At 42.0% G+C, this 144,179-nt stretch overlaps 2 protein-coding genes across 5 annotated transcripts; one reads left to right on the top strand and one right to left on the bottom strand.

The window, feature by feature from the left end:
• Nucleotides 1-1,636: 1,636 nt before the first annotated feature.
• Nucleotides 1,637-68,041, bottom strand: ACOX3 (acyl-CoA oxidase 3, pristanoyl). 3 transcript variants are annotated; one of them, XM_045018099.1, is made up of 18 exons: nt 61,572-61,775; nt 56,450-56,683; nt 55,189-55,263; nt 49,937-50,026; nt 49,063-49,206; nt 45,763-45,851; nt 29,939-30,035; nt 29,468-29,650; nt 27,164-27,286; nt 25,897-26,017; nt 23,894-24,016; nt 22,945-23,058; nt 14,359-14,474; nt 11,288-11,462; nt 10,444-10,511; nt 9,584-9,670; nt 3,792-3,920; nt 1,637-1,937 (listed from the first exon to the last, which is right to left on the bottom strand). In XM_045018099.1, exons 1-17 carry the CDS (start codon nt 61,773-61,775, stop codon nt 3,801-3,803), a joined length of 2,163 nt encoding a protein of 720 aa, XP_044874034.1. In that variant the 3' UTR covers nt 1,637-1,937; nt 3,792-3,800. The 3 variants fall into 3 exon arrangements, with proteins under 3 accessions (XP_044874034.1, XP_044874035.1, XP_044874033.1); XM_045018100.1 differs by lacking the exon at nt 1,637-1,937 and adding an exon at nt 67,958-68,041 and having other exon boundaries at nt 2,305-3,920; nt 61,572-61,756; XM_045018098.1 differs by lacking the exon at nt 1,637-1,937 and having other exon boundaries at nt 2,305-3,920.
• A 666-nt stretch (nt 68,042-68,707) lies between these two features.
• On the top strand, nt 68,708-98,799 carry TRMT44 (tRNA methyltransferase 44 homolog). Of its 2 annotated transcripts, XM_045018101.1 has the most exons (12): nt 68,708-68,985; nt 73,251-73,368; nt 76,411-76,630; nt 77,882-77,950; nt 85,526-85,633; nt 87,360-87,431; nt 90,471-90,554; nt 90,865-90,971; nt 91,830-92,013; nt 92,522-92,927; nt 93,966-94,082; nt 98,192-98,799. In XM_045018101.1, the coding sequence occupies exons 1-12, from the start codon at nt 68,817-68,819 to the stop codon at nt 98,419-98,421; spliced, it is 1,884 nt and encodes a 627-aa protein (XP_044874036.1). In that variant the 5' UTR covers nt 68,708-68,816; the 3' UTR covers nt 98,422-98,799. The 2 variants fall into 2 exon arrangements, with proteins under 2 accessions (XP_044874036.1, XP_044874037.1); XM_045018102.1 differs by lacking the exon at nt 73,251-73,368 and having other exon boundaries at nt 68,856-68,985.
• Nucleotides 98,800-144,179: the final 45,380 nt, after the last annotated feature.

A 144,179-nucleotide genomic window follows, 5' to 3' on the forward strand; every position in this document is an offset into this window, starting at 1 on the left:
TCAAATGCTTCTAATTACCCCCGCTGTGGCAGTGTGTTATGGGGGGGAGGAGGAAGAGGTGATCACTCAAATAGGTAGATTCCACACTTCATTGGTCACATGCCCTCATGAAGGTGTTGGTTATTCCCACAGCCTATGCACGTATACCTCTCCGATCACCTATCCCCAAGCACCTGTCATCTAAACCTGCTCTGCATGAATATGTGAACAAACCAAGGTGCCAGTAGATGCTGTATATACTCCAAACCGTGATTAGATGGGCTCTTTAAAAGCTTTTTACCCATTCTTATCCCCCTTTTATGAAATCTCCAAATGAGTCATTTCTCAAGCTCTTTTTGTGCTATACCTTTTTCTTCCCATGCACATCAGTCTTTCAGTTTGCACACAGCCCTTCCACCCAGGTTTGAAATTTATTATTATTTTTGTCTTACCAACATAGGTCTGGGAAGAGGGTTTGCTAGTTGACTGTGGCACCAGAGCTAGGTGGTGGAGGCCAAAATTACTGTCTGTCTCTTGCTCTTACAAAGACAGAACTATTATTTAATTCGTCTTTTTTAATTTTTTTGGCCAGAGTGGTGAATTTTAAAAGAATAACTGTAATATGGCTAATGAAAATTTCCCCTAAGTCATATATGCACTGATGTGATATAGTTCCATGTATAAGTGTGTAAGTGTTTATAGGGTATACATCAGTGGTGCACATCTTTAGTGTTGTGTTTTTTTTAAAGTATTTAATGTTAAGAAGTCTGAATTTCAGTATATTTCATTTGGGGAGAGCTGATATTTAAAAGAAAAACCAAATCTCTCAGATGACCCACAGCTGTCAAGTTATGCGTACACCGTAGTTAATTTCTGTAGTTACATATGTTACCCTATTTTTCCCCACTTCTTCCCTCCTGTCAGTTGTGGTTTCACATTTAATTGTAACCTCTTCAGAGCAAGGACTATGTCTTCCTGTGAGTTTGTCCAGAACTTAGCATGATGGGGTCTCAGTTCTGATTGGGGTGCTACCACAATCCTAATAGTAAATATATTAATAGGACCGTGCGTTGGGGTATTTGCGCTGTGTGCTAACTGGCCGTACCTTTGACATGCCATTGTCTCCCTCTCTTCTCCTGTGGAGACCAATCACACAAGTCACATTGATGGGGAGAACTGGGATGCATAGTTCCCTTGGTGGGAACTATTTATCCCAGTTCAGATATTTGCTCATCAGTGTAGCAGGAACACACAGCATTAATGTAGGCTTTTGATACTAATAATGACTGTGCCTCTACTGTATATTTAAAGTTAATGTAACATTTATACCAGGGATCCCCAACGCGGTGCCCGTGGGTGCCATGACTCCCGCGAGGGCATCTAAATGCGCTCGTGTCCTGGCCGGCGGTCGAGCATCTGCCGAAATGGCGCCGAATTTCTGCGGCGACGCCTTTCGATGACACCGCTCGGCAAGCGCCGTCATCGAGAGGCATCGCCGGCGAAATGTCGCAGAAATTCGGCGGTATTTCCGTGGATGCTTGACCGCCGCCACGGTCCTTCGTCTGGTGCCCGCCAGATGAAAAGGTTGGGGACCACTGATTTATACAAACAAAAATAGTACAATTGCAAGAGTCCCTGCCTTCTGTGTGTATGGATCGAAGCATAGTACTGCTACTTCTGCTTCCGTGGAACAGTGTTAAAATTTTGTCTATGGGATGATGCCACCTATTGGATAGTCTTAGAATTAATAAGATGAAGCAGTTCAAAGAAAAACAGTTCTGATATGCATGAGGAGTTTTAATAAATCTGGCCATGTTTACATCTATTTTATATAAACCAGTTGCTAGAAGAAAGTTTCTGTTGGGACATTCTGAATTTCGCTGTACTGCTACAAAAATGAAAGGATGTTGCTAGAAAAAGCAGTTGGGAAAAGAAAGCTTGGATCCTCTGCCACACAACTGGAAAGAGAAAATGAAAAACAGAAAAAAAAAGAAAATGAGAACTCCAGGCAGGGCTTAAAATAAGAAGTTTTCACTTTGACGGAATTTAAACTAATCTCTTGAATTGCCCGTAGCAACCTAAACTGAAACTTTAAAAGGTTTCTGCTTTGGAAAATGTACCTTGAGATTCTCTGAGAGCACACTGTTAAAAACGAAATGCCCTTTCAATGGCTTTTCCAGCAGTGAAACACCTCCTACGTTCGATCTGATTTTGGTGAAACTTTAGAAGGAGCAATATAACTACTTGATCATATGGCAAAAACTGAAAATACCACTTTAGTTTTTACTTTGATTAAATGTATTCTAGTAATATTTGCACACAAAAAACCAGCACAATAACAGTTATTTAATATTTGAGTCATAACACTATAAAGACTTACAAACGTTGGAATTCTGGCATAAAAACACTTCATCAGAATCATAAGTGTAGAACTGGAACAGAATGGTGACAATTTAAAAAAAAAATCCACTAAGGGCCAGAGGTTTGATCCTGCTCCCATTGAGAGTCAATGACAAAACTCCCATTGACTTTAATGACACAGGATTAAGCCTTGAATCCTAGACACCTTCCTAACAAATAGTCCCCCTGGCCTGAACAGGACAGCTCATGTGAGTACGATGAGCAGGATTTGGTCCTAGATCAGTTCAGAGTAGCAGGGAAATCATACAGTATAGAAAAGCAGGCAATATCTTTCCAGATTTTATTTAAAAAATATAAAATATTCAGCACTTCAAAAACTTACTAGTGTCTCTTCATTTGCAAAGGAAACTGCTCATTACTTGGGAAATATTTACTAAACATATACAAACAAAGGTTCTCCCTCAGCTGCAGTAATTATCATTCTACTTTCTTGTCCCTGACTAAATGTCTATAACATCTGGCAACAGAAATCACTTTGTTTATTTTTAACAACCCACTTCCAGATTACTGGACTAAATTTGGACCTGAAGGAAGCAGGTGCAGCTCCAACATGTGTTGACTTGCACCAATTGGTCTGTTGAGCTTAAACGCTAACACTGTATAGAAGGGGGAAAAAAATAAAACATTCTAACTACTGGTGAAGTTATACAATCATTTTACATTTGCGTTACCATAAATTAATATAACAATGACAAGTGAATGAGAAACTTTGAATTAGTTATATCTACAGTGATTCAAAACTTGAGGATTAATCAAAACCTCAAACTGGAAGTCAACTTATCACATCTCTTGCGTTGAAAGAACAATCAGCTATTTTAAACGTTGTGGAACAGATAGTGTAAAGCACGGTAGCTTCATGGACTTCAAAGAAACTCACTTACTCAATTCCAGTGATGCTATCCTAGTTTATCCCCACTGAAAATCCTGCCGTGTTCTAAATACCCCTTTGCTTTCCTAATACTCTCCCAGAAAAAGTAAAACTGGTCTGTCTGTTCATAGTTCAAGGTAGACTTTTTTTGCATGTTTAACGTCTGTAGCATGCCAGCAATTACAAGACTTTTAGACCCTATCTGCTGTCAGGACACTGATGAAAGTATTATTTAGTTTTATATGTACTGAAGCTGTGAAAAGCTATTAACTTTAATGCAACTTTTTTTTCTTTTAATCTGCGACTGATTAACATTAGCATGATTACTATGAACTACATGCAGATGTGTTGCACTGTTCTTGCCATTATGTCAACAGTCCTTAAGATTGGGTCATATCTGATTTCAAGCTCATTCTATCTCTTGGCATCTTCTGTATGAAATCTCCTTCATTTGAAATATGTGCTCCTTCCTCTCAGTGTCTGAAAAATGTTATCAATCGTTGCTCTACTGGGCCACTCTTACATGTTTGATCTACATCCTCGACCTCAGCTTGCCGACAACGGGTTTATTAACACAAAATTCTGCCCACCATGATGGTCTCTCCAGCACCTTGCTGCCTTGAAGGACTATTGTCCACAGATTTTTATACAGCTGCAAAAGAAGAAAAATGTAGATTACCATAAGCAGAAAATCATTTAAATTTCACAAAAGTTTAAACAATTCAAATAAAACCAACTGAAATGGAATTGCAGTTGCAACTGTATTTCTAGGAATACAGAACAAGCACAAGGAATAAGCACAAAATAAAGTGCATAATTACATGAAAGCAAGAACAAAACAAATTTGGGATCAGATCTGCAGCTGGGGTAAACTGGACTAGCCGTGTTGATTTAGTTGAGTGAGGCTGATTTGTGCCACCTAAGGATCTGGCCTTTCAACTTTTTAACTGCTGTAAAACAATCACGAAGCAAAAGAAAAACAGTGAAAACTCTAAGGTTCTTGATTTCTACTTAATTTTCTTGGTGATTTTTTTTTATTCCATCTTTATTTCAGTTATCTCAACAAGCACAGTTCATAGAGGAAAGATTAAATGAAGCTGTGTTTCATTTTGTCCATGCCTCTGGAAGTTAAAGCTGAAAATACTCTGTTTTTACCCTTCTTACTATATGTTTTTGGCAAGTTACAGAATTTTTCTCCCAGATGTGAACACTTCTGTTTGAGCATCAGAAATTCCTCTCCCATCAGCACATTGTTAATTCATCAGTCTTTCCCAACTTGTTATTTTATATGGCCCAGCTAAAAGCATTAAATGGGAAATAAATTCTGCAAAAGGCCACTTTAATAGTGTAGATCTGTTGAGCACTAGTCACGTTACACCTTTTACTATTTGGATATATTTGACAGTTTCACAATTAATTTAAACTTTTTAATACCATCCTAGAAAAATGGGAGGAGGTGAGGGTGACCAGATTCTCACCTGGTGTCAATCACAATAGCTTCAATGACGCTACACAAATTTACACAAGCTGAGGCTTTGGTCCTACATGTTTTAAATAAAAATTGCAAAGAATCTCCAAAATAGTAAATACATATAAACTTTGATTTTCTGGCCCATGGTTAACTGAGACACTTGGGTCCATACAAAAGTTGGTTTGACCTCAGCATACAAAATGTTCGATTTAGTACTGAAAAGCTAACGCAAACTTTATACACTTAGGCTGAGATTTTCAAAGCTGCCTTGGATGGGAACTGGGCATCCAAGTCTTCCAGGTAGCTTTACTCTTGAATCATTCAGTCCTAAAGCTGCACAGTAAGTTCGAAAGCCTCTTTCCTGCACAGTTTAAGAACTGCAGATTCCTGACCCCACCAACTCTACCTTAATAGAACCTTGATTATCCAAATGAAATTCATTTCCCTGTTACATTCAGATGATCTGGCTTGTACAGTACTGCAATTTGTACTTTATTTTTCTATTCTATAGTTTCTATTCTTCATTTTCTTTATTTTTACCTCCTGAAATACAAGCTGTCTGTAATTTATTAATCAGTTAAATCCACTATCTATTCAGAACACACATGCTTATTTTCATCAATTTCTTCTGATTCTTATTGGATATTTTAACATTCACATTTACAGTCATTTGGATACCTTTCTTTCTAATTTTCTGCTTTGTTATTTTGTCTTTGGATTCTCTGACTCATAACTGTGGCCCTAATTTTACTTAAGAACCATAATTTCCCTTTCCCGCTATGTAGGTGGTTCATGTTTTAGTCATTGTTTTAAATTATTTCCTCTAAACCACTTCCTCAAAAACATTAAATGGATGTTCAAAAATTCTGTTGGAAACTTGGCAGGCAATTGGTAGCCTAAGACTCATTGACAGTCCATGGGATTTAGGCTCCTAACTGCATAAGGGACAGATTTTTAAAGGTATTTAGGTGCCTAGAGATGCAGGTAGGCACTTAGTGGGATTTTCACAAAGGGATTTCACTCCTATAGGAGTTAGGCACTGAGGTGCTTTTGAATATTCCATTTTGAATGTGGGACTTCGGCTCCTAAGTCTCAGAGACACTTTTGAAAATTTTATCCCTAAGCTTTAATAAAGGCAAGAATCTGTATAACTCCACCAAGTACCCTAACCTTATGGGCCACCCACACAAGTGGCTTTACTTTAAGGACATGTATGAAAATCCGATCACCGATTTAGGTGCCCAAATAGGAATTTGAGTACCTAAAAGCAGACATGCAAGTGTGAAATTTTGACCATGCAATTGCTGACACTTAGCTACAGGGTGAGTTTAGCCTTTTCCCCCCATGAATAACCCTCCCTTTGACGGGGAGTCCCATCCTTCGGAGGCCACACTCCAAAACTACCAGGTCTAGAAGAGTCTAACAAAGTCACAGGTAGACTGTTCAGTGCCACGAAAATAACCATCTCCCCCTAATTCTGTGTGTCTGACTCTTTTTGGTAATGACTCCCCTGCAATCGAATAAGTGAATTAGAAGTTGCTGCTTTTATTTTGGGTACTTTGATTAGGAACAGGGTGGCTCTTTCATTTAGACTAGTTAATTTTTATGTTGTTGATAGTTCAAGCAGTAAACAAGGTCGTGGAACAAAAACTGCAGAAGAGAAGAATGAGGGGGGATTTGATAGCTGCTTTCAACTACCTGAAAGGGGGTTCCAAAGAGGATGGATCTAGACTGTTCTCAGTGGTAGAAGATGACAGAACAAGGAGTAATGGTCTCAAGTTGCAGAGGGGGAGGTTTAGGCTGGATATTAGGAAAAACTTTTTCACTAGTAGGGTGGTGAAGAACTGGAATGGGTTACCTAGGGAGGTAGTGGAATCTCCTTCCTTAGAGGTTTTTAAGGTCAGGCTTGACAAAGCCCTGGCTGGGATGATTTAGTTGGGTTTGGTCCTGCTTTGAGCAGGGGGTTGGACTAGATGACCTCCTGAGGTCCCTTCCAACCCTGAGATTCTATGATTCTATGATTCTAACTGTCTTCAGCATTTTGATGATGTGTCTAAAACAACGTTTTAATTGGTGTCTGCACAAGATAAAGCTGAAAATGCCACTTAGGGTTCCTGGAATGGAGACATCCATTAGACTAACAGGGCAGATGAGTCATCTTTAGTCTCTCTCGTAGAAGGAATGAAATACTTTTTAAACGAGCTTTGCTACCACATGACACAGGGCCAGATTTTGCCCGGCCCTTATCCAAGTACACAATATGGGTGACAAAGGGAATGATGTCAATATAGTACAGCGTGTTTTGGATCAGACCCAATATTCAAAGAACATTCTTATACCCTAGCATAGCCTGCATACAGGCCAGGCAGAACTGCCATGTGTCTGCTTATGAGAGCAGAGATTGTTCCATTCGTGTTCCCAGGAAGGGGAACCAGTAGTGCACTGGGGAAAGCAGCGCCTCATGAAGGGGTGGGTATTGTAGTAAGTGCTTTCTGCTAAGGGGGCATTCTGAATACTTTTCACTGTTCCTTGAGGGAAAGTGCAGCTCTGCACCACCCTGTTCTGTGAGCTGTACCTATCCAGTGTATTCACTGTAGCTCTCAGAAAATAGTGCATATTGTTTTGTTCAGCCGCAGATGTAAGAGGCTAGTAAGATCCACTAAGAGGAGTTTTTAGAACAGAAATTTTACGAGAATCATCCAGCTGTACAGAAAGACACTTTCCAAAGCCCTTCACTTTTAACTGGATGGAGGAAGAAACTGACATGCACAAAGAGGTATCTGCAAATGAGCAGCACTTCCAGGACCCATGGCACAATGGTATTGCTTAGATGGTGCTAGAACTGACTGAATGACACTACGATGAAGGCAGACACAAACACTCTGGCTGAGATTTTCAAAAGTGATTTTGGGTGCCCAACATGAGACCCTTTGAAGAGGCCTGATTTTCAGAAAGTGATGAGAATCTATCCCCTTCAAAATCAGGGCCTCTGAAAGGTGCCCCAAGTTGGGGACCCAAAACCACAGTCACTTTTGAAAATCTTCACCCGTATTTTTTTTTTTAAACCAAATTGGTTTGAGGCTCAGTTAATTAGTGTTTGTAAAATACTTTGAGATCCTCTCCATAATGGTGTAAAGCACAGTGGTGGTGGTGTTATTATTTCTGGTCTGTAAGTGTATCTGTTACTTTGCAAGCTAAGGGCTGTCTCAATCCATCACAAGACACTTCCGGACATCATGTTATATACTCTCATTGAATAAATGTGATTCTCTCATGACACACTTTCTGTTAATATCATTCTTGCGGGGTATTGAAAACTGTAGAAATTACAAGCTGTCGCTGTCAAATCCTAAGGGGTTTCTTGGTCCTGTTTGCAGGCTAGGGAGCTCTGAGCATGGAGTCTGGGTCCTATGCTGTCAGTCTGCCAAGAGCCAGCCTAGAGAAAGGTGGGGTGAGTTGTGCATTTCTGCCATCTATACCACACACCAATTTCGTCAGCATGTAGTGTATGTGTAGCTACACGCAGCAGTTTAAAGCAGGCTGCGGCCACACTTCAGAGTATAGCTACATGTGTCAGTGAAAGGCTCTGGCAGGGAGGAGGCAGCAGGGAAAGGATGAGCATTTTCCCTGCTGCATCTCCCGCTGCCAGAGACGTTCCCTGCTGGCGTCTTTCCCTGTGGCAGGGAAGGCCTCCAGTGTCAGGGAGTTGCTGGGGCTTTTTCCTGCTGCTGAAGTCTTTGCCTACAGAGGGAAAAGGCTCCAGCAGTGGGATGCAACAAGACTCCATGCTGACAGAGGCATGGCATGAGTGAGCAGAGAGCATGTAGTGTATGTACTCTGGATACATTCCTACACCTGTCCGCCATGCTTTTACTTGCTTACCTCATGTCTCACAGTCTACACTGCTATTTCTGTCTGTGCTAGGAGAGCTATGCATGTACGTACTATACGCTGCTGAAAGAATCCCCCATAGGGAGCAGCATGCATTGTGTCTCTGGTTTTGGTTCTTGTGTGTTAAGGTTCTGGGTTTTAAGAAATAAAGTAGTGCTAGATCTTTCTGGAAGGTTGCAATGTAATTTCTCTGTTTTGTAGGCCATGACCATAACAATTCTTAGTTGGAACAAGTTTTAATTTCACTTTGCTCTCATATTAGACATTTTCATTAAAAATCGTGAAAAAAACATTCACAGATGACACTAAAATGAGGGTGTTGTGAGCACCAGTGAGGTCAGAGGAATCATTCCTAGAAAGGTTAGAAATATGGGCAAGGAATAAAAACACAAGATTCAGACTGGTAAAGTGAAAGCTATTACATCTGATGAGACAATAATTTGACATAGCAACAGAACTAAACAGAAACAACAACCTAGGATGAAAATCTAGCTCCATTACAATCAATGGGAGTTTTGCTATTGACTTCAAAGGGGCCAGATGGCAAATTAGACTATGCTGGACAAAATGACAGAGAAGTAAAAAAGACCAGTCCACTTTGGGGGTCTATGTGCATAGGTACAGCATCATGGAACAAGAAGATAGTAACAGAGAACCAGACTCAATGAGTTTGGGAATCAGAAGGGCTGGAAAAGTTAGAAGGATTTTGGAGGCCCTCCAAATATTAAAATATCTAGAAAAGAGATCTTATGGGATGTACAGTAGCTTCTTCAATCTAGGGTATGCACAGATTTCTACCAAAGCAACTGTGACTTCCCCATACTGGAGCATATTCTCATCTAGTGCAAATTGTCATAGCTCCACTGAAGTCAAAGAAGCTATGATAATTTGTCCAGTTACAAAAATGCCGTTTTAATTATTAGCTTTACAAGCACAGGAAGGTTTCTCTTTACCTCTCCATCAGCTCTGCCAATGGGTGAGTTCAGAATGAAGTCAGGAGGTGCAATGACATCCACCAAGGCAACTGCATCATCTTTCAACTGTTTAAAAACAAAAAGCATAAATTTGGCAGCTCTTCTAGATTTCTATGGGTACCTATGAACAACAAGCAGTGCTGGAAGCCACCAGCCAATGGTACCTTAAGAAGTTACACTTTGAAAGATCCACTATCAACACACTGTCTATTCACACTATTTTTGTCTTTCTTCCAGAGCTTATTAAAAAAAAAAAAAGACCCAACTCTGTATTTTAGAAGTTTTCCATGCTTTCCTTAAAAGCATTAAATTTTATTTTCATCTAGGCAGTACTGTGTATGTCCATACAAACTGATTAACACACAGCTCATTCATTAACATATGATTTCCAGATTCTTCTTCTTTACAATTCATATTTTGCCTGGTCAAAACGTGTGCTAGCTTGAAAAGCTAGTGTTGAGAAAAAAATAACACGGACAATATTTATGAGCAGAGATGATAATGAAATTAATAGAATGGCATTTCTGCTCTCAAGTGTTATATTGGCCTCCTATTTCATCCAATAAACACATTACTTCAAACGACAAATGAAATCCAAAGCATCTTCTTCCAAGAATTTTCCCTCAAAATATGAAATATGACTTTCTTTGAGCTCTTGCAGAATACTCAGGATTTGACCCAATGCTACTAGCCTTCCCTTTTTAAAACAGGCTATTCAACTGCAAATAGGACAGCATCCTGGTAATCTCCTGAAGTGCACAGTAAGTGGTATGTCTTTCTTCCATTATTGGGATGTTGTGTTGCTGTCCATCCACACCAAAATGATGTTAGAGACTTACCTTGGAACAAAGCTCCAGAATAGCATGCTGTATGAATCTACCAGGCTGTTCACCTGAAACATATCCACCTGCAGATAGATTTACAATGAAATTAAATGGTGAAGCTAGGATTATGTTGATGTATTCCTTTTACCAATGGCATGGTTTTATAAATCTCTTCAGTATTTATGACTTTCTCACTCAAGAGGCAGACTTTAATAACTTGCTACCTTAGGCACCAGCAGCCTTTTACATGTGTAAGTCCCAAGACTTGTCTATGGCCCCAGGGTGTGTGAATCAGAGCATGCACTAGTGTGCTGCACTGTAACTGTCCTGGGTGGACGCTGTGGGGGTGAACTAAAAGGTACCTAGTTCACATTAACATAGTCCTATTTGAAAGAGAACTATGTTAATGCAAACTTTTAGTTTGCACTAGCAGTATCCACATGGGACAGTTACGGCACAGCATGCTAGTGTGCACTGCAGTTCACTCCCCCGGAGTCTGAACTGCAGGGCCATGTAGACAAAGCCGCACTTGCAGTATGGCCATAGATCATCCCTCCCCCAGGGGCTGGATCTCACAGAGGTGGATAAGTTCGCTACAGCCCCTGTGCTAACAGAGCTGAGGCTTTTAGGCTAGCTAATAGAGGCTGACTCTTTTAGATCCAGACTTAAATCCCTGCTTCTGACTGTCTACCCAGTAACGTTGCATTACACAGGCAATAACTAAATGTTCTATCGTATACTCCAGTCAAGAGTCTCTCTTTCTCCCTGCCAAAGTGCAATGCACTGTACAGAAAAAAATGAAGGCTACAATTAGGGCTTTTTAAAAAGTGATCCATGCTGAAGATAGATTTGATCTCACCTTGGTAGAGCACGGCCATGTGTTTACTTAAAGACCACAGTCCATACAGAGCACTAAGATGCTTTAGCACAGGCTGGAGTGTAGATGGTGTGTCGGGATCATGAGTGTATTCGTGATACCTTTGTAAGACTGTTTGCTCGATGAAAGCGATGGCTAACGAACGACAATAGTATACCTTAAGAAACAGAAAAGGATTAAATAACATGTTGACAAACAAAACACAAAAGGGCCAGATCCTCAGCTGCTATAAAATGGCACGGCAACATTGAAGTTAATGGAGTTATGCCGATTTACACCAGTTGACAATCCTGCTCAAGTTTTAACGAATAAACAAGACTCTCTGGGAAGTGTGCACCTAGGGAAGTGCTTTCAAATTGTGCATTTCAAATGTCTGTTTGGCTAGGGACAATTAGGTTTTTCGGAAAGGCAATGAACATATCTACCACAACTGGAAATAAGGTTCCTAATTCTCCACCATCTCCCAACTTGTACAGTCACTTCTACCTGTCCAAAGTTAGGGCAAAACTGATGTATAATATGCTACCATTCTGATCTGGCAGCACTTCACATGCACTTTGTACAGGTGTAAATGACTACAGAAGGTGGAAGACAGTTGAGAATCAGGTCCAAGGTCTTGTTAATGCCTATTGAGCTTGAATAGAAAATGCTATAGAAATTAATATGAATGATACCAGTAGGGTTCTACAGAAATTATTCTAAAATCTATAGTACTGAATAGAGACTGCTCTCCTTTCTATAAATTGTTTTAAACCATCTTATGGAATTCTATAGCAGGGATAGAATTTTCTACTAAATTATAGGAAAAGGAAGGGTCTGATCCTATAAACATTATTGGACATAGTGCTTACTAGTCCCCATTGACTCTAATGTTGTTTGAAAGAATGACACAACTAACCCTTTGCTCTTACCCTATTAGCAAGGTTTAAAAAAACCACTATCTCTTACAATATTTTTAATACACGGGATAAAAATATAGGGACTGAGTATTTGCATAGGAAGATTTGGTAGCCTTTATATAGACACTTGAACTGGAATACCATTTACATTTGAAACAGGTTGTTATATGAATGAATATGTATTTGAAAGCTGAATAGGAAGATGTTTGTGTTATAACAGTTTGTTACACTGCTCTCAATTGTTTCCTACAGGCATTAATTTCGTATTATTCAACTTGTTGGGTTTGTTCTATGTTCAGTAAATCACAGTTGGTCAGTTTCTTTTAAATCACTGCAATAGACAGGCTATTTAAAAAAACAAAATCCTATTCCAAATAATTCCACTTTCTTTGTATAGTTCTTCAATAGCACCCTTGATCAGTGTCAATACCAGAGATAAGCTTGAACAACAAAAACCACATCTGAGCACCCATAAAACTTTGGGAGGGTAGAGAGATTTTTTCACCCTCAATGGTTGGATCTGAATTTAGATCAGAATTTCGTGATTAGACCAATTCTCTAGTCACAATCAAATGTCTCTCAATATCCCTGTTGGAGCCCTGAGAATGAGTTTCCTCCTCCCTCCCCACTTCTTCCTACTTTATAAACCCAGTCTTGTAGTCCTGCATTTTTCCCATTAACCTTGTGGCTGAGAACAAACGGACAGGACTCCCTTCTGAGCCCGTTAATCCTGTTCAGCCAGCATGAGACATCACAGATGAGTGATAGAAAGCATTCCCTCCCCTGCTACCTTGGGCAGTCTTCAGTGAACTCTCAACTCACAATAGCCCAGGGATAGGCCAGGAGTCTGTCCCAGATCTCCTGCTGCATGACTGAACACTACATCATTTCTCTGCCAAGGGGTTGACAGAAAGTGCTTCTTCACGCCCTGATGTTTTAAAATCAAATCTACGAAGGTCTCCAAAGCTCCAGCATGCTAATCATTTTCAGATGTATTTAATGAACATTATTTAAAAGAAAAATCCTCCCCTGTGCTGCACAAGCATTGTAGGGAGGGAAGAGAGCCTAATGAATACAAGGAAGAAGTAGGGCAGGGTACCTCTATATTGCTCAGCTTCTTAACACACTTGGCTATGCACCACATTCCTAAAGGGGTGTAGTCATTGGGTAATGGGCCATACCAGATGGAATCATGGTTGTATTTATGCTGTCAGTAGTAAGTGCCAGCCAGGGGACATGTTGTTCACAATCTGATACTGACCCAGCAAAGTAGACATTTCTCTCTTATTCTAAGCTGTTGCTCGGATGAAGGCTCTGATGGTGGTTACTTCTACCATAGCTTTTGCAAAGTCCCAACCAGCAGAGCTATCTGGGTGGTGGAAGCCTGGGTGAAGCCAGGTCTTCTCTACTCGGATACAGAGTTGAGTGTTTCTTGTTGCAAGTTTTCAATGTACTTTGCAGGTAAGGTCGGTAAGGTTGGCCGCCTCCAGAGCAGCAGATCCCCCTCAGGAATAACAAATGCCAAGAATTCTGTGCTTTGGGTTCCAGCCAGTTTTGTTCACTGAGGAGAGAGATGGATGGGGAAGTGCTGCAAGCTGTGATTTGGAGCCATGCCCTCCTTGGCTGTTAAAATCTTGTTAGGGGACAGTGGAGCCACTCGTCGTATGACTGTCAGTGTTTCCTTTTCACTTTCCAATACTGTCAGTCTGGTATCTGTCATGAGGGCTCTGCATTTGAGTTATAGACATTAGAGATGGAAAAGACCTATTAGGTCATCTAGTCCATCTACCTGCCAGAACAGGATTCTTTCCTACAGTATGTATTTGTCCACAAGTGCAGCATAATAAGCAGATGTAGATGTACTAATTAGGAGTGGTAGTGGATTTAATAGTAGTAGATATAATCTTCAAAAGAGGAGTTAAAAATTAAGATTAATTTGAATTTATTACACAACTATGTCTGCACGGTTCTGACGGAAACTACGTTTTGATCGTAATTGTCCTCCTTTAATACAATGCACATGGATGGGAATCATTTTTATTAGTTACTATGATTTGCTGCTTTATGAATGACAGAAGGATAAAGCAAACAAGAGCTGGCAAACTTGGAGGAAAATAGACAGTAAATAAGGTAGGACTCTGAATAAATTGTTACCTGACTGTTGTTTCTTGCTTCAAAATCACTACTCCCAGTCTGTTTCTCGTGGCTCAATTTCAGGACACTTTCTTGGAGCAGGTAACAAACCAGCCATTTATATGCAGATAATGGAACTGAAAGACAGAAGAAATTTTCCATGTGGTAAAGAGAGGAAAACTGAAATATTGCATGTTGATGCTCCCATTGCTAGTAATCACAAACGGAACTGACTTTATTCTAAACTCATGTTATTTGGGACAGACACTGGATTCTTGTTAGAGGCTTACATAAATCAATTAAAAAAAAGTTGTCAGGGAGCCAGTTGCGACCCTTTTCCTCTGCAACCTGACCCTAGCAATAAGGAGCTGGTCTAACTTATCCCATTGATGTAAGGTCCCTGAATAACATATGCCAGTGGAGGGCAGGCATAGTAAAGCTCCGCTCGGCCATGACCCTTCCCTGCTTTCAGCCTTCACCACCCTTTCTCCAACATCCTGGAGGTGGGTATGGGCAGCTTTCACAGGAGGAGCTATGCCACCTCCACCAGCTTGTGACCACTGGAGAGTTGCCCTTTGCTAGGGGAATGCTCTGCTGGCAACCCACTGCCACAAAACAGCAACTCTGAAGTATCTGACTGGGGCAAAGTTGCCAAGAGAATCCTGACCATAGTCTCTGAAATAAGAATAAACAAGGTCTTGCCCACATACATTCATTAAATATCCCATGATGCTTTTCACAAGAATGGGTTGTTTCCTGTAACAGAGTCAAATTCTCAGTTTATTATTTATATTCTGCCTTCCTACTGGTTCAATCTCATAAAGTATTTTCTCTTCCTCTTCTAAAGCTCAATCCTGAAAGGTGCTGTGTATCTCCTTGCATTGAGGATAGCCAACACCTTGTGGGTTGAGCCTTCAAAAGTTGTGGAGTGACTGTATATGCCATTAAACTGTTGCCATGTTCCACCCATATGTGGCTGTATTTAAGTGGCAAGTGAAGTAACCACTGAAGAGCAGCTTGTTAAATTTTTAAAGCACTCTGGGATTATTAGGGAAGCAGGTATTACAGAGTACATATGGGCATATTTAGTGTTGAGAAAAAGAAGACCGAGGGGGCACTTTATAACCATCTTCAAATATATTAAGGACTATTATAAAGAGGATGGTGATCAATTGTTCTCCATGTCCAGTGAAGATAGGACAAGAAGTAATTAGCTTAATCTGTAGCAAGGGAGATTTAGGTTAGGTATCAGGACACACTTTCTAACTATAAGGATAGTTAAGTACTGGAATAAGTTACCTAGGGAAGTAGTTCAATCCCTGTCATTGGAGGCTTTTAAGAACAGGTTAGAAATACACGTGTTAGGAATGGTGTAGGTACACTTGGTCCTACCTCAGTATGGGGTGGGGGGAGGCATGCCTAGATAACCTCTCAAGGTCCCTTCCAGTTCTACATCTCTATGATTCTTGGGCCTGGTCTACACTAGGCAGGGGGATCGACCTAAGATACACAACTTCAGCTACAAGAATAGTGTAGCTGAAGTCGACGTATCTTAGCTCGACTTACCTCATGGCACAGGGTCGACTGCCGCCGCTCCCCCATCGACTCCGCTTCCACCTCTCACCGTGGTGGAGTACAGGGGTCGACAGAGCGATTGGGGATCGATTTATTGTGTCTACACTAGATATGATAAATCGATCCCCGATAGATCGATCACTACCTGCCGATCCAGTACTGTCAACATACGCTTGGCTAAATCCTGGTGGCCTAAATCCTAGTCAGAGACTTAGTCCAGTGCTATTAAATTACTTCTAATAGAAAATTAATACAGATGAACAGATTTAGTTTCTTTTTCAACTGTGATTTGGCTGCTTCGGTAGGTATTAACTGATGAGACAAAAATGTGCTTAGTTATTAGTTTGTGCTGTCCAGCATGTCACAAGCTTGAGTTTTACCACAAAGACAAAGCAAACAATCATTTCAGCAAGTCTTTCTTCTAAGCCTTTGCATTTTGAAGCTAGTCAGATGTTAAGTTTTTGTCATAACTATTGAGGCATTATCTCACTTGGAGCTCTGCATCATTACCGAGACTGCAGTAATCCCAGTATTTCTTCATTCAATTAGCTGAGCACTGAAGCAGTTATTTGGATTCCAGGAAACAAGCAGATTGCCTGTTGATGACATCTATAAATTAAGGTTAAATTTCTACCCACAATAAATTCTCAGTTTCATAGACTCACTTTTGTCTTAAATCCTCATATAGATCTAATTCCCTCTAATTTCCCCCTAGGGGCCAATTTGGGTAAATAGCAGCAATAAGATCGTGGGAATGGCATGTACTGTCTTTCTTAATTTGATTATAGCAGAGAAAACTAAGCCAACTGCTGAAGCTCTTTTCTCACTGTTTCTCCATTTTTTCCAACCAAACCAAAGACAATTACTACACAGTGACATACTTTGTGCATATTGTACTATTCAAAATGTTGCCCCGCTCTACACTGTTCTAACTCACATGCACTTTCCTTATAAAGCTATTTCAAGCCCCCAATCTAATTACATCAAACGGAGATCTGGCCCATAGAAGAGTCCCTGGCCTTGTCTACACTACACAGATTTGTCAACAAAAGTCAGGTTTTGTAGACAAAACAGTGGAGGTGTACACACAACAATGTTCCTCCCACCGATTTAACTCTCCTGCTACACCAACAGAATAAAACCACCTTGACTAGCGACATAGAGCTTTTTGGGACAAAGTTACAGCGACACGGTGTCAGTGTAACTTGTTTGTTATCCTAAGTGGCCTCTGGGAGGTGTCCCACAATGCCCATCATGACCACTCTGGTAAGCAGTTTCTAGTCTGCAAACATACTCAGGCATGTGCTCCTCCCACTTTAAAGAATTTTTGAAATTCCACTTCTTGTTTGCTCAGAGTGGACAGCTCATATCACATCTTCCCAGTTGACCATGCTGGCTTTCCGCAACAAACAGGCTCCTGCGTGGAGTATAATGGAAGTTGCTGGATCTGTTGGGTCTGTTTGGAGAGGAGGAGGTGTAGTTGTACCTCCAATCCAGCCATAGGAACGTTGACACCTATGAGCAGATTGCTCGTGGCATGGATGAAAAGGGGCAAAAAAGGGACACGTAGCAGTGCCATGCTAAGATAAGGGAGCTAAGGCAGGTGTACCAGAAGGCACGGGAGGCCAACCATTGCTCTGGTGTGGCACCAAAAACATGCTGCTTCTATAAGGAGCTGCACACCATCCTCAGCAGTGACCCCGACCTCCCCTGCCAAGAGCCATGTGGATACTTCGGGGGGACTGGAGGCAGTAGCCAGCAGGGTCAGCCCTGAGGAGGTCGAGTTGGAGGAGGATGTGGGACAGGCGACAGGCTCGTCTGGTGGCGTGGCAAGCCAGGACCTCTTTGACTCCAGAGTGGTCTAGCCAGTCCCAGCAGTCCAGCTCTGGTGTGCCTGAAACAGGAGATGGGAGCTCTGATGAGTACTCATTTTACTTTGATAGTGCATGGTTGCATAAGGTAGAGGTGTCTTTTATTTTGCTACATGGTGCATGTGGGAGAAGGGATTGACATTAACAACACTAGGTATTGTTTGCATCTGCTTCACATTTCCCTGTGCAGCTATGCAGTGGAGGTCTTGCAAAACAGTTTGTTAATGGCACACTGGGATCTCCCGGGAATCCTCCATAGAGATAAAACGGTTACTCATCTTCTTGTAACTGCTGTTCTTCGAGATGTGGTGTTCACACCATTCCAGTCAGGTGTGTGCGCATGCCGTGTGCATGGTCGTTAGAAATTTTTTCCCTTAGCAGCTCCCGTCAGGTTGGCTGGGGAGCTGGCTGCAGAGCCCCCTGGAGTGGTGACCCAACCCCCCTTTCAGTTCTTTCTTACTGTTGGAACTGTCTCGCTTGCCTTGCAAGTACTCCCTTAGCTTAGTTATCTAGTTCTCCTTTTTCAGAATTGTGTTACTAGGCACTTGTAGTGAAAACCACCCAGATCCTTTGTCCCATCTTGCACACACACCTTCGGGTCAAACTCACCATGATTAGCGCTCTGGCCGTGCTTGCCAAGAAAAAGTGAGAAAGAGGCATATGTAACTTTTATGCTTTTATGATTAAAGACTATGAGTGATATCACAATACTAACTCTGTGTATTGTTTCTTTTGCTGATGCAGATGTGCCCTGGAGGGCCAGCTCCTACACACTGGTGGAGCGCCTCTGTCAGATAAGGAGGTGAATGAGGAAAAGTAAGGGCAGTTCTCATTTTGTAGTCCTTGTGCTGTAGGGCGGGTATGAGCTCTGCACAGAGTTCAAGGAAGGTAGCTTTATGCATATGAAAGTTCTGCAGCCACTGCACATCATCCCATATCTGCATCACAATCTGATCCCACCACTCAGGGCTTGTTTCCGAACCTAGTAGCAACAATCCACCATGTGCAGCTGCTCCGTGAATACCAACATCAATCTTGAATTGTTTCTTTCCATGGCACACAACAGCTCATGAAATACTGCAGGATCAGCAGTTCATAACACTTATCACTAGACTGGTGAGCAGTGCAGGATCCATGCTTTCAGGCAGAGATGGCAGGTGGAAAGTTTACAGGGGCAGTTGAAAAATGGTCTGAAATGCAGTTGGAAGACCTTGGAATTTTGGGATGGAGAAAACTCCTAGAACTCTTAGTAGGAGAAGGTGATTTGCATAGTGGGATAGCTTTTCACAGTGCTCTGCTCTCTCTGTCGGTGCAAGAAGCATTGTATAAACATGCACAGGCGATGTAATCACAGCAGTTTATGATAATCGACGTAACTTAAGTCTACTTAACTCTGTAGTGTAGACATGGCCTCTCTTAAAAACAATACAATATTGGAGGACAACTACCAACAAATACAACTTTAGCGGAACAAGAATAACACTTTACTTGAAGAATACATGCAAGCCAACATTGCATGAAACTATTTTGTCTAGCAATTTCATGCTAGAATTCAGTTTGCATGTTTTGTGCCTATGAGACATATTAAGAAATGAAAATTTGGTCCCTAAGTAATTGCAGTGTGTATCACACAACATAAATAAATAGTAAATGCAATTTGATGGAGAATATGTTATAAGAAAAGAAAAAAAACACCGGATCAGGTGAGAATTCAAATGTTCAGCTGTCAGCTTATCAGATCCAGAGCTGGATGAATAATACAGAAAACTCTAAATTTTCTTATAGTATTTTTACATTTTTGAAAAATACCATCTCTATAAGTTGGCTGAAATACAGCAAATATTTTTGCCAAAAAAATCGTCAAAAATTTGAAAATTTTAAACCAGCTCTGTCGGATTCCCTTTGCTGTCTAGAAAGCCAGCTGAAAGGACACAGCACTTCTCTTGGCCACTTAGGTCACAGGTAGCACAAGAACAGCACCTGTTTTTAGTGTGTCTGCTTTGGAATGAAACCAAAAGGTGAAGAGCTGTGCAAAAGTAGGAATAAAAACACCCAATCGATCAAGTTAATTCACATTTTAATCTAAATTAATTTACCCATCCTAGTTCTCTTGCAGTCATGGCTCTACACATATCCTAATAAATACCAGAGGAAAAACATTGCTTATTAGGGATCATAGAATCATAGGGTTAGAAGAACATAAGAACGGCCATACTGGGTAAGACCAAAGGTCCATCCAGCCCAGTATCCTGTCTACCGACCGTGGCCAATGCCAGGTGCCCCAGAGGGAGTGAACCTAACGGGTAATGATCAAGTGATCTCTCTCCTGCCACCCATTTCCATCCTCTCACAAACAGAGGCTAGGGACACCATTCCTTACCCATCCTGGCTAATAGCCATTAATGGACTTAACCTCCATGAATTTATCCAGTTCTCTTTTAAACCCTGCTATGGTCCTAGCCTTCACAACCTCCTCAGGCAAGGAGTTCCACGGGTTGACTGTGCTCTGTGTGAAAAAACAACTTCCTTTTATTTGTTTTAAACCTGCTGCCCATTAGTTTCATTTGGTGGCCTTTAGTTCTTATATTATGGGAACAAGTAAATAACTTTTCCTTATTCACTTTCTCCACATCACTCATGATTTTATATACCTCTATCATATCCCCCCTTAGTCTCCTCTTTTCCAAGATGAAAAGTCCTAGTCTCTTTAATCTCTCCTCATATGGGACCCGTTCCAAACCCCTAATCATTTTAGTTGCCCTTCTCTGAATCTTTTTAATGCCAGTATATCTTTTTTGGGATGAGGAGACATCTTTACGCAGAATTCAAGATGTGGGCGAACCATGGATTTATATAAGGGCAATAAAATATTCTCCGGCTTATTCTCTATCCCTTTTTTAATGATTCCTAACATCCTGTTTGCTTTTTTGACTGCTGCTGCAAACTGCGTGGATGTCCTCAGAGAACTATCCACAATGACTCCAAGATCTCTTTCCTGATTAGTTGTAGCTAAATTAGCCCCCATCATATTGTATGTATAGTTGGGGTTATTTTTTCCAATATGCATTACTTTACATTTTTCCACATTAAATTTCGTTTGCCATTTTGTTGCCCACTCACTTAGTTTTGTGAGATCTTTTTGCAGTTCTTCACAGTCTGCTTTGGTCATAACTATCTTGAGCAGTTTAGTATCATCTGCAAACTTTGCCACCTCACTATTTACCCCTTTCTCCAGATCATTTATGAATTAAGTTGAATAGGATTGGTCCTAGAACTGACCCTTGGGGAACACCACTAGTTACCCTCTCCATTCTGAAAATGTACCTTTTATTCCTACTCTTTGTTCCCTTTTAACCAGTTCTCAATCCATGAAAGGATCTTCCCTCTTATCCCATGACAACTTAATTTACGTAAGAGCCTTTGGTGAGGGACCTTGTCAAAGGCTTTCTAGAAATCTAAATACACTATGTCCACTGGATCCCCCTTGTCCACATGTTTGTTGACCCCTTCAAAGAACTCTAATAGATTAGTAAGACACGATTTCCCTTTACAGAAACCATGTTGACTTTTCCCAACAATTTATGTTCTTCTGTGTATCTGACAATTTTGTTCCTTACTATTGTTTCCAATAATTTGCCCGGTACTGACGTTAGACTTACCGGTCTGTAATTGCGGGGATCACCTCTAGAGCCCTTTTAAAATATTGGTGTTACATTAGCTAACTTCTAGTCATTGGGTACAGAAGCTGATTTAAAGGACAGGTTACAAACCATAATTAATAGTTCTGCAATTTCACATTTGAGTTCTTTCAGAACTCTTGGATGAATGCCATCTGGTCCCAGTGATTTGTTACTGTTAATTTTATCAATTAATTCCAAAACCTCCTCTAGTGACACTTCAATCTGTGACAACTCCTCAGATTTGTCACCTACAAAAGACAGCTCAGGTTTGGGAATCTCCCTACCATCCTCAGCTGTGAAGACTGAAGCAAAAAATTTATTTAGTTTCTCCGCAATGACTTTATCATCTTTGAGTGCTCCTTTTGTATCTCGATCATCCAGGGGCCTCACTGGTTGTTTAGCAGGCTTCCTACTTCTGATGTACTTAAAAAACATTTTGCTAATACCTTTTGAGTTTTTGGCTAGCTGTTCTTCAAACTCGTTTTTGGCTTTTCTTATTACATTTTTACACTTAATTTGGCAGTGTTTATGCTCCTTTCTATTTACCTCACTATGATTTGACTTTCACTTTTTAAAAGATGCCTTTTTATCTCTCACGGCTTCTTTTACATGGTTGTTAAGCCATGGTGACTCTTTTTTAGTTCTTTTACTGTACGTTTAAATGGGGCCTCTAGTATGGTGTCTTTGAAAAGTGTCCATGTAGCTTACAGGGATTTCACTCTAGTCTCTGTGCCTTTTAATTTCTGTTTAACTAGCCTCCTCATTTTTGCATAGTTCCCCTTTCTGAAATTAAATGCCACAGTGTTGGACTGTTGAGGTGTTCTTCCACCACAGGCATGTTAAATGTTATTATATTATGGTAACTATTTCCAAGCGGTCCTGTTATAGTTACCTCTTGGACCAGATCCTGCGCTCCACTCAGGACTAAATTGAGAGTTGCCTCTCCCCTTGTGGGTTCCTGTACCAGTTGCTCCAAGCAGCAGTCATTTAAAGTATCAAGAAATTCTGTCTCTGCATTTCGTCCTGAGGTGACATGTACCCAGTCAATATGGGAATAATTGAAATCCCCCATTATTACTGAGTTCTTAATTTTGATAGCCTCTCTAATCTCCCTAAGCATTTCATTGTCACTATCACTGTCCTGGTCAGGTGGTCGATAATAGATTCCTACTGTTAGATTCTTATTAGAGCATGGAATTACTATCCATAGAGATTCTATGGAACAAGGGTCATCTAGTGTAACCCCCTGCCAAGATGCAGGATGTTGTGTCTAAAAGGATGTGCCATAGTTTGAGCTCTCTTGAATACTGTGCGTTTGGAAGCATCACTCAGTCTCTAATGCTTATAGGTAAGCTGTCTGCTTACAAAAGGTGGTAGAAAAACACAGAACAGACAAAGAAAGAGAAGAAAAATCAGCTGGCTGGGGGGGAAGGGACAGAGTGAAAATAACTATTTGTATTGAGAAAATAGAAAATGGCTACCTGAGGAGTCCATGCAATCTTCAACATTAGAGGCTGTGAATTTCTGGCCAAGAATATGATTGTAGTCTTCCAAAAAGTTTACTGATCCAAGAGGGGACGCAATAGAAGCTTTATCTGGAATACCAACGATGAACTGATTTGTTACAAAGTCGACGTCAGAGTATTTTGAGGTAAAACACTATCCTAGGGCTAGGTTTACTCTTTCTTGATAGGCCAGGTGTAGAAATGCCAAAATATTTAGCTTATTACTGCCTAGTGGGGATTCAGCTGAATGAGGAGAGGTGAATAAGTGCTGAGGAGCTGACCTGGCTGGTTGCAAGCTCCCAGTGGAGCGGAGATTGTAGATTCAATACCCATGAATGGGTTTTCCACACCTGGAAGATGTTGGCCAGAATCTGTGCCAGCAATTTGTCCCGTGATCTTTTATCCAGAAAACAACAAAATGCTATCGTTAAAATTATTCAGTTAGGCTAAACATTCTGCAACCTGTACGCTCAGTGCCTAGTACCATAGTTCATTTGAAATGACTGACACGGATTCAGATGCTATTTAATGCATGTAAGGGTGGTAGGAGATAGATTGCCTTTATATTATTTTTCAAGGACCACAGAGCCCGGCCCCACTCGGTGCAGAAAGCTTCCAATGACTTCCAGTGGACTTGGGAGTTTGAATCCCTACATTACTTTTTATCATGTTAATTTTTCAAAACTACCTACTTACAACATGGAAAACAACTAGTTACAATGAGGTCCAGCTACTGTGGAGATGGATGCAACAGAAATATAGAGAGAAGGAGATCAAGACATTTGTTTATGAAGGTACCTAGAACATTATTTATGATCTACAAATAATGATTACATAAATAAATTCTGTCAGTATGAAATTATCTCCTAGTCTTGTTACCAAATCACCACTAAATCTAAAACAAGATACAGTACTGCATGCTAACCTTGGTGTTTAGCATTCACCCAGCTCAGTAAGTAGTTGCTGGTTTGCTGAAGCAGAACATTATTGTCTCCTTCATAGGTGCAGTTTGGGTCATTGTCATTTCGAATATCACCTAGACGATTCACTTTTAAAAGAAAAGTCACAAATTTTAATACGTAATGTTACTCAATCATTATACAAATATAGGTCAAAAGAACTTGGAAACAATTATTCTGTGAGTTTAAAAAAAATAAGAAATCTGAATCAGTTTCCAATATAATCAATATAATTATTCTTATCAACAGATGATGCTGAAAAGTTACCCTTTGTTTACAAAACTAAATACATGGGGGCAAATTTTCAGAAGCATAACGTCCATTTTATGAGGGCAATCTGCATGTGCAACATCTGCATCTATATTTCTCCTTCAAATGAACTGCAATGGCACTTTGGATAGCTGTAACTGCCTCATGGCCAGTGCAAATATTACACTTTGCGCCTGAAATTCATTTTGTGGGTGCAGATTTTGCATGTGCAAACTGGATCTGTGTGACACTCCGTACCTCAAAATAGCACCCTGGAACCCCCATCTTCACCACTGTGATATGATTATGATATGTTTTGTACAGAGAATGCCTTGTGAGATATCATTTAAAAAGTTTTGATCTGTTGAACATTAAAATCCTGTTGAATTATATGTGCTATCATTGTATGTGAAGTTATGAAATACTGCTCTGTGTTACTGAAATATGTTGTGAAATGGGGAATGCCCACAGCTAGCCTTTCAGTAGCAACAAAGGAGCAACTATCTCTGGCCAGACAGGCGTTGATAGCCCATCAGGAAGAATCCACTCTTCCAGACGCTTCTCAGAGAGGGCAGGTATGCAATGAGGGCTACCTAACCCCCACCTCACAGCAAGTATCTTTCTAGCAGTTGGAAGAAAGTATAAAAGGGGAACAGTGACATCATCACTTGGCCTCTCTCCTCCCCCATCTCAACACCTGGGAGAGCATCTGGAAGACAAAGAGTTTGAAGCGGGGAGACTGGTCTCAGGCTGGGAAGGGAATCTAGCCTGTGTATTAAGGACTGTGAGCTGCCTGTAACATGTATTAGGGTGAGAAGAGCTATTTGATTCAGATCTTACTTAGGCCATGTCTACACTTACAAACTTACAGTGACACAGCGGTACTGATATAGCTGTGCAGCTGAAAGAGCACACGTGTAGCTGCGTTATGCCGACATGAGAGAGCTCTCCCGTCGACATAATAAAACCAGCTCAATGGATGGCGGTAGCCATGTTGGTGGGAGGGGGTCTCTCACTAATACAGCGCTGTGCACACGAGCGCATATGCCAGGGATGTTTTTTTCACACCCCAACTGACAAAAATTTTGCCAACGTAAGTGCTAGTGAAGACATGGCCGTAGTCTGTTAAAGTCAGAATTTAGACTGCGTTTCTATTTTTATTTCTTATGTAACCAACTTTGATCTCTATGTTTGCTACTTATAATCATTTAAAATCTATCATTCTGTAGTTAATAAATCTGTTTTATATTTTACCTAACACTGTGTGGTGTTGGTTAAAGTGCCTGGGAAATCTCAGCTCAGGTTTAAAAGGACTGTTGCACGTCCCTTTGGTGGAGTGACAAACTAATTAATGAGCTTGCACTGTCCAAGGGAGGCTTGAGCAGTGAAAGATGGTATATTTCTGGGGTGACTGCTGGGTATGAGTCTCCACATGCTGATGGCTGAGTGGTAATAGCACCTGGAGGGGTTGGCTGTTTGTCACTGGCATAGCATTGTGGGAGACAGCCCAGGCTGGAGGATTAAGGGGGCATAGCGGTCTGACAGCTCCAGGTTGTACCCTGGGGACACCGTCACCATCTGTAAAAAGGAAGATCGGGCCAAAGCCCTTTTGAAAACTTACTGCCACCGATGAATACATTTGTACACAACAAAAACTGTGATAGAAATGTGCGCAAACAATCTTTGACTGACTGTATCTATTCAGGAGTTTGTAACTTACTGGCCAGGTAACCATGCCCTCCACAAGCTTCTCGACATTCCTGGGCCGCTTGCTGGGCAGTCCAGGAGGCCAGTGGTTTACCACCAGTAGACAAGGCATGAATCTCACGTCCAATTTCAGCCTTTGTAAAAAGTAAGCTAATGGTAAAGTTTTTTAAACAAAACAAGTTCAAGAGTACACACAAAAAACTAAGGGTGAAATTCATCCATGTGACTGCCACAGTCTTGACCAAGACCAGGGATTGAATCAGGTATTAAAAGCCTGAATACCTCTTGAACAAAAAAGAGCCAGGCTCTCTAGCTGTGAGCTGTAAACAGACCCACATCCTCTATGGACTGGTCACAAAAGGAGACACATAATACACACTAACCAGGGTGCAAGGCCTATACACCATAACTTGACCTGCACAAAGCCCGAGGGTTTAAGTGAGATGAAGTGATAAACAATCACTGTGCAGACCTTGACACAGGGGTGAATTCCACCTTAAGTTATTACAAAAATCATTCTATTTACAAAAAACAATAAAAAACTATATAGTGCACTTATGCTGCTCATAGTCAGGCCCTATACAGGTGCAGAGAGAGAAAAATATTTCCTTTACAGAGATTGCCAAGAAATTCATTGTACTGCTCATTTAACCCACATTTCATAAATGTTCATATTTAACAGTTAATACATTTGAAAATAATTTAACTTGAATTGCAAACTTGAGCCTGACTCTGAAAAGATACTGTTCTGGCTTATGACAGAAACTCTCTGTCATGTGTCTCATGCAGTGTCAATTTCAGTTGACCAAAACTGAATCTTCATTAAGCAATGCAGAGAGAAGGTGGATGAGGTAATATCTTTTATTGGACCAACTTCTGTTGGTGAAAGAGACAAGCTTTTGATCTTACACAGAGCTCTTCTTCAGGTCTGGGAAAGGTGTCACAACTAAATACAAGGTGGAACAGATTGTTTAGTATAAGTAGTGCATATTGCAAGAGCCCATTGAAGGTGCAGTGACCAGTAATTACTTAGGCCCCTATTCAAGAAGAAACATCTCTGTTTTGGAAAGAACTTGAATGTATGCTTAAATCCCATTGAAGTCATCAGAACATAAACCCGTGATCAGTTAACTGCTTTCCTGGCCTTTAACACTAATGTTTCTCCCCTCTTCCCCAAATTTCTGAGCCACGTGTGTATACAGGTCCTTTGATCAACAATTGGAAGTTTACTGCACTGAAAACCCGAGTTGCAATTAAAAGGATATGTATAAACATCTCACCTGTCTTGGACTCTTATCCTTCATCAGAAGACCTATGTGAAATTCTATGAAGTTCATGAACAAAGACTTGGCGAAATGGTCTAAGGCGTATGTAGCTGCCAGATAGGGAAGCAGACGCCATTGCTGGAAAGAAAATTAAATCTGTGTGAGGGAAGGTTGATATATACATATTATTAGGGGCTTTTCCAAGGATACTCAGAACCCCTATGGTATATTGTTTCAGTTTCTAGAAAACTACCATATTTCAACTTCAATCTTCTAATTATTAAGCATCTGCCCTCCCACCCCCAATATCCTATCCAAATACAGACTATATTGTTTGTGGTTATGTTCAATTAGTAATTAGAGCTGGATGGGAAACAATTTGCCTGTCCCACAAAAATTTGAGATTTCAAAAAAAAAATTCCCATCGCAAATCAGGACAAGTCAACTTTTCATAAACCAAAATCCCCCCCTCAATAATAATAATAATAATAATTTGGGTCAATTGAAACATTTCAATAATTTTGAAATGTTTTGATTCTGTTTTTTTTCCCTCCCACAATTAGTTTAAATGAAAAGTCATTTTGAACCAGAAGACTGGAGTTTTTCATTTCAAACATAATTTTAACAATTTAAAAACTTCTTTGGATTGAGAAATTTGTTGTAATCAACCCTCTCCAGTGAACAGTTATGGTTTTGACAAATTGCCTTTTTTCAATGAAAAATGTTAAATTGAAAAATTCCCAACTAGCTATTTTTGCAATGGCTCTTTAAATCAGTAAAGTAAATGAACCTTCTTCACAGGGATGCTCATGGTGACACCATCCAAGTTCATGATTCCTATTAATTTTTGATAAACATCAGATTAAACCAGCACATTGGTTCATTGAAATTCTTTGGGTGCAGAGACCATCTTTTTATCCTGTGTTTGTACAGCTTTTGATATGGGCTACAGCAATACAAATAATTATTTCTATATTTCAAAGGTTAATAAAGAAAAAAGGCTAAAGTAATGCACACAAACATGCTAATGAACTGTGCATTGATAAAACCAATGGTAAGGTGGAGGGTATTCTTCTTGTTTTCTTTAATACCCACAATGTTGTAGACAATGTTTACACACAAATACCCTACCCCAAAGAGCTTTCAATTGAAGATGACAAGCCAAATCAAAAGGAGAGAAAGAGAAATATAATCAAGAGGTACAGGTGTTATATAAATTATGCACTTCTTGGTTTGTTAAATAATTTACACTTCAATGGTATCTGACTGCTCCTAACTTATCTATGATTAGTTGTCTGTTTCTTGACAGCCTCAAGGAAGAAGTGGTTCTTGCGGATGATCTAGAGTACAGCCCTTATGGGTCAGATGAAGGAAGGTGCTCCATGGAGAGGGGGCAACATGGAAGTAGGTGCAACATTGGTTGTGGGAGATGTGGAAAAGAGGGTAGTCAGGGACTATGGAAGAAATGAAATGTGAGACCAAAGCAAATAAATAGAGAGGGGCAGAGCTGTGAGGACCTTGAAGGTCAGGATGAGAATCTTGAATTTGACGCAGTGGAGCAGTAAAAGCCAGGAGAAGGATTCAGCAGATGGGGTGACATGTTCAGAACAACAGGTGAGGAAGATGATCTTAGCAGCTGCATTGGGAATAGACTGGAAGATGATGTCAATGTAGGGCAGACCAACACAAAAGAAAGCATGATGAAAGTTGATATGGACCCAGAGTTTCTGAAAAGTAACAATAAGCTCCCTCCCACCAATGTCAGAAATTTGCTTCTAAGAGCTCAACAATGTATTGGGGTTTCAGTATTCCAGGGTCTGATTCTTATTTACATAGCCAGTTTACACCTCTCTGAAGGTGAGCGGTGTGAGCTTTAAGGCCTCTTTACATTGCCAGAGTGATGTAAAGGGGCCTAAGGGCTTGTCTACAATTACAGTGCTGCAGCAGCTAGTGCTTAGTGGAGAGTCAACCAATGCTGCTGAGAGAGATTCTCCCGTTGGCCTAGGTACTCCATCTCCCTGAGAGACAGTAGCTATCTCAGTGGGAGAAGCCCTCCCAATGACATAGCTCCGTCTACAGTGCGGGTTAGGTGAGTATAACTATGTGGTCAGGGGTGTGGTTAGAGAAGTTGGTAGTGCAGACCACGTCTTACTGAGAATCAAGCCTTCGGAACTCTATAGGGCCAGACATTCAGCTGGTGTAAACTACTGTAACTTCATTGCTTTCAATGCAGATTTGCATGTGCTGAGGATCTTGCTTTATATTTGAATTCATTCCCTAGATTTGAATGAAATGCCACATTGTAGATTTAATTAGTACCTGCATTTGGTATTCCAGGACTGGTATTTCTTCTTCATCTGTTGGTCCAAACTGACGGCGTGTGGCTGAGAAGCGAATGGCTATTGATAAGGCAAGCTTTAAATTAACCACAGACATGCCTATGATCATAACTCTACCACTGGACAGAGCCCCAAGAGAAGCACCAAAACGTTGCTTGAGATCCTGAGGGAATAAAAGACACGCTAAATGGGCAGGTTCAGCCATTCCATAACTTCATAATTGCACAACCTGCAACATCAGAATCCTGGTAGTTATGCCAAATGTTATACTTTCAAGGAGTTAGCACCCATTGACTTTAATGGCAAATGCATGGCTAAAACTATGCTAAAACGATTCAGCCCCGAAAATATAAGGGAGCAGTTAATTGATTTGAAAAAAAAAAAATACAAACAATTCCTTCATAGTATATTTAATAGACTGGATTCATTGCACATACAGTTAATTTCATACCTTAAATGAGCTAACGTATACTCCCTCCGCTGTGACATCTCCAGTTCTGTTCAATACGTTTTCTTTAGGTATCTTGACATTGTGAAACATAGCAAATCTGTTAAAGTAAATAAATATATTAATAATAAAACAGGCAGATTCATCACAACATAGCTTGGGTATATGCCCCAACAGACTGCCATGATGAATTAATGGCTGCATGAAGATTTAATGCAGATCAGTGAACTGAAAATAATATCACAACACAGGTATTTTTAGGGTCAGATTCTGCCACAGAGAGGACGATGCCTGTGAGAATACAGGTCTCCACATAAAAAGGTTCTATGAAATGCAAGCTGGGTACGTTTTCTGTTCTTTTTTTTTTCTTATGTTAAATTTGTTTTGGTTTTTGGAAATAAATATTATGCCTTCAGGAAAGACCCTCACCTGTATTTTCTTTCTGCTGAGTCATTCGACCAGCTAATATTTAAAATATAATGTCCTGTGATTACCTTTAAAAGAAAGATATTTTGCAGAAAGAAAAGCAATGAGAGGAAGGACTGTCTTATGGTTAAGACACTAGAGATGGACTTATGCAAGCAATTTCACTCTGTGCCTCAGTTTCCCATCGATATACAAATGGGGACAATGAAACCTTTGTCTAACTTGTTGTAGCGGGGTGGTTACCCCACTCCCGCCCTAAAAGGGCTTAAAACAGCCCTGGGGGAAGGTTGTGGCTGGGAGCTGCTAAACTGGGCTGATTGGGAAGTGGCTGCAGCTGGGCCACGCCCCAATCAGGCCACAGCTGGCCTGTATAAAAAGGCTGTGAGCCAGGAGCCCAAATAGTCTCTTTCTGGTGGTAGAGGAAGCTGGGCCTGACTGCAGGGTGCCAGAGACAGGGTACCTGAGTGAAGCAGGCCTGGTGAAAGGCTGGAGAGCTCTAGCTTGGAAAGCCCCAGGCTGCGGCCTAGCATTGGGCTAAAAGGTACTGGGGGTTGCAGAGGTCAACCCGGGGTAGGCAAAGGCAGCAGGTCGAAACCCAACCTTGCCAGTGATGAGTAGGCTGATACTGCAGTCTGCCCCAGGGTGCAGGGGCTAGACAATGACTGGCAGTAGCTGTATACTGAGGCGAGGTGGGGATAGTGGGTGGGGTTCCCTGGGGAGGGGAGACCCTAAGAATGGTGGTGTGGGGGGGTTACTGCCAGGGGGCAGCACCCTGGACAACAGGGCACTGGGTCCAGGAGGGACATGGGGGCCAGAGGACAGGCGGATCACCGGCCTGCAGAGGGCGCTCAGGAGCTGGAATGAGCTAATTCCTGGAAGTCACCTGCAGAAGGCACTGCAGAGGTGAGTCTGCTCCTCTACACTTCAAATCATGTGTTACTCCACAAATAATACCATTGAACTGAATGGCTCACTCGTGATGTAAAATGATGCTCAATATAAATAAGGAAATCAGTCTGGTTCTACGTTTGTACATTCTTTGGGGGCAGAGACGTCTATTACTATGTGTTTGCACAATCCCTAGCACAACAGGGCCCTGAATTTGATCAAATATCTAACATCAACAAGAACCATGTAGAACCAACCCAGTGAAAGGGAACTGGAAAAAGGCATTATTTGTACAGGAGCTCCAGCTATGATTTTTGCTTGGTGATGCGATGTAGCATCTTAAAAAGAAATGAGTAGGAGAATCTTTTCTTAAGTTCTGACACCCAACGTAATATTGATAGAAGCTGCATAAACAGGACACATTTTTCAGAGAATCGTGTACTAGCCGTTTTCAGCCAAATAGAAAGTAAGGGCTGGCATGGTATCATAACACCAGCTACATTTCTGACTATCTCAGCATCTAATATATTACTTGAAAATCTGTATTAATAATCAAAGCAAATTCCTCATGCTTGCCAATACAGGCAAATATATTTAATAGCATGCGAGAGAGCCAGATCTTTCACATCAATAAATTATATAAGCTTTGCAATGCTACATGTACTTTAAAAATATGAGTAATTTCCAAGGAAACGTATCTGCATATTGTATTAATTCTGCTTAGAGATACAAGGCATTTTTTGACTGAGCAATATATACTCATACAAATGGTTGAAATGTGCGGTTTAACTGAGCATCAGATTCTTGAACCCTTACTCTGCATATAGACCCACTGACTTTGGTGGGACTACTCACTGAGTAAGGTACTACTTGGTGAGGGTGGTGGAGTCTCGTACAATATTTACAGAAATCCATTTTGGATCCTCTACAAAAAATGTGGGTTTTGTTGTTGTGTGGTGTGTTGATTTTTTTTATCTTAAAAAAAAATTGGTTTATATGCGACCCTCTGCTCTCCCCACTCCTGAAATAAAACCATCAAAGCAAAAAAACCTCCCCAGCAGCCTGTATCCACCTAATATTTGTTAGTGACAAAATGTACAGGCTAGGTGCAACTACAGTAGGGTCTCCTCTTGTAAACACTTATGGGGGCATGTAATGCTTATTACTACTGGGAGCTGTCCTATTGAAGTGAATGACAATACTTCCAGTAGTAATTTCAGTGGAGAAGACTGTAACCTACCTCACGCACCCACACTGGTTCTTAATACCCCTTACTTCCCTATATGGGCTACCTGCATTCCTTGTGCAAGCACAAGAGGGAGGGCAGGTTCTAGAGGCCAACAGCTAGTTTCCACTCAGAGGTGGGCAAGGAGTTGGCAAAGCATAAGTAAAACCATCTGAGATAGCTGAGCCAATGTCAGGGATGGACTCATCCAGTCCAGCTTCTCTCTCTAAAAAAATATGGGGGACAGGGTGAGCAAAAGACTTATCACAGTCTGTTCTCCCTTTGTTGTTGATTCTAGAAGGAAGCTCCACCCCTGATTAAGAGTTGCTTCCGACATTACCTGTGGAGGGGTAGGAGCAGGACTAGAGGCAGCAGTTGCTACCTGGAGAGAGATGCCTCAGGCAGCAAGTGATTTAAAAAGTGATGGTCACTACTATCTCAAACCATGCTTTGAAGACAAGGATAATTTCATGTGCTTGCATCACCTCTCCATTCATAAATCTGATATATTCTGCTAAATCTCACTCTGTTAGTTCAATCTTAATTGGAAGCCTGATATGCATTCAGTCACACACACTTTTAAAATCCAGCCTCAATATTAAAAGTTTAGTAAACAGAGCCAATCTGATTTGTGTTAAATTAGCATATGGGTACAATTCTGCAAATACCTATGCACGCTAATAATTTTACTTATGTGAGTGGCTCCATTTATTTCAGTACGACTATACACTTGTATAAAGCTACTCATGAGAATATTCTGAGCCTTTAATACACAATTTCAAGTCCAGTGAGTCTCTTCTGTAACATCATACTGAAGATGTATAGCTATTTAATGAAAATATAAGTTCCCCAAATATTCTCACCTACTAATTCTAAGAAGGAAGAAAAGAATTAACAAAGTAAGTTGCTTTTTGTTGTACTGAGCACTCTTAATGGGCCAGCTATAAAAACAAAATGCCAGACATACAGAGTATTGTTTGATCATCTCTATACTGCATAAAAGATTATCCAGAATGACCTTGATGGAAAAAAAATCCATACTATCACATTTCTTATAACTAGTGAACCAGAAAATTAAATTACACTCGCTTAACAGTAACTGATCTTCTTGGTATTACACTTTATGGGTTACATATTTGCTGCTTTTTCCTCAGCTAATGTCTAAATAAATCCATATAGCAAATGGTAAAACCTTTAAAAAGCTTGAATAACTGGGCAAGATAAGTTACAAATCCACTGACAACGACCATGAGTGAAGAAGTGAGATTTATTGTTTATGAAGACTAATGATGAAAATAAAAGCAGATGCATGTAGGACCCTGGATTTGGATGGGCTTATGAAACTACAGCCAGTTCTCCAAGAGCTTTTATGCTTTTTAAAATATTTTTATAGTTAACCATACACACCAATTGGAAGGTGATGTTGGAACATACTAAAAATAAATAAGATTTCATAAAGTTATAGATCACATTTTGAATGGCTATTCTCTCAAAAAACATAGTAAACAGAGACAGACCAGATTTGTCAACAAGTTTAGGGGAAAATCCATTTAAATGAATGGAAGAGCTACTTGTGTAACTGTACAGCACACAAGAGTCGATGCAATGGGCAAGGTACATGTACTGGTGACATAGGAATCCACCTTTCCTATAGCCTCCATTGTAGAACAGTTAGTGTGATCAGGGTTCGACTCATTTTGTGTTCTGACAGATGGCTCTTATCTGTAAATATACATGGTTGGGATAATTCCATGGGGGTCTGCCTCCGGTTGTGTGTTCTTGGCCATGGATTAGTTGAAAAGTTCATAGATTTTAAGACCAGAAGGGACCACTAGATTGAGTCTGACCTCCTGTATAACACAACAGGCCATCGAATGTTACCCCCTTAACTGCTGTAGTGAGCTCAACTTGTTTGGCTAATGCAGATCTTCTATAAAGGCATCCCATCTTGATTTAGACTTCTGCCATTTCCCCTGGTAGTTTGTTCCTGTGGTTAATCACTCACACTATTAAAAAATTGTGCCTTACTCCTTGCTGTGTTAAACATTGGACTGCATCCCAACAAAGTAATGAATATACTGCTCTCCAAACTTATTTCACCCATCACTATTCAGCAGCCATTAACATTGCATTCTTGCATGCACAACCCTACTTGAGAAGGGCAGTCACATCCCCATAGTAGCCTCTGTCAAGGATCTAGGGTTAACAGTGTCCCAGTGCTGCTGCACTGCTAATTAGTGCCCCACATACAATATTTTACAAATAATATACACAGGAAATGTTTTAAATCTAGTACTCTGAGCTTTTCTACCATCCACCTCCATTCATCACTGACGCAAAACTGGACTATGCGTATTCCTGCCTGGAACAGTGAGGCAGGGTGAAGTCACAATCCCACAGCAGCCTCTCTGTCAGGGGTCTCGCCAGTGGTGCAGAGAACATTTCAAGCAAAGTTAATCTCTTTTCCCTTAAATCATGCTACAATCATTAATCTAGAGCACAGTAACATGGATAAAAGTAAGCAGCTGGAAAAGCAGCACACTCCCTTTGCCAATACTAAAGTAATAAGCTGTTACCTGCAGTGCAAATGGCAAGACTGTGCTTTTGGGGAATTTCAAACCCACTCAGATCTCTTTTGATGGCCTTCTGTTTTTGACTATCTTGAGAATGTTGAAGTGACAATCCCTTTAATCCTCCTACCCAGATGTAGCCAGCAGGGGGAAGGGATTGGAAGCTTGGGGATCAAGTGATGGTTACAGGGCACAATGATCAAATCATGTTAGAGGCAAAGTAGACCAAGGGCAGAATGGGGGCATAGAAGGATGGTGAAAAGCCTGCAAAAGACAGGAAGACCAGTCACACATTTGAGAATCTGGAAGCTCACAAAGGGATGAGGTTGAAGAGAAGGAAGGGTGCCAGGAAGCGGGGGAAAAGTTTTTAAAGGAGCCTTTTAGGCCATATTGCAAGAGTCAAAAGTAGAAACTTGCATCGCTAACAGTAACAGACAGTAGCTATGTTAATACGCCCACCTCATTTTATAGCAGTTATAATTGTGCCGGCACTTCATGGAAGAGCCAGAAAGACAGAGACCCCCACCTCACTATGCTTACAGTAAGGCCCAATCCTGCAATGAGCTCTCTGTGGGTGGACCCTTGCATCTGCGGAGAGCCACACTGGTTCCGGTGAGACTGTGCGGAAAGAGGCTGCGGGGAGCTTACTGCAGGGCTGGGGCCTTAATTGTAGATGTGCCAAAATGAGCGGGAGTGACAAATTGCAGAGTGGGGTGAGGAAGGATGAGGACTACGATCACAGCTTAGGCTGTGCACTCCAGGAGGTTCTGTTTAAGATTTTTGTTGTTTTTTTTAAATATAAAATAATTTAGAGAGAAGATGGAGAACATTAATTAGTTGCTGTGCAATGTGAATTATTAAACTTAAATGGAGACTTTACAATATACAGGACACGCACTGTGTGAGAGTCAGGGTTATTAGGAGAACTGCAGCTTTGGCACTGCCTGACTTGGGCGTGTTCAAATTTGTAGAACTTCACATAGACTGTTTTTAATTTGTTTAACATGTTAATATATTTCAATCTGTTTGCTTTATTACTGTGAGCAGCCAGTCAGAGTCAGTGCAAACTCATGATGTTTCACAAGACAGCTTAGATTTAGATTCTAAGCTTTTTGGGATGGGGCCTGTCTTTTTGGTCTGTTTGTGCAGTGCCTAGGTCCATGATTGAGGCTCCCAGGAGCTACCACAATACAACTAATTAATAACGTATTTAAAAGGGGCCTATGAAAGATGTGAGCTTGTGTGACAGCTGCCATCTTGGCCGACACAGTTGAACGGGCGACCTCCGAAACGAAAAGCATGAGCTGCTGCAACTTAAATGGAAGAGCAAAGTCTTCCTAGCTGAGGGGTGTAACAGATTCACAGAAGGGAGCTATAACACACACTCACCAGGCAAAAAGCAAGAAATGGTGATCCGACGTGCCTAACCCATGAAAAAACCCACAGATATTGGGCTTGTTTTTGGCTTAATTGGCTTCTGAGTTGCTTGTTGGCTAGTTTTTTGGCTTGTAGCTTGTTGCTTCCTTTTTTTGATCAGCTCCCGGCAAGGGGGAGCAAGTTGGGCAAGGAGGGGAAGAGAGTCAGGGGTGCACAATGGGCCCACCACAGTCCCAGACTGCACGCTGGGCGATCTAGTCACATAGAATGTTGGGGTTCTTAGGAATTGGCTTGTTTTGGCCTTGTTTTGAAATGGGATTAGCTTGATTTTTGGCTTAGTGTGAAAGTCGGGGTGCTTATTTACCACATGAAAGTTGGCAACTGTGATGGTGACCCAACCTCCTTGGATTGTTTTGGTTTTTTTTTTTAATTGGTAGTATCAGGAACATTGAGTCTGCCCTGCCATAATTTTTCTAGAGAACCTCCTGAATATCTCGGAGCAGGTTATATATGAGAGTTCACACCTCAGTGAAGCGGATGTTGGCTTAGTGGATGTTGATTCATAACATATTGTATTTTTCCGAAGTTTTAGTCTGTTATTGAAATGAAATAGGTGGTAATAACCCTCTCTTCCCCGCAAAAAAGCCAACCAAACCTATATGTTTCTGAAAGGGTACTAAACAGTTTGCCTTGGTCACAGCTGAACTTGCACTGGGTTCAGTCGCAATCATTTGCTGATGTACATTTTCAGGAATCAACAATTTTGCTACTGTAGAAAAAGCCAGAGAGCCTTCTAGGCAGACAAAATCTGAATTTCTAAGGTGAAAAAACAGCAGAGAAAAAAGAATACACGCTGCCCTACTCACCGCCAACTCCAAATTCTCTCCTCCCAAACCTCTCCTTTTACACCTTTTTATATATATTACAGAGAAGCAAAAAAGGTCACAAGCTGTGACGATTTGGGAATCTGTCTGTACAATTTATGAATTCTGTGTGAGATTATGAACTCCATGTATGTTGACCTAGCTGCAAACTCCATTTTGAAGCTTCAGCCTTTTGCCTTCTCTATGGTCTGTTTGCCTCCCTGGTGGGTTGAAAATCTAAAGGCTGGCAACAAAAGGTAACTGACTTTAAATGTTCGCCCACTGAAATGTAATAGCTTTGAACAATAGATAGGCTCCCAACCCAACTGCAGAATTAGTCTAGCAGGAGAGAGGTTGCCTTGGCCCCAAAGTCACCTGGCAGAGGTTTTTGCTCAGGTGGGGAAGTTGGCAAGGACATCTCCTGACAAAGAGGGTTAAAAGTTATAAATAGAGAGGCGTTGACCTATCTGAGGCCTTTGGCCATTTTGTCTCCAGTTGTGGAGGAGAGAGAAGCAACCCAGCATGTAGGGGTGGCATGAGGCAGGGGACCCCCAAGGCCAGGGTGAGCTGGCAAGGGGTTTAGGATGTTACATTCTATATGCTCTGAGTTCTCCTGTGATTTATACAGGTAAGTAAACAAGAAATAATGTGTTATACGTGCAAAATGTATCTCTGTGTTAAATGCTCCACGACCAACACATTGTCCCCTGAGAGAGTTAAACTGCAACCCAGGAGCTGCACACCTCTGGGGTGGAGTTCTGAGAGAGGTGTGAAGGGTCACCATTGTCTCCACAGGCTAGGCAGCTGGACAGCAGGTTCCAGTTCTCAGAAGGGAATGCCAGATTCAAAGTCTGCAGCCCGACAGTGTACCCAGGGCCCCCAGGATGGTGGCAATTTCTGAACTCTGTTTGGGCCCTGGCAGCTTAAAGCATTCAGGGACCCAGAAGTTTGAATTCTCCCCATAGCAGTCTGGTGGGTGACCAGAAAGGAGGCACCTGACTGGATCTATATCACAAGCCCAGTTTCATTTTTAAACTATCTCCATTTACAGAATGCAGCAAAGCAACACACCCCTACTGCTAGTAACCGACATACTTTATACGACTTCAAATATTAAGGCATGACTGAGGCACTGATGCAGTTACACCCTCTGGTGGCTGCATTATGTTACTGAATGAAAAAAGATGAATAACTTCAGAGGAAAGAATGTAAAGCCTGCAATGTGCAGAATGTTTTTTTTTTTTTAAATACTACACTGTAATTTGTATGCACTAAATGTTGTGTAAATGGTAGACAAGAAAAGAGATTTAAAAAAAATAGGCCTGGATTTTTTTTAATGGGTGCCTAAAGTTAGGCTCCTAGGGAGAGGTTTTCAAAAGCCATGTGCCCCTAGATTGTGAGATGTTCATATACTACAGGGATGGTGTCTATATGAGTTTGTTAGACATAGTCCATTCAATGACTTTCAATGGGACTAGTGCTCCTAGAGCCTTTAGGTGCTTTTGAAAATCCAACCCCTGATAAAAATATTAGGGTCTACAGTACCAGGAAACCAAAGTTCAGCCAAGCAACACAATCGATTAGTAGTTTTCAAAACTAGAAGGGACCATTATTTATCTAATCTGACCTCCTTAACACAGGCCATAGAATTTCACCCTGTAATTTTTGCAATTTCTCCCCCCATACCAGTCCTTAATATGTGCCTAAATATGTACAAGTATTTTGGAGCCTAAATTTAGGCATTCGTTTTTAAAAATCCTGGCATTAGCCCCTTCTATTTCAGTAGCAAAACTCAAGAACAGAATGTAAAATTGCAACATCACTTTCCTTATGGGCCTGCTTTTGATCTTGCTTCCGACAGTCTTACAGCAGTGTAACTCCACTGGATTTCCTTGGAGGATTTACAGAAATAAGATCAGAATCAGGTCTTGTGCGGGCAGTCTTATAGCTGGCAACATCTATTAAACATACTAAAGTTTTAAGTAATTGCGTATTGGGGTGAAACGTGCCCCATTCTCATCTCCACACACAATGGAAACTACAGCATACAAGAACTTAAGTAGTCTTTTGCTTTCTAAGGATCATATTGTGGCATATAACTATTGCCCTGAGTAGGAGGTGATGTACCACCCTAAGGGGAATCAGGGAAGGTATATGCCTCAGGGAGGTCTCTCTCCTTATGAAGCCTGGTAAACAGGGACTGCACAGCATGCACCCACATCACTGAGAATACTACAGCCTGCCTGCTCTGCAAGCTAGTATAGGAAGGCCAGGTCACACCCTTCCCACTCCCTTTGGGGCTTCATGTGCTTCTGGGAAGCAGTTCATCCAGTCCCGACTACCTGGGCTGCATTTGTGACAGACCGTTGTGCTAGCTCTGGAAGATGTGTGTGGGCAAGCAGTGGGATAGTGGGGAGGATCGGTTCTTGTGAACCCTCACGTCCCATCCCCACACATCCAAATAAAGACAGCCATTACTGATGTGACATGATTTATTCAATTCACAACATTTGGGAGCATTAGGAATACGTTTACCCTTGTTGGTACCTGGGATGCACACTACAACCCCCTGCAGTAGTGGGGCAGCTTAATCTCCTGAGGAGGGTCAGCATTCACCCTTCTTTATGGTTTCCACCTCTGGAAAGCAGTTTTAATTTATGGTTGAGACACCAAAGGAACCCATATACCAGAGGCTGCTGAGCAGATGCACTGAATCTGCTACCCTGGCCATACCTATTCCCTCAGCTGGATTCTGTGTAGAGACAGCGGCTTCCAGGCTCTCTAGCAGAGTTTGATGTGCTGGTGCCTTACTCTACCATGACCTTCATCCCAGCAGCTTTTCTGTCACTGTTGTAGCCCTGAGGATTAATCTGTTGGTCTGTATAAAATGTCTTTTTGATAAAAGTGTGTAGGCTGCATAGATTAATAGAATTTGCAATAGCTGTAAACGCAAGATACCTAGAAACTTCTAGACCAGACATCCTGGCCTATTTCCTCTGTGATGCTGAAAGCAACCTTTAAGACCCTTACTCAGAAAAGTGATAATAGGAAACAAACCTACGCAAATTGTCTAGGGACTTTCTGAATATCTGCTAACCTTTCACCTAGTTAGGTGCAAAAGTAGGGTATTTCTGCCCACAAAATACAACAAGTCTACCACAAGATACGTAGATAGTTGTCATTAGCACGCACACAAAAGGTCAGCCAATGAAAACAGGTACCCTCACCTTTCCATGGGGGAAAGACAAATTTGGGCATAGGAAGGATTTCTCCCTATAAAAGGTGTGATAATCCACCATTAGGGCAGGCGATACACCCATCCTTCTATTCTCCATCGCCTCACCCTGCCTACACCTACGAAAGCTGTCAACTAATGATAAGTCGTAGTGTTCTGTCCTTTCACAGCTGTAAGTATGAAATAATTCTTAATTTCTACTTCACCTCTAAAGCATCTATGCTAAGAAGGGTTTAATTCATAACCAGTTTCTTTATAACTATACTTCCTCTAGCAGAGGTGTGAAATTCACTCTAGTACTATTTGCTGCAAAGTGCATTAGATATCATATCATATCATATCTCAAAGAACTGTGATATTTTGTAACTTTGTAATCAAACTGCTTTTAACATTTTACATTTACTTCTTGTTTTATTGGTTTTAAATAAAAGGTCTTGTTTGACTAATTCTGTCTCAGTATAGTTTTTCTGTCACATAACCCAATCTCCTTGTATTAAATTCTGTGAAGCCTGATTCAAGACGAACTTTTATCTTCTGATCACACATATTGGCGAGCCATACCCATATTATTAATACTTATTAATTATTACTAACATTACTAATTAATTAGAAAATTAATTATTATATACAACCAAATTAAGTGGATAAATTCCACTGTCCCTACTAACCCTCCCCAAATCAGGCAACACTGTGGGTTCACAGCTGTGGCTTATGCTGTCAGATGAATGAATGCAGGGCTGAGTACATCATCCCATTGTTTCCTTGTGCTCCTTGTCACAGGGTGGCTGGCCATTTTAGCAAGAGATGGGCCCAGCACCACCTGGGACATAGCCCGCTCTCCCACCTAGATGGGGAGAATGAGGAAGGTCTGGTGACCACCAGCCCTGGGATAGATAAGGCAGATGCTTGGAAAGAGACTGTGGGGAATTCTGAAACACTGGGAAGCTACTGCTTTGAGAGCAGGAAGACTGCTCCTCAAGGAGGAGGAGCTGTGCCCAGCTGCAGACTAGGTGAGGTTTTAAATTTTGAGTTATTTTGTGTTTGAAGGATGTTGCTGCCTATCCAGAAAGAACTGTATTAGGGGAATATACAGGAACCAGCTGGAAGAAGCCAGCCTGAATCTAATCACAGGCCCTGGGGAGAGGGCTGTGGGATCCCCTGGGCAGGGGAAAGGGTTTGGGCCTGAAGGGCTGACAGAAATGGTATTTAAAAACTTCATAAATCAGACGCTCCGGGAGGGGAATTGTATTTTATACCTCTGGACTGTGTGGGATTTTTGAGGAGCCCTGAAAGAAGGGAAAACCAAGGCAGGGTGCCTCAGAGCCACAAGGAGAAACTCGGGAGGCAGACAACCCCATTATACTCTCCCATTTGTCTGCTTGTATCTACCTGTTGTCTCGTTTTATATGCAAGCTCTTTGGGGCAGGGACTGTCTCTTTGTTCTGTGTTTATACAGCACCTAGCGCAATGGAGTCCTAGGCCATCACTCTGGCTCCTAGACACTGCCATTATACAAATGATACCTAATAAAAATAACGTATACCCATTAGCCTGAGAGAGGGGAAAGCAAACTGAAAGACCGGTTAGAATACCCACAACTACTTTAAATTAGCAGATATCCTAACTAACGTAGGGGACTTTCTCATGACATCTACACAGCATGTTGTGTGCTATTTCTTTTCTACAATGTACTGCACGGACTTCCAATCTAAATGTACTGTATGCATTTTATCTCAAAGTACTGGTTACTGCCCATACACTTGAAAATAAACTGTGTAATTAAAAAATGTCTTCTAAAATCCTGTGCCCCTATAGACAAATATCTATAACAGGGGTCAGCAACCTTTCAGGAGTGGTGTGCCGAGTCTTCATTTATTCACTCTAATGTAAGGTTTCGTGTGCCAGTAATACATTAACATTTTTAGAAGGTCTCTTTCTATAAATCTATTATATATAACTAAACTATTGTTGTATGTAAAGTAAATAAGGTTTATAAAATGTTTAAGAAGTTTTTAATTTAAAATTAAATTAAAACTCAGAGCCCTCTGGACTGGTGGCCAGGACCCAGGCAGTGTGAGTGCCACTGAAAATCAGCTCACGTGCCGCCTTCAGCACGCGTGCCAGAGGTTGCCTACCCCGATCTATAAAATAATCTATTGTTTCAGCAGTGACACACACACACACGCCAGATTAAATCCTTTCTGTATTTGTGGATCTGTGCTTAAAAACTATTCTGCAGTTCACAAATAAATTTCAGTGTCATTACTCCATCTTTGCAAATGCGAAGCTCAATTACTCCATTCAGTTTTAGACCCATGCAACAATGCCACCTCCTGGATGGTAGCTTGTGGTGCATACACAATAATACATTACATTTTAAAAATCAAGTGGAATCATTAGAAAAAAGTCTTGTGCAAAGAAAAAAGGAAAACAAAAAAGGGTTCAAAATAACTGTCTTACTTAATGCTGGTGTTGCTATTAGGGAGAAATATACCTGAATTTCCCATTATATTTCTTCTCCCTGTATCCACTCAAATGGTCGGCCTTATGGGACTTTCCTTGAGGGCAGTGATGCCTGGACAGAGGTCTATTACTGAAACTGTGAGTACTGGCAAACTGGCTGGGAGAAAATGGAATCATTCATCCATAGCTCCTTCAAATTTCAGATTTTTTTTTTGTCTGACAAGTTAGCTTGGTTGTCCCAATTTTGAGGCTGTGGCCTCATTCTCTCAAGTAACTTAAAATGAAATATTATTGGTGGTGGGATATCTGCCTGCTTCGTTTTGGACTGTTGTGCTGGTATTTCTCATCTTTATTCTCTTGTTTTTAATGAGACTGACTCTCACTTCATTTTATATGGTTAGTTTTGCCCTTGCTTCAGGGCCAGATTAACTCTCCTTTGGGTCTGGAGCTATTAGATTTTGTGGGGCCCCTGTATACAAGTCTTTTTCCTCATTTTAACCAAAATTATCACAATTCTGGCATTGAGGATATTAACGCTATACTAAACTTGCCTTTTAATTAACCTAAAGCCGTTCTGTGGTTACACTTCAGTCTTCAAACATGTAGAATATAGTTAATTCAAAACAGCCTACTTCTTAGAACAGCTGTTATATTCGTTTCTTTCTGGGAGGGAGTTTGGTGCAGGAGGGGGCTCCAGGCTGGGGCAGGGGATTGGGGTGCAGGAGGGGGTCTGGGAGGGAGTTTGGTGCAGGAGGGGATTGTGATCTAGGGCAGGGGATTGGGGTGCAGGAGGGGGTGTGAGGTGCAGGCTTCGGCCGGGAGGTGCTTACCACAGGCGGCTCCTGGCCGGCAGCGCAGCAGGGCTCAGGCAGGCTGCCTACCTGCCATAGCTCCATACTGCTCCCAGAAGCGGCCGGTACGTCTCTGAGTACCCTGGAGGGAGGGGAGCAGCGTGTCTCTGTGCGCTGCTCACAGCCACAAGCACTGTCCCTGCAGCTCCCCTTGGCTGGTTCCTGCCTGCCGCCCCCATCCCCAGGGGCTGCAGAGATGTGCCAGCAGCCGGCCATTTCTGGGAGCGGCATGGGGCCACAGTATGCAGGCAGCCTGCCTGAGCCCTGCTGCGCTGCTGGACTTTTAGTGGCCCAGAGATCAGATCGACTGGTCAATCCTGGAGCCTCTGCCAGTCGATCATGGTCTGAGACTATGTAGTCACTTATTTCATACCAAAATAAACATTTTCATCTCTAAATGTTATTATGGATAGTCCCTGTAAGGTCTGAAATTTAGATTTCAGCATTACTCTAGTCCTCCACCACCAAAGCTGCCTGCTGTTGCTTCTGAGTGCTCAGTCAATGTGACTGTGTCCACCAATGTGTGTGTTCCTAGTTCTCCTCCCTCAACAGCCCGATGGGCTGAAAAGCATCTACCACTAGGCCACTAACTCATACCTGCTTCAAGCCCAGGAGCGTTCCTTACTGAATAGATATGCTTTGGCTTGTTTTGATTAAGTTTGCTGTGGAAAACCCACATTCTACTTCTGTAGAGCAAGCAGATAATGTCAGCAGAGCAAAGCAAGGTATCCAAAAAGGTAGGTGTGCAGGTGGCTAAAAGCTGTGTTAAAGTGTATGTGCCACACTAGCTGTGGGTTTTTTGGTATTTAAATGTAATTTTAGGGGTTAATCATGCCTTTCCCTATTAATTCAATACCTATGTAAAGTGACATAGCAGATTGCCACAATGGGCCAAATGTTTTCTTTAATCACTAGGCCACTAAAGGAAGGAAAAGCACTAAAACAATGTGAATGGTGGTGTGCTGTAGCCTGGTGAATCTGGCATCCATCCATCTGCTCTATGGAAGCTTCAGCATGGTGATCTGCTTTTTCTCATCTTCTGTCCCGAATGATCTACAAATGTTCATCCCTTCAGATTTGCCATCCCTAAGGATATGTTTTCTGATATATGGGCCACGATGGTCTTTCATTACTGCAAGTCTCTTTCTAGCTGTTATGAATAACGATTAAGTCCTTCACGAAATACAAGGAGCCCACAATTTTTCTGGTTGTCATCTGCACTTAACTCAGATTACATCAGCCCTGGCTCAAGTTTCTGCAATATGTTCTTTTTGTGGGACGTTGTGTGATAGGGTGTACTGACTCTCCGGACTATATGGAAGGAAATCTATTTGGCCAACAGTCCCCTGTCTCAAGCTGATGTTTGGAAGAAAACCTTACCACCTTACCCTCTAATCAAGGGGAGTTTATCCAGAAATCTCAGAGGCTAAACAAGATGGTGAATTTGACTGAGGGGCTTGGTTAACCCTATATATTGGCTAACTATAGGCTTGCTCACCTTGCTTAGGTGTGCCCTGGGGGCTCAGAAACTAGCAAGACAGTTAACAAGTAAGGATTCCTCCCCAGAGTGCTGGAGAAGATAATTTGCCATTACATGTGACTGTTTGTTTCGTTCATTATAATTGCTGCTGTGTAAGTACAGAGTATTTTATTATTAGAACACCTGGATGTTCACAGAATATGAATGGTGCTATGTACAAAACAAATCTACTTCTGTAGAAACTAGAGAATGGAAAAGCAATGGGTATTAAAATAGAGAATACTAATACTGAAGGGTCTTCAGTTTATATTTTGTAAATAACAAAATATCTTTACAGTAAGTACTTGCCTCAACAGAAACATGGAACAGACTTAGCACTTTTGCACCACTTCTTTATAAGTAGCAATATAAGTACAGTGATTTTCTTTATTCAAATGTTACTCACTTACCCATTATCCAAACCATTCTGCCCAAGTTTCTTTCCTATGTCACCTACCATCACCCCTGGCATAGGAAGCAGTGTTTTTGTATCTCGAATCTATGTGGAAATTAAATGAAACAATATTTTAGTCATGAGAAAACTAAAGCTCTTGGTGGACTCCTTTCAAACAGTGAAAAGTACTCCCAATCTATTTTGTTATTAGCATTTAAAAAAAAACTCACTATTTTTCCAAAAACAGGTATAGTTTCTGCTTAACGCACTCTTCCGTCCATGATACTGTAAATTCAATAATGAAAGCAACTTGGAAATCTTTCACTTTCTTTGATAACATGCTACTAATTACACTATCATGCTCCAAATGTGCATCTATATAGAAGAATCTTCTAATCGCAATTAGCATGAAAACCTTCTTTTGGTCTATGTGGACAGAAACAGGAATCAACAAAACTGATTGATTAACTTTATGTACTAATTGTGTCCTGCCTTTCTCAGGGATATGACATGTTCCATCTGGTCAGCAACCCAGTTCAGTTAAATACGTGTAGCTTTGCCACTGCTTCTGCAAGTTTTCTACTGAAAATGGCTCCAATCCTGCAAGCTGATCTGTGGTTGAAACCCTGCTTCCATGCAGATTGGCTTGTGGGTTTAGGACAAATACTGGTACCCAAAAGAGAGGGCTTGAAAAGTTGTCTCACCCATTTCAAGGAGGAAGCTTTCCCAGGAGACCATGATCAATTTCTGCAGAGTCCATGCTTTCATTTAAAAATAAAATTTGGTAGCCCTTAAGACTACACGGGTAACTCTCCAAATGTGCCCAGTGTGTGAGCTAATGCAGTGCCCATAGGTTTAGGCCATTCATTTGTATTTATTTTGTTTTTCCAAACAACCCTCTTTATACATTTTAAAAAAAACCAGTAAACATATAAAAATCCTAATTTCTTCATGTTTAATGCCCAGAAGTTCCTTTACATTGACTTTTCTATGACTAACCCCCAGAAGGTCCACCCCCATCCCCGAGTATCATCTTTTCCTGCTTTAGACTTGCTCTTCTCTCTTCCCTCTGTGGTCACACAAAGACCAAAAAGCACTACCAGCTACAAGAGGCTTGCGCTACAAGATGACATCCATGGCTAGCCAGTAGGGAACATAGAACTGGAAGGGACCTTGAGAGGTCATATAGTCCAGTCCCCTGCTCTCAAGGCAGGACTAAGTATTATCTAGACCATCCCTGACAGGTGTTTGTCCAACCTGCTCTTAAAAAATCCCCAATAATAGATATTCCACAACCTCCTGAGGCAATTTATTCCAGTGCTTAACCACTCTGACAGTTAGAAAGTTTTTCCTAATGTCCAACCTAAACCGCCCTTGCTGCAATTTAAGCCCATTGCTGCTTGTTCTATCCTCAGAGGTTAACAGCAGCAATTTTTCTCCCTCCTCCTTGTAACAACCTTTTATGTACTTGAAAACTGTTATCATGTCCCCTCTCGGTCTTCTCTTCTCCAGACTAAAGAAACCCAATTTTTTTCTATCTTCCCTCATAGGTCATGTTTTCTAGATCTTTAATCATTTTTGTTGCTCTTCTCTGGACTTCTCCAATTTGTCCACATCTTTCCTGAAATATGGCGCCCAGAAATGGACACAATACTCCAGCTGAGGCCTAATCAGCACGGTGTAGAGTGGAAGAATTACTTCTCGTGTCTTGCTTACAATACTCCTGCTAATACATCCCAGAATGATGTTTGCTTTTTTTTGCAACAGCGTTACACTGACTTATATTTCGCTTGTGATCCACTATGACCCCCAGATCCCTTTCCGCAGTACTCCTTCCTAGGCAGTCATTTCCCATTTTGTATGTGTGCAACTGATTGTTCCTTCCTAAGTGGAGTACTTTGCATTTGTCCTTATTGAATTTCATCCTATTTACTTCAGACCATTTCTGCAGTTTGTCCAGATCATTTTGAATTTTAATCCTATCCTCCAAAGCACTTACAACCTCTCCCAGGTTACTGTCCTCCACAAACTTTATAAGCTTACTCTCTATGCCATTATCCAAATCATTGATGACAATACTGAACAGAACCGGACCAAGAACCGATCCCTGAAGGACCCCACTCATTATGCCCTTCCAGCATGACTGTGAACCACTGATAACTACTCTCTGGGAACGATTTTCCAACCAGTTATGCACCCACCTTATAGTAGCTCCATCTATTGTTACAAGACAATGTTTTCCAAAATGTCATGTTTCACAAATAGGTCAAAGGACACATGACCTTTGTTTTCGATCATGTTTACTGTCACCTAGTGCTTACATTCCAAATGCAAGGGTAACTCACTGGTCAGTGTGTGCTAGGCAACCCTTTCTGTGCCCAAATCACAGATAATGCGAGTTTGATACAGCCCTCAGTTACAGAGCCTGATTCTTTAGCGCAAGCTGTAGAAAACTCGCTCTCTGAGCTTTGTAGGTCCCTGATTCAATCCCACTGTCGTCCAAGATGACACAGGCAGCTGGGATTTCAGCAGTTTGTGGCATCCTGCATGCACATTTCAGTTGGCATTATATGCTCAGGTTCTACCTTGCCATAAACTAGCCATGGCCTGGCACCGTCGAGTAGTACGTCATAGTTGGAAAGCCAGTGTTTGCCTTTCGTTTCACTTGCAATACATGCTGCCACTTGAAATGTCACAACTCTATCCATAAATTCTGTTTTTTGCTTCATACATGTAATATTAAAAATCTATACCCACTTCATTCATCCCAGAAATCTGACATGTCAAAAAATGCTACAATTAATTACCATGTTTTTGGCCCTTTTGGGAGATCCACAAAGTCAATGCAGATGCAGTGTGCAAGTGATGAGGATCCTCATTAGAAAACAGGTCCTGATCTAATGTTCACTGAAAACAATGGGAGTGTTTCCACTGTTTGGCTTTGGACATGCATTACATCCAACATATGCTCTCAATTATTCTCGTTGTATTTATTATTATATATTTGTCCAGTTTGTGTTAGGCACTTTCAAACAATTAAGGACATTTTCTGCTCTGAGGAGCTCCTGATCTAAAGTATTTCACACTTTGTAGGCTACTTCAAACTGCACGTGTGATGCAATAATATGGAGGTTCATCTGTATTTTCTAGTTATAGCAATTTGCTACTATTAATTCGACTGTATTTTTGCCTCAAAAGCACAGTGATCAAATAAATACTGAAGTTTGGTACAAAATGTTAGACAATTTTACAGAAATTGCTTAGCGGACATAATACAGTGACATAAAAAAAACCCAAAGCAGTACTTTTTCCCCACCTGCACAACAAAGGAATGTAATCCGTGGCACTGTCCATCCGGAGTGTACAGCTGGGCGTAGACAACCGCATGAGTGGCATTTTTCCCCATGTTGCCAACCCAAAACTTGGCAGCTTCAAAATCAGGAGTGTTGATGATAAATTTCTACAGTCAAAAAGGGGAAAGTCTTAAATCATACGAATCAATGTACATCCATCACTTCTTTTTGTTTGCTGTCATTGTAACATTTTGAAAATTGCCAGCATTTCATACTGTACTTCGATCCAAATGCTCACAACAATGAAAGTGGATTTGACAGGAATCTATAGGGCTAAGCTTTATTCTAGAACATGTGTCTAGGGAAAAGTCAGGGCAGAACAAGAGCATGATTGTCAACCTGAGGCCTAAAATTCAGCTTTAATATAACATGATGAGGGGAAGGAGTGCCATGGAGAGACACAATGGTCTCCGGGTTTTTGTAGTAAATGCAAAATGCTCCTGATTTTAATCTGAGACTGAATAACTTGCTGGACAGCTTCTGAGCAACCTCCCTGGAGGCTGCCACAGAGCCAGCTGCTTCAGGTGCTGGACTCAGAAATTAAAAAACAAAACAAAACTGGTTTTGGTTCTTCCAACAGAGAATTTTTTTTGAAAATATCCCTCCCAGGGAAAATTTCACATATCTGACTTTTTGTTCCAATTTTTTTAAAAAGCAAAAATTTTTTTTGTGAGATGGAAATTCCAGTTCCCACACAGCTTTATTTCTACTAAAAAGTGCTTGACACAAGCGAAGTATTAATTATTGTTAATCATAGAATCATTTTGGCCCGATATCTTTATAACAGAACGTAAACAAAAACGTACCAATTGTCACTTCTGTAGGTTACAGACTGACCTGTGTGCTGGGGTCGTATCTGGCAGTTGTCCGTATGCCCTTGGTATTGCTGCCATGGCTGACTTCAGTCAGAGCAAAGCATCCAAAAATCTAAACCATGAAGCAGCAAATCAACTCAATGTTAACATGGTAACTCAAACATTTTCAAGTCAAGAATGTTACTCAATATCCTATTGACGCAAAAATGAGTTAATAAAAATCCAACTGCTTAGTAGGAGGGTTGCATTGGGCCAAATTCATCCCTTGTGTAAGCTGGCACAACTCCTGCAATAGGGTGGCAGTGTGTTTCCACTGAGCCATCTTCCTGGCAGGTGTCATAACCCTGCAGGGAGCTGCTGACTCATAACGGCAGGTGCAAATTATTAATTACACCCAGCATATAGGAAAAGTGGGACTGGTTCTCTGAGTAGAAGGAATTGTTGCCTACACGAGAGAGGAATGGTGGGTTGGTCTCTCTGTAGGGAAGCCACAGGAACAGAGAGTGCTTAATTTATGCCAGGGCTGAGCACGGGCACCTTTAGGCTTGGCAGTTCATAGCACTAGCACTTCTGAGCTTCCTGTGTCAGTTATGAATATAAAAAAATTGCTTGAACCTCGGCACCTTATTGCTTGAGCCCTGGGTATCTCTTTCATTATAAATTAAGCACTGGGAACAGCCTAGTTTAGAAAAAGAATAGGCTGTCTATGTTTTATTGAAAAATTGCAAACACTTGGACAGCGTAAACTCAGATTAAATCCAGAGTGCGTAAATTCTTTTCTTAGGGTGCGAAGTCCACCTGCTTGCAGTTCTACTGCAATCAATGAATTGCATTACCTTACACTAGGGCTAAATTTGGCCTATCATCTTTACTCTTGTACATCCTAAAAAGGCAGGGTAGTACGATTGGATTGGGGTGCGATTGGGAAGCAAGCCCACACCGCACTCACTCCACAGCAACGGCTCTGCTACTGTCCCATGAAGCTGGGCCCAGCTTCCCGCTCCAAGCATTGTGACCTGGTGTGTGGGGGTCACAGAACCTCTCAGGTTTGACCCAGCTGCCCTTCTATCATGATGGAGGGGCCACTGGACCAAATTTCAGTGAGTGACACTGCAACCCTGTGTGCCAGATCACAACGCCACTCAGGTTGGGAGTCCTCTCAAAAAGGTGAAAAGATTAAACTGAAACCTAAGGTAAAACTATTGCAACAGATACAGGATGCTACGCTCTTCTTGATGCTAAGGATCTTTAATTGTGTCACTAACTGGATTCATATTGATTTTTACGGTGAGCTCATCTACATAATCAACTACTTGCTACATAACATGAGCTGATCAATAAATAAGCATTTTTTAAAAAAGGAATGAAAGAAAAAGATCAGAGTTGTTCAAGTTAGCGGCAGTATAATTTTGCCAGTATCGCTTTCATTATGTTAGTTATCCTAAGGGGAAAAAAAATAAAATAAAATGCCTCTGACAAACGGGGGGTGCTCTTTCACAATATTTAATACTGTATCTAGATCTGGCACTAGTGTGATGTTTCTGGACTATGGAATGGAACAGATAATTCACCCTAGGGCTCTGACTCGGTGGCAGAGCCTGCCCATGTAGAGAAAGGTGAATATTAGAGAAGGCCTCCTCTCTCTAACAGCTTACACTTAAGTTTCAGGAACTGAAGTGAACCAACTCACATTCTGTGTCCTAGCGAACCCAGATCCGCCTTAGTGTCTGGTTCTGTTAATCTGTCTGACCCATCCTGTTCATGCTGTAGTGTACTGGCTTGGGTGCTCCTCAAGGAGGGGCTGGAGCCATTAACGCTACTTGCTCTGGCATTGTCTCTTAAGGAGACTTAAGAGGAATGGTTAACTTATAGTGAAGTGTAAGAATAGATGAGAGTAAATATACATGTTGGCTGTCTTAAAATAACCTTTTTCTCTAATGCTTTGTTCTATTAAGGGTCCAAAAGCAAGCTATTCCGCTGGGTAGGAAAGATAGAAAATGGTGGCAAAAGACCACCTTGGGTTAACCATGAGATCTTGCATGATCTAAAAAATAAAAAGGAGTCATATTAAAAAATGGAAACTAGGACAAATTACAAAGGATGAATATAGGCAAACAGCACAGGAATGCAGGGGCAAGATTAGAAAGGCAAAGGCACAAAATGAGCTCAAACTAGCTACGGGAATACAGGGAAACAAGAAGACTTTTTATCAATACATTAGAAGCACGAGGAAGACCAAAGACAGGGTAGGCCCACTGCTCAATGAGGAGGGAGAAACAGTAACAGGAAACTTGGAAATGGCAGAGATGCTTAATGACTACTTTGTTTCGGTCTTCACCAAGAAGTCTGAATGAATGCCTAACATAGTCAATGCTAATGGGAAGGGGGGTAGGTTTAGAAGAGAAAATAAAAAAAGAACAAGTTAAAAATCTCTTAGAAAAGTTAGATGCCTGCAAGTCACCAGGCCCTGATGAAATGCATCCTAGAATACTCAAGGAGCTAAAAAAGGAGGTATCTGAGCCTCTAGCTATTATCTTTGGAAAATCATGGGAGACAGGAGAGATTCCAGAAGACTGGAAAAGGGCAAACAGGGAAGATAATGGAGCAAGTAATTAAGGAAATCATCTGCAAACACTTGGAAGGTGGTAAAGTGATAGGGAATAGCCAGCATGGATTTGTAAAGAACAAATCATGTCAAACTAATCTGATAGTTTTCTTTGATAGGATAACGAGTCTTGTGGATAAGGGAAAAGCAGTGGATGTGGTATACCTAGACCTTAGTAAGGCATTTGATACGGTCTCGCATGATATTCTCATCGATAAACTCGGCAAATACAACTTAGATGGGGCTACTATAAGGTGGGTGCATAACTGGCTGGATAACCGTACTCAGAGTAGTTATTAATGGTTCCCAATCCTGCTGGAAAGGTATAACGAGTGGGGTTCTGCAGAGGTCTGTTTTGGGACCAGCTCTGTTCAAAATCTTCATCAACGACTTAGATATTGGCATAGAAAGTACGCTTATTAAGTTTGCAGATCATACCAAACTGGGAGGGATTGCAACTGCTTTGGAGGATAGGGTCGAAATTCAAAATGATCTGGACAAATTGGAGAAATAGTCTGAGGTAAACAGGATGAAGTTTAATAAAGATAAATGCGAAGTGCTCCACTTAGGAAGGAACAATCAGTTTCTCACACACAGAATGGGAAGAGACTGTCTAGGAAGGAGTATGGCAGAAAGGGATCTAGAGGTTATAGTGGACCACAAGCTAAATATGAGTCAACAGTGTGATGCTGTTGCAAAAAAAGCAAATGTGATTCTGGGATGCATTAACAGGTGTGTTGTGAGCAAGACACGAGAAGTCATTCTTCCGCTCTACTCTGCACTGGTCAGGCCTCAGCTGGAGTATTGTGTTCAGTTCTGGGCACCGCATTTCAAGAAAGATGTGGAGAAATTGGAGAGGGTCCAGAGAAGAGCAACAAGATTGATTAAAGGTCTAGAGAACATGACCTATGAAGAAAGGCTGAAAATTGGATTTGTTTAGTTTGGAAAAAAGAGAAGACAGAGGGGTCATGATAGCAGTTTTCAGGTATCTAAAAGGGTGTCATAAGGAGGTGGGAGAAAACTTGTTCACCTTAGCCTTTAAGGATAGAACAAGAAGCAATGGGCTTAAACTGCAGCAAAGGAGGTTTAGGTTGGACATTAGGAAAAAGTTCTTAACTATCAGAGTGGTTAAACATTAGAATAAACTGCCTAGAGAGGTTGTGGAATCTCCATCTCTGGAGATATTTAAGACATTTATCTAACCTACTCTATCAGGGATGGTCTAGACCAGGGGTCCCCAACGCAGTGCCCGTGGGTGCCATGGCGCCCGCGGGGGGCATCTAAATGCGCCCGCGTCCTGGCCAGCAGTGGAGCATCCACCAAAATGCCGCCGAATTTCTGCAGTGTTTCGGCGGCGACGCCTCTTGATGACGTCACTCATCGCCGACAAGCAACGTCATCGAGAGGCGTCGCCGCAGAAATTCGCAGCATTTCGGCGGGTGCTCCTCCGCCGCCACGGTCCTTCGTCTGGTGCCCGCCAGATGAAAAGGTTGGGGACCACTGGTCTAGACAGTATTTGGTCCTGCCATAAGGGCAGGGGACTGGACTTCATGACCCCTCGAGGCCCCGTCCAGTCCTAGAGTCTATGAATCTGTAATGCAGGGGTCTCAAACTCCTGGCCCGTGGGCCATCTGTGGCCCAAGAACCTCCCCACTGCGGCCTGTGGAGGAGAGACGCAGGCAGAGAGTTGCCGGCAATGTTTGCAGTAGATGCCACTCCGCGTAGCTCCCATTGGCTGGGGGAGAGGGACAGAGATATCATCATTAGTTGCCGGGCAGAGTCAGCCATAGAGGTAGCATCACTTTTTTCCACAATGAATATAAACAAGTCAAAATACTGATCACAACTATCTGATGCACACCTTGCTGCAATCCTGAAGGTTTCAACTGCTCAGTCACGGAGGCCAAACATCAACAAGCTGACAGAACTGAAGCATTGCCAGGTGTCTGGTAAACACTAAACTCTCTGGCAGGCGAAGAATTGTATAAAGTTGTATGGCAGCTTTATTATTTCTAAGAAATTCAGACTAAAAAAACACAATGTAAACGTTTTCTTTTCTGAACACCATCTTCTGTGACCTTATTGGCCTGCTGGGAGGATTTGAGGACTGGCACTGGCCCTAAGGCAAACTGAGTTTGAGACCCCTGTTCTAATGGCTAAATAAAAATATTTTGCTTTAAGAAGGCTGTTGGTCAATATCACGAGTCGCAGGGTGGAAATGCAGGTGCCAGAGATCCAGTCAGACCTGTAGGGTAATAGGTGGTTTGTATACACAGAGTGGTGTATCCGGGCCCCAGTTTAATAGTATGTCTAGACTCCAATCATGGCATTTGATTGCAGCTCAAGCCAATATATCTGACCTACTTTTAACCTCACTAGCTCAAGGCTAGCACCATGAGTAAATTACCCAGAGTTCTGGGCGGGATTGTGTCACACTACCGTAGTTTCACTGCTCCGGCACTCAAGCTAGGTGGCTACTCGAGCTGCAATCATACCCTGTTATTGCAGACTAGACAGACCCAACCGTGGAAGAACTGCAAAATTCTACCCTGAGTGGTAGGGCGAAGGTGAAGGGCTGAACACCTGCACTCAGAGATCAGAAAGGGCCCAGAGGTGCAGCTACCCCTTAACCATGACAGTACCCAACCCTGAAGTTACCCCAAAATTACCTCCATGTTACTGGTTTGCTTCACGAATTCCTGATGCCTTTCAGAGCCAGTATTCTCAATTGCACCACCGAACACCTGAAAACACAAAATGAGAGAGATGACCGTGAAATCCCTGTCAAAATGCTGGAAAGAGTGCTTGAATAAACACAACAATAACTAAGCATAACATTCATCCTTAGTAGGGGGCCAACAGAGCTGTCCAACACTTACTTCTCACTTAAACGCTCTTTTGAGGGCTTAATGTTGTGATCTGGCTTTGTGCTAGCTCCTGTGCACTGGACTGAATGTCATACAAAGTCAGAACACACTTTGCATTATACAGAAGAGAGGCCAAGGATGGAATGGGTCATGGAGCCGTTGCTCCTCATGACAAGCCCACCTTTTGGCAGCTGTAATGGAACACTCAGTGGGTTCACTTTCCATTTGTGCCTGTAGTTACAAGTGCAAAAGCACAGTTTAGGGATGCAAAACCTTTGAAAACATACTAGCTCATTACACATAGTTCTGTTTGAAAAGACTTGGGGTTTGAATCTGAAGTTGGCCAGCAAATCCATCCCAGATCAGCAGCAACTGAAAGCTTTTACCATCTCATGCTGTTCTAATTACAAAACAGTTGGTGGTCTCAGTTCAGTTCCTGCTGGACAGCTATCTACATCACAAAATCACAACCACAGCTGGTACTAAGTAGTGGAGCTGGCCATATAGCAGAAGAAATCATTAATAAAATAAATCATTTAATGGAAATAGAAATAGTCACTAAATAATGCATTCAGCCAATGTGTTATTGGAAGATTCAAATAAAGGACAAAGGATTGAGGGACAGATTCAAGGCCCATTAAAATCAATGGTAATCTTTCCACTAGCTGCAGTGATTTTGGGAGCATGCCCTGAATGAACAAGGCCAATTTCTCCTCTGATACAAAAAAGGGGTGGCCCCTCCAAGATGGAGGTGAGGTTCATGTGGGGAAGTTTGTAGTCCTAACACCTCTGATGCACCTGTTCTATTATCCAAGAGTGAATTCCTGGCACCACTAAAGTCAATGGCAAAGTGGGTCCCATTGATTTCAATGGAATCAGAATTTCACACCAAGCCTATCCAATCCGGCACTTTTAAACAGTTTAACTAACTTTTCTTATTTAAAAAGAGAAAAGTAGTTGTGGCGAGATACTGCTTTTAGAAAATGTTCCTCAAAGAGAAAAAAAAAATCTATGAAAATGCAGTGCAACAGGGTAACAAGACTTTTCTCGGAGTTGTACTTACCTGAGCATTTAACAAATATTTGGTACCCAGAGACCAATCATACATCCCTAGGCAGTTTATAAGAACCATAATTTTTAATGGCTTCTCCATGATATCTTCCAGTTTAAGAAACTCGTATTCAAAGAGCCTTTTACAGCGCAGGAATGTCAGCTCACGATACTTCTCGAGGGTCACATCTTCTCCAGGGTAACGAGCAAAGACAGGATCATTTTCAAAAGCAGAGAAGATTCTATTCTTGAGGGGAGAAATTGGCAACAGAAATTTAATACCAAAAAGTTGGAAGAAGTTAAGTATTAAAGAATCAAGTTAATTTTCCTCCCTGGTTGAATTAGGCTTTCTAGCACAGCAGCTGCTTGGTTCAACCAAAACAAAGAAATAAATATCCAAATAAAATTAAAAAACACAAAAGGCTGAATTAAAACAACTGATGTATGCAAGACAAAAATATATTAAAATGTGATTTTACAGATAATGTGAGTGCCAGATACATCTTTCAAAGTGAGGCAGCCACACACTTGAAACTGCATGAGTCAGAAGCTCCTGTAAATTGCCATTTCTTAAAATTAAATCTCCACAGCACTAGATGAGTCAACATCCCAGGAACAGTGTTAGGCCATTGTTGACTCACATGGTTGCATTTTAGCTGCATTATTATTTGATTATTGGCAGGAGTCTAATATTGTTTTAGTGCAAGTCTCCCTTTGAGCATCTGTGTAGAGCTCTGAGGGTCATATTCAGGCTCTTCGTCAACTAGCAGTGGCTGTGTAATGCCATTATGTGGCCACCTATGATTGCTCTCTTCCCAGAAGGGAGCAGATGCATAGTCCATCTAGTCCAATTGCCAACTATTACCATTAGGGCTGAGTCCTAGGAGACAGGCTGTGCACCTTCTAATGGTCTAATTTGGAGCAGTTCCCTTCCTGTCTGACTGACTGTTAATCTGCCCGGGACAATTTTTAAAGGGAGTTTGTATTTGTGATGATGTCTGTGTATTCTTAGGCAAACAGCTTCATTCATATAATCTAAGGAGAAACACACGGAGCTTTGGGCTGAAAATGTGCCTTTCCTTGCTCTTCAGAAAGAAGGGGGCGGGGGGAGGGAGGGGAGAGAGAGGGAATCTCTCTCCCCCGTGAAGACTATTGTATTAATTTTGATGAAATAAATGGGCCCAAAGAGTTAAAGGTGTTAACATAGCCCTGAAACTGTCCAACATTAAGCTGTTTAAACAAGGTTTGGGGTTTGGTATGCAGAGATCTTTTATGTTGTCAAAGATCTCTGTATACCGAACCCCAAACCTTGTTTAAACAACATAAAAGAGTGGACAGGAATGGACTTCGTGGAGACTCAAGCACTGACACACAATCGTCAGGGGTGGAGACAATTGGTTGATTGCTCATCAATGATGGTGCCCCAATGACCAATGTGGTTATGGGAGTGATGATGATGATACTGAGATCTCAGCCTGAAGTAGACTTTTCACCTTTTATCATAACCCAGCTCATAACAATATGCATTCTTGGCTGGCTAAGCCAGACTCTTATTAGACAGAAAGAGAAAGGAGAGAAATAGGAAAGAGAAGAAATGAAGAAGGGAAAGAAAAGGACTGAGCAAGAGATAGAGACAGTGTGTGAATCTGTCCGTCAAAGTGTCACTTCCTAAATGGGTGTCTGGAATTCAGCCAGAGTTAGTGCAGGTGATGTCATCATCTCAGTCCCTCTCTTGGCCTGGTCTGGTCAGGACATCTCTCAGTAAATGGCAAAGGTGCAATGGTATTACAGGGCATCCAAGGAGATAGTGGGGGTGGCAGCCATGATGGTAAAGCTTGCTGGCAAACAGCTGCTTCTTGTGCTTAATTTTCCCACTCCCTAGTGTGTGTGGTTTTTTTTTTCTTTTAAGACCCCAAAAGGGAGTGATGGACTGAATATTTTGTTTACTAATTAGGCCAAATTTTTGACACATCTGTTTTGGTCAGGGTGGATAAAAATCAATACGTTAAAATAAAATAAAAAACCTGGATTTTTTTCATTTAAATTAAATACAGGTTATTTTTAAAAAAATAAACCTAGTTAAAATTACATTTGAAACTGACAATCTATGTTAAGGCCTATACTTAATATCTATTAAAATAATTTAAATTAAATAAAAAAAAATATATATAAATTACTATGTATTTTTTGCCTAGTTTTAATGAAGGTCAAACCATTGAACTGGTGGAAGTCACTTACTAAGCACCTGGAACTAGATTTTGTTGAAGTGCTAAGCCAGCTTTTGACAACAGTAGTCTTTTCTACAGGTGCAGAACGAATATTTTCTTCATTACAGTTTATTCAACTAGTTCAGTTCAATTACTAGATCATTCAAATTTAAGAAACCAAAGGGAAGTTGAAAAAGCAGAAAACACTTGTTTTCTTCTTCCAATCTATGAATAAAAACTAGGTGTGAGAAGATGAGATCTACTAGTTCTAAAATATCGAAAGATATGGTGACTGGAAACAATCCGCTCAATTCACTAACTACAGATAATGCTTCCTCTGCTTCATAAATCAGCTAGTTTTAAATACAAACTATGTTTTGATTAACTTTTTATGTATTCAGCATATTAAAGCTAGTTTTATTTAATAAACAAATTAAAGTACTATTGTGCATTTTTAATTGAATATTCCATCCAAATAGTTTCACAAATCACAGGTTTAAAAAAAAAATCTTTTAGTAAATAAGAAATGCATCATTTAACATTTTCTAATAAAATATGTAAACACTAACAATCTGAATAAAGGTTAAGTTAAGCTTCATAATTGCTTAAATGTACATAGATATTGTGTATCCTCCCGATTAGTGAAAAGCAGCACCAAATTTAGTGTAAAGACTATATTTAGTTGCAAATCAGCATGTTTTAATGGTTAACGGCCAATGAGAATAAACCTCTCTTTAGGAAAATAACTAAAGTACAAATGTAAAACATGATTAAAATCAATTATTTAAATCAAGATTTCCTGCATGCTGATTTAAAATCATGATTAAAATCAGTCATTTAAGTCACTGATTTAAAATCAGTCCACCCTGATTTTGGTCCACTGATTTCTAGTTTCATTTTTTTGTTTACCAGGCATGATCTTAACACAGTTCTTTAATTTGGTAGTAGGCCTTTTTGTTTAGACTAATTTTGTTATGTTTTGTTTCCCCTTTGCAGTTCTCTCATTTATTGGGACATTTGATAAACTTTTAATTAATTTTTATAGTTGAGCTTACAATTAGGGTAAATTTGTAGTCCCAGTTATTACAACAACTGCCTATGCAACTCTGCTACTCCCTGGTACAAAAGGGTATTTTTGTCCTTTAGCTTTTCAGTAGGTCAGCCAGATGCAGAGCCAGGTATTTACGATCTCTCTGTTCTTTTAAGGTTCGTGTGTCTGGGGTCCAAAGATACTTTTGTGTGATGCTAGCAGACCAGGTGCCAGCTCAAGCCAAAGTCCCCACATCTCAAGTGAACACTGGCAAATACATAGCTAGTATCAGTCTAGCTTGCCTGTGTGTTAGTATTGTTAAAATAGATTCTAAGGAAGTGTTTAGTGTTTAGACTTCATTGTATTCTTGTGATTTGATTTGCTGCATGTATTAAATCTCACTGTTCCCATATTGTATGGTAATATTTGAGTGGTTGTATTGTGAGCCTCTGTGACTGTGTAACTCACCAAACAGGAGGGAGACATTAACTAGGGTGAAGTGCTGATCTTCAACAGAAGACGTTACGGCCTGTCCAACAGGAAAGGTCTATCAGTACCAGACAGACTACTGTGGGACATTAAAGAGAACAAAAGCCATTTGTTGTTCTGCCCTCCTCTATGTGAAGATGAGTCATGCAAGTGGATTCCTCCCATCGGGGCAATTTGCAGCTCAGGGCACACAGCAAGAGGGGATAAAAACTCCTAACAATCCCTGCTTGGACTCTGGGGATGCGGGGGGGAGGCAAGGGTTTTCTAGGCATAAGCAAGAGACCTCCAGATGTTTAGTCTGGGTTAGCCCTAAAGGACGTATACAACTTTTTTATTGTAGCAGTTTCTATTATCTTTTGAAACTTAAAATTGTAAATCTTTTGGGTATATATGTTTACCTGTTTCAACCTTATATATGGTCTTTTGTTTTCTTTTCCTATTTAATAAATATTTATTAGAGTTTACTAGAGGATTGGCTACAAGCGCTGTCTTTGGTGTGAGATCTAAAGTGCAACTGACTTGCGGTAAGTGACATGGGTGTAACCTTAATATTGCTGTGATTCTTGGTGTAAGGGATAATCTATCTCAAAAATATGATCACCTGGGGGCGGGGGAAAGGGAGGTGAGATAGATCAGAGTACACAAAGGGACTGTCTGACTCTATGTTAAGGTTTTTTATAGTGTCTGAGGAGTATCCACTTGATAACAGATTGGTGAAATCTAAGGGCAGGTCTACAGTTAAAATGCTGAATCAGCACAGCTGCACCAATGCAACTGCACCACTGTAGCGCTTAAGTAAAGATCCTCCTACACCGATGGGAGAAGTTCTCCTGTCGGCGTAGTTAATCTACCTCCCTGAGATGTGATAGCTATGTTGACAGAAGAAGCTCCCCCGTCGATGCAGTACTGTCTACAGGGCAGGTTAGGTCAGTATAACTATGTCAGTCAGGGGTGTATATAGTGTAGACCTAGCCAAAGTATAGAACTCACAATTTGGGATCTGTGCCCTGTCTCCTAACAGTCTGCCCTGAGGTTGGTACTCCTGCTCTTGAGTCACTGCAAGCAGCATTACAACGTATGCAAAAATAGTAGGTCACTGCTTTAATTGGAAATGGAGACTTTAATTTAGTGTCTGCTGTAATTTAGTATTGCTTCCCAAAATTCATCATTAGTAGTGAAATAAAAACGTTATATTTGATCAGTGCAGTGAAAGAAGTATTGTTTAGAAGTCAGTTCTGCTCTAAAAAGTGACTACATAAAAATGGTAAACCACTTGAGTGCCGATAGTCCTCCAATGCCTCCCTCCCCAACATTGGCCCATCATTTATTACTTCAGCTTATGCCCTTCCCTTCAAAAATACCCTCAATTTCCCCAGACAACATAGCAATCCTTGAAAAAACAAACTTACCTTGAATTGGATGAGATCTTCTTCATCTATAAACACTGCCATCTCCTTCCAGCTGAAGGAAGCCCTCTTACGGTACTCACAAAGTGGCCCCTCAGGGAAATCTGGTAGCAAGATGTCCCAAGAACGTTGGTTGCAAGTGGCTTCTTTCAGATCACTAGTCGAGGCCATCTTGAAGTTAAACACTTCTGCATCCAACAAGAACATATGTCCAATGAGCTAAAACACTGAAAATGTCTATTTTTTTTCACAAGTACTTTTATCAGTGGATAAAAAAGGGAACTGAAGAGTGTGGCATGGTGTACCTCATCCTTTGAGGCCCCAGGGCCCGACTACACCCTGCCACAAAAGAAGAGCAACAAAGGTGGGTCCTCAGGTCTTCTTAAGAGAGGCCCCATCCGAAGCAGCCAATCAGACCCCAGTAGGCTCAGTTAAAAGGAGCTGCAGGGGCTTAGCAGCTCACTTCCTGGCTGGGGCCAGAGGGGCACGGAACAGTGCTCTGCTCTGGTCAAAGGGAGCTTGACAGGCTGCATTAGCTAAACCTGGGAGCGAAAGGATCTGAGAGCTCTAGTCCTAAAGTAATAGGCAGAGGTAAAAAGGCTTGCTGCAGGAGCAACCAAGTAAAGGAAGCAGCACATGGCTTTTATTTATAGGGTCTCTGGGTTTATTTATAGGCCCAAGTACCCCCATAAGCTGCAGAGGAAGTGGTACAAGCCCTGAGAAGGGGATAAGGCTCATTTAGAAGCCCAAACAAAGGGCTGGAAGACTGTCTGTTTGGTGGACTCTTGGTTACTCACCCCCCAAAAAAACAACAAAAAACAAACAAACCCAAAAACCACCCTTGAGATGAGTTGGGGCAGAGATAACTGGTGAAGACAAAAAGCGACAAAGAGTCTTGTGGCACCTTATAGACTAACAGACGTATTGGAGCATAAGCTTTCGTGGGTGAATACCCACTTCGTCAGAGGCTCCAGGGAGAAAGCCCTGCTCTCTAACAGGGCAGGGAAGGACTTACAGTTAGCCCAGAAGGGGCTGAGAACTGAGCCCAGAAACTGGGCTGAAGACACTAACAAGGGTGCAGCAATAGTTCTCGTTGGACCTTTGTTACCCTGGAAGGGGTTCATTCATGCCTATTGACTGTGTGTGACTTGGCTGGAGGGGCTGAGCCACTGAATATCTGCCTAGTGAGGTTGGCTGCCCACAGGGGGCGCCTGGAGAAAAAGAAAATGGCAGCACCACACCCACCATGAGAGGTGAGTGCACCCCATCACAAACAGTTCTTCAATCAATCCATACATAATCATTCAAAAGGGACAGGGACTGCAGACTCAACTGTTAAGACTGGCCTTCTCTTTTTCTAACTTAACTGATTTAGTACAAGTTAAATAACTGTCTCTGATCAGACATAAATGACTTATACACTTTTATTAAAATGTGAACTGATCAATGTGAAAAAGAAATATATAATTTATGCATACTAATAAAACTAGATAAAAGGACCAGAAGAAGAAAGTGCTGTGATTTAAACATCAGTAAAAAAGATTAGTCTCGCTCCCAAATGAAACACTGTGTAATAAAATATCAAAGCATCCACACATGCAGAAAAAACAAAGCATAAAATGCAGGAGATGAAAGCATTTCTTTTCTTCCCTGTCTTGCCAGTTAATGTTCAAACGAACTATTCCAAATGGCATTTGTCGGTCAGTACACAAACAAACGTTTTATTCTTTTCGTATCACGAAAGGGACCAATAAGTGCCAGGAAGCCAAGAATCACGCTGAAGCCAGTCTAGACAGAAGTGATGTTGGCAGGAAGAGAGAACTTTGAGGAACTGGCAGGAGCTCTGACCTCCTCTTCCACTGAGGTCATCTGCCCTTGTGTAGTCCCATACACCTATGCAAAGTGCACGTAAAAATGACTGTAAAATGCTAATCCACATGGTATCACTCTATACTTGCAGTACACAGGTATAAATGGGAAGGGCAGAATCACTGAGGCAGTAGAGAATCCGGCCCCTTGCATCCACAGGATATTTAGGGTATGTCTTCACTGCAGAGTTAACTCATGCTCTTATTTGAGTGTTGCTCCTATGGTCCCTTGCATCCACACACAAAAAACCTCCCCCACAATCCAGACTAGCTGAATAGAACTTTCACTCCAGGTAGTAACCCACTCACTTTGCGGTGAGACCACAAGCTAAACCACTTGAGTGCTGATAGTCCTCCAATGCCTTCCTCCCACAATGCAATAGGAAAGTCATAGAGCATCTCCTCTTACTGCATCACAAAGAAGCATCGGATATGCCCCTAGAAATCCTACCAACACATGCTGGGGAGTGCAGTACCGGTGAGGACACAGTAACTTGGATAGAGCTTTGTGGTGCAGATGTTCACATTGAAGGCAGGCTAACCTGGGTGCCGATCACCCGAGTTAACTCTGCAGTGAAGACATACCCTCTGTAAAAAAAAAACAACCAACAAACCATCTGCAACCATTGTATCAAGACACAGTTGCTTTGAGAATAGACTAGATTAAGCCCTCCATGGAAAGGATACCCCTGTGACAGCAGGGATGGCCACTGCTTTCTAAACTTGTGTTTTCAGCCACTTAAAACTTTCCCCAAAATACTGACTTTTTAGGCTGCAATGACTTTGAAGCCTAACTCCTTTTTGTAATTTCTGAAGACCTCTCCCCACCCAAGGACTAAAATTGATATGTTCTAACATTGCCCTATATCCAGCAAACTGTGGGTAGAGGTCTCAATAAATAACTACAAATACAAATTGTTCATCTCATAGGATCCAGACAGCTGCATAAAAATGTTACTTTCTCACCTAAATCATTGCTTTCAGTATTTCCATGCAAAACCCTTCTTTTCCACCTGCTCGTAACTTTTCTCAAATATTTTCCTTTAGGCTGAATCATCACATGCATTAAACAAGCTACTTGGAAGGGGAGAAGCCAGGAAAGCTCCCCCATTCTCCCCTCTAAATTATCTATTTCCTGGTTCTTATTACACACTGAATAACTTTCTAGACAAAGAATATACCTCTTCCCCTGCACACTTTTTTTTTTTTGGTAGTTTGTATTACCATTTTCTAGATATATTACAACCTACTAATGTGTTCAGCCTGGCAGTGTAACCTTTGGCTGAGCACAGAGGTTTTGTTACCACGTCTTTCCTTTGACAGACTAATATACGTATTCATGTTATTTTAATTACACCTAGATGTGGAGGAACAGGTAGCGTTGTAAATCCTTAAATAAACAAAACTCTCTCTCCATGGTTTTCAGGTCTTTACTGACTTCTGTTCCCCAGCTAGGAATTTCACAAATAAATCACTTCAAAGGTATTCATATTTATCATTTTGTAAGCAAACATGGAATTCACTCTCCCTCTGACCTTAAGCTATGCTCAGAGTCCAGATATAAATTACTCACTGGAGACACTTATTGACAAAATAGAATTCAAACCCAGCTTTTGTTTAAAAGTACACCGTCTGGTCAATGCGATTGAAAGAGTTTGTTTTAAAAGGAATAATATTTATACTGCAGCACTTGGAACCCCTCCCAAATATTGCGGAATCCTGCTAATACAGGCCTCCATCCTACAGCTGGACCTGTACAGGCAGAAATCTGTTCCTGTACTGAGTACCACTGAATTTAACAGGACTCCATGGGGTGTGAAGATTTAATTGCAGGATCAGGGCCATATAGCTCAATTATGCCCTACAGATATACCATGGAGTGCACTGTAGAATCTCTGGAAGCATGCACAGGGAGTGCATCCATTGTTACATCTTTTCACAGAGTGCAGCAGGACACTCTCCCTGCAACCCACCAGCTGCATCTTATTCTCCACCCCTTTTGAGATAGCTTGTGCCACTAGACCTACACAGTCCTGCTGCTGCAGTTGTACCCAGTGGCATGCCTAACTGCTGGGGGAGGAAAGGAGGCCACCTTCCTTATAAACTTTAGTCCAGTTGTTAGGGTAGTCCTCTGGGATGGGGGAGATCCCAGTTCAATTCCTCCTCTCCCTAATGAGAAGGGATTTGAACAGGTTTCCCCACCTCTCAGATAAGTGCCCCAGCAGGGTCTGAGCCATTGCTTGGTGATGCAACACCTAAGTCTCTGCTGATTTAGGCCCAAGTGCTCTTTCATCCCACTGTATATCCACACAGAGCGGGGGCAGATCCTCAGCTGATGTAGACTGTCATAGCTCCATTGAAGGGAATAGAGCTAATTATCACCAGCTGAGAATCTGCTTCAGGGACTCAACATAATCAGGTTTATACGAATTTGAATCCTCTACCCTGATCTAAACAAACTGAGAGATCCATGGCCAACTTGTTTATTAACTTGATCTTGGATTAACTCCTTTTGGATTAACATAAAGCAATTTTGAATTACTGTTGCAATGAAAGTTTGAGTTAATCAAACTGCTGTTAGTTAAACTGTTTGAAAACAAAAGTTATGCCTCCACACACCAATTTTGGTCTTTGTTCCCCATCTTACGATCTCACCTTTTCTCCTCATCCACTAACCTACAGGCTGCTGAGGATCTTGTTCTTGCAATCAGCTCTTTTATATTGTGTTTCAAACCTGAACAGGGAGGGAGGACTCTCCCAATGTAATCCCAGATATGAGTCGAAGGAGGGGGGAATTCAAGCCATGCTGACTGCGGGGAAGAGATCGATGGGAAAGGCATAAAAGATCAGCTTGCAGTGGGCCATAAAAATGCCAGAAATTAATCTACATGCAAAAATGGGCAGAAACTATTGGGTGAAAATCTGAAAAGCCTGATTTCCACTAAAATCAGGCCCATGGAGTGCCCACTTGGCGGTGTAGACGTAGGAAGTTCTCTGCTACCTACTCAGGACACAGACAGCAGCTTACCAGAGGGTTGCATCCAACTGGAGGTGGGGGGACTGGTTGGAGTGGAGTGTGGGACCCAGCTGAGAGGAAAGGAGGCAAGGGGCCTGGCTGGGTGTATAGCCTGGCCTACATAAACAATGAAGGAGCATGTGAACCTTTGGTTTACCAATACTGGTTTCACTCTTCTCCTTTCCCACTTCTCTCTCTGCTCCATTTTTAACTCCTTAGCATCTCTTTCCCCACAACTTGATCCTCTTAGAATGAGGCCACAGCTTTGCAATTGTGGGTGATGAGAATGTTTTGGAAGAGGATTTGGCGGTAGAATTTCTGGGTGCCATCCTTCAGACACACAGGTGTGAAGGTGCTGAGTAGCTGGCTTTAGAAGAGAAACAGAGTGTAACAGACAATGGAAAAGGGCTTGAGCTGAAGCAGAAAAATAAAACTACTTTTCTGACAGTCACGGAATAAAATAATGGCAAGTCGGTCAGCTGGTAAACTGGACAGAAAGTCAGAGCCTCAAAGCAAAGCATACAGGTTAGACTGATCTGAAGCAAGGAGGTAAACAAGATTAAAATCCTGCAATGAATGATGCACCTGTGTAACTTCATTACATGGTAGCTCCATGGAGCTCAATGGGACTATGCATTTGAGTAAATTTATGCTCATATGTAAGCATTTGGAAAACCCAGGCTTTTTGTGTTTTTTAAAAATTCATGACTTTACATCTTGGGTTTTGTGTGTGGATGTGACTGTAAACAACTGGACCTGTTTCACTGACAGCCGCCAAGTTAAAAACTGGGTACATGGGGGAACTCTCGTTAGTAGTGAAAATTCATAATTGCATAATAATAGCTGCTGATACATCCGCACAGAACCATTTGCAATGTACTGCTGAGAAACAACAATGCACAAATTATGCAGCCCAGACACTCATGAGCGATCAGAGTTCAGGGAATGGCATTAAGTAGAAGAACTGTCACTTATCAATACTACGACAGCAGCCCAACACTCTCCTTGGGAAATTCCACTGCGGTATAATGCCCAACCACCAGAGTGAAATAATTAAACACGGGGTACAGAAATGACCCGCAGACCAGCCTACTGTCCGACCAGGCAGAAATGCAACAACGAAGAGGGAAGAGTAAACTACACATTTAACAACCTGTCAAGGTTTTATTCGAGAACCCTTTAGATATAGGGATGACAACCCACGAGGGACCCTTTCAACAGGGAATGACTCTCCCACTTCCCAGCCTCGAGGCCACTCTCTGGCCTATCTCCCTCCCCAGCTGTGGGGGAGGAGAAGGGTACCAGGAACGGGACACTGGCTGGTACAGCGGGGACAGGAGGGGAGAGCTCGCCATGGCTCTGTACGGGGATCAGTTGCTTCTGCTGTGGCCTTTGGCTTCTCCCCTTCGCTGCCAGGCTGGCTCTGGTGTGAACCCCCAGGACGCAGCCACGGGGAAGGGGGCAGCCAGCGGGACTCCCACCGGGGCGGAGACTCACTCACTTACCTGCAGCTGCGGCCGCTGCTGCCCCAGCCTGCTCCGCTGCAGGAACTGACGGTACAAGCCTGCGCCCGGCCCGCCGCCTCCTCCTCCTCGCCGCCGCAGACACGCTCACTCCGCGACTCCGGCCGGGCTGGGGCTGGGGCTGCAGGCGGCGGGGCGCATGGGGCTGGCGGGGGCGATCGCGCTGCGGGACGGCGCCTCGCTGCTGCCCCGGGGCTTCTGGGCCGCCGTCAGCGTGTGGCTGGAGAAACCGCAGGTGGTGAACAAGAGACTGAGCGGCTCCCGCATCGAGGCGGAGAGGAGAGTGTCTGCCCCGGCGGGGGCCGGGCCGGGCCGGGGAGTGACTGGGGGCGAGGGGACAGGGGCAGCGGAGCGGAGGAGTGGGGAGAGGGGGACAGGGGCACAGGAGGGGAGCGGGAGGACTGGGGATGGGGGGAAGGAGACAGGGGCACAGGAGGGGAGGACGAGGACTGGGGATGGGGAGAGGGGGACAGGGGCACAGGAGGGGATGGGGATGACTGGGGATGGGGAGAGGGGGACAGGGGCACAGGAGGGGAGGGGGAGGACTGGGAATGGGGAGAGGGGGACAGGGGCAGAGATGGGGAGGGGGAGGACTGGGGATGGGGGGAAGGGGACAGGGGCAGTGGCAGGAAGGAGAAGGGATGGGCATGGGGAGAGGGGGACAGGGGCAGAGGAGGGGAGCGGGATGACTGAGGATGGGGAGAGGACCGGGGCACAGGAGGGGAGGGAAATAGCTGGGGACTGGGGGCAGGGCAGGGAGGAGGAGGAGAGGCAAGTGACTGCTGGGGATGCTATCCCTCCCCCCACAATCCTGGAAGCTGTCTGGAGTGATTTCTCTGGCATGATTGCTCAGGAGGATTGTGAAATGCCAGCCTTCATTAAAGAACTTGGGAAAGAAACCCAGCCTGAGACAGATGCTCACGGCCTCGATGCGGTCCTCAGAACTCTGTTCCCTAAAAGTCACCCTCACCATTGTTCCACTGCACCGAGAAAAGAAATGGTCATAAAAGGTAACTTAACAAAGGGGATGAATGACAGCACAGAGCCAGAGTTGTGGAAACTAGCTGGGCTTTCATATGTGCATATTCCAGCTGCCTTCTGGACCCATAGCAAGAGGGGATGATAGCAAAGGAATTAAGTCAGCCTGTAAATTCCTGTGATTGTACCAAGGTCAACAGTGGCTGTTACTTTGTAGTGAAAGGTATTTCCCACAGGTGCTAGCGGAGTGTGTCTGATTGTTTTGTCTTTAAAGATATAAGTAAAATACTCAGACACTTACCTTTTTGTGGGGAGGGCTTATGCCCCAGTACGACTGTTAGTCTATAAGGTGCCACAGGACAGTGTGGCTTTTTAAAGCACTATGTAAGTGCTAAGGATCTGATTTTCAAAAACACTTAACAGAGGCAGGCACCCAATTCACATGGAAAATCAATAGGAGATTTTGAAAATTCCACCCTAAATATTTATTATTCAGTTTGGTATGTCTATTACCATGATATTGGATCCAAGTGCTCTTTTAAAGGACACCGACAGCCCCAAACTGGAATCCACCCTTTAAAATACCGTATATTTTCAGCTGCTCTTCTAATCTTGAAAAACCTATTATCACCCAAAATGAAGCACTGAGAAAATTCCAGGGGCTACTAGATTCTTCACAGCGTCATGCTTTATACTATTGCTAAATTTAGCTTGTCTGTTCCATTCTTGTGAACAAGGAGGATATTGAAATAATGCTTATCTATTTTAAGAAGAAAGTGGAAGTATAGTGGGGGGACTGGTTGGAGCTCCTACAGAAATAGGCCAAACAAAAACACAGCTGGCAGTGTAGGTGTAATTGTAGATTTACAAAGCTTGACAATAGCCTTTGAAAGTACAGAACTTAAAAAGGACATCTGGAGCTGTAGAATGTAACGTGGCTTGTAAGATTTTTCAAAGCAACTTGGGTCTCTCTGTCTCTTTCAAACTATCCGTGTTGCTTAATAATCCTGGCATTTAGGGTTGCCAATCCCCCAGGATTGTCTAGGAGTCTCCAGGAATTAAAGATTAATCTTTAAAGATTGTCATATGATGAAACCTCCAGAAATATGTCCAACCAAAATTGGCAACCCTACCTGGCATGGAATTTTAAGCTTTCCTGAACAGACACATATAGTAATGTGTTCTATTCACAGACAGTCTTACTTTTTATTACTCTAATCCTGCAATGTAGTCATTCAGAGTGGATCTTTACACCTGTGTGGAATCCCATTGAAGAAATATACAGGGTGTGGATTGAATTCAAATACAGGTCCTTGGGAAGGAACCTAAATCCAAAAGCGAGTAAAGTAACTGATCTAAGGCACCAGCACTGATAGCTGCCTTGAAATACTCAAATATCTTGGAATTCTTACTCAATACCTTTTCTGAAACATTTACAGTGTGTATTGTACTTCTGAATAATTTTTTGAGAATGGAAAAAAAAATCACTTATTTCGTGTTTTTAATTAGTCAACAGCCCTGTGTCTGGTTGTTTTAAAACTCCCCCCAGGGGATTCTACATATGGAATAGCTTGGTGGACATGTTACCAAAAAAAAAAAGATTTTTGGAACATTCAGGTTAGAATGGGCTTATATAGCCTCACATCAGACAGGGAACTGGGTAAAGATGGATTAAGTTTATTAAGGTCATGCTTACCAAATCCAGTGCTGTACAAAAGTGCAATGCTATCTAAATGTGTCCACACTAGTCTCACTCTTTTCCTGATCCTCCATTCCTTGCTATTGAAATCAGTGGGAATTTTGATTGCCTAAGGAATGTAAGCGCAGGCCCTGACTGCCTATTAGGTGCCCTGTGACTATGTTGTTGTGTTGGAATGCATGCTTTGATGAAAATAAATAGAAAAGGACAAACAAACATTGACTTATTTTGTATTTCTGCCATCTGAAGGGTATTGGAGAAATTAAACTGCAAAATGTTTGCTACAGGATACTCTTGTGGTTACCTTTATACATTAATAATGCCAATGTAGACCAATAATAGCAGTTATAATTCTTTTTTAGCAATGCCATATGGAACATATTAAGCAATTTAGGGTTATTTTATAGGAGGCCATATGGATATATTGAAAATGTGGGAGGTAAAATCAATAGCATGTGAGGACTAGTTTATATCATGCTATTTATGGTTTGCTTCCCTCCTCTTTGTTTTTCCTTGATAGGAAGTTTTAATGAAATGCTGTTTTAATGAAATGCTGTAGGAGTTAACCATGGGGTATGCACACGTTTCATTTTAGAGAATGAGACTTGATAGCTAGATGGTGCGGGCATTTCAGGGCCCGATCCGTAGCTGGTGTAAGTCAGCATAGCTCCATTGACTCTGTTTTGGGACTGTATTCTGACATCATATGGAGATTATAAATGTCATTGGACCAGTAAGTTGGTGGTTGGATTTTATTCAGTTTCCTTTTGATTCAGAAAATAACACTAAGGAACTTGCTTTCTGCTATCCGAAGTCATCCAGAAGTGTCGTCTGGCTATTTGTGTGCTGTCTGCTTGTACTCAGAAGGTTGTGTTAAGAGCAAGGAGTGAGGTTTAAGAACACTAGGACATACCATTTGACTACAAAAAAGGGAAGTTAATTAAAGCCAGCCTTGTACTGTATATGTTAACAAGATTTCAATCAATGGCCAGATTATTTGACATCTCCCATTCTTGCATTAACAAGGAAAAATGGTGTGTGAAAGTTTTGTCCAGTGTCACCCACAAAAAGTACAGTTTGGGAGCTATGTGGTTATGCTTCCTCAGTTCTGTGTGTGTAATTAAGTGTCCAAGTGCTGCATTGTGCCTTTCAGAGCTTTTTTTGGATACTGAGCTGAGTACTTATCTATCCCAAGTACAACTGCTGCCGCTGATTCATTTTACTGGTGAGGTTTTGACTACCTACCTTGAAAAGAATCCCAAAGATCGCTGCTTGCAGTTAAACACAAGGAGACAGTTGTGATAGCTACAGATGCAGAATACAGCAGCCCATTATACTGCACTTCATCAGAAGGAAGTTATCTTTTGAGTGAAAGAAGAAATGCCAACTTACCAAAAACCAAACAAGGCTCCTGCACCTGAAATGTATGGTGCTGTTTGGGATGGTATTCGAGGGGCAGATGGGAATAGCTGGCTTTTACATTCATATTTTATGATCACAAAATACAAACAAAAAGTTATATATAAAATTATATGTGATATAAATGGAGGGGGAAGGATAGATATGCCACCTGTCTTCTTAGACCCATATCCTTCAGACACTTGGCACATACATAAGCATACATAATACACGTGGATACTCAATAAGAGCCAATAGGACTGGTCAGATGTCAGTATTTGTAAGATCAGGGCATTAGGTCAGAGGCTAAAAAGTAGATTGAAATGAGAGGGGAGAGCTCTCACTGCACTAACTCAGGGGGAGTGTGAGTGCGGGGGAGCATTGCTCACTGAAACTGGGGAGAAGAGAGAGTGCTCCTCTCTGATTTTGGTCCCTCCCTCTTACTTTAACCCTTGCCTTGCTCCATAGTCCTGCAAACACAACTTCAGCTGAAACCCTGCACAAGGCCAGCTTGGAGATCCAATGGGTTCCCTTTGGGGCAGGGCCTTGTCTTTGTGTTTGTACAGCACCTAGCCCAGTTGGGGGATCTGGATATTACTACAGTTGAAAGATAATAGTAATATTTTTTCCAGTTTTGAACAGGTTAGTTCACAAAGTTGTTGATAGGTGTCTTCCTGCTCTTTTGCATTACAACAGCTATGTACCGCCCTGGGTATTTGTATCTCTGTTAATTTGGAATTTACTTTCCAGGCTTCCAATTTTAAAGAGACAGTGAGTAGCAATGTTATGGTGGTAAATGACTTTCAGCAATAGATATCTGGCCACATATTTATTACACCACATGGTCCCTTAGAAATCAACTAACATGTTTTATAGTTAAGCACACATGTAAGTCTCTGCAGGGTTAGGGCCTTAGAAATGTTGCAAAACATCTTGCAATAATATGCACAGTATTGCAAACTGTATAAAGAATCAGCAGTTTTAGATGGCAGAGCTGTTTCTTACACTACACCTCTCCTGAGCATTAGGGAGCTTTAGGCTCCTATCTCTGCATTTAAATACAGCTTGCTTCTCTAAGTTGTGCTATGGTATAAGCAACAAAATACTGGCTTCTTATTTTGCGTGGCTTGGAATTACCCAATTTCTAAACAACATAATAGTTTGAGCCAATAATATTCCACAGTTTACAAATCTTTTCAGATACCTTTAATGGGACTGTGACCTTTCTACCATTGGAGGAAAATGATGAAGGAAAATATCAGGTTAAGAAGTGCAACATTTATCAAATTCGACTTACACACACTAAAGATGATGAATGGTGAGTGCTGGGGAGAGAAAGGGGAAGAAAACCTCTGCACTGGCCTAAAATGACACCATCCTCTTCTATAATGTGTCTGGATGGCTTGATTTGTGTTATATAGGGCCTGATTCATGTGATAAAGAATCCCCTGCTCCTTATTTAAGCTATGATCGTCCTGTGCCAGTATGTGCACACCTGAATCCGTTCACTTGATCTAAAATTCTTAGCTCACTGTTCTCAGAGACCTGAACTGAGTGCATTCTTCTTAGTTAGGGCTTGATGCTGCTTCTTTGAAGGCAATGGGAATGTCACATTGACTTTAATGGGGGAAGGATCATTCCCTCAGATCCTTATTGAACGAATCGTACTGTGGATCACAGTCGCATCCTGCCGTTATAGAAAAGTAGCCTTTTCATTTAATCAAGTCTGCTTTCTTTTTATAATTGCCAGATATTAAATGTTTCTCAGTTAATTGAAAAATCCCAAATTTGTATCTGTACAACTAAGCCTGTTCCAGTTTTGCATGGATAGGATTATGAATTGTTCCATCTGACTTCCTTAAAAATGTTTATAATCTGGTCACAGAGTCACTTCTGAAGTGTACTCAGCGTAAAGTTAAGCACTTGTGTGTGTGCAGTATCAGGGTCAAAGTTGGAGATTTCTCCAAGCTGGGACATGGCACTCTAAAATCATGAAAATTAAACTTGCGGAATGGCTGATCGATCACCCAAGGCACAGTCCTGCAAGGTGCTGAGCACTCTAGTCCTGATGCCACAAAGCCACTTTGCATTTAAATGTGTGAGTAGTCCCGTTGACTATGCACATGCTTAAAGTTAAGCATGTGTTTAAGTGCTTTGCTGGATCAGGGCCAGAGAGCTGAGCCGTCTTGCAGTGTCATGTCCCTAGTCTACCCCTCGGCCAGTGCTGCAGTGTTACATACAGTACACCCATGTGTAATGTTTGGTTTAGCTTTAAGTGCCTTAAACCAGTGGTTCCCAAACTTTTCAGCATCACGCCCCCTTTTTAATTTTTGAGAAACCCTCACGCCCCCCGACCTCTCCTTTACCATCATCCAACCCTCCCTGATCCTTGTCCCCTCATCACCCCCTCCCAGGACCCCCCGTCCCTAACCGCCCCCCTGGGACCCCACTCCCTATCTAACCCCCCTGCTCCTTGTCCCCTGACTGCCACCTCCTGGGACCCCACCCCCCTATCCAACCCCCTTGCCCCTTGTCCCCCAACTGCCCCCTCCTGGGACTCCCCGGAACCCCACCCCCTATCTAACCCCCCTGCTCCTTGTCCCCTGACTGTCCCCTCCTGGGACCCCCCCATCGCCCCCTGGACCCCACCCCCTATCCAACCTCCCCTGCACCCTGTCTCCTGACTGCCCCAACCCCTATCCACGTCCCAACCCCCTGACAGGTCCCCTGGGACTCCCACGGCTATCCAACCCCCCGCTCCCTGTCTCCTGACCGTCCCCTCAGAACCACCACCCCATCCAACCACTCCCTGTCTCCTGACTGCCCCCCGGGACCTCCTGCCCCTTATCCAACCTCCCCGTCCCCTTACCAGGCCGCTCAGAGCGGCAGGACTGGCTTATTGGAAAGCCTGGGAGGTGGGCGGGCGGGCACAAGCTGCGCTGCCTGCATGGCAGTGTGGCTGTGGGGGATGGGGGACAGGAGGGGAGGTGCCGGGGGCTAGCCTCCCCGGCTGGGAGCTCAAGGGCCAGGCAGCCTCGCGCCCCCCTTGGAATTTCTTCACCCCACCCCACCCCCACGTGGGCACGCCCCCCATTTTGGGAACCAATGCCTTAAACAATGGGAATTCTACCGCATCTTCTGGGAGACTCTTCTGCTGCCGAACAGAATTCATTGCTAAGATGTTTTCTCTTTTACTCACTCTGTTTTCTGTTGTTTTCATGTATTACCTAGTTGTTTCTTGTTCTATTCCTTGGACCTCCCTGAATATCTCATTTTCCTCGTGGATCTTTATACCCTTCACATAATTTTGTAATGTTATCAAATCTCCTGCATAGGCCCCAACCCCACAAACAGTTATGTGATTAACAGACGTTTTGCAGCATGAGCTTTCGTGGGTGAATACCCACTTCTTCGGATGCAAGTGGTGGAAATTTCCTGGGGCAGGTATATATAAGCAAGCAAGAAGCAAGCTAGAGATAACGAGGTTAGATCAATCAGGGTGGATGAGGCCCTGTTCTAGCAGTTGAGGTGTGAAAACCAAGGGAGGAGAAACTGGTTCTGTAATTGGCAAGCCATTCACAGTCTTTGTTTAGTCCTGAGCTGACTAAACAAATTTGCAAATTTGACACCATCAGCTCAGGACTAAACAAAGACTGTGAATGGCTTGCCAATTACAGAACCAGTTTCTCCTCCCTTGGTTTTCACACCTCAACTGCTAGAACAGGGCCTCATCCTCCCTGATTGATCTAACCTCGTTATCTCTAGCTTGCTTCTTGCTTGCTTATATATACCTGCCCCAGGAAATTTCCACCACTTGCATCCGAAGAAGTGGGTATTCACCCACGAAAGCTCATGCTGCAAAACGTCTGTTAGTCTATAAGGTGCCACAGGATTCTTTGCTGCTTCTACAGAACCAGACTAACACGGCTACCCCTCTGATACTTGACAGTTATGTGATTAACATGATGCACATGAATAGTCCTGTTGAAGCCAATGGGGCAACCGAAGTGAGCAAAGTTGTGTGTGTGCTTAAGTGTTTGCAGGATTGGCGTCCTAGTCTCCGGGTAGCCAAGCTATAAATAGCAATTCTTCTGAACTGTCCTGGTATGTCAGTTCCTTTCTTCAATACACAGAGTGGGATTTTCAAAAGCACTCAGCATTGGGAGCCGCTAACTACATTGGGAGCAGTTAGGCCAATGCTGAATGCTTTTGAAAACCCGGCCCTATGATGTATGCAAAAGATAAATGTAACAAAGCTTGTGTTTAAAGTGGCTTCTGCTGGTTTTTTTCCTCTTGCATGAGCCTTTAGTTTAATCATTGACATACACTGTATTTATTCAGATTTCTTTTATTTTTAAAGGTCTGTGTCTATTTTAACTTCATCTCCAGAAAACTGGGTCGCAGATGGAATAGTATACCCCAAAAGAACGTGGCTTGGAAATGAACTATTGTCCAAACTGGCTAAATGGTCCACTGAGGAAAAGCAGAGTGAGTTTAAAAGTACACTCTCGCTCATTTCTGTGGCTAAATACAGCAGGGTTTATCAAGAGCTAAAACAAAAATACAAAGAAATGGTAAAGGTAAGTGTGGCGATAAAATCTAGACTCCCATTCTCTCATAGAGTTTAGTTAAAAGAGGAGAAATCTATTTGAAAAATCATTAAATTAAAATTTGTTCTTGATTTTAAAGTTCCATGTGTATGTGAAGAGAGTTCAGTGTTTGGTGGTGGTGGTTATGAGTCAAATTGAAATGTGCACTTGTAATTTGTAACTAGGAGAAAATGATGAGCAAGGTATCACCTGAGGTGCAGAGCCTTGATGTGCTTCCGATAACATTTTCAAAAGCAAGGCTGACTGACTTAGGAGTCCTCTCCCCCCGCTGCAGCCCCAGGGCAGCCTGCACCCCAAACCCCTCATCCTGGCCCCACCCCAGAGCCCACACCTCCAGCTGGAGCCCTGACCCTCCCGCACCCCAACGCTCTGCTCCAGCTCTGAGCCCCCTCTCGCACCCTGGACCCCTCATCCCCAGCCCCACCCTAGAGCCCTCACCCCCAGCTGGAGCTCCAAACCCTCTACCCCAGCCCTGAGCCCCCTCCTGGACCCCAAACCCTCATACCCCAGAGCCTGCACTCCCAGCCAGAGTTCTCACCCCACCACACCCCAACCCTCTGCCCTAGCCCTGAGCTCCCCTCCTGCACCCCAGACCCTTCATCCCCGGCCCCATAGCCAGAGCCCACACTTCCCCGCACCCCAACCCTCAGCCCCCTCCTACACGCTGAACCCCTTGGCCCCAGCCGCGCCACCAATCACCTCTATATTGGTGCACATAACAAAATTAATTCTGCACATGGATGTAAAAAATTAAAGGGAACATTGATAGGCACTGCTGTAATACAAATAATAATCTTTCCAATGTGAGACATAGCCATACCAATGGATGTGATTTTTCCTGAGTCACATAATAAGCAGACCGGTGCACCTGCAGTGTACTAGAGAACATGTGATGGGCTTTGTTCAGTGTGATTTGCACATATGGAACCATAACTGGTCCCGAAATTTACCTTGACTGAATGACTGCAGATGTTCTCTATCCTAGTGTGCGTATACCAGTTAGTTTATTGTGTGACTCACAAAAATTTATGCAGTCTCATATTCCTTATCATGGAGTAAAAATTTTTTTTTTCAATTAATGGGAAGGTTAGAATTCCATAATGTTCAGTGATAGGTTAAAGATGGGGTGACTATCAAGGCCAGTCTAGTTGAGCATGTTCTTTAAAGAGATGTGGTTAAAATGACAAAGCAATTGGTAATTTTACCTCTGTTTATCTGAAGGTGTGGCCTGAAGTAACAGATCCTGAAAAATTTGTATATGAAGATGTTGCCATTGCTACTTATCTGCTGGTAAGTGACTGCTCAGCCTAAGGCCATTGCAGAGAAACTAAATGAATTCTTTGCATTGGTCTTCACCGCTGAGGATGTGAGGAAAGTTCCCAAACCTGAGCCATTCTTTTTAGGTGATAAATCTGAGGAACTGTCGCAGATTGAAGTGTCATTAGAGGAAGTTTAGGAACAAATTGATAAACTAAATAGTCATAAGTCACCAGGACTAGATGGTATTTACCCAAGACTTCTGAAGGAACTCAAAAGTGAAATTGCAGAACTACTATCATTTAAATCAGCTTCTGTACCTAGAAGATAGCTAATGTGATGCCAATTTTTAAAAATGGCTCCAGAGGTGATCTCATCAATTACAGGCTTGTAAGTCTGATATCAGTACCAAGCAAACTGGTTGAAACTATAGTAAAGAACAAAATTGTCAGACACCTACTTGAACATAATTTGTTGGGGAAGAGTCAAGATGGTTTTGTAAAGGGAAATCATGCTTCACCAATCTACTAGATTATTTTTTTTGAGGGGGTCAGCAAGCATGTGGACAAGGGGGATCCAGTGGATATAGTGTACTGAGATTTTTAGAAGGCTTTTAACAAGGTCCCTCACCAAAGTCTCTTAAGCTAAGTAAGCTGTCATGGGATAAGAGGGAAGGTCCTCTCCTGGATTGGTAACTGGTTAAAAGATAGGAATCAAACGGTAGGAATAAATGGTCAGTTTTCAGAATGGAGAGAGGTAAATAGTCGTGTCCCCCAGAGGTCTGTACTGGGACCATCCTATTCAACATATTCATAAATTATCTGGAAAAGGGGGGTAAACAGTGAGGTGGCAAAATTTGCAGATGATATGATACAAAACTACTCAAGATAGTTAAGTCCCAGGCAGACTGCGAAGAGCTCTAAAAGGATCTCTCAAAACTGGGCAACAAAATGGCAGATGAAATTCAACGTTGATAAATGCAAAGTAATGTACATTGGAAAACATAATCCTACCTATACATATAAAATGATGGGGTCTAAATTAGCTGTTACCACTCAAGAAAGAGATCTTGGAGTCATTGTGGATAGTTCTCTGAAAATATCCACTCAGTGTGCAGTGGCAGTCAAAAAAGCAAACAGAATGTTGGGAATCGTTAAGAGAGGGATAGATAACAAGACAGACAATATCATATTGCCTCTATATAAATCCATGGTATGCCCACATCTTGAATACTATGTGTAGATGTGGTCGCCCCATCTCAAAAAAGATATATTGGAATTGGAAAAGGTTCAGAAAAGGGTAACAAAAATTATTAGGGGTATGAAATGGCTTCCATAACAGGAATGATTAATAAGACTGGGACTTTTCAGCTTGGAAAAGAGACGACTGAAGGGGGCTATGATAGAGGCCTATAAAATCATGACTGGTGTGGAGAAAGTAAATTTGGAAGTGTTGTTTTTTCCTTATCATAACACAAGAACTAGGGGTCACCATATGAAATGAAGAGGCAGCAGTTTTAAAACAAATGGAAGTATTTCTTCACACAACCTGTGGAACTCCTTCTCAGAGGATGCTGTAAAGGCCAAGACTGTAACAGGGTTCAAAAAAGAACTACAGTAACTCCTCACTTAACATTGTAGTTATGTTCCTGAGAAATGCGACTTTAAGCGAAACAACATTAAGCGAGAGGACCTTAAGTGGGGAGTTACTGTAGATAAGTTCATGGAGGATAGGTCCACTAATGGCTATTAGTCAGGATGTGCAGGGATGGTGTCCCTAGCCTCTGTTTGCCAGAAGCTGGGAATGGATGACAGGGGATGGATCACTTGAAGATTACCTGTTCTCTTTATTCCTTCTGAGGCACCTGGCTTTGGCCACTGTCGGAAGACAGGATACTGGGCTAGTTGAACCTTTGGTCGACCCAATATGGCCATTATGGTGTTCTTACATTCTAATGCAATTTAAATTGCACACCCCTGAGAAAACCCACTTTTTTTTTTAGTTTATTATTAATTTTTAAAATGTAATGCCAGTAGTGTTCTACATTGAGAATGGAAGAACCAAGAGCACCACAGAGTTTACAGATCTAGGGAAAAAATCCATTTAAAAAGAGGGGATAATGCTAATGCTCTCAGACATAGTGTTAAATGAACCTAGAATGTGGCTTTTGCTTATTGCAAACTGAGATTGAAAGAGTCCAGAAAATGGCAGCGGAGCCGAGGGTTTTAAATATGATGAGTGGTTATGAAAGCTATGACTATGTATCATGGAAAGGAAAAGGCTTAGAGGGTACTTTATATGATCAACTGTGTAGTGAAAACTGGTTAGTTTCTCTATTATTCTATTCTAGAATACAAAAAAGGAGACACTTGACAACATTAATAGCAAGTAAATTTAGAGCAAATACAAATAACTGTTTTGTAAAGTGTGTGGTCAGCACTAGCTATTCCCTTTTGCAGGAGATCATTGAATTAAATAGACTCGCAGGATTTTAGAAAAGACTAGATTAGAAGATCTGGGATAGCAAAAATGGAATAGTAATGAGAGCAGTAGATTTGAGAGTAGAAATCTGGATTGTATTCCCAGTTCTTACACTGACTTCCTATCTAATCTGATGTGAATTACTTCAGATGAGATTTTCAAAGCAGTCTAGGAGAAGATGTAGGTGCTTTTGAAAATTTCACCCTTAAGTCCCATTTTCAAAAGAAATTCAGGGCCGCATTTTCAAAGGCATTTAGGCATCTAAAAATGCAAATTGGTGCCGACTTGGATTTATCTGGATCTTTAAGCACCTAAATACCTTTGAAAATCTGGCCTTAAATTATTTAGGCTCCTAAATCTCTGAGGCATTTTAACATTTTCTGAGGAAGTCTAAATGCCCTAGACTGCTCTGAAAATCTCAATCATAATCTCTGTGATTCAACTTCTTCATCTGTAAAATAATATATTAGTGAAGATACTCCCGTATGGACAGTGCTTTATAATGCAGTACTATTGCTTACAATTTTATTTTCAAAGATAACATTTGTAGATGGATACCAATATTAGGGGAATACAGTCACATTCTTTAGGGGTAAGATCATCACATCTTGCAGAATATTCTCTAAGAATTGTTTGTTTTTGTTTTTAAATGTACTTTGTGACAATGGTTGTAAGTTTAACCTATTGTGTTCCTTGAGATAATGTATGTCCTATGAAGTGACAGTAATTCTTTTAATAACAATTGTTAAAATGATTCAGTTATTGGTTACAAAAGCTACTGTGACATTACCCAGGGTACAGTTTGGACTGCGAACAGCTGTGTCCCCTCAATTCTCCAACCTGGGGTGCCTTTTACACTGGTTTGCTGTGAGAGCAACCACTCCTGGTCTGTTCACAGACAGCTTCCAGCATGTAAATTATTCCCAGCTATATAGTGGCTATTGCCAGCCACTCCTGAATTATACTGCAGAGTAACACCAGCAAATTCCTAGTCCCAAACTTGTCCCCAGAAATGTGCATGTTATACTGCCCAGATCTTTCCTTCTGGACAATATAAGCTCATAGAAAGTCCATCATTTTATTATTAAAAAATGATATTCACAAATCTTGTTATGTCAAATGGAGTCTCCCAAACATTTCAATTCAAATACATTGGTATGGATAAAACAATGTAACAAGTTTATTCGCTACAGAAAGAAAGATTTTAAATGATTACAAGTAATGAGGCATAAAAGTCAGAATTGGTTACAGAGAAACAAGGTAAAATGCAATAATACCTAACTTAACAAGCTAAGTCAATACAAAGCAAAAGGTCTCTCTCAGCACAAGCTTTAGCAGTCTTGCTGGCTGGAATCCTTTCAGCCAGGACCCCTTCCCCAGTTCAGAGCTGTTTCTTTTCTTCAGGTATTGTGACTGTTGTGTATAGAGAGAGAGGGAGGAATAATTTTGAGGCATTTATTCCCCATTCTTACAGTTCTCTTTTCCCTTTGAAAATCACTTCCAACTGAGGGTCAGGACACAAAATCTAGGATGGAACCTTCAGCTTTTCCTTTGCCAACATGTAAATTTCTCACTCATGCCCTTTTTCCTGCCAAAGAATGCCCAAATAACCAGATGATTGATAGTCCATTTTGTTGACACCTGGGCGAGTTGTCGGTTTGCCTTTTGTTTCCGAGGAACTGGTTTGTGTTTGCTTTTCTAAACTTGGAACATATCTCAGTAATGTCATACAGTAGAATCTTAAAACTTTACAGACAGTGTTGCCACATATATTTTCCTGGGACAATAATGATCAGCAAATTATGAGTTTTCAAATGATACCTCACAAAGCATACTTTGTACAAAATGTATCAGTCTCGTGAAAGGGGTGAACAAAAGGATACAAAATGTCACCGCTACTCATTAACTTATTATTAAGCAATATATTTATCCATCCTTCTTGCGGAATTTTAAAATATCAGAATTATGGTGTACACTACTGAGCCATTTGTAAATAGGTTAAAGAGATGTTTTAAAAAGGATATTGTCAACCTTTATCTCTTTTCATGGACTTTGCCTTCCACTGGCAACCAAACTGAAGGGAACCCATAGAACTTCTTTTTGCTCTGAGGTCACATTGAGTTGACATGCTCTCTAGGCACATTTGGTACGTGTTGTGAAATGGATTGATGCACATGGGAGGGACTAGATCTGTGTAGGAGATGATTGGCACCTCACAGGAACTGTGCTGCAGTGCCAACATGCTTAATATCATGATCTGTAAAGTGGAAAATGTAAACACAAGCTGGTATTTTGATGGAATGCACCAAAATCACAACTTGTGGGAGGGAATGAAGTGAATATCCATGAAACTAACAATTTAGCAACAATCAAAGGCACAGACATCAATTCTATGTTCAAAGGGTTCCTGATATTTTTGTTTCTTCTAAGCAGAAACAATCCTACTCAGTTGATTGTGCCTGTTGTAACATCTGATTAAGAGAGACAGTTTGTCTGGTACTTGAAGTCATAGAATAGGCGCCTATAACAAAATCCATGTCCTGCATTCAACAAACAATTATCAGAAGAATTGCCTGTGCAGCTGGGACTAGAATCGTGATCCTTTGACTCAATCAACTCAGGCCTCTTTCACTTGAGCTAAAAGAGTTATCCTGTAGCTGTCCATCGAGTAAAGAGCAGCATCACATGCAGATGCACAAAGCCAGTGTGTTATGCAGAGTCTAGGATCGTAGTTTCCAGCTCTGCCACTGATTCTCTGTGTGACCACCTGTAAAACAGGTATTAATACTTACCTATTGCTACTCTCCGGCTTTAACCACTCAGTTCCTACTTAAGCTTGCAAAGTATAGGCACATCTCATGTTAATGGTCCATTGAGGTCCGATCCTGGGTGGTGCTGAGTACTCTCAACTTCTGTTGGCTTAGATGTGAATATGGAGGGTGCTCAGAACTAGGTGCTTTGCAAGATCGTGACCTTTCTCTCTTTCTCCCATGAGAATCTTTATGCCTTTGTTCTGCTATTCTCCCCCCCTCCCCACCCCCATGACTGGAAGAGCCTCCCTAACCTTGTTTGCCACATGACCTTGCTCTCCTCCTTCACCACTTGCTTCACTCTCCTGATCTGTCACTCTTGTAACCCTTGTCCTCCTTGAGCCACTTTTATCATCCCTAGTCCTGTTATATCTCATTTAGGTAGTTAAGCGAATCGGGGCAGGACATGTCATTACTACATTGGCCCAAAAAACCCCATTTATCCTTAAGGCATTAGACAAGAAGTCATTTATGTTTATAAATTAATTGCTCTGAGATCATCCAATGAAAAGTGCTTTCTAAGTAAGATCCTGTGTGCTTTATGGCGAATAAAGATCTATGTTGTGGGACAAGGCCAGCCCTGACTTATGTAACTGAGCTGCACCGAGTGCTGCAGCAAACTCAGTATCCTGCAGCAATGCTAGTAGACTAGGAACTCGTTCGACATTTTTCATTTGGTGTTATCAAATAATTCTTGCAATGTCCCCACTGTATGAAAATATACAATCAGGGCATATGATTTATTTGCATTGTGGCAGAAGGATTCCACTTCTGTGAGGCTTAGGAGCTGCCCAGTAGACTGCACAGTTGGCAGAGGTGCGATTGCATGAGGGACAGAACAAGTCAGTGTGGTTTATGTTAAGGAAAGTAGGTAGAGCAGGGGTAGGCAAGCTATGGCACACGTGCCAAAGGCAGCACGCAAGCTGATTTTCAGTGGCACTCACACTGCCCGGGTCCTGGCCACCGGTCCAGAGGGCTCTGCATTTTAATTTAATTTTAAATGAAGCTTCTTAAACATTTTAAAAACTTTATTTATTTTACGTACAACAACAGTTTAGTTATATATTATAGACTTATAGAAAGAGACCTTCTAAAAACATTAAAATGTATTACTGGCACGCGAAACCTTAAATCAGAGTGAATAAATAAAGACTTGGCACACCACTTCTGAAAGGTTGCCAAACCCTGAGGTAGAGGCTTAGAGGGGAAGAGGTTTCCCATTCTCTCTCCTAAGCTGCGCAGGAGCGTCACTCCATTAGCATAGGGCTTGTGAGTGCCTCATGGTAGCCACTCTCCTCAGCCACACAACTTAGAAGATGCACAGAATTCCCCTGTCAAGGCAGTCCTCCATTGAAGGCAGCATGGCCCAGTGGGTAAGGCACCATTTGGGAATCACTGGATTCTACTCCCAGCACTGCCACTGGACTGCTGTGTGACTGTGACCAAGTTATTTTGCCTGCTTGTACCTTGGTCTCCACACTCATGAAAGGTAGCATCTTAGAAATCTATGGGTAAAAGCAGTAAAGTAAGGTCTAAGTAGTAATACTATCATTCAGACTTTTTTGCCGCGCATCTGTGGGGAAAATGGATCAGTGGGGCAGATTGCTTCTGAATCATAAATGATCTACTTTCACTACTTCCCATTGCATGCTTTGAACGGCATCAGGAAAGACACACAAAAAATACCCTTGTGGAAAAGGGAGGCAAAATGGTAGATGCACTAGCTGAGGGGTTGGAAGATGGCCATTTTTGTTGATTTATGTGGCACAAATCAAGATTTCTGATCACCTGTTGTGTGATCCCACAATTGTGTTATTTCTGTCTAAAGTATTTACATCAGCCCCCTGGCCATAGTATCTCAGCGCCTCACGCTCTTTAATGTATTTATGCTCGCAACAGCCCTGTGAGGTAGGCACGTGCTGTTATCCGCATTTTACAGATGAGGAACTGAAGCACTAAGTGGCTTGTCCGACGTTACACAGGAAGTCAGTGGAAGAGCAGGGCATTAAACCCAGATCTAGTGCTAGTGCCTTAATCACTTAAAACGATTCTTCCTCTCCATCAGAGCACCTGGGCATTAACTTTTATTGTTAGTTTATGCAACCTCTCATTTAAACTTTTTTCTTGAAAATGTATTATGCGCTCCCACTTGCAAACCCTTATTTATGTGAGTGGTCCTTACTCACAGGAGAAGATCCATTGAAGTCCATATCTCTACTCATGTGAATAAGAGTTGCAGGAATGGGGCATAAATATTTTAGTCATTGAGAAAATGCTCTGAGAGTTAAAATTTGTTTTAATTTTTGTCTTTGCTTAGATCCTTTGGGAAGAAGAGAGAGCAGAAAAAGGGTTGTCTAAGAAACAGTCTTTTGTAGACCTAGGATGTGGAAATGGTCTGCTGGTTCATATTCTGAGCAATGAAGGGGTAAAAATAATCACTTTTTTTAAAAAGTGGAGATGTTTATTATTATTCTCTCTTTTCCTTTATCTGGCATGTTTGATAGCTGGAATGCACTTCATTAATGTCACTAAAGCAAGCTTTTGAATCTCTGCAATTATCGGGGGGCGGGGGGGGAACTGATTAGAAGCTTTTTGTTAGTATAAGTGGTTCTCCGTTAAATGAACTTGTTTCCTGCTCAAGTCTAATGTATAGGAAAAGAAACAAAATGTAATTATGCAGCCTAATCATGCTATGGGTATAGAAAGATGGGAAATAACTTAAAATCAACAAAAACTTCAGGGTCCCAAAATGAAATCTTTTTTGTAATCTGTTAATTATCAAAGCCACAGTGGGCCGGGGCTTTAAAATGGAGTTTGTTTGACTGCATCAAAAAAGGAAACTAGGTAATATAGTGTGTACTAAACGTATCAGAAACTGTACTTTATGGCACAGTCTGTGGGTTTAGTTGTTGCCTGTACTGCCTTTTTGGATTCAGGGGGAACACTTCTGGACTGACAGCTCTCCACACCAACTTGATCCTTGGAAAGAAAACTAGCTAGTTCACTGCAGGCTTTATCCCTTAACAGTAGTGATTAAGCTGATTTCCTTGGCAGCTGGCCTTGTTACCCTGCCATTTAACCCAGCAGGAAGTATATAACAGCTGACATTTACTGGTAGTCAGAAGATTAAATGAGCCAGAGAACCTATGCTCTGGATTTAATTTTGCTACGGTAATTTGTATCTCAGAAGAAGGGAAGTTAGTATTGAAACCAAAGTCCAACAATTCCGCAAAACTACAAGATATTTTTCCGTATCACTACAAATGGTCATGAAATTAATTGTGAAAAAGACTGGCAGTACATGGTGCTTGTGTGCATGGAGCATAACAAAGCGTAGGTCCTTGAGGCTGATTTTTATCAAATGTTTGATGCAGACAAAAATTTGAAAGAAGAATTCTGTGTGATACAACAAAATCCCATGAATTTCAGTGTCTGGCTGTTTCATCTCAGCACATTTTCTTCATCGTTTTTAAGAAATATTCAAAAAGGAAGTTAATGGTTATTTAAAAAATATTTATAGCACTTTAGGCATTTCATGAAAAACATTTTTAAATTTCATGGAAATGTTTATTTAATTGATCAGGTGTAACATGGGACTCTCAAACTGAAAGTCAAGTTGGTAATTTATTCCTTGTTTCTTAGCTTAGCATGCAGCCATAGCACCTCGTGGTGAGATCCTGTCAGATACATGCTAAACAAGTTTGGTCAGAGTCAGTACTTGGATGGCAAAGGAACAGTTTTGTGCTGTAGGAAGTGGTGTTTGGGAATGATTCAATGGATGAGTCAGAGATGAAATGGCTATCCAAGAGTCTGACTATTTATGCTCAGACAGAGAACAAGGACATTTCCCAAACAAGCGTCAACCATCATGTCCAGGTCCAGTTCCAAATTGGGTAATTATATTCAGACTACCTACGTTTCCTCTACTCTTTCCATTTGACATGATATTCTGGTTCTAACCCCACCTGTTGCACAGTCCTGCTGTGTTTCACAGAGGTGGCTGCATGTCAGTGTGGATCAAGTTATCCCTGTATTTAGTTTGTATCTTGATTTGGGGCAAGTGTGTATGAAGTTTTGGGATGAAAGACGTGCTTATAAATACAAGATATTATGTTTTATTTTTTAACCAATTATTAATCCAAATATTTCAGTACCCAGGTAGGGGAATTGATGTCAGAAGAAGAAAAATATGGGACATGTATGGACCACAAACACATTTAGAGGTATTGTAAAAATCAGACCTACAGTAACTTTATTTTTATTTATTCATCATTCATTGCTTCAAATTATTTAATTTAGCATGAATATACGAGTACTGTTCTGTCAGCTGCAGTGTGATGGTTCAACATAGTCAGATTTGTAGGTTGTTGGCAAGGAAGTTTGGGATTAGGATGGCTGTTTCATATTGTATCCATGCATATGCTCTATTTCCCGCCAGTGGTCAGTTATAAGAACCAGCATAGGTAACTTCCCCACCACACACACAAAATAAATACAATCTTTGATCTTGAAAGATCAGAGCTTATATAGTGGTGGCACAGCAACACCACATAGTGCTATCCTCAAGGAAATCGAAGTTCAAAAGCTTTTGGCTTATTATTGAGACGTTCATAATAGAATCACTCTGGAAATGATTCCAGCCACAATCCTCTTGCAGTGCTGTATGCCATTTTGGAGCAGCATTATTGTTCAGTCTTAAAAGGAACAATCATCTGCTATACTTATTTTATAATAAGCCATCACAGTAATAGCCTGCAGCAAACTGGACAGGAAAATGGGTCTGAAAGAGGGATTATCTTTCAAATTCCACATTAGCATTTTTATGAGAACAGAAACAACTAGAACACAGGAACATTCACTTTCAATCCAACTGTGCATAGTCTTCTGTGTATCAAATCTTCATGTTGATTGATAGTTGCCTTGTTCCTAAGTTTCCTTGTTTTCTTTTCACTAAACTCCTGAAATTGACTTTCCCTGTTTCCACTCTTTCAAAAGTACTCTAAGGTTTCCCCAGATTCAGCTGCTTAAAAAAACCAAACTCCCTATACAGTTGTGTTCTAGTTGAGGCTGTTGATTAACATATGTCAATAGTTCAGTATAACTTTCCCCACACAGTTTAAAAAAAGAGGAATTTTAGTGTCAAGGTTGATATTAGCTTCAATCAGGCCAGCAGAGTTTATACAAGTCATTGAAGATCAAGGTGCTAATTTATTACACGCAACTCTGCTAATTCACTTCAGTGCTGTCATGCATCATCCCTGCTTTTCCAGTCCCCATCCTCGAGTACAGAGACCGCCAGTTGTATCAAACTGTTTAGTGGCTCTCAAGTGTGGACAAATAGAGACTGAATGTGACTCTCACAATTGTTTTCCCATGCAGTCCAGAGCCAGAATTTAAGCCAAGGGTTTGGGAAGTAAAAGTTTAGAGCGCAAGACAATGTACTATTTCAACTCCCATATATTACATCTAGTCACTTCTGAACTAATTAGTCATGTTCTGTTCTCTCCTGTTACATATTAATTCATTTAGGCCCTGCCCCATGGAAGTCATTGGAAGTTTTTCCCATTCACTTTTTTGGGCTCAGGATCAGGCCATAAGGGCACCATCTTGTGCAGTGCAGAGCACCCTGAACTCTCATGAGCTTTTTTTAGGAGCTGAGAGAACTCAACACAGTGCTTTGCAGCATTGGACCCTTAATTGTATAGTGAGGGGACAAGAAGGAAAAGTATCTTTTCCTTTTGCCCTTTCATTTTTATTAGTCTTGTAGGGTTTTTTTTTTTTTAAATATGCAAGTAATTGTTACAGTCTTGGTTAAATGAACATAAAACGGTTACAAATATGAACATAAGCTATGGCAATTATATATAAACATTTGAAATAAATGCCTTCTAAAAACTTTTTGGTGGTGGAGAAGATTGCAAAACTTATTTCATCACATGCATTTGTGGCTAAGGGAATTTTAAATTACAGGGTTTGTAAAAGAAGAAACCACCTGTTCATAGCATCTTTGTGTTACCCTCAGAGGTTATTTAATTTAGCTTGATTTTTTTTTTTAAAGCACAACTTGTAGTATGAATATTGCAATCTGTGGCATGCAGTGCCAATACTAAAATTATTCATGAATGTGAGAAGTGGAGTATTGCAGCACCAATCTGCTGTCAGACATGATGAATAAAAAACTGATTAAGGATAATTATTTAAATGCAGAATACAGCACTGCTAATCCATACTGTTTCAAAAATGAACAATCAAAATTAAAATAGAGTGTGGGTGGTAATTTGTTTATCAGAACATAAAGGCATTTACCAAACATTTTAGTTTAGTATATTTGGATGATCTTATGTGGAGCATTTTCAGGAACGTGTGTCTGTGTGTATATGCAGCACGTGTGTCTGTAATGTGTGTACATACATGCATACACACTGTATATAAAATGAAGGCATTGATAGTGACTCCAGAGTTAAGGTTGTATAGAGACTTTCATTTAAAGAAGGATTAAAATCTTTCAGTGTTCAGTTTCCATCTCTGACCCAGTAACTCTTCAGAAGACTGTTAATTTTTCCATGGACATTTTGAGAAAAAATATACTAACTTTTATGAAGAAACATTTTTTGAAATGCCTCCTTTTTACAATGTAGCTCTCTCCGTCCCTGGTCTTTGGGTTCCTCTTGTGAAATAGCCACAAACTCCAATTTTTTCTCTCTCTCACCTGTGCTGACAGCATCTTGGGCATTGGCCACTCTTGAATTTTTAAATTAAACCAATAACAGTTCCTGCTCTTGTTCAGGATACCTTATGGAGTGTCTCCAGCACTAGTTATTGCACATTCTCAATGTCAGTAGCATGGAAGAAAAGTGTCAGGTGCTGATGCCTCAGTGCAGACGTGCTGAGTGCCCACACAGCCCAACTCTCCCTAATTAAAGCTCTCCTCCTCCCCTCCTCAAAATCCTTTTCTCCAGCTCCCACGCACATCCTAGCAACCCCCTGACTTAGTGTGTGCCAGCGGGCAGCTCTGAAAAGTTTAAGGGGAAAAGAATAGTGGTTGTGTAGAGGTGTGAGAGGGTGTACACAGATGACATCAGGGTGAGTAGCCCTGGGGGAAGAGAGGAGCAGAAGGGGTGCAGAGGGGAAAAATCTGATTTCATTTGAGGTGGACTTGGGGAGGGGAAGCAGACTAGAGAAGCTGAATTCTGATGAATCACATGCTGAGCTAAGGCCTGGATCCTGCAAATTGAAGTCACTGGGGCTCTCTGTGGACACAGGAGTCTGCCCAAGCAGATTGCAAGATTGTGGTCAAAGAGGACAAGTGGCACAAGAAGAGTGGTGGGAGAAGGATACAATCAAATGTATATAATTTTATATTTATGTTTATGCATGTTTTTGTTATTATAGCCTCCTCTCTGACTAGCTTTACGTCTGACTTGTTTTATGTGTTTCTACTATTGCCTTATTTATTCTTTGCACCAATAAGACATCATTGCATGGCAAAAGTATTTGCTTTTGGTTCAGATCAGAAAAATATTGGCAGTTCACAGTCGCTGTTGCTGTTCCCCTCAAATCTGTTTTAGCGTTTATACTGCTGCCCTCACTGTGTCAATGTGTCAAATACAATAATTCTAAAAAATTTGGGAACGTAATGTATTTTATTTTTTTAAGGAATGTGCAATCAGACCAGATGACAGTTATCTCTTTCCAAATGTTGACTGGCTAATAGGAAACCATTCAGATGAGTTAACGCCATGGTTACCTGTAATTGCAGCTAGGTATGGAAAAAAGTTTCTGCTAATCTCTATTATATCCAGACTCTGGGAGAACTGTATACTTTTGCTTCAGTGTTCATAAAACGATGTGGTGGTCTGTGATCTCATTGCAGGACTGGGTGGGATTGGTGTTTAACAGAGCAATTGCTACTCACAAAACACTTATCTCCGAAGGTATCCCATTAGGAAGTATGAGAATAGGGTTCCTGTGTAGAAGCATTTCTCCATCACAGAAAGCTGCAATAGCATAGCATCTCTCCAGTTTTTGTGGCATGAGAAATCTAACTAGATTTTATTCTTAGATTTAAGTCCTAATCCTGCAAGCACTTACTATCAAGTCTAGTGCTTACTACCTTGAACTGTCCCGCTCACTACATCCAGCAGCAAGAGTTTGCAAGCCTTGGTTCTGCCTTGGTCCTTTGGTATTAAATTAAACTGGGATGATAAATCTCTAGAGCAAACACTCAAAATAACCAGTGACTATTTCACTCAGAGGAGCACTGAAGGAGGAACATACACCTCTATCTCAATATAACGTGACCCGATATACCATGAATTTGGATATAACGCGGTAAAGCAGTGTTTAGAGGAGGAGAGGGGGCGCTGCGCGCTCCAGTGGATCAAAGCAAGTTCAATATAATGCAGTTTCACCTATAATGCGGTAAGATTTTTTTGGCTCCCAAGGGCAGCATTTTATCGAGGTAGAGGTGTATTTATACTGCTTGATCTAGAAGCTCTCTCACTCCATTAAAATGATTGTTTATTGCTTGTATCTGAAGCGGTGTTGACTGTTTCATACAGCCACTTAATAAAATTAGCTTTCTATAACTATTATTCAGTAAACAATCATCCTTTTTGCAGGTCTTCCTATTCTTGTTGCTACTTTGTACTGCCTTGTTGCTTCTTTGATTTCCATGGAAAATATAACCGAAGGCAAAGCCAGAAGACACAGTACAGAGAATATCTTGATTTTGTTACAGAAGTAGGATTGGAATGTGGCTTCAGTGTGGAAGAAGATTGCCTTAGAATTCCCTCAACAAAAAGGGTAATTTCTAATGACATTTTAAAATGCTGCCAGCTATTTGCCACATGTATGTTTGTTCATTATGCCTGTATTGGCGAGGCAGGCCACAACAGATTAGTACATAATTGCAGACAATATTTTCCATACAAAGGCTAAAATCATTCATCTGTCTCCTGCATGGTCTGTCACATCCCACTTAGTGTCACAAAAAGGGGCCCTGAAGGAAGCAAAAGGGGCTGTATCATTTTATAGTGCTACTTAATCATGTGCATATTAGTGGAATGAAAATCTTATTGTATATCTGCTTTTCCCATATAGTCTCCTCCTGCCTTTGTTTGTCCCATAGCATTTAGGTTGTTTGTCCCTTGCTGCATCCCATAAAATTCACAAGAGCCTTAAAATAGGAACCCATTTTTAGTCCTGATCCTGCAAATAGTCTTTTGGGTAGGGACGGTAAAGATGCCGTAAAGCATCTTGAACACCTTTGGTGCAGTATAAATAGTAATTTTATTTATTTTTGTTAATATAGGTGTGCCTCATTGGGAAGTCCAGAACATATCCACCTCTGCAAGAGGATCGGATCGATAAACAGAGAACACAGTATATTAACAACCGTCAGTCCTGCACTGGGGTCACATCAGACAAAACAGTTGGATCTAATCAGTGTGACAACTGTCATGTTGTAAACTGTGTCATTGACCAAGCAGTAGAGTTGGAGTGTGCTGCAAATGAGACAAAGACAGATGGTGACAGGGTCTGGTTGTCTGGATTTCAACCCAGAGAAAAAGTAGAACAAGTCAGGAACTGTGCTGCTCTCCCTCGGGATTTTGTAGATGATGTGGTTTTGACCGTGGCAAGCTTACTGTTAAATGCAACCCAAGAGAAGCCATGGGATCATACACTTGATGTACGTTTGAACACCTGGAATAAAGGAGGTAAGATTGTTCTTAACATGTAATGTACATTTCATACAATAATGCTTGCTATTAAAATTTACAGTTTTGCCACTGCCAGTACATAGCATTACAGTACTTTTCATGGTATTTCCTATGGCAAATATATAGAGTATTCTGCCGTAATCCCTGTAATCGGTACACTAATCTTAATTAGTTGCAAAGTCATTTGCAAAAATTTCTCTGCTAACCTCCTTAGATGCCGTACCATTTAGATTTTTATAATATCTATTCATACCCCCCCTTTTTTTTTAATCATTTGCTAGATTCTTTTTTTCACATTTAAATACTGGGTGATGAGTTAATTTTTTAAAATTAAAAATATAGACTAATTTGCATTTCATTGGTGACAATTTTAAGGCTACTTTTTGAAAGCCGGTCTGCAAATGCTTATATCTATTTCTTGATTTTAGTAAGTTTTTTTTTGACACAGTCCACATGACATTCTCATACACAAACTAGGGAAATGTGTTTGAGATTAAATTACTATAAAGTGGGTGCAAAACTGGTTGAAAGACTCTATTCAAAGACTAATTATCAATGGTTCACTGTCAAACTGGGGGAAATGTATCTAAGGGGGGTCCTGCAGGGTTTGTCCTGGGCCTGGTACTATTCAATATTTTCATTAATGACTTGGATAGTGGAGAGTATGCTTATAAAATTTGTGGATGAAACCAAGGTGGGAGGGATTAGCCCTTGGGATGACAGGATTAGAATTCAAAACCACCTTGACACATTGGAGAATTGGTCTGAAATCAACAAGATGCAATTCAATACAGTACTACACTTATGAAGGAAAAATCAAATGCACAATTACAAAAGGGGGACTAACTGGCTGGCTAGGTGGTATACTGCTGAAAAGGCCCTGGTGGTTATAATGGATCAACCAGCAAAACATTTCTGCTGCTCTGGAGAGAAACCATACAAACTAACTCCAAAAATATCCTGTAGCTTCCTCTAACTGCAATGCTGAGATACTATGCTGCCATTTTTTAATGGCTATATTATTTTTCACTGCAGAAAGTCTTTCCTTGAGGGAAGTAGCAGAACATTTAGACAAAGAGACTTTAAGGAGATTAAAGAATGAATATGGAGGCCTGCAGACATTACTCAGGAACAATCATCAGGTGTTTGAAGGTAAAGAAGAGAGATTTTCATTGATCATCTCTTGTTTATATTTTTCTGACTTGACTTACATATAATTGAAAAATTACTGGATTAGATCTTCAAAATACTGAGTACACTTCCTTGATGAGCAGAATTTTCCTTATATTTACTCCTATTATATTTCCTAAAACTTCATTTGTAGATCTTTCCTTTGACGGGTAGGTCAGAATGAGATAGATGCCTTGCTAATCAGTCAGCTGGTAGTGGGTGAGCTGTGCATCTGGCATGCTTCCCTATACAGACCTTTTTCCCCCTTATTCACCTGTTACTGTAGCAGGAATTCTCAGCAGGATGCCATACTTGGACTAGATTGAAGAAAACTCTCTCCCCCTCCCCTCCCACACATTGGTGACAGTGTTGACGGAAGTCAAGTGAAAATTAAGAAAGTCTTCTGGAGCATCTCATTAAGACTTAGTCTGGACTTAACAAGGACTACAGAGAAAAATGCCAACACAAAAGACAACTGGTCTAGACTAGAGACTCTAATTATGTGAGGCTTGACAGATTTATACAGGCTGCAATAGCCTGGCAGAATAGGAAGCTAACAACAAAATATATATTTTTTTAATGTTCTGTTGATTTTCTTCAGTTTTCTTTTTGCTGCTGTCATTGTAGGATTTTTGTGGCATTGATGCCTAGCTGCTGAATAATACTCAAAACTAGCACTTTCAAACGTTGCTGCATAGGTTTGTATAAAGTTAGTTTATAAAGAGTTTTTTCAGTTCTTGGATCCAGTAGTCCCATGTTAGCACAAATATGGGAGTCAACTGACCCGTGACAATTGTCCAGAGTGTCACCAGGTACCAGTGGATTAACTGGTAGGTTGCCAGAAAATGTGTATTCTTGTTTTATTGAGAGGAAGTAGGTAGAAGCTTCCTGGTAGTTCCAGACTATAGCAGTCCGGAGGAATAATATGAAAGCCCAGACAATGTTACATCTACACGAGGACTTTCTATGGTATTAGTCTTAGCCCTGGGAAGGGTTAGATACCACAGAGGTTATAAACATGTGTGCCCTCTGTTGCTACCACCAGTGGAACTTTGTACCATCATTGGGAAAAGTGCTGGTGTTGACAAGGTCGGAGATGGGTCAGAGTTAACACCCACTGAGAAGAGGCAGTTCACACTTGTCCTGTGGGTTAATTCTGCCCTTTCCGTGGATGATCATCTTGTGTGGTGAAACTAGTCAAGTTCCACTACAAAGCAAGGTGGGACAGGATTTGGGACCCCCAGCAGGAGGTGAGTTCTCCTGTTTGCCTTATGCCAAGCTCTTTGGGGGCTGTCAGCATGCTACCTGAGGAGAGAAGATTTGGATATGGGGCCAGTGGAATAAGTGGGACTGGGAGAATGCTGCACTGCTCCATGGGAAGGGGATGTGGGTGCTCCCTCCTTTTATACCAGTGTGTTCTGGGATGAAGTGTCCTTCACGCCACTCCCAACACCAGTGCACAATCAAGGCCATCAGCAACACTGCTTGAAACAGCATTCACACAGGTTGTGACGCAAGACTGAGTGAGAGTTAGGGACATCTGGTGGCTCAATTTCTTTTTCTGACAAAGATCCGAAACAGCAGAGATGCCAAAAGAATAAGTAGATAGGAGCTTAAAATTACAAATCTGTGCTGGCATTTTATAGTTTTATATATTTGGTCCAGTTTGGGACTAAGATCTTGGAATGATTGATCTTACATGCTAACATCCCTCTGTTCAATTCTCTTTGAGTTTTGAGAGAGATGGTAACGTTAAACTGATTTCACTTTCAAGAACTGGGATAAAATGCATTCATATATATTATCTTATCACAAGGCCAAAAAGATACAGGAGCAGTCCCTAATTACCTGGGCTAAATGGCATAAAGACAATAGCTCCTGGAAACATGCCAATGATTGTTTATTTCCTCTTCCTTCCTACTTCCTTCTTTCCTCTCTTTTCTTCTTCCTCTCTTGTGTATTAACTTGCTTTCTATACTTTTTTTCCCTTATACATATAAAATTCAGTATACAGTCACAGATATGTATGTACAGTTTCTGGCCCTGATCCTGCTAGTGCAACAGTTCTCAAATGTGGGTCCTGAAGCCCGAATCCCACCACCCAGGGCCAAAGTTGCCCGAGGGCTTTAGCTGTGAACGTTTGGGGTTCAGGTTACAGGCCCCCTGCCTTGGGCTGAAGCCCTGGGCTTTGGCTTTGCCCTTCCTCCTCAGGCTTTGGTCTCCCCTCCTAGGGTCATGTAGTAATTTTTGTTGTCAGAAGGGGGTCACGGTGCAATGAAGTTTGAGAACCCTTGTGCTAGTGGATATGGCCAAGGCCCTTTGTGCCTGATGCAAAACTCCATTAATTTCAGTGGCGCTCCATGCAGACACAAAGATATACTCACATGATCCAATTGGAGGATCAGGCTCTAAATCTCTTCACTGTAGCATGCTTTGGTGCACCATTTCCATTGCTGAAGATTCTCATTTACCGATTGAGACAGAACACCCTGCTTTTTTATTGCTAATTAGTTTTTAAAATGTGGAATAATGCAGTATCAAAAGAAAGAGAGAACATGTGTAGGATTACCATCCATAATGTTTAGCTCCTGGCAAAAAGAAGGTTTAAGCTGCAGAAAAATGTTTAGGGTAAGGCATTAGTAAATAGGATTACTGCAAGTACCAGGTTTCTCTGTTACTTATACTCGCTGTATGTACTATAGCACCTTTTTACTTGGGGATCTCAGAACACGGTACAAACCCTTAATTACCCTTGAGAGGTGGATACGTGACATATACTTTGCAGGTAGATGGTTGAACTGGGGCACAGAAATTTAAATGATGCTTAGCCCATAAAGCAATAGATTAGTATATTTGTAGAGCCCTGCAAATCTGCGGATATCTGCAGACCATATTTGTGGATCGCGGATCAGATGCAGATACAAATTTTGTACCCGGGCTCCATATATTTGTTCTGATGTTGATAGTATTGTATTTATTTATTTAAATGTCTCACATTGTGTGTGCGCGCATGCACACACCTGCACATGCTTTTGTATTATAAAAATCAAAATTAAATGTAAAAAGATGTTAAATGACTTCCCTGAAATTACATGGTAATAAGAGAGAGTGGTGGAAGAATTAACTCCTCATTTCTAGTTTTCTCCTTTATTCCACGGACACTTCCTTCTCTACAGCGGCCTTGATCCAAAACTCAGGGAAGTCAATTGGAGTCTTTCCACTGATGACAGTAGACTTTGAATCAGGCCCCAAAAGGTTAACCTATTTGTTTGAAAATTGCCCTATGAATAAACAAAGTTGTTTCCCTTTTATAAATGGGTGCCCAGTGTTTAAAGCCAAGACTTTTCATTACAGGGCTAACTCCACCTCTTGTTTGAGTTGGGCTTTCCCAGCATTTCTGTATTATTTATGCCATTTAAAGAGAGGGATGTTACTTTCCAGTATCTGCATTTTTTGAGGGGTACCTCTGTATTTCTACACACAGAGTTTTATTATTTATATACTTATTTATTTGCTATACCCTGTAGGATAGTTTAGATCCTAATCCTAACCACTGTCTACAAACGAGTCAGCTCAGCACAGACTGCGTAAGGTGCCCTAAAACTGTCCTATATAACAATGAAAAGTTTCAGAGTGGTAGCCGTGTTAGTCTGTATCAGCAAAAACGAGGCGTCCTTGAGGCACCTTAGAGACTAACCAATTTATTTGGGCATAAGCTTTCGTGGGCTAGAACCCACTTCATCAGATGTAGGTTTCATTATTTATTTATTCATTAGCCCACGTAAGCTTATGCCCAAATAAATTGGTTAGTCTAAGGTGCCACAAGGACTCCTTGTTGTTTTTGCTATTTAACAATGACATCCCCTGTAAGTGGGAATATAGTCTCCAAAGAAGATGTAATATACACTCTCAATTTGTTATGCATTTATTTCTACTCCTACGCAAGTACCTATACAGTGCACTTTGATTGTGCAGGAATAGCCCATTTATAGTACATATTTGTATTCACAGATGACCAGTGTAATCCCCATAACCTCTAGTAATGGCTTGTATGCTTACCCCCTTTTTTTTTTTTAAAAAAACCCCCTCAGTTCTAAATGGAAGAGTTCATATTCGTGATTGGAGAGAAGAGAAGCCCTCAAAGCGAACCAAGCCAGAAGTAAAACGAAGATTTTCTGCTGAAGCTTTTAAAACATGTCTCTGCTGGTTTTTCATCCACCATCCTGATGGCTGTTCTCTGACTTCTGAATCTTGTCCATATGCTCATGGGACTGAAGAGCTGAGGCAGTCTCAGATTATGAAAAAGAAAAAGCACCCATAGTAATAAAGTACTGTTGGTTACTCTTAATAAGTACAATTAAGTGGATTTCTGATTAATTTAATGGACTGCTGACTGCATGAAAAATGTATAAGGTTAAGTCTCTCTTTATTTATGTGTTCATTGTATTTATCCAGTTTCTAATAAGTCCTTTTCTAATTTTAAGTGATTTTTTTTTCTTTTTTAGGGATTTTTATGGACAGCTGTGAAAATGTTGAAATCCAGACGAAAATGTCCATGATTTATTTTTTTTTATTTTATTTTATTTTTGGTAACATCCTTAAAGTATAGGATTTTACATTTTAAAAACAGTTGTGGTCTGACTGCTCAATGGTTATGTTTTGTTCAAACAGAAAAGTAAAACCAACTTTTAAAATCTCAGCACAGTCTTCAAGATCTTTGGCTGATTATCTGTACACTGATGTATCAGCCTCCCCAGCAAGTCAGCCATTTTGTCATACAATCTTTGCTTGAGGCTATCTTTTTGTGATAGGATGCCTGAGTGTCTTTCGGCTCAGAAATAGCTCACAGGTAAAAAAATAAAGGGGCATCAGGGAGTGAGGAACATGGGCTTTTCCTCTGCAAAAAGCTAAGGGAGAGTGCCCCTGCCTCTTTTATTTTGGGAGAACACCCCCTTTTCTGCTTGCTGGTGCAGTGAGAGTTGTCCTCCTCCATTTCAATCTATGATAACCATTGTGGGTTTTTCTTTTAAAGCAGGGGTGGGCAAACTTTTTGGCCCAAAGGTTGCAAAAATTGGGGTTGCAAAACTGTATGGAGGGCCAGGTAGGGAAGGCTGTGTCTCTTCAAACAGCCTGGTATCCACCCCCTCCCACTTCCCATCCCCTGACTAACCCCCTGAGAATCCCCGACCCATCCAACCCCCCTTGCTCCTTCTTCCCTGACTTCCCCCTCCTGTGACCTCCCGCCCCTAACCACCTTCTCCCGGGACCCCACCCCCATCCAATCCTGTCCCGACTGCCCTGACCCCTATCCATACCCCTGCCCCCTGACAGGCTCCCCGGGTCCTCCACGCCTATCCAGCCCCCCCATTCTCCATCCCTTGACCGCCCTCCCTCCCCCAGAACCTCCGCCCCGTCCAACCACCCCCTGCTCCCTGTCCCCTGACTGCCCCCAAGGACCTCCCGCCCCTTATCCAACACCCTGGCCCCCTTACCATGCTTCTCAGAGCAGCATGTCTGGCAGCTGCGCCGCCTGGACAGAGCTAGACATGCTGCTGCTCTGCTTGGCAGGAGTGCGCCGCTCTGCTGCTCGGCGTGGCTGCCAGGGAGAGGCCAGGGGCTAGCCTCCCTGGCCGGGAGCTCAAGTGCTGGGCAGGACGGTCCTACGGGCCGTCATTTGCCCACCTCTGTTTTAAAGTGTAAAAGGAGAGGTCTTTGGGCCGTGTGTGGGGACCAATATGGAGGACTCCAAAGCATTTGTTTTTGGACCCTCTAAGTCATGGCTGGCCTTCACTGTTCATTAAAGGTTCATTAAAATTGATCAAGTCAGCACAAAGTGTGTTTAATGGTAACCTTTCTCAGATGGACAAGACTTATGGTCGTCATACAACAATGGCATGTCTTGTCATCTCCAGTTGGTTAAGCTCGTCCCTGCTGAACATGTCATTTTCTTTAAAGGGCAAAAGTCTCTGTAATAATTGATGTAATTGTCTGTTAAGTGGTCTTAGAGTTGAAGAGTCACTGCCCAGTCTCCAGTGTAAGGAATCATTTCAGTCCTGGCCTGACAGCATTGTCCCATCCAGAATGTGTTGAGGCACAGACCCTTACATTGTGGAACCATTTGGGAGGAAGCTCACTGTGACAGGATTTTGTGTATAACTCCACTGCTAGTCGGAGCAGCAGCATGAAGCAATGGCTGGAGAATGAAGAGAAGAAATGTGTAGCCAGGTAAGCTAAACGGATGGTGAAAGCTTTGAGGTAAAGCTTGGTTGCAGAAATGGAGGCAGGATCCAGGAATGAGTGTGTGGCTGGTAGAAAGGGGAGTGGAAGGTACAGCAAAACTGAGTGCTGGCAGCAGGGCCGAGGAAGTGAGAGGTTTGAGAAGGAATGAAGCATGGTGAAGATGGAAGAGAGAATGGAGGAGCAATACAAGCGGTGACAATTTTTTGCGAACTGCTTTGAAACCACTCCCAGCTTTGCTTTAATAGTCATGGTCCATTATATGCAGAAAAAAGAAGCAAGGCAGCAAGGACTGGTTCTTCTGCCTCCCTGGCAGAGATGAGCTGGCCTCAAGTAACCTTTCCCTTGCTAACTTCTGTTTGCAGGGAATGTGGGTGTCACTGGCCATCCCCCTCTGTGACATATGCTACAGTGTGCACCTTGGCCATTTTATACTAATGTTTAGTCTTGGCTACGTACATGCAGAGCAAAAAGGAAATATTAAAGTCCTGTGCTTGGGCTCCCCAACCTGCACTTCTCCCACACATTGGGGGTAGGGTTTGATGGAGAGGGGAATCCTCTAAAGTAATGCTTTCATTGCAAGAAAATCCACAGGATATGATGGTGCAAAGACTATCTCTCCCTGGTGTGACATTGACATCTCCCCCACAATGGCACCACTTCAGGAAAGGATTTAACTTTGTGCTTAACTTTAAGTGTGTGCTTAAGCCCCTGTACACAGAGACCCAAAATATGGAATTCATGTAGTGTAGGGTCAGAGAGGAAGGTTAGAATGCCAATTTTCTGCTCTTTTATTTCCTCTCTAGCAAAATAGATAGGACATGCTGAGACCCCATCGGCTGGTCTAGTCATGTATATATTTATATCCTCGACCAATCTGAGCTATTTTTAAACATACCCTTTTCTCCATCTATTGTGGAGTTTTCTTATAATTGGTGTGCCGCACAGAATGACTTCCTCTATATAACTTTATTTTTTGCATTCCCCCACATACCATTCCAGCACCCTGTGTCATCCAAAATGCATGACTGCCTTCCCCCTCCCCACCTGCCATCACTGCGGGCAACAAATGGGTCAACAACGCTCATCCAATTAAAGAAACTTCCCTGTTGACTTGAAAAGGAGTGGAAGAAATATCCTCCCTTCTCATGCTCTTTCATCAAAATGTTAGCCTCATAAATAATTTCTAGATGTAGATGTGGGATTAGATATGGAGGAGGGTTACTGTATCTACCCTGTCTCTTTGTCTATGGTCCGCTATCTTAGAATGACATTTATACAATACAACTTCAACAAGTGAAGAGGCTGGTCAGGGAGAAGTAATCCCACTTCTAAAGATTAAAGGCAACTGAAAAAAATGAAGGGCTACAAAGCCCCATAAACTGATGGGGTATTTTTCCATTGTACTTCCAGGTTTTCGAGCATCACCGCTTGCTTTGATAACATGACCTTATTTGACTTTTATCATTACAGACGAAAGAACATTTAAAAATAGAGTTGCACGCACCCCTCCCTCCCCCAACAGTGCATGATGATGGATGTCTTGACAGATTTCTAGCAATACAAAAGTGCTAGATGATTGCTCCTGTTCCCAGGCATGCTATGGGTTGAAGATGCCTGATAAATAGTTTCCTTTTTGTCAAGTTTTACAAATATGCATATAAAATTGGTATTGTAGGCACAAATGTTGTGTAAAAAGAGAAATCACTGGCATCCCTTTTAAGACTCAATTCTGACTGCACTGGGGTTGATCCCAGCTTTGGATCCGGCCCATAAACCAGAGACGAGCAATAAATGGCTGTTTATAGGTATCCTGTAAGTAGCCTACTTAATGACACATGTTCCAAATCAATGAAAGCTATGTCATTTTGAAGACCTATGTTTATGATATCACTTTCAGCTGATCATTTACTGAATGATGTGACACATTATTAGGTACACCAGATTTAGAGTCTGTGGAATGATTACAGCCAATTTGGCAGCAACCACTGGCTTCAAGGTAGGTTGAATAATGAAAAAATGCCACTCTGATAGACTGTGTTTTGGATCAAACCTCACCTCCTTTCTCCTCCAGCCAAAAACCCTAACTGGGTTTAAGTCCAGATCATTAGTGATCTTTGAACCATGATTTTGTGGGCTGAATATCATTAAATGCAACGCGGTGGATGATTAACAATTCCAACAAGGACATTATAAAAGGAAGTATTTCACAATCAACTGAAATTCCGGATAAAAAGAAATCTGTCCCACTAAGTAAAGGGTTATCAGCACATATGATCCTGGTTTAGCCAAAGTTGGATATCTGCCTCCTATAGCAGGCAATGGTTCCGGATAGGTGGTGGTTAGTAATTTACTGTAAGCATGATTTAAGAGGTACTTTCATACAAAAATTGCAGTTGTTTGTGAATGCCTCAAACAATTCTGTCAGGTCTTTAAAACCTGCACATTTCATGATTCTCTATGTATGCTATTCTAGTATACAGGAACTGGGTAGTGCTCTTTAAATAATTTGTGAACCCTCTAGTGGTGCTCACTGTGCACTGTGATTTAGAGACCGGCCAGAGCAGCAGTGTGTGTACATATGTAACTAGGCTTTGTATACTATGAACAATTTTAGTGACCAGTGTTACTTGGACACCCCCATGCGTGTGTGGTTGCTTTATATTATGCTTATTGTATTAAGAGCAAAATATATTGTGGCTATAGTGTTCAGTTACCATCTTCACATAACCATCACTTTGAGTTATTTCTAACTGACTTATATAAGGAACAGAGAGTCCTGTGACACCTTATAGACTAACAGATGTATTGGAGCATAAGCTTTCGTGGGTGAATACCCACTTCAGACGCTGCATACATGCGTCTGACGAAGTGGGTATTCACCCACGAAAACTCATGCTCCAGTACATCTGTTAGTCTATAAGGTGCCACAGGACTCTGTTGCTTTTTACAGATCCAGACTAACACGGTTACCCCTCTGATACTTGACTTTTATATAAATACGCCACAGGATGAAACATGGTAGATAATGGCAGCCTAGATTCACTCCCCTAAGCTTTATTGTAACTGGTTTCAACAACTTTAAATTGATGAGGCCTGGTTTCAGGGTTTTTTTTAAGGTGTGTAGCAATATTCTAAAGACTTCTTGGATGGACATGATGCATGGTGCCAATTGTTCAGGAATGAATGGCTCCAGGTTATCTACATTGTAGTTACTTAATGTTCCATACTATGGATTGGGACAGAACAGCATACTGGCTCCACGAACCAGTCATCTCAATGCATGCTGTAGGGCTGAGTTGTGGTCAGCTGTGTCTGGCTACAGTCTGGCACACTTTTTAAGCAAACCCTCATCCAGCTCCTATTGAATATGGCTGCCTAACAACTAGCTAGATACTATAAAAAAAAACAACAGAATTTTGAGGACTTTCTGTTTGAACTGGAAACCTTTCTAATTGCTAACTTGGATCTCCTGAAGCATGTGCAGAAAGACACCACTCTAACTCCAAGAACCACTATGAGGTGACAGCCTAACTGCACCTACACTTCACGCTTCAAAATGTTGCTGCATGAGCAAACACGAACCTGGGTAGGGACATTTGCTTGCTCTTTTTCCAGGGGCCAAACAACAATTCACAAGGTTTTAAAGTTGTCTATTAACACACAAATATGCCTCTATTCTTTTGAACTTGTGACCCTCCCTATCACAGTGTGTTTATCTCACTGAAACCAGGAGAGAGAGAGCGACCAACAGCAGCAGTCTGAAAAATCCCCTTATTTCTAACAGTGTGATTGAAATGCTTATGGAATAGCCTGGGCATGATCATTTTGGTTCTGAGCTTTAATTTTTAAGTATAGTTTAGAATGTTGGCTCTTGCCAGGACCTCAGATGGTTAAATAAATACCTTGTTTTCAACATCCTAAATCTTAAAATGAACATACAATTTTAGCATAATTTTATTAGATGGTTTTCCACTCTCCATCCCAAAATTCTTGCAACATCTTGTATTTACATTAAAAAAAAAAGTAACATTATTTTCAGCAAGATGGCTTTTCTATTTTCTGAAATGCTTTATGCATCAAAAATGTGCATCCTTGCTCTCAGTGGTGTTTTGTCTAGAACTGTTGGGACCAATTCTGATCTCATTCAGACTGGTGAAAATCTAGAGTAACTCCACTAAAGTCAATAAAATTACTGTGGTGTGAGAGAAGAAACATTTATCCCTTTCTCCGAAGAGGCATTTTCATGTTGATGCTGTGCTGTTTTCCAGCATGACCAGCAGGTGGTGCAAGCTAAGAAGATACTGTAATGGGCCTCCCTCATTAGTTGATCTGTAGGTGGATATGGTTTGAGGGATTGGGAGGGGAGACAGGAACAGATGATAGTTCTGGTTGTTACAGTTTGTTGGATTTTAGGTAATGTGGTCTCTCTCCATTCTTTTGGATACCCCTGATTCTACAGTATTTTGTATCTATAAAATCTACTATAGCACTTTTTTGTTTTCTGACCTCCCCTTCCTTCCTAAACCACCCCCAACCCTTTAAAAAAAAATCAGTGTGTTCTGCTAAGTAGTATTTCTGGTAACTGGTGTAATTAGCTGCTTTTAGTGTGTTTTGTGCACTGGTGATCAGATCTGGGTGAAACGTAAACTGGCAGCATGCAGCTTGGCATGTGAAATAATGATAAAATAAACCATTTCCCCATAGGTGTCACTTTTTTCTCTGAAATGTTATGCAGACTCATAATAGGATACACTCAGATGGCCAATACAGCCCACGGTAAACATCACACTGACTTAGATTAGAGTCTCCTATGAAAGCCTTTATGTGAAGGGGAGAGCATGTCACAGTGGCAAAGGTGGATTAAGGTCTCCTGGAGCCCTGCGGTGCCAGAACTGTGGCCCCATCCCTTCTTCCTGCAGCCCCACCCTACTCTGCCCCTACCCCCCCCCCCCGGAGTCCCATCCGCCCTTTGCTCCTTAATGCAGCCCAAGACCAGAGAAGCTCTGTCCCCCCGCCCCATAGCCCCTGGGCCACAGCGGGAGTGAGAGCTCCTCCAGTTCTGGGGTCACAGCCAGAGTCCGGATGCTGGGGCTTCACCTGCCCGCCCGGCACTTAAATCATAGAATCTCAGGGTTGGAAGGGACCTCAGGAGGTCATCTAGTCCAATCCCCTGCTCAAAGCAGGACCAATCCCCAGACAGATTTTTGCCCCAGATCCCTAAATGGCCTCCTCAAGGATTGAACTCACAACTCTGGGTTTAGCAGGCCAATGCTCAAACCACTGAGCTATCCCTCCCCACTTCTGCTGGGCATCAGGGATGGGGCACTGGGGCTTTGCCCACCCCGATTGCCCCACGCTTCTGCCAGGGACAGGGCACTGGGGCTACGCCCACCCAGTGCTTCTGTCAGGGACTGGGGTCAGGTCTTTGGGCTTCTCCCACCCTGCAGTGGATTTCTGCTGGGGGACCCATTTTGCTGGGGGGGCCCCAATTGGCCAGAGCCCCTAGGCACAGGCTCCATGGCCCATTGGATAATCCACCCCTGCTTAGTGGAATAATAGAAGCTCCCTCACCTACTCCTTACTGCTCCTCCATCTCTTCCTCCTTCCATGCAATATCTGCGGGTAAAATGGGAGTTTGGGTGGGATTGAGGGAAATTGGCTCAGATAAAGTAAAATCTAATTTAAACCACAGCAAAACTTTAATGGAGATTTTTGAGAATTGTTCTTTTTTTAAAAAAATATTTGTTTTATATGATTTTAGTGCTCTTGGAAAGTTCTGAACTGAAAGCCCTGGCACCTGAAATTCTTTATTTTCCACCGCACAGGAATAGTTTGGGTAGCTTCCCTATGCTGCCCCCTCCAATATGCCCCATCCCTGACCTGGAGGGACCACTTACAGGGCTGAGAACCTCCAAGGCCTCGGGGTAATTAGACTATAACTGCAAAGCAAACTAAAGGGATGCGGCTGGTGGAAAACACAATATTCCAGTGAGCAACTTCATTTGAACAGCATATTGGTCAATGACGAAAACAAGGCAAATTTCTATATTTTTGACCAGAACTGTTCTCTCGTCTATATCCAACTTTCTCTTTCCACCTTATTGTTCCTCTGTACATCTCTCCCCATGTCTTCTCCTCTGTTTTCTTTCTACTCTCATCATTTCATGCTCTAGTCTTTCCTCTTTTGCCTTCTGTCAGTGGAGAAGAAAAGCAACCAAGGCCATTGTAAGGCATTCTAGGCCTGATCCAGCTCCCACTGAGTCAATGGGAATCTTTCCACTGATTGAGGTGGGAGTTGGAATGGGCCCCACCCTTATCTTTCCCCCATACTGAAGGCAGCCAGAAGAAAAGGACTGGATAAGACTGCAGTTTCATCTAGACTATTTGACAGCACGTATAGGGCAGGAGCATGGCACTAGTCCGTCTCATATTCAGCTTCTTCTTTTTCAGTAAAAGCACCAAAAGGGACAGTGGACCTGCAGATTTCATTAAGGATGGGACACAGATGTTTGGCTACCATGCAACCACGGTCACCCTGATTAGGTGTGTCCCTGGCATGAAATTACCCATTTCTAAACATAAGGGATAGGAGAGTTTCTTTCTTGCACTTTCCCAAAGGATATTTAACAGTGTTCTGCACCTGATATCACTTGCAAAGCTGTTTTGCATGGTGACTCAGTCATTGAAACATCCCTCTCTGTTTAAACATTGCAGCTTATTTACACTAAATATGTATTCTTTGGCTTTATACTAAAAATGCTTCCTCTGTTTCTGTATCTAAAGATTGATAAGTGTAGGCTGATCCATGTTACATTGCTGTCAAGATTTATAGCCCTACGAAAGATGATAAATTAGAAATCACCTTTATGCTGAGAGAGAGAGAGAACTGGCTAAAGAAATGAAAAAGATGGACTTCAAACTGGCTACAGTTGGAGAGGCTAACAAAGTGGTAATTCTTGATCTCAGGAAAAGAGAGTCTAGAACATTTGGTGGTAGATGGGCAGGGACAGCACAGCAGTTTAGACTGGAGTACTACAGATATTCATACAAATCTCTGTAACAAGGTCAGCCCCTCCTGGAGAGGGAGAATTTTGCTTTAATGGATAGCATTTCCTTCATTCAGTATAGGTGACATTGAAGGACTTCAAAGAGTCCCACTCCATCTGCCTCGTGCAGAATGGCCGGAGCATAAGGCAGGTCGTGACAATAGGGCCCAAGAGCCAGATGATAATCTCTTACATCACTGTAAAATGAGATTTACATCTATAGAGTTACACTGGATTCATATGGGTGTAACCAAGATCAGAATCTGACCTTCAGGCTTTACTCTGGCTGCTAAGCAGAAATAAATTGGTGACCATACAGCAACCCTCTCATTAAGGACATGATTCTTCACCATTGAAGTCAACAGGAGCTTTGCTTGTTCAAAAGATGCATGATTGAGCCCCAGTGTAGGAGTGAGTTCCCTGTAGCTCCTTTCCTCCAGTATTCATACAGATGCAGCACTCCACATACTCACTTTGTAAAACGGTGCCCCTTCTCTACTAAAGCAGGCAATCACGTTTGTTTGGAAAGGTTTGCCCTTCATAAACATGTGCTGCAGGTGGGAAAACACTTTCCATGCTGTCGCTGACGACCATGAGTGCCAACCTCAGGGCAGACACCCAAAACTGGTTATATGTTCTATAGTAAGATTTCACCAACCCAGTAACAAGTGTGAATCCCTAAGGCATGATAGCAGTCTTACCATGGAGTCACAGGCAGCCCCCTTGGGCAGTCCAGTCTATCCTGCCACCCAGGCAAGCTAGACTTAGCACTAGCTGGTTGCTATGCATCAAAGATCACAAAATATTCAGGTTGCTCCGAATCCCAAGAAACCAGTCACTTACCCAGGTCAATTTGTTCCTTAGACCTCACACCAAAGACCATGCTTATAGCCAGTCCTATAGTAAACTGTCTAAAGATTTGTTAATTAAGAAAAGAAATGAGAAAGTTCTTACAAGACAAGCATATATACACAAATGAGTTAGTCTGTGGTTTCAAAAGATGAGAGAGATGTTGTAATTGGTCAGCTCTGACTATCTTTTTAGGGCTAACCCAGGTTGACCGTGGAGACCTCTTCTTTTGTTCGTACCTCCGGCCCTGTGAGAGTCCAAACAGCAAAAGATGAAAAATTTTCTTGTCTGCTACTTTTATTTCCCTCTTCCAGAGGATAAGCTGATGGGATGAGCCTGTGTGAGTGGCACCCATGGTGCCACCTGGAACTGGTGATCACTTAGCCTTCTGAATCACCCGCCTGGGCTCCCTCTCAGCACTGTGCTGCTGTGACAAGCTATAGACTGCTCCCCTGTCCTACACTTCCACCAGCATTCACACAGGCAGGGACACACCTGACCAGCCACTGCATGAACCAACAATAGAGAGGCTACAGCCAAAATAACCCCCAGGCCTCCAGCCTGGGACCCTAGAGCTGTACTGTCCTGCCATGATCAAAACCCTGACCAGTATGAATTTATTACCCAGTTCGCCTCTCCCTCAATGTGGAGAGGAATATGTACAATATGCTTGTGTTAAACCAAGCTGATATTTTCCCCAGACACTTCAGTCAAAGGCACACTGCTTTAGATTAAAACATAAGTTTCTTAACTACAGAAAGATAGATTTTAAGTGATAGTAAACAGATCAAAGCAGATTACCTAGTAAATAAACTAAGCCTAAAATACTAGAAAGATTGGATATGAATTAGCAATTTCTCACCCTGACTGATGATACAAGTGGGTTTGCAGATTCTCAAGGCACAAGCTACTCTTGCTTTGCAGCTTGGGATCTCCACCCCCATTCCAAGTTCTTTTCTTTTAGAACTTTTCTCAGGTGTGGAGTTGTCGGGAGAGTGAAGAACAGACGATGTCACTCCCTGCCTTATAGAGATTTAGCATATGATGGGACTCCTTTGTTCCAAAAACAGTTCCCAGCCCAGTTTGTGGAAAAATGCAGGTACCCAAAATGGAATCCAGAGTCATGTGGTCTGGTCACATGTCCTTGCAGAGTCATAGCAGCCATTACTTACATGCTGGCTGGAGCAGTCTCAAGAAGGCTCACCAGGTGGGGGAAAAGCTTCTCCTAGGGCCTCTTGTTTTTCCTAATGGCCCATTACCCTGAATAGGCCCTTCACAACCAGCTGTCTAAGCTGGAAGCATTTTGCCTACTGCGTGTCACCCACATGTAACCACATATGAAACACAGATACATAGTCAATATTCATAACTTAGATACAAAAATGATACATGCATACAAATAGGATAATCATATCAGCAAATCATAACTTTTCCAATGACACCTTCTATGACCCATCGAGTACATATGCATTACAATTATGCCATAATCATTCATAATAACATCAGGATGAATATGGGGTGTAGTGTCACAGTTCCATTTTGCACGTAACCTCCTCATGGGCATAAGGGAGCAATAACAAAGTCTTTGTATAGTGATGGCCTACAGTGGCCCATTTAGTTTTGATAGGCCTTCTTGATGGCCAGGAGATGATCCCTCCCACTTCACAATTTCAGAGCAAACATTTTTTTCCAATTACAAAGCAAAACTTAAATATTACTTTACAGCAAGGGATAAAGATGTTATAAGTGAGATTAATATATGCAGCAATTTATAAGTATTGCATAAAGTTGAAACACGTTACTATACCTCCAAAACCCATCTTGACCATACTAACATGTGGGGAACAGACTGGTTTCCAGTAATGAATGCCTAAAGCCTAAACCTGGCACCTCGTCTGCCAGTGTCACATCTCCACCACACTAATACTGATTGTCTACATTTAATAAGTTCAATTGGACTTGAGGCTTCACACCATTTGGATGAAGGGGGGATAGATTCCTTTAACGGAAGGGGAATACTGTGTTACAACTAGTTCTTTGAAGCACTTTCCCCTGATGACCAGCACCAGTAAGGTCTTAACTAGCCGCTCTTCACCCAGGAGCTGATTTCTTGTAGATGTTGTGACATGTTTGTGATGGCAATGGTTGCATCTGTGGAGAATGAGCTATGTAGTCAGGAGGCACTGGCATATTGTTGACAACAGAGTCCATGGGATGTCACTACCTCTCCAAGTGATCTCATGTAGATGTTGAAGAGGAAGGGAGATCGGAAGGATATGAGTCAGAGAATTGTAATGAGGTCTTTTAGGGATAAGGGAAGTGGTTATCCATTAACACTGCCTGGGTCTTATTGGAAGGAAATGACTAGAGGCCTCTCCCCCCAAAAAAGTAGCGCTAACAATCCTATTCCAGCTTTCATTCTGGCTAGGGATGGTTAGAAAACCCACTTTTTCTCCCTCCATTGAAAATTTCGCCTAAAACTCATAGCACTTTATAAAGACAGTGAAGTTGAAACTCTATCATGCGAAAAAACACCTTTGTGCAAATAAAAGCTTTTGTAGATAAGAACCTAGAGTGACTGCATATTTCTTTGTGTTCATGGACAGCGCAGATATCTACAGTGTGGGATTATTGTACCTACACCCACTTGCAAAGGGTCTTACACCTCAGCTTAAGGAAATTACTTCCTACAGCGGGCAATATGGAAATCTTTCCCTACTAAAATCTAGCAGTGAGGTGAAAAATAGAATAATGTTCCTTTAAACTGCCCTTGGGGAAAAAAACAGAAAAGAAGGGAAAATCACAATGATTGATTTTTATTTTTATTTTTTCCCTAGGGGTATAAATTTAGTTTTATGAGTCATAACCTGACATTTTCAAAAATGGTCCTGACCCATGAAATGCTAACTCTTGTTAATATCTGTAATGAAGGTTAACAGTTGCATTTTTAGAACCATTCACCAGTAATTGTGCAATTTAGGCAGTAAAGTGTGTCCATAGGAATAATCCTGATTGCGGGCAGAACATAGAAAAATGAAATGCTGTACTCTTCATTACTGAATATATCAACTACATCTCCATTTTTTCCCTGACAGAAGTAAGGTGTGCTGGCACACATGAACGCCATGTGTGCCTGCATGCTTCTTTGCAAGATTTTTTTGAGCAGAAGGTCAGCATTTATTTTGGACAATTCCTTTCTATTCATTGAAATACCTGAAGCAAAGATTGATTGGAGATCTAAAGCTGAGGTTATTTTATTTAAATAAATAAATAGTGTTGCAATACAGGCTTTCCCCATTTCACACATAAATCCATTTTTACACACAAGTAGGCACTGAACTGGTTATTATTGCTCTATGCACTCTGTTTTTTAGCCATGTTGGTCCCAGGACATTAGAGACAAGGTGGGTGATAATATATTTTATTGGACCAACTTCCATTGGTGAGAGACAGAAGCTTTCAAGGTTACACAGAGCTCTTCAGGTCTGGGACATTTTGGCTATGTTTACACTACTAATTTGGTATAATTTACATCACTCAGGGGTGTAAATAATCCACATCCCTGAGTGGCATAAATTATACTGACCTAAATGCCTGTGTGGACAGCACTATGTCAGCACGGAGAGCTTCTCCTGCCTTCATAGCTACCGCCTCTCATGAAGGCAGGAGGTATTATAATGATGGGAGAGCAGCTGTAGGGTTATAGAATGTTGTAATAAACCATCAGTCCAGGGTATCTCTCCAGTCCATGATTTGTAGTGTCTAGCAAAGTGATGAATTCAATCTCCCAGGCTCATCTTTTGAAAGTGTTGCAGAAGTTTCCTTTGGAGATGAGGACTGAGAGGTCAGTGTGATGGGGAGTCCACCCCACATGAGGCCTGAAGGGGTAAATTAGGCCAATTAGCATGTAGGCTGCACCTGGAGGAAAACCAGTGCCTGCTAAGGCCTAATTACTAATGAAGCCCAGCTGGGACAGGAACAGGCAAGGCTTCTATAAAGTCTAGGAGTTGAGGCCAAAGGATGATGTGGTAAGTAAATATATAGTTTTTGATAAAAGAAGGTGTGGTGAAATCTGAAGGGGAGGAACCTGAACTGTTAGTTTGAGGGTCACTGGATTGGATTGGACTGTGGTGTAGTGGGTGGACCTGAGTTCCCCTGCCAGCTGCTGTGGGAGTGGTACAGTCAGCACAGAAGTAGAGGTGGAGACTGCCTGAGATCCTAGAAGGGGAGGACAACTGTGACTTGGCTAAAGGATTAAGTACTGAAGGAGAGGCACTGTGGTTCCTGACCTGTGAGAGAGGGACTGCGGGGCAGGTGACTGAGGCAATGGACTGAGTGACAAGGTGTGGACAGCAATGAGCTAATTCCCCAGATGTGCCCCAAGGAGGTGCTGCTGAGCTGTGAGTAGGTAGACCCTGTGACTGCAAAGGATCGGTCTCAAAGTATTTAGTCTTTCAATTTTGAATCTAACATTAACAGTGGTAATTTGTGTTCACTTTCAATATCAACAAATTTGCCCTGAGGGGTACAGGATCAAAAATATTAGAATGTCCTAATTTAACTCTCCAAGTTAAACGCCAATATCTCCCAAATTATTAATTCTCCTGCTTTTATATTTTAAGATTCATTTTAAAGTGAATAACTTGAGACCTGATAAAATTACACAAGGAATAATTAACCTGTGAAACCCATTGTAACAAGATATGATTTAAGCCAAAAAGCTTAATGGAGGGTAAGATGTTTATATGGATAATGAACATCCACAGTTATATGAGAGGATGAAAATGTATAATGGCTATAAACCTTTATGCTCCAGGGCATAAGCTAACCACTGAGCCTGGGCATAGGAAGACAATTCCCTTATGGACACGTTGTCCTATAATTATTCTTAATAGATTTCCTTTAATCTTTCTTTGAATCATCTGGCAATGGCCAGTGTCAGATCGAAGATACTGGATCAGGGCTGCCTCTAGGTTTTTTGCTGCCCTGAGCAAAAAAAATAAAAATAAACAACCTCCGAGAGCGGTGCAACTGCCAAAGTGTATGCAACCCCACCCCCCCAAAACAAAGGAAAAAAACCACCTGGAATGCCGCTCCCGGAATTCTGCTGCCTCAAGCATGTGCTTGGTATGCTGGTGTCTATAGACCATTGATCTGACCCAATATGGCAGTCTCTTTGCTCCTAAATTAAATCCTGTGCAAAATCCTATGTTACTGCTGCTCACCTCTTTGTGATACATAAAGATGACTTCAAATGGTTATTTTACAAAAATGTCTAAGTATTTCTATTATGCCCATCACCATGTTTGTGAGTGCTTCAGGTTTGAAATTATGAGGGGGTGTGTCACAGAACGTAGACAGCTTTTCTGTCACCACCCTCTCCTGGACACTGCAGTGTGGATGTAGAGCAGCACTGGGGGGGCAGATCATAAGCTGCAATAAATTGTCAGCCCCTGTGATGTCAATGGGGCTATGAGAGTTGACACCACTGAGAGTCTGCCCCATGGAGTTTAAGCTGAATAAGTGCTAACCTCTGGCTACCCTAGCCAGGCCTATTTCCCAACCACCAACACTCACTTTTGGAGGAGGGCTGCCTTTCCCCTGTGCTCATAGGGCACTGTCTGCCACCAGGGACTCTACACTGGGGTCTGCACAAATTTCCACTGGTGCCCACACAGACACTGGACAGGATGGTGTTAATACTGTAATGTTCCCTTTCTTGTGCTTACATATTGCTCTTTGGATCTGTCAATGAGTCACCTCCAATAGCCAAATGCTGCTGGAGTTATGGTGTCCTGGGAAACCTGGGGAAGAAAAGCATTAGCCTAATTTATTTTTCTTAGCATGAGCTAGCCTGAACAGTTTCTATCTCTTGAAAGAGATCAGATTTTCACCCGACCTGGCTCTTCATAACAATCCTAAAGCTTAGCAAAGCCAACAGATTTAACATAATGGTTGGTCAGCACAAGCTGAAATGCAGGGAAATAATTGATTTCCTGCTGCTATTGTGACTCCTCACAGGAGTAAGAAGTGCCCCTAGCATGAAGGAGGTGTTTATTTAGTGAGTTGGAATGTTTCATAGAATTAATTTAGTAAGCTTTTAAAAACCTTTCTTAGCTCTTTAAAATTGTTTGCCAGGGAAGCTTCTCTTTCTGAACAGTGGCAGGCAAGGCTTTTCAGCAGCTTACAACTCTTTGATTAAAGGACTTTATTCTGGGGGTTGACATGGAAAATTTTGTCCAATAATCCTGATTTTTGGGTGGGGCACTGTGCATCTTTTTCAGTGAACTGCAGTGCTCCAAATTCTCCATTTAAATCCATGAACATACAGTAATTCTCACCAGCTGAGGACCTGGCCCAATACATCTTTCTAGCACTCAGAAGACAATGTTCTGTCTCTGTTACGGTGCATAAACCCCGTACTGGTTAACTATGGGTTAACAGGCTGCTGGGTGGCACCTGGAGGTGTGTTAGGTAGAACTGGTGATCAAACCCAGCTGGGTCTTCATACGGGCAGGAGCACGGGGCAGGGGGGAAGGCCAGGGAGGAGACCCAGGTGAGAAATGGGGAATTTTCTCCTTTGAGCTAAAGGCTGAGAGAAACCTGGGAGACTTGAGCCTGAGCCAGGAGGAAGCCTAGGAGTCATGATCTGAAATAAGAGCAAGAAAGAACGTTGCAGATTTTGGACTGGGATCCAGCAAGAAGCCCTACGGAAGAAGGCCATGGGACCTGGCAAGGATGCCTGGGAAGCTGAGGGTGTCAGGGAATGTCTCTAGAGGCAGCACACACCATAGGTACAGATAGTGAAAAGGTGATGGCTATAGGAGCCAGGAGCACCCCCAGAAGTTCTTCACATACTATACACACAACTCCCTCAAACCTGCTGCCCTTCTCCCTGCTGGCTCCCCTGTGTGGGCACTCACCGCAGCTCTCCTCCCCATACTTGCAGCAGGTCTTGAGGCTGTTGCTGAGTGAGTCCTGTGGGCAGGGCAGAGTAGAGGGACATGGACTGTTGGAAGTGGGGTGAGGTAGGGCAGGCGCCCTAGGGAAGCCCTGGTTCAGGAGCTGGCCCAATGGCAGTGTCTAGGAGAAGCATTGCTGGCCACTCCACTGTCCACTCAGGTGTGGCCTCCTGGCCTTCTGTCATGAGGAGGAGGGGTGGCAGGGCCAAAAGTGAGTGTCATTGTGATTTGGCGCTTGGGGATCACAGAACTGTTCAGTTTGGGCCCCTTTGGCATGATGGGGTGACCATGAGGCCAAACCTCAGTGGCCAGTGATGCTCTCCTTGCTGCTGGTAGTATATTGTTGTGCCTGTACCTGAACCAAATGAGCTGGAGCCCCACAAATTGGGACCTGGGTGAATGACTTGGCATTCCTGCCAATGGTATGCACCCTGCATAAGGCTGCAGGTGCCACTGACAGGAGCTGATGATTCTCACTGCAGCAGGCCTGAAACAGGGTTCAATAAGAAGCTGAGACCAAGTTAAGATACTGGAAGACAAGGGGTTGTAACTGTGGTGAGCCTGAGACAAAGTAAGATGCTGGGAGCTGAGTGGAGCTAGAAGTACCTGAGTCAAGATCTCTTTGAGTGTCCTATGTTGAAGATCCCGGGTGAAGACTGATGCTGATAGACCAGGTGCCAGCTCATGCCAGAGCCCCAAGCCAATTCACTTGTCTATTAGTATAGATCAAAGTGGTAAATGTATGAGTTTATTTGGTGTTTAAACTTCATAAAAACTAGTGGGATATTTCTTGCATTGTTTTCACTATCTATATCCTGTTATAATGCAGTAGCGAACATTTACACTGTGTAACTAAACTAATCAAGTGACAAAGAAGCCCCTGTGGAATGCAAATGAACTATAAGAGAGAAGTGCTAACCTCAAAGCAAGCAGTCCTTGTGTGCGTGATGATAGGTGGTTCAAGACTCAAAATGCATTCCTCAGTCTCCATTATTAAAGGAAAAGCCAACATGGGTAGTGATGCTGTCAGCTCCTTTTCTGTGAGAAGGAGCAATAAGTATGGATTCAAGGACAGATCTTGGATCTCTGGACTATTTGGACTCTTATGGGGAAGGGTACCAGATGCAAAGCAAAGATCCCCAGGAAACAATCTGGGGATCCTGGCAAGACTTTTGGGGAACTGGCATTTTATTAAATTACTGCCACTACTTGGAATTACAGAATAGGAAAGAATGGAGAAAGATGTATTCGCAATATTACTTCGGGTTCACAACAGACAACCCAGTTAAGAGCAACAGGATCCACAAGGTGGATCAGAAGGAGATGTCCTTCCCTCTCCACCTCCCCCGTATCTTCACTGAGGCCTTGATTCAACATCCATTGAAGTCAGTGGGAGCCTTTCTATTGACTTCAGTGGCTTTGGAGCTGGCCTTACATTAATCTGTTTGATTAGCAATTTCAGTGAGTTTAGCACCCAAGATCTCTTTGAGTCATTAAACTACACAAACAGTATTTTATCCTATTCATTACTCTACATAACTTGATTGCATCCAGCACCCCATTTCAGCACTGATATGTACATGCATCTTCAAAGTATGGCATCTATGTCAACTCAGCAGAGTTGCTAGGACAACATCAGGAATCTTAGAGTTCTTCAGCCCAAGAAAGAGTTCCTTTTAATTATATTACTCTATATTTATCACAGGTAGAGAGAAAAGTGACAGTTAAGCTATGACACTTCTCCAGATAACTGGCATTTAACTTACAATCAGAGCAAGAGCAATAAGGGATAGAAACCCTGCTCTCTTTGATACCTAGAACATAATAGAGATTTTTCTATGACCTCCATTTTATCAATTAATATAGCAATTTTTTTGCTAACAGAAGAAACCAGTTTTCACAGCATGACATGTCATAGCTGCTGTCTCGGCTGACACAGAGGCTGAATCAGGGATCTCTGTAGGTAAAAAGCATAAGCAGACTTGCATCCTCTGCAGATCAGGCACAGCGAGGGACTTGTAATAATCCACTGCTGACTGTATGTAGCTAGAGCATCTGGGGAGGGAGCGTTCACTGGCCAGCAAAGCTGAGCGATTGTGTGGGGTTTAAGCTAGCACATGATTACTCTTCCCTGGGAGCTGGGAGAAGCAGCAAGGGCATTCTGCCACAATGGTGCCTCCGAAGCTCAGTGCCTTCCATGGCTACTGGTGTAGCTTATGTGCTCAGGGCTGTGTCTAGGGGTGCAAGCTAGCCCTTCGTTTGCAAGCGGTACAGCAAATCACTGCTAAATACCTCCAGGGATATTTCTGAATTTAAGCCATCCATTCAATGAAGCTGAGTTCAGTCCCATTTGATAGCCTGTAATAGGAACAACTGTAAAAGTAACTTGAAGTGAAATTGCTGATCTCTCAGCCTCAGATCATGTACCCTCAACGGGCAAAGCCATCCAGGAAAGGGGAGGGGCAACAAGGTCTGGGACAAAATGATATCTCGTATCCTAATCTAGTCCTAGCCATTTCAGACCAGAGAACATCCCAGATATCCCATTATCATGGTATTCATGTGCACAAGTTCTATTATAATGGGTGGCTTGAGCCTAAATCTTACAAGAATACAATTTCAGTTTCATTATGAATTCCCAGTCACTGGACAGACAGTGTGGAAACACCTCAGTTATGTTCTGTTGAGAGTAAAGTATGAATAAACTGTCTCTGAATTGCAGTGGGAGATGAGGTTTTTCTTTTCTTTCTTTTTTTCCCCCTCCACTTCCTGTCTCTTCAGGCTGCACTAATTAAACCAAACTGTAAAGCAGAATATTTGAAGCCTGGTCTACACCAAACAGTTAGGTTGACTCAGCTACATTGCTCAGAGGTGGGAAAAATCCATACCTATGAGCACTATAGTTAAGCTGTCCTAACCACTGATGTACACAGCACTAGGCTGATGGAAGAAGTCTTCTGTTGACCTAGCTACCACCTTTCAGAGATGGATTATCTTTGCCGATGGGAGAACTCCTCCTGTTGGTGTAGGTAGTGTTTACACTGAAGCGCTACAGTTCTGCAGCTGTCACATTTCAGGTGTGGACAAGCTGAAAGAACAGCAAAGTCTGTTAATCATCAAACTAAAATGCATCTGCTAATTTGGTCTCAGCTGTTTTAGGTTTCCTAAAGGCAGTGGTTGGTTTTTGTTCTCCATTTCAGGCTAACAATATGCAATGCAAACCTTGGGCTTCTAAAGCGTGTCTCAGAACAAATGTGACCTTTGCTGCATATTTTGGTGTCTGGAAATTATAAACTTTGAAAGAGAACATAACTATGAGAAATGAGACTGGATCCACTAAATAAATATGCTATCAATATTTCAATGTTGGCCCCAAACCCTTTGAACATATGTGCTGATAAATTAATATGCTGCTGTTTAGCAGCTTTGAATATCCTTATTTTGTGAAATAATTTCAACAGATGGTTAATATGACCCAAAAACTTAAGAGTGTCAACCAAAGCTTTGATGTACTAGGCTAAACTGATCCATGGTGTCATTTCGGCTTTAGTGGAATTTTACCAGGGAAGATTGTGGCCTATACAAGCTATGTGATTTTATTGCTCTACTGTTCATATCTACAACTTATGTGCACTTAGTTTTTCTATACAATATTCTAAAAAAAGTAATATGACATTCACTGCAAATGTATTCTATCCACTTTGAAATAAAATATGTTCTATGCAAGCATTTGTAGCAAATATAAAAACCATAGTATTAGGGAAGCAAGTAAGGAGAGAAATAATTCAATGGGAAACAGAAAATAAGAGGAGATTTGATGTAGAAAAATAGATACAGTTATGGAAAAGTAAATAATCCAAAGTATAGATAATTCAGGGGCAGGGAGAAACTTAAGAAATAGTGCAAAAACAGATTGATTTTATTTATAGGCTTTTCTATAGTACCTTTTGCATTAGTATCTGTGCACCTAGGAATTGTTGGTGAATTTATCCTTGTAACACATGCTGCTAAAGCAGGATAATGGCATTATTACACCCATTTTACAGATGGGGAAACTGAGGCACTAAAAAAAGGCTTCAATCTTGCAAAGAGCTGAGCCTTCTCAAGAAGAGTAATTTGCTAGTCTAAACCTCCTGAGAATTCCTGAGGTATTGTAACATCTTACAGCGTGGCACACTCCTGCCAGGTGCTGAAGGTTCTCCTTAGCACAGGAACAAGAATATAAAGATACTGGAGAGAAAAGCCAGGAAAAGAACACAGATTGCCTGCCTCTCACTCTAGGGCCTTAACCATAAAATCATCCTTCTCTCCTAGGAAAGAGTAGACAACAAATTATGATCCCTATTCTTCAACCCTTCAAGTCTCTTCAGTGGGCTGATTCTTGGTATAAGGATCACTTATGTGAATGAGGGTTGCAGGATTGGACTCTATGTGCAGAGCAGTAAGGCAGCATAAAGGCTAATACAATTCAGGGCTGATTACATGGAGCCATTAAAACACAGATCATGGAGATATTCCTTTCATTGGGGCAAGGATGCTGCAGTCAGTTCTGGGTGCCTTAATATCACAGAAAGGTAGATAATTTTACTGTAGTCCAAGAATAGTAACAATACTGAGGGACCTAATTAGGAGAAACGAACTATATGGCCAAGATTCCCAAATAAAGGTGCCTAAACTCAGGCTCTTAAATGAGTAGTTAGGCACCTCAGGAAATTACCTGACTTTTCAAAAGCGCTTGAGCACCCAGCAGCTTCCGCTGATGTTAAAGTATGGAGGGATTGAGTTGCCCTATTCACATCTCTCTAGGGACTGCTAGTAATAGTGCTCACCATTGCCATGCTTGGGTTAAGTAGCAGAGCTGCACCCTGGATGGCGATGCAGCCATGATTTCACCCAGGGTGGTAAGCCTTGAGAAGGCAGCACATTGCATCACCCTAGGATAACCCTTCTGGTAAATTACAAAGCAGCCATGAAACCCTTCTCCTGCCAGCCACAATAATGGGGGAAATCAGAGGTCTGTTAATTCTTCAGACATAAGATGAGATGAGGCACAACTGGACTTGAACTCGCTAAGTATCTTCCTGCCCAACGTTTCTATGATTCCCTGTGCTTAATGGGCCCCCCTCCCCTATGCCAGAATCTCTGCTGCTTCTCTTCCTGGTGGGGCCTCCTCCACCTAGGTAGTAACCCCAGCAGGGTGGTTAGGGACAATAGTCCCTATCTGAGTAGTGCAAAGTGGCCAATTCATGCATGTTTGCCTTTTGACGCTGGATTTCTGTATCGTTTGTTACTTAAAGAAAAGCAAATTGATGGGATAAAAATTCTGCCCAGATGGGAACTTCACAGATGAGAAGATGCTGCATCATCTTACACTCAATTCTGTTAAAAGCTTCCTACTCATCTGCTGCTTCAGCTTCATCTCATTGGCATTTCCTGATGAGCCTGGTTTCCCCCATATGTGAATATTCTTTTTCTGGACCATGATAACACCTACAGGAAACAAAACATCTTTCCCCACGTACTCAGAGGGAAAGGGCTTTGGTTTTGATTATTTATTTTCAGTTGTGATCAGTAATGCTGGCTTTATTAGGCATGCTCCGATGTGGAATTCCTCAGGAGTGTCCCAAACTAGCATAAAGCCATCACACTGGTTCCACTCCTTGTCATTATAATTAAGTGCTGGTGGGTTACCGATCCAGGACCCCTTCCTTGCATCCAGAACACCCAGTGCCGCTAGCTCACCTCCTACAGAATTTTTATTCCTTCCATCCTCTTGCCCACCAAAGTCATAGCCAGGAGAAGCCGTTTTTTCTTATGTTCCTGAGACACAAATGTCACCAGGTTTTGTGGATGAGGGGCTTAGATCACTCTAGAGACCATGAATATACAATCCCATTAATAAACACTAAATCAAGTCATAAAATCTGCAATACCAAAATCATTAGTAAAAACTCCAAATAAAATAGTATAAAATCCCTTTATTGAGAATTAGTCTAAAGGGCTAGGGTCACAAATAGAGTGGGGCATCTAAATCTAGGGTGTAGGAGCCTAAATCTCATATTTGAAGGCACTGCTGTGATCCACAAAACCCCTGCGCAGCTGCCACCTAATCCTGCAGATGCCTAAATTCTCTTGGCACCTAAGTTTTGCAGTAAAAGCTCCCTAGGTGCATATGTTTCTGCCTCTGAGCATGTGCAACGCTGCCCCACTCTAGGTGCCCAGATGCCTATATCCTGCCTAAGCACCAGAGCAATTCACAAACCAGGTGAATTCTTTACCTAACTTTGGGGGGGGGGGCTGATTCAGGAGGAAGAAGAGTTCCCCGATTACCCTTACCACTGGGCCAGAGCTGGTGCTAGGCATAAGCAGACTAAGCAATTGCTTAGGGCCTCAAGCAGCTCAAGGGAGTCCCTATTAATTATTAGTATGTGTTTGGTGTGTGTATGGGGGTGGGGCAAAATAGTCTTCTTTAGGCCCCCAATGCACTAGCCCTGGCACTGCACTGGGCTGAAGACTCTCATCTGGGATGTGGGAGACCCTTGGTTCAAGTCCTCCTTCCACCTCATGAGAAGAGAGAATTTAAACAGGGATTGGGAGAGTGCATTAACTGCTGAGCAGGTCGGGGATAGTCTGGCTGGGGGAGGGAGTTCCTTCAGGCTCTGCAATTGAAATAATAATTGGGCCAGAAACAGTGCGAATGACTTTACAGCCCAGGGGTTAGGGCACTCTTCTTAGAGGTGGCACATCCCAGTTCAACTCTCTTCTTTTAATCCAGCAGGGATGGGACTTGAACCAGGGCTTTTCCACATCCTCAGTGAGTACCCTAGTCACTGGGCTAAAGGTTATCAAGGTCAGCGTAACAGCAAGGAATTAGGTGACCTCTGAGCATTGGATCAGGCCCCCACATGTAAGTTACACAGAAGAGTGCCTCTTGTCCCCTGGTTTGTAAATTGTTAGCAGAGATAGGTGCCTCCCTGCAGCCTGGACTTAGGTGTCTTTCTCCAACAGAGGGGTGAGGGTTAACATACCTCCCTCTTTTCAGCATCTCCCATTGGCTAGCCTGCCTACCATGCTGGCTATGTGAATTGTATTCTGAGGTGCCTGCCTCTTGCCATTCATTGTATTGGAAGCCTAGGCACCCAACTCAGGCTTTGTGGATTGTGATATTCTAGGTACCTAAAGGTTGGGTATTGTCACAATACCTAAGTGCCTTTGTGAATCCAGACCTAGGGGCTTATGGGATAGGAACTGGTAACTGCAACTCCAACAGATGACTTGATAGAGAAGGAGATAAGGAAGGAAGAGTATACTAAAATAGTATGGGGCTTTAAGGAAGATCCATAAACATTGCACATAACCATTCTGAAGGGGACCTGTTAAGTGCAGTGTAGTCAAGTGGGCATGATAGGGTTGGCCGGGTTACTCAGAGTATTATAGGTTGCAGCCATGTTCCACCCCTCTCTTACTTCCCGGTCAGTCAGTGGGAATTTATCCTCATCCTATTGTGATAATAAATAAAACAGCAAGTTCCTACCCTTCACTCCTGTGAGTAGACATAGTTTTGTTGCACTGAGCGGTCCCTTTCCAAAATGCAGGCTACTGGAATTTCCCATGTTAAAGTGACACTGTATTTTCTTCTTAAACTGTTGGGCTCCAACTGAGATCAGGGCCCCTTTGTGCTAAGTGCTGTATAAACGCATAGTAAGAGACAGTCCCTGTCCTGCAGAGTCTACGGTCTCGACAAGACAATGAAGACAGGAAGGATTGTCTTCCCCAATTTACTGATGGTGAACTAAGAAAACTAAAACTCTTTTATGTGCCTAAATACCTTTCAGGATCTGGGCCTAAGCAGCTGATTCTAGGTCACTGAGGACATCTGGGGTAGACTCCCCAAATGACCCTAGGTCTCCCGAAGCCCTGCCCAGTATCTTAACCACAAGATGATCCTTCCTTATTTCACATTATTTGTGTGTTCTTCCTTCTATATTGTGGAATGATGGGGAGCATTTGATCTTGTGATGTCCCCCATGAGTAAAAAGGGACTGGACTGTGGGGATTTTTTAAATGAGGCTGCTGGACTCGCACAGACATCCGCTCTCTCTAGCTTACAGCTTGGAGAGCAGTGTCACCACACTGAATATATCTAAATCCTGGTGCAGCTCAAACCAACATGCAATGGATTGCTAACTCCATTTCAGATCTTTACACATTAAGGAATAAGAAAAATAGTTCTTCAAAGGGTCTATCTTTGATGTCATTTGAACAACACTTATGGATGTTTAGCATAGTGATCATTTCTGACCAAGAGGGGTACTTTCCCCTTCTACTAGGGATTCTACTGAACATGAGGAGATATTCTATTTAATGTATTCATTTATAGTAAATGTAAATTAATACTGTAGTCTCTTGGGTAGGTTAGATGCATAGTAAGACCTAGGAATACAATACTCAATAGTAGTACTGGAAATTGTTCAGATTTTCTCTGGATATGAATTTTATGGTGAGAGACTGAGGGTGAAGGGGAGGGTTATATATCAGACAATTACATTCTCTTTCCTTTAACCAGTTTTATCTGTCTCGCTTTCAACATCAAGGGCCAAATTCAGGCCTAGAGCAGCTCCATTGACTGCAACTGAGCTGAGCCCTCTTCCACCGGGGCTGAAAGTGGCTCCTGTTGTTTGAAGAGGAAATATAAAGAACACCAAACTGTGCTTTGCTTGGGTAAAGCACTTTCTACACTTACACTTACAGTGCTACAAAAAATATTATAGGATGATGAGATTTTATATAAAGGATCTTAAACATGAAGCAAGCATACAACATTGAAAAGTTATGGGCTATGTGTTTAACTGCTGTCCTGACATTCTGGCCAGACCACACTTGAAACTAGGGAGACCAGGAACTTGAATTTATTTTATTAAGAACACAAAATAATCAATAAAAGAAATGGGACATCTCTTACAGCTGCAGGCAGCAGGACCTCTGGCTTTTGGAAGCTCTGCTGCTTGGTTTCTAAGGAGCCAGGAGGCCATTTGATTTCAGTAGGAGCTGCCTGTGCGAGTAACCACTATGATTTCTTCTCTCTGCCTAAACTATTTGAACTCTTCTCATTAATCATATTCATTCAGACTAACAGGGGAGCTGAAAATATGCCTCTCAATGTGCATATACATGGAAGTTAGGCCACAAACAGGACCCAGATCCTTATGTCCTTAGGCAGTTAAAATGTCATTAGGGATCCACCCACAGTTCAACACTAAATGGGATTCACTTTCTCACTGAGCAAAGCTCAGCAGTTCCTGGTTGATCACCTGCATGGGGCAGGTCTCAATGCTGGGCATATGGAAGCCTTAGAATAGCAGGTTTGACTAGTGTGTGGAGCACAGTGCAACTTCTCTACCCCCAGAACTCTGAAATGCTTCTCTTGCACCCTATCCCACATTCACTGAGACATACCTCCTCTCCTAATACATTGCAGCTTCCTTTCCTATCCCTCTGCTGCCATCAGTCTGCATCCAAAGGGAAGATATAGCATTTCCTTCTCATTCCCTCACCCTCCCAAGACACTACAGGTTCCCTCATCGGGCACTCAGGTGAAGAAAGACACAAAGAGAGTGGGTTTAGTTTGTTTATTCTCTCTCCCTCATTAGTTGCTTTTCCTGTTACAATCACTCCCTGAGCCTCTTAATGTGGCCCATAATGGACTCTCAAGGTGGTAGAGATCCAGTAACCATAAACATGGATGAAACATTGTCATGATGCAGCACTCTGCTGAAATGGTGACAAGGGTGTCCCTCAGCAACCAATGCCATAGATTAATGCTTTCTTCTGAGCCAAAGTAAAATGTGTCTCTTTTCACCTCCATGTCCAAGGGCCAAACAGTGGTATAGAGAGTTGATGATAACAAGAGGAAATCCTCACTTCAGATGTGAGATGGTCTTATGCCGTAAACATCACTGATGTAATGTTGCTGTCCCAGAGAGACTTACCTAAGATGATGGACCACTTGGAACATCAAACAGGCTGGCACCTGACTACTATTGAATCTGGCATGCAGCTATTGTGCCAGCCAGCCAGATGGGCTTGAATGCATGCAGCCATAAAATAATGCATGAACATCAAAACTGCTTCATGAAAGCAATAAATCTCTGCTATGAAAGGCAAAATTGCAGTCTGTGCAGAAGCCACACATCTGAAGTTGAGGGAATATGCTTCTGTTGTACTAGTTCTTTGCTTGAGGGACTTCAGTAAAGTAAAAAATAGCTTCATAGCCCAACAGAACAAAATTTTAGAATGCATAAATAAGGATGGTGAGTAGAGAGAAAAATATTGTAACTTGTCTTCTACAGCTGCCAAAGCCTTCCAAATTTTGTAGCACATCAGAGCCGGTTCACAGGCCTACACGTTTGAAAGGGTTCAAGTTAAGACAAGCTTCATTTTCAAAACTTGTTTCAACTTCCATATCAAGGTTTGTGCACCTTGCATGGACTCACACTACGTTGGTTGGAAGAGGTGATCAGGTAACTGTGACCTTCTCCAGCAAACATGATTCAGATTTGAAATAGACCCATCGACATCAGCCTCAAAATTTTTAAATAGCTGTCAGAATATCACAGACCTTCAGCAGGAGGCATTTATTAAAACTATACACACAAAGAGGCTTTCACACAATCTGAGTCCAGTTGTTATCTTCCTTATTTACCAGTGACCACATCCTGTCTGAAACTTACCACAACAACCAGTGACATCTAGTAGCTGAATGAAATAGTGCAAAGACACAGATAATCTCTCTAGTTTACAGGTCATGCTTGAATTGCGACTGATTTGGGGTACATTCTGTGTTCAACTTGAATATTAATCCAAACTAGTTAAACCACCATTGTGGAGGATATTGCTAAACAGCTAGGAGTGGCCTACCTCTGTGTATGTGCTTGTGAAAAGCCTTGTGTCCTATTTCTGCTGGATTCATCCTTAGGGGATAATGCAATGAAAATACCACTAATGTTATGTAGTCATTAGGATATAACAGTAGTCCTCAAAATATGGCGCACTTACTGGTGGTCAATGGAGAGCACATGGGTCATATGGCACCGGCTCCTTCTCCTTGTTTCCAGAAGCTAAATAGCATTGAAAGGCAGCTAAATGTATACAAAATGCTTTGCTAATATTAATATTTTAATTTAATGTAAGCAGTCACTGCAGGCTGTGGTTTTCAAAGGAAGCTAAAAGAGAGAAGTGTTCAGCTACTATTGAATGAAATGACGTTTGTGTGCCCAACTCCCTTAGTCTCCTTTGAAAATCACAGCCATTTTGTAAGGCTTTTATTATGCTCCCATCACTGTGATATTTGAGTGCCTTGTGCTCTTTGATGGTTTTTATCTTCAGAATACATAAGAACATAAGAACAGCCATACTGGGTTAGACCAAAGGTCCATCTAGCCCAGTATCCTTCCAACAGTGGTCAATGCCAGGTGCCCCAGAGGGAATGAATAGAACAGGAAATCATCAAGTGCTCCATCCCCTGTCGCCCATTCCCAGCTTTTGGCAAACAGAGGCCAGGGACACCATCCCTGCCCATCCTGGCTAATAGCCATTTATGAACCTATCCTCCATGAACTTATCTAGGTCTTTTTTGAATCCTGTTATAGTCTTGGCCTTCACAACATTCTCTGGCAAGGAGTTTCACAGGTTGACTGTGTTGTGTAAAAAAAAAAAAAATAATAATAATAATTCCTTTAGTTTGTTTTAAACCTGCTGCCTATTAATTTAATTTGGTGACCCCTAATTCTTGTGTTATGAGAAGGAGTAAATAACACTTCCTTATTTACTTTCTCTTCACCAGTCATGATTTTATAGACCTCTATGAATTTTATAGACATCCGTTAGCTAGAGAAGTACAACTATTCCCATTTTACAGATGAGGAACTGAGACCATGTCTATAATACCACTTATGTTGGCAAAACTTATGTTGTTCAGGGGTAAAAAAACCCCAAACTCTGAGTGATGTATGTTTTTCTGGCATACACGCTTGTGTGAACAGTGCTATGTCAGCATGAGACGCCCTCCTGCGCACTTAGCTACTGCCTCTCATTTAGGTGGTTTTATTATGTTGATGGGAGAGCTTTCTCCTGTTGGCATGGAGTGGCTACATGAATGATCTTATAGCAGTGCAGCTGCATCAGTACAGCTGTGCCAGTGTAGCCATGGCCTACGTGATTTGCCCAGTGCCACAGAGGAATTCCGTAGCGAAGTAGGGAATCAATTCCAGCTCTCCCAAGTCCCAGCAGAGCATCCCAACCACTGGACCATTCTTTCTCTTTAGCAGCTTTTGCTACAGAGATGCTATCTGGCCATGGGTGGGAGGGGAAGCTGTCTGCATGACTGGGAAGGGTTGAGGAGGTGGCTGCAAAGACTATAAATTATGTTGAGTTAGGTTTTCACATTGTGGAAATACTTGACAAACCTTGGTATAGAGCAGTGATACTCAGACCTCAGTGGTTCAGGAGCCAAACTAGTGATCAACATTACCCCAAAGAGCCACAGTAGTTGTTTCATTGTTTCATTCACTGAAGTACTATCTATTCATGTTTAACCAGTATGTCAGGGGAAATATTTTGTTTCTATCAATATCTATAATCTATAGCTATATTATTCTCACAACAAAATGACTGACCAAGTATTATTTTACCAGCTACAATTGGTTAATAACATAGTAGAAGCATCCTGATTGGTTAATAAATTAGATGGTTACTAATTAAAGAACCTCTTGGGAGCCACAGTCAAAGTGTGACTGGTGTAGAATGTATAACAGAGGTTAAGTGAAATCTAGGTAACTGATTAAAATGTTTAGTTTTATCTACATTTGCATCTATTTAAGTAAGTCATGTGTAAATTGACTGGTGTCATAATATGCATGTTTTGCTTCCTGGTGTGAACACTATAGCATTAATTCCAACAGTTCTGTTTTCATTTAAATATGATTTTAAATCCTCTAGCATATAATTTACCTCTACATGTGGTAAACATTGTATCTCAGGTTATTACAGGATAAGGACCTGTGAGTTGCTCCGACAAGTAATCCTCCATATCAACTGTAAAATAAGCTATGAATAGACTGGCATGCATTCTGAACTCAGAATATATATGGTTAGGAAGTCATACTTGGATGTGTGTTCAGGCTTCTTCAAATAAATATTTTCCATCTTGATGGGATCATTAGTAACAACTATATTTTTATTTTTTTTCTACACAGTGCCAAACAAAACTCGATGAATTTCCACTTACTCTTATCAACCACAGAGCATTTTAAACAAATATGCAGCTTTGAAAACTTTTTTTCAGTTTTCTTCTGAGTTGCACAAATATTTGTGTGGCGTTTGCTGCACTGCTTATTGTAAACCAACATCTATCAACAAACATTAGCTATACCATAATGGAAATCTCATCTCACAGAGAAAAAATCTTTAGGAAATGCAATACAAACAGTATGTACTTTAGTATAACTATTTCCTACACACAATTTTTCTAACCCAATCTGAACACTGGCAACACTTAATTTGTGACAAACCAAACACTTGAACTAAGTTTATGCACATTTTCCTTTTAACTGTGTAAATATTTGTATAGCACCGTCAAGCCAGGCTTTTGTGTGTTTGTTTTTACAAACATTCTGGAATTAATCTTCAGCATCCCACAAAAAGAGTGTTAGTAACCCTATTTTACAGATGGAGACAGTGAGGTACAGGGGGAGTAACTGATTTGTTTATGATTACGCAGTAAATTAGTGTCAGAGGAAGCAAGAAGACCCAGATTTCTTGCTGCTCAGATGTCTGCTTTAGCCCCACGGGAGGCCACTTTACCCTTTTAGCCACCTGGGCTATTTGCAAGCAATCACAGGATAATTCATAGGAGAAAATGGTTGAATTAGGTTTTTTGGTCCGGTGAATAAAAGCTTAGACAAATTTACCTGATTTTTCTGTTTGTGACTTGTGCAAAGTCTGGACAACTATTTTTCCTCTTAGGAAAATATACAAGCCACTTGACCTATTCGTTATTCACTGCTTGTTATTCATGCTGTGCAAATGGTTACCTAAGACACATGGCCTTGTTTCTGCTCCCTGATTGGATCTTTTTAAAACGGAGGAAAAAAGAATGATCGATAGTAGATAACAGATACTCTTGTTTGCATATGAAAACCCATTTATGAGCAGCAGCAATTTATTTACTGAAGGCTTGTCTACACTTGAAACACTACAGCAGCACACCTATGCCACTGTAGCACTTCAGTGTAGACAATTCACCAACAGGAGAAATCCATCTCCCCGAAAGGTGGATGCCAGGTTGATGGAAGAATTCGTCTGTCAACCTAGCACTGTCTACACCAGGGATTAGAATGATTTATCTGCATTGCTCAGGGGTATGGATTCTTCATATCCCTGAGTGTCATAGCTTGGTCAACCTAACTTTTTAGTGTAGACCAGGCCTCAGACTCATCAGTTTCACTGCTTCACTCATTCATATTCGCACATTAGATATGTGAATATGGGAGAAACATCTAAATCATGGAACATCTGGTGAGCCACTGCCCTCTAAGATCCTTCACCAGAGGGACAATCTTGATTCATTCCATGTCTCCAGAAGCCATAGCATGGAATGCAAACTTAGATGTCAATGCTGCTTTTCAAGTTGCCATACAAAAGAAGGAAACTGTTGCATCAGAAGTGAAAGTAACCTGAGACTTAAAAGTTTCCCTCAGTTATCACTCCAGAACAGTGGAGTTTTTACTACAGATGATAGTAATTTTAAGAGTATGCTAACTTTATATTACAGGAGTCCATCAGAGAGTTTTCTGGTAAGGTACAGACAGAACAGTGACTGCAGTTGTTTCAACTGCAAAGTGTGTGTGTTGACGTGTATTGGGGAGAGGGGGCAAAAACCCCTCCAAGTTGGAAGAAAACATAGACAAAGGAGCTGATTGCCCTATGCCCTGCACTTACACCTGTGCAAAGTAGCTGTAAAATGCTACCATTCTCATGTGGAAGTATTTTGCACTGGTGTAAATGACACATTGAGCAAGGCAGGAAACAGTCTCGGAAAGGTAACCTCAGGTTGCATGAGCCACTTCAACTGCCTCATGCTGCAGAAAGTTACCATCCCTCCTATAGGTATGGACAGAAATTGAAAAGGTTACATATGTGAAAGTAGAATGAATTATATTGTAAAAATAAGAATGGATTAAAGAAATGTTGTATGTACCTTTAAGCAGAAATACGAAATGTTGAAATACAGGTGCCAGGAAAAGAAACATTAGGCATAAACAATGGTGCTAATGGCGAAACATTAACAGAAGATGGGTAATAGTTAGTATATGCATGCCTAGCCCAGGTAAACTTATCTGATTCTGCTTCCTTTGTTATCTTGTTAAGTTCTCACCCTTTTATCTGTATAAATAAGATAGTTTGTGTCTTGCATGGTGCTCACATTATCTGGGTGTTATTAGCAGAGCGCTGTGCTAATAAAACAGAGTGGTCTGACAAACTGTGAGTCCTGAGTCTAACTTTGACAATTTGGAGGTTCCACCGAGATGGCAACCGTCTTCACTGGGGCTGTGTGATTCCTGACTGTTTTTGTAGGATGACCGTGGCAGCCGGCACCTGGGCATTTGGCCCGAGCGGTCCTCCACCAGAACGGAAAGGTGCACGACCACAGTGAAGTCTACGCCATTGAACCTGTTGGTTCCCACTCTGTTCTGGTAGGGATCCCGGGATCTGACATCAGGAATCTGGTCAGGTAATTATTTCTGTGTTTTGTCCGGACTGAGGACTGTCCTGTCTCTGTGTCTATCTGTCTTCCTGTGGAGTGTTTGAGTCTGGGTGCCATCTCTGTCCGGGGATCGGCCGACCAAGGGGTTCCTGTCCCTGCGGTCTGAGTGAGTGGAATCTGCACAATTGCAGCCGCACCACACTTTGGGTAAAACCCCTGGTGTGAAAGCAAGGGCAATTGAGGCAGTAGCCTGTGGGCTCCTTTTGTGTGTTGCTCTGACGAACCCGAATTTCCTTCTTGTGCGATTGGTGTGTGAAGTCCTCCTGTATGGGTAACCAGACGTCTAAGTCAGGACAGTTCCCTAAACGAACGCTGGCTCATTTTATATATTTAGGATGGGTCCAGACTCCTGTAAGAAGGGTCCGGACTCCTGTAAATTTCTGGAAAAATGGTCTAGGCTAACTCAGGGGGATCCCAAAACTCAGTGGCCACTGTTAATATCTTGGAACAAAGACCGAGTGGACATCTTAAAGGACAAACTCGGCCAACCTAAAACTAAATTGGCTAAAGAAGAGGTTAATTGTTTCATTCAGTGGTGGGAAGAGGCAAATCGTAGCTAGACAAAATCAAAACTCGCCTCTCTCAAATATTCAAATAATAAGTTAAAAGCTTTATTAAAAGCCTCCTCTCCCACCACCAGACCGAGCGCTCCCCTTTACCCCGTTCTCAAAAACCCACCCCGGATCGATCCAACCCCCTTAATTCTCCTATCTCATTGTAAAAAGGACAAAAAGCCCCTTGTTCTGTTCCCCTTTGTTGTCTGCCTCAAAAACTGATTCTTTAGTGTTCCACTAACAATTCAGCAAGGGGAGGGGCTCCTCAACTAGCCCTCACCCTTCCTGGTCCCTTTCCTTGAACATTTATTTCAAAATTGTGAAGTGACCACAATATCACTCAAACAGTTCATTCAAGAAAAAAAAAAAAAAAAAGCAGGATCGGGCCCAGAAAAGCAGGCAAGCAACAGATAAAGAAACTGAAAAACAGGTCGGAAGCCCTAAGGGCATAGTGTAAGGAGTAAGAAAAGCAGTAAGTGCAGGCATGAACCCCTGGAACAATACTTAAAATGGTGAAATCTGAGGGGATAAAGGTGTTATTTTGGGAGAAAAACAAGTGATTTAAGGAAAGAGAGTGAAAAGTTAACTCTACAAAGGCTGGAGAGAATTAAGCAGTTAAATTTTGTGAAAATGTGTATGTATCTATTTGTGAAAATATGTAAAGTTCTAAGAATCTTGTAAAACTCCTGTTTTGTAGGTGTAAGATAAATTAGTTTTGTTTTTGTTTTTAATGCCACTAAAAAAATTCATTTGACTCTTAATTCAAAGTTGCAAAACTGACAGACCTTTTTGCAAGACACAGGTAATTAGTGATGTTTGGCTTTACCCTTAAGGGGTAACTTGATTCTTTATAAAATTTAAAATGTTTTTTTAAATAAAAACCAAGTCATGGCTGCAATATGGCAGTCAAAATCAGGAGAATAGGGAGAGATTCTGGAGTCTTTTTGTTTGTTTGGTTTTGTTTTGTTTTTTTGGTAACAATAGCAGATAAGAGCTGTAGTGAAAGAAAAAAAATTTTTTTTAACAGTGCCCCTCTGAAGCAACAGCAGAGGTGAGGTGCACAAAACAAAAAGAAGCAATGTTAAAAACACTGAGCCTTAAAATGGCTCTGTGTAATCAGACTGTCACTTTTGATAAGGGTACATGAAAACTCTGTAAGAAAAAAGAAACAGTTACATCGTATGTAAAAATTCATATGGCTAATGTTTAAAAAAAAAAAAAAGTTGTACTATAGAAGAAATGTGCTTTTTCCCTAGGACATGTGCAGTGTATATTGTAAAAAGGGGTAAAAAAAAAATACAAATGAAATATGCTACTGAATTAAAATCCTATTAGGGCTCCAAAAAGAGCCGCAATAGACTGTTTTCTTTTTCAGATCTCTGTGTGTTTTGTAAGCAGGAGTTGAAAGTGGAAAGAAATCAAAACTCTGGTGGCATCACCTCAGGACCATGCAGAGTCAATTTTGACTCCAGAAGATGACGTAGAGGAACAACATACATGTTGTCAAAGTGGTTTTGACTCTGAAGAAAACCTGGAAAACATAGGTGCTGGAACTAGGGGTGCTGCTGCACCCCCAGCTAGAAATGGTCTCCATTTTATACAGGGTTTACAGTTTGGTTCAATGGCTCTCAGCACCCCCACTATGCAAATTGTTCCACCACCCCTGCTGGAAAATATAATCTTTTATCAGCTTTAGGCAGACTTTGGGGACTGAAACAGCAGCAGTCGTGACTGGCAGCCTTGTCTCATCAAGGAGCTGACAGCTGGAAGCTCTGGGAGTTGCAATGGTCCCTGCGGTATGGGTAGAAAGTAACTCCTGTTGGTGTAAGTGGGTAGCTACCCTCTGCATTTGCAAGCCTTGGGTGTTCATTCCAGTCACATACCGGGCCTGTGGGCCCAAAGAGTGGGTTCTATCACAGCTGTATTGAAAATGAAGTTTTGCAAATATATGGAGAGAACTCTATTCAGCGGCATTAAAAAAAAAAGTCACTCTAGTGGTGTGATGCTGCTGCTGCTGTGATTGAGTGAGTCTTGACATGCCTTTTAATTTTCATCTCTGCAATCCTACAACACTGAGAAATCCAAGCTGACAGCACAATACAAAGAGTTCTCTGAGACACAGGCTAGCCTAATGTGTTAGTGTCAAATGAAACAAAACCCCAAATAAGCTTTTTAAGGGATTGTCTGCTACAGAAAAGAACTGAGAGGCTTTTATAGAGGTAGCTTTGTTGAACAAGGGTTTGGGGTCAGGGATGGGAAGGTGAGATTAAAATATTGGTGGAAGCACTGAATGGATTAAAGGATATTAAAAAATGAACTCATGTCTCACTTATATAATTAGTGACCGCTGAAGTAAAAACTAAAGTCTGATGTGAGGCAACCGCTTGAGAGAGGTGTGTGCGCCGGGGCATTTACTCAGTAAGCTATCTGTGGTGAATCATTGACTTCAGAGGTCTGGTGTGTCACGACACAACAAGCAACCTTGTGATGTACAGCTGGTTTTACAAAACCATGTGTGCTTTGGCATTAGCCAAGCAAGCCACCCTGTAGTGAAGCCATGATTTCACCAAATCTTTTGCTACTTGACTTCAGCGCATGAAGCTAATCTGTACTGATGTCTTCACACATCAACAAACAAGCCTGTGTTCATGGCAGGTGCGATTTTCATAGGAGATGTAGGAGTGCAAATCTAATTTAGGTACTTCTAAAACTCCCATCTGTTTCACAGAGGCCTGTGTGCATGACAATGGCCAATCAAACAGGCCTGTGACAAGGCAATGAAGGCACATGGGTGTGTGTACATGTGATGAGTACATGACTTCAGAGGCTTGAATTCAGCCTTGTCAACTAGCCGGTTGTGAGCAAAGTTTGGCACAGAGACCCACCTATCCAACAAACAGGTGAGTGGTGAAGCCATGATTCTACTCAAAGCCTTGGTGTCAGCACAGGAGGGTAGCCTGTAGTGAGATGGTGACTTTGCCAAGGCTTCTGTGTCCTGGCAAAGGATCAGCAAGTTAGCCTGTGATGAAGGTGTGATTCACAGAGGCCTTGCTGTTCTGACATGAACTCAGGACACCAGTCTTTGGCTCTCCCAAAATAATTATATATCCAAATAAAGAACTGGTTCTTTTGTTGCATTGGTTTTCACAGATAAAGGAAGAGATGTTACCTACCTTTTACTAAGGCCTTGTCTACACTACAAATGCTTTGCGGGTATAGCTATGCTGGCAGATCCACCTAGTGTAGATACAGTATATGACAACAAAAGGAGTTTTTCCTGTCAAAATAGTAACACCTCCATCCCAAACGATGTTAGCTATGTGAACTTTGTAGTTTAGACCTGGCCTAAAGTTGGGGAAGATTTTCAGTTCATTTCAGAGAGTTGGTTCATTTTTCGTATTTCTGTGGTAGAACCTCTGAACGGGGACACTCAGTGTACAGCCTGTCATTCTGAGTATGTAGGTAAAATAAGATGACATTTAACAACTGCACAAAACCTTAAACTGGAAGAATAGTAATGAATCAAGATAACTCTCCATGCACTTCAATTTTGTTTGAGATTTTTCCTTCTTTAACCTTCATTTATCCACTTACACATTAAAAAAACTGGAGTTCAGAGTTTCACAGCTAGTTAACACTTGATTAAACATAACTCAACCACTAGTAATTAAGAGCATATGTTTCCAAATCTAGTTTCTATGTTACTGTATTCACTAGCAAACAATTTAAAAAGACAAGGTAGGTGAGGTAGTATCTTTTATTGGACCAACTTCTGTTGGTGGAAGGAACAAGCTTTTGAGCTACACAGAGCTGTTCCTCAGGTCTGGAGAAGATAACCAGAGTGTCTGAGCTAAATACAAGGCAGGACAGATTGTTTAGCATAAGGGGTTCACACATGCTGTAAGAGACTACTTAAAATGAAGTGGGAAGTTAAGGGTTAGCAGGATGTATGGTGTGTTACAAATTGTTGTAATGAGCCATAAAAATCACTGTCTCTGTTAAATCCATGGTTTTTTGTACTCAGCAGAGTTATGAATTTAAGTTCCCAGGCTTGTCTTTTCAAGATGTTATGCAGATTTCCTTTGAAGACAAGGACTGAGAGGTCAGATATGAAGTGATTGCTTTCTGAAAAAAGTGTTTGCCCACAGGGGATATGGTGTTTTTCTCTTATTTTTCTGTGTGTGTTCATTCGAGAACATAGTGATTGTCTGTTTTCATCCATATTGTTGTTGGAACATTTGACGCACTGGATGAGGTACACCACATGTAGTAATGGGCATGTGTAGGACCCATTGATCTTGAAAGGTGTGTGGTTGGGGGTATTGATCATCATAGCAGTGGAGATATATCTGAATGTTTTGCACATGTTGTTCTGGCAGGATCTGGTGCTGCTCTGAATTAGTGTGTCCTTGTCTTTGGGGAGCTTGCTTCTGATGATGAGGGTGGAAAGATTAGGAGGTTGGTTGAGGGCCAGAAGAGGAGGTTCAGAAAAAGATTTATTTCAAGATGTGGTCCTCATCAAGTCTGGGTTGTATCTATTTGATGATACCCTGTACTGGATGTTAATATGGGATGGTAGATGTCAACTAGGGGAGTATGGTCAGTGGTTTTTTTTTTTTTTTTCTGTAATGAAGTGGATTCTGCTGGGGTATTTGGGTGGCCCTTTGCGTGATGTGATCTACTTCACTGGTGGAGTGCCTTATTTAATGAAGGTTGTTTTAAGTGTGTACCCGAGATTTTCTCTTCAGAGCATATTTTGTGATGTCTGAGGGCCTGGCTGTAGATAACAGATTTCTTGGTGTATCTGGGGTTGTGGCTGGATCTGTGAAGGTAGGTGTGGTGATCCTTGAGGTTTTTTGAATATAGTCATTTGTAGAGTTCCATTGTTGAAGGTGATAATGGTGTCCATGAAGTTGATGATAGTATGGGAGTGTTCTAGAGAGAGTTTGATGGATGGGTAGTGGTTGTTAAAGTTGTGGTGGAAATCTATGAGCAAGTTTAGGTTGTCTGTCCAGAGGATTAAAATATATTTGATGTATAACACTGGTTTCATTGTGCATTTTCCCAAAAATTCTTCCTCGAGGTGGCTCATGAAGAGATGGCCACAATGGCATTTTTGAGAGCCATCCTAGTACTCATGGCTGTCCCCATGGTTTGGAAAAAGTGTGTGTTGTTGAATGCAAAACTTTTGTGGGTGAGGATGAAATGGATGAATTTTGTGATGTGGTTGGGGTGGATTTCTGAATGTTGCATATTATCTTGTCGGTATTTGAGACAGGCAGCAATGCTATCATGGTGAGGGATATTGATGTATAGGGAGGTGACATCCATGGTGGCAAGGACAGTGTTCTGAGGGAGGTTGTTAATGTGGTGGATTTCTGGAGGAAGTTGGTTGTGTCCTGGAGGAAACTGGCCCTTTGTGTGCTCTGTGGTTTGAGGATGATTATTATGATATTCTTGGTATTCATTCAGTAAGAGTGCCATGGCCAGATATGATGGGTCTCCCTGGGTTCCCTGGTTTATGTATCCTGGGAAGCATGTAGAAGGTCCCTGGGGTGAGTTTATGTGGGATGAGGTTGTAGAGTTTTTCTTAGAATTGTTTGGGGAACGATTTGATGATGTCTTTAAAATCCCGTGTGGATTGTTGTGTGGGGTCTTCTTTTAGTTCTCTAGTCTAGGTGGTGTCAGAGAGTTGGCCTTGTTGATGTAGTCATCACAATTAAGGACTATCATGGTGCACCCTTGGTCTAATGGTTTGATCACTATCTGGTGGTTGGATTTCAGGGACTGTATAGCTATCCTTTTGGTAGAGGTAATATTTGTTGAGGATTTCACAGTTGTTGTTTGTAGCAATTGATATAAAATGATTCAGTGTGTGGTTTCGTCTGATGCATTCAGTCAGATGATTCTTTCTTATGACTGTCAGTGGGGATGTTGTCATTGTGGATTATGGCATATTTGAAGTGAAAGACTTCTTTTAGTTCTTCACATGTTAGTATGGTATCAGATTCTGTGGTTGGGCAGAAGTTCAGTCCTTTGGAGAGTACAAATACTTCAGTCCCAGTTAGGGATATATTGGTGACGTTGGAGTGTCCACGTGGTGGGTCCTGGTGTTGTAGCTTCTCTTGGAGGTGGTGTTTTGTTTGTTGTGGAGTTGTTGTAGTTGGGTCCCCTTTTAGTTTTTGTGTTGGCTGTCAACAGGTTTTTTGATAGTTGTTTTGGGTTTCCTGCATGATATAAAATTTATTACTTCACCTAGTGTCAGGAATGAGGGTCCACAGTTGCACCTGCCCAGTCACCGGGCAACCAAACAGTGCAGCTGGGCCACAGCAGAACCACCTGATAGGCTAAGGCAGTCAGGTGGCTTGCTCTTAAGCACAAGAGCTGTAGAGTATCAGTTGCTGCTTGATGCCTTCGCCCAGGGATTCTCTGTCTCCCTGTGCTCACCTCACTTCAAGCTCTGCTCCTGCTCTGCTCCAGCCTAGATTCTGCCTTTCGCCCAGCCTTCTTCTAGTCCTGTCCTAGCCTTGCTCCTGCCTTGGAACCAGTGCTGCTCCTATCTTCCCTGACTCCAGGTAATCCCGTTCTGACACTCAGCTCTGATTCCTGGCTTTGGACTCTGTCACTAGGCCTAACTTCTGCTCTAACCACAAGGCATAGCCACCTACAACCCAGTCTCTCAACACCTACCTTGCCTCTCTCATATCCGGGGACTTCTATGGCTACAACAACATTGTAAAAAACATTTAAAATGATTTTAAAATACCCTGTAATTTTGAGGATTAACACATGAGAGCAAAGTTAAAGTTGAATTATCAATCTCAAATCTGCATTGAATGACTTCTGAGTACTTGATTTCTGACCCTTAACATTGCATTCATGCTAAGTTTTTGTATGGACACACTACTTTGGGTTGGTAATTCCTTGTATTCAATAATTTGCAAATGGAGGTCAATTCAAATGAGAATCCCTGAACTCCACCCATGGAAAACTCAACTCAGATCCTGCTTTGAACTTCCCAGTTCAGGCTTATGTTTATAATGGAGCTTAACTTGAACTCTGGGTCTTCACTCCAATGAATCTTGAGGGAGTTGGTCCCAAGTCAGAATTTCACAGCTTTGGTACTGTCAACACCTAAACTATCAATTGTTTCTTTTATTACACAGGAAGCCCCATCTGTTGCCAAAAGGTAACACTGTTTTTTTTAAATAAAATAAAATACTGGTATTCAGAAAGTCAACTGGATATTGATGTGTTTTTATTACTGTAAGTTCCAAGTGGTAGTTTATTGTGCTGTATTTCCACTTCAAAACTTTGAGATATTGTGTTTGAAAAGGCACTCTGCATGTTCATATTTTAACAGTCACAGTCATCATACCATAGCTAAACAATATTGTACTTCAAGGTCTCTTTTTGTTTGATTCCGCATAGGTCACACAGTAGTTGTAAAATGACTGGACTCTTGGTATTTACAGAGCTTTTCAGTCAATAAAGGAGGTGCTTTCAAGCCTCTTTCAGTGAGCAATTTTTTGAAAGGCAATAGATAAGTACGCAAAATATGGCTTTTAGTACTAGACATCAAAGTATTCTAACTACGCGATGGCATGAAAGAGCTAATCTCAGTTGGTTCATGATCTAATAAAGACTATTTTTTCCTTGGATTATATGGATTCAGAGGGCCCGATTCCCCTCTCACTTGAATGAAGTTGATGGAGTTGCACCAGTGTGAGAGGAAGAGAATGAGGCCATAAAAATCTACTGTATTTAGATTACAGGGAAAATAATTCAAACCAGAGAAGATGCTCTGCCTATCTACCCTGAACTCACTGTTGTTAGTAGAAGACCATTTCCATTATTCAACCAATTTTTTACATTCCCTTTAGTAGTCTTTTGGTCTTTCAAGACAGGTGTCACTATTGATCCACAGCATACCATGCTTATGATTGGTTTTAACAATCTAGATATTCCTTGCGTACGAAATATGAATATGCATCAAAAAGGTTCTTACGTTATGTAGGGTCTGACCCTGAGAATGGTGGTTGTGCAAGAGAAAGTCACTGGCAACCCAAGAAGAGTAAGAGGTGACTGGACTAGAAGACTTCTTGAGGTCCCTTCCAGGCCTACAATTCTATGATATGGAAGCATTCAAGGCCTGTAGAGGGGAAAAAATGGGTCAAAATTGGTCAAAGCAGAATGAGTCAATATTGCCCAAATGAGCTAATGGGAATAATAGGAGCTCATGCAAATATAAAAGGGCGAAGAGACATCCTAGAAAGACAAACAGAAAGTAGATGGGTGTTTATAAAACATACAGAAAATCATGATTAATTTTGTGAGTATGTTTTTAAAAATTGGACCCAGAGACTCATTTTTATTTTTCTTGAGAGGCCATTTCCACTTTGGGCTTAGCAAATGAGGAATTGTCTAGCTAGCTGGTGTGCCAGACTTGCTAAGCACCAAATACAAGAGTTAAAACGTGTCATTGTTATCAAAGTAAGCCTGTTGTTCTGTGCCCAATCTGTGGTGGAAGGTTTATTCCTTTGCCTAGAGATATAACTTGCCAGTCAGCTTAATGCTACTTCTGTTGAAAGAATGCCTTTTCATTGTGCTCTAGAGGAGAATAGATATGAACTCATTCTATTTTTTTGCAGGGCATCCTAAATTATAATTGATGAGAAACTCCACACATGGGAAATGTTAAATCAAAACACATTAGACCAAATTTGCAAAGATATTTAGGCACATAAAGAGGCAAATAGAGGTCAATATCCTTTTGAAAGTCCCACATTTAGGCATCTTTATGTGCCTAAATACCTTTTGAAAACATAGCCCCATGGGCCTAATTCTGAGTTACTCCATTGCTGAGCTTGAGGCAAATGGGGGTGGGGCAGGGCTGTCCAAGAAGGTGACTTTAAACCACCATTGCATTCCTAGTATTCTGGGGTCATTCAGGTGCTTGTCTTGCCACCTGATGTAAATTAGCGCAGCCTTAGAGTTGCACTAATTTATGCTTTGCTTTCCATGGCCCTCACTGAGCTCTGGAATCAGAAAATAGCTAAAGTATAGTGCTTTTCAACTATGCTACCTCCTCATTAGCTTCATTGTACCTTACAGTAGTTAGCCAGCGAAGGACTGTCAAGATGAGGATGAGGAGCTTAAATTGGACTTGGTATTGAACGGGGGATACAGGGAAGTGAACTGAACACCAGAGTGATATGCTTAGATCTCCCTGTTCCACTCAAGAGACATGCCACTGTGACTGGGACCAGCTGCAGTTTTCATGTCTGCCTGAGCCAGCCACAAGCAAAGCACAATTACCTACTCAGTATACTGGATTGTGGGTTTAATCTGCAATAACAAAACCTTTCCTTTTCCCTTCCTCCATCTTCTCAGAGATCGATTGAGCCTCCCATAAGAGCCTGGCCCTCTTGGAACTTGAGAGTTCCAGTCTCACAGTGTGAGAAGCACAAAAAACTTTTTCAATCTTCAGAGCATAATGAAATAGATCATTATGGGTTCTTTTTTTTCAGTTAATAAAGAATTAGCTATCTGAAGCAAAGGACATTCTGTGACGATTCACTTTGCAGCAAAGCTATGAAGGAGGAATAATGCAACAGACAATCATTGTCTCATAATCTACGCAGAAGGCTATGATTAAACCCTATGCTATGATTTACTGAATTTTGAGGGAAAAAGGGCAAGGGAATGGGAGAGGAAGCACAGACAGTAAGAAACTGCAACTGCACTGTTCCCTTGGATAGCAGACTCCCTCGTCTCTCAGATATGCATTCTTGACAATCATCAAAGAGAATTTCAAGTAATTTCCAGTTTCTTTAATAGAATGGCTTGGCATTTAAAGAGGCTAGGCTGTCCGTGACTCATGCCCTGTTTACTTCACCATGGATCCTTACAGTCAGAATGCAGCATTGAGTAACTGAGGGTGTCTTTAGAGAGCCTCAGTATTAATTTTTCTTTAAAAATCTATGGTATGTTAACTACCAGCTGTATGCGTAGTTCCACTCTAGACACAGAGCCTGATTCTCCTCTGACGTACCCCTGTGAGATCAGAAGTAATTCCAGTGAGGTCAGTGGAGTCAATTGGTGTAAAGTGAGGGGAGAATCAAGCCCTCATAGTGTATGCTTTTTCTTATAATAGTAATGGCCAAATTCTGATACCCGTGAGCAGAACCTTACTCCACAAGGCATCACCGTTAAAGTCAATGGGTCAGCTTGTGGGGCAAGGTGCTACTCAACCTAAATTTTAATTTATGATAAAACTGGGCATATTTTTTCTTCAGAAAAGAAGCCTGGGGAACGGGGGAATATGATAACAATTTTCAAATATAGTAAGGCCTGTTATAAAGAGGACTGTGATCGATTGTTCTCCAGGTCCACTCTAGGTAGGACAAGAAATTATCAGTTTAAAATGCAGCATGGGAGATTTAGATTAGATATGAGGAAAATCTGTCTAACTATAAGGATAGGGGAAGGATCACTTGAGGATTTCCTGTTCTCTTCATTCCCTCTGAAGGAATGGCCACTATTGGAAGACAGAATACTGCGTTAGATGGACCAATGGTCAGACCAGTATGCAGGGGCGACTCTAGATTTTTTGCCGCCCCAAGCACGGCAGTCAGGCAGCCTTTGGCGGCTTGTCTGTGGGAGGTCTCTGGTCCCGCGGATTCAGCGGCTTGCCTGTGGGAGGTCCGCTGGTCCCACGGCTTTGGCGTACCCACTGCCAAATTGCCGCCAAATCTGTGGGACTGGCAGACCTCCCACAGGCATTCTGCCATAGGCTGCCTGACTGCTGCCCTCACAGGGACCAGCAGGGTGCCCCCCGCAGCTTGCCGCCCCAGGCGCACGCTTGGAGTGCTGGTGCCTGGAGCCACTGCTGCCAATATGGCCGTTCTTATGTTCTTCTGATAGTTAAGTACTGGAATAGGCTTCCAAGGGAGGCTGTAGAATTCCCATCATTTGAGGTTTTTAGAACAGGTTAGACCAGTGGTCACCAACCCATCCATCGTGATCAACGGTCGATTCTGGGGACTCCCCCTGTCGACCGCGATCTCCGGCAGTGCAGTAGGGTTGCTGCTGAGACAGGCTCCCTGCCTGCCGCGGCCTCACACCACTCCCGGAAGCGGCCAGCACACCCTCCGCCCTGCACGCTGCCCCTGCCTGCAAGCACTGCCACCGCAGCTCCCATTGGCCGGGAACGGGTAATTGTGGCCAATGGGAGCTTTGGGGGTGGTGCCTCCAGGGAGGGGCAGCACGCAGAGGCATGTGCCCCCCCGGCCCTCTTCCTAAGGGACTCAGAGGCACGTTGGCAGGGGAGGCTCTAGTTTTTTTGCCGCACCAAGCACGGCAGGCAGGCTGCCTTTGGCGGCTTGCCTGTGGGAGATCCCCAGTCCTGCGGATTCCCTGCGGGAAGTCCGCCGGTCCCACGGCTTTGGCGTACCCGCCTCCGAATTGCCGCTGAAGCTGTAGGACTGGAGGACCTCCTGCAGGCAAGCCACCGAAGGCTGCCTGACTGCCACCCTTGCAGGGACCGGCAAGGTGCCCCCCGCGGCTTGCCGCCCCCAGGCACGTGCTTGGAGCATTGGTGCCTGGAGCCGCTGCTGCACGTTGGCCCCTTCTGGGAGTGGCGTGGGGCTGAGGTAGGCAGGGAGTCTGCCTTAGCCTCGCTGTGCTGCCGACTGGGAGCGGCCCACGGTAAGTGCCACCGGGCGGGAGGCCGCACTCCAACCCCCAGCCCTGAGCCACCTCCCAGAGCCAGCACCCCATGCTCCCTCCTGCATCCTGAACCCCTTCGTCCACCTGAGCCCCAGCTCTGACCCCATCTCCCAGAGCTAGCATCCCATACCCCCTCCTGCACCCATTCTCCCTACCCCAGCTCTGACTCCCCTCCCAGAGCTAGCAACCCACAGCTCCTCCTGCACCCCATCACTCTGCCCAAGCCTGGATCCTGTTCCTGCACCCCAGCCTCCTGCCCCAGGCTCAGCCCAGAGCCTCCTCCCACACTGTAAACCCCTTGGCCCCAGTCCAGAGCCTGCACCCCCTCCTGAACCCCAACCTCCTGCCCCAGCCTGGTGAAAGTGAGTGAGGGTGAGGGAGAGTGAGCGACAGAGAGATAGGGGCGGGTGGAGTGAGCGGGGCAGGGCTTTGGGGAAGGGGCAGGGTAGATCCTGGGTTGCCGTTAAATTCAAAAAGTGATCTTGAGTGTAAAAAGGTTGGAGACCACTGGGTTAGACAAACACCTCTCCAGGTCCCTTCCAGTCCTACATTTCTATGATGCTAAAAGATTGTGGTATATGTTGGCTTGCAGAACAATTTATTTTTAGCCAGTTTTGTGGCTTGAAAAGGCTGCTAGAATTTTTGGTGTCACTTTGACTTTTTCAGTCAGTTATTGGGATGCGTGACAAAGTCAGACCAGACAGCTATAAGAGAGTGGTGGAAGGCAGGTATATCTGCTCTAGAATGATGAAAGCCTTTTTTCCTGTGAACTGAAAAGAAGTTACCTCAGGTTAATTAGAGACATGTAAGTCCAATTAAGGGCTGCAGGTGACATTTAAAAACCCCTCTTCTGGTGAGAGAAGGGGAGGAGGAAT

Source organism: Mauremys mutica, chromosome 5 (genome assembly GCF_020497125.1).
Source record: "Mauremys mutica isolate MM-2020 ecotype Southern chromosome 5, ASM2049712v1, whole genome shotgun sequence".
Lineage (NCBI taxonomy): Eukaryota > Metazoa > Chordata > Testudines > Geoemydidae > Mauremys > Mauremys mutica.

Bases quoted from the DNA above. Each gene is read 5' to 3' on its own strand.
- ACOX3 (XM_045018099.1), bottom strand. From the start codon at position 61,775: ATGTTCTTGTTGGATGCAGAAGTGTTTAACTTCAAGATGGCCTCGACT. The intron at 14,475-22,944 runs GTAGCCATTTTC...TCTGTCTTTCAG, and splicing joins AGATTGCATGGACTCCTCAG to TTCCATTATCTGCATATAAA. The intron at 11,463-14,358 runs GTAACAATTTAT...CTGTTTCTTAAG, and splicing joins AAGCAAGAAACAACAGTCAG to GTATACTATTGTCGTTCGTT.
- TRMT44 (XM_045018101.1), top strand. From the start codon at position 68,817: ATGATTGCTCAGGAGGATTGTGAAATGCCAGCCTTCATTAAAGAACTT. The intron at 73,369-76,410 runs GTGAGTGCTGGG...TTATTTTTAAAG, and splicing joins CACACTAAAGATGATGAATG to GTCTGTGTCTATTTTAACTT. The intron at 85,634-87,359 runs GTAAAAATAATC...CAAATATTTCAG, and splicing joins ATATTCTGAGCAATGAAGGG to TACCCAGGTAGGGGAATTGA.